Source organism: Elgaria multicarinata, chromosome 5 (genome assembly GCF_023053635.1).
Source record: "Elgaria multicarinata webbii isolate HBS135686 ecotype San Diego chromosome 5, rElgMul1.1.pri, whole genome shotgun sequence".
In the NCBI taxonomy this organism is placed as follows: Eukaryota; Metazoa; Chordata; class Lepidosauria; order Squamata; family Anguidae; genus Elgaria; species Elgaria multicarinata.
The window spans coordinates 67763811-67907989 of record NC_086175.1 but is presented as its reverse complement, the minus strand read 5'-3'; the positions used below and the strand labels follow the sequence as shown (position 1 = coordinate 67907989).

Here is a 144179-nt window from a genome sequence, read left to right as displayed (position 1 = left end):
AGAGCTCTATTTACTTGGCAACATCCACTGAAAATTGCCTAATGAGTTGTGGAGCCTAAGTGAAACCACACTTCAAAAACAGAAACCTCTGGAACACAATAGTACTCACTCTGACTCTTTCAAGGCAGAATTTATTTTCAATTCCTCTCTGCCAATTTCTCATTTGCCTTCCCTCCTCTGCCCTCCCAAGATTTGCCTCCACACAGAGCTTCAGAGAGAGGGGGGAGGGAGGTTTAGCTGCCTCCTGATATGGCCACTGTTTTGGGGAGGCCCAGTGTCTCTCAGGGCTTCTCCTCAGTTGTGTTTTAAAGGCACAGGCCACCCTGGAAAAATTATGGCAAATGCCTTTATGTATGCCCAAATAAGAGGTTGCATATGGCCAAGGGGAGGCTGCTCATAAGGCCTTAGCAGGGCTCAATGACAGCCATCCTCTGCCTCTACGCTGCTTGTTACAACTTCCCTAAAAGCAGCCTTGCTTAGAATGGCTAGTGAGAGCTTAGGCTGATTGGAACCAGGCCTGCATTTGGGGCTCCTCCAACCATTAGGATTAGGAGCGCTGCCTGCAAAGTCTTTAGCAGGGAATACTAAGGCAGTAACCAGGCTGCAAGAGCTCATTGTGAGTGAGGCTGATTTTAAACAGCCTGGTAGACAGCTCTCAGTCAGTGATGCTGGCAGCTAAAGCAGATGCAGGGTGTGGACTTATGCTAATGGCTGGCTGGCGTTCTGCACTGTGTGCTGGCTAGGTTCAAGCAATGCATGCTGAACAGCTAGAGAACTGTAGGAAGTGGTAATGCTTTCAGCTAGGGAAGGCAGGTGCCCTACTTTACAGAGGTCAGTCCTCTATTTTGGAGAGCTGACAGAGGACAGTCCTCAATTTGAGCTGGCAAAGGTCAGGACCTAGACAGCAAATTGAGCAGGCACGGAGGTCATCTGGTCAGCCATCACCATTATGGTGAGAAGTACTGTATTTCTATTGAAATAATAGTGATATTTCTAAAATTTCCAAAAGTTTGTATAATTTGTGTTATGCAAATTGGCTCCTTCTTTTGTGTTCTTTTAGGATGATGAATTTCCCCCCTTTGGGCAATTTGTGAGCAGCCACCTTATGGTGCACAAGTATGTTATCAGTTGATGTGGATATGACTAGAGCCACGCACAAATGGCCTTTCAAAATTCTTCAGCATATTTGTGGGCAGCAAAATTAGAGGCACAATTTCATTATAGGGGGTGGGCAGGACCTAGAAAAACAGGACTGAAAAGAATGGAGCGGCTGGAACCCTGAACATTTTCATTCCACACTGCAATGTTTTGTTGCAAGGCTATACTTGCATGTCTTCCATATAAATTCTCCCTTATTTATTTTTTGTCACTCTCTTCTCCTTTTCACACTCACACACGCCTTTCCTTCTTCTTTAAGGAATCTTTTTTGTTCCCATATTGCAAAATGTAAATGACTGCCAAACATTTAAATAGCTATAATATTACACACAATTTATTTTCTTGTTCATTCTCACCCTTTTGAAACACTTTCCTTTACGGTTAGTTTTCCCAGGCTTCTTTGCCATCTGTTAGTCTTTTCAAGACACAATAACATTTTTCTTTCATTAACCAGCAGGTGTCATGGTTGACTAACATTAAGAATTTCACCCTGGGCTAAAGGCTCTTCCTCTTCCATGATCCTTGCTTCATTAGAGAGCCAAAACAAGCGTTGCAAAACTCACTGACCTTTATTTTTTAAAAATACTTCCATCGCTTTGAAGTAATTGTAGAACTTTGTGGTAAGGGGGGGGGAATGTTTGTAAACCCCAATAACGTGAGCCAGCCACTTCATAAATCTGAAATCTCATGAAACAGGCACAAGGTGTGAGTATGTAATAAACTGCCACCTTTCAAACAGAGCAGAGAATACAGTGCCACAGATTAAACAGTGCATTTTGAAGGCGCATGAGTGCACCTTTGTGAGACATGAATACTACAAAACTGAAATGGCTTTTCCATAACCTGTTGCTTGGCTTTGTAATATTGTCAGGAGCTGGTCCTGGAAAAGGAGGTTTGAAAAATTGCTCCTATTTTAATTAAGCTCTTCCTGATTTCTTCTAACAGAAAGTGCTCTATTGGTAAAAACAAAATAATAATAATAATAATAATAATAATAATAATAATAATAATAATAATAATAAAATGTGCAGTCTGATGGCTGTTTACTGATGGTTACTTTTTAACTGGTTGATTGGGGGTGTTTCCAGATGACATTTTTGTCATGCAATTGCCTCATTGACATAATTTTATGGGGGTCCAGACAGCATGGGCTTCCATTTTGTAACCCTCCTGTGTTTTACCTCCTGTGTTTTACCATCATTTTTCTTGCCACCCCCCCACCCCCACCGAAGTTATACTGGGAAAATGAAATTGCTGTGGAGTGGTATGGCACCCATCAATAAGTATTTCCTGGGCAGTTCCCATCAAAAAGTTATAAATATATATTTAAAAATCATCACAATAACATTTTTTAAAAAAACTACACACACAAATGCATGGAAATTAAATTTATTTATTTATTTATTTATTACATTTTTATACCGCCCAATAGCCGAAGCTCTCTGGGCGGTTCACAAAATGCATGGGGAATGGGGAAAGTATCTGCCTAGCACTGAAAATATTTAAATCTGTGCATTTAATTTTGGGGTGCTGTGAGTTTTATTACTTTGTTGTATTTTATGATCCTTTGGATGGTATGATTTTATATTCTTTTGTGTATTAAATTGTTTTCGTGCTTGTTTATTGTGAATCACACAGAGAACTCCATTATCAGGGAATGAATTCTATAAGCTTTGTGCCACAACTGAAAAGTCTCTCTCCCCAGACAAAACCTGTCTCATCTCTGATGGTGGGTGCACCCAGAGAAGGGTCTCCAAAGAGGTCCACAATGCACAGACAGGACAGGTTGATGTAGCAGAAGATGCTCACTCGAGAATCCAGGTCCCAAACCATGTAGGGATTCGAAGATAAGTACCAGCACTTTGACTCATGCTCAGATACAAACCAGGAGCCAGTAGTGCACTTCAAACACTGGTGAGATGTGTCTCCCATAACTGCTTCCAATTTGCCTAGCAACTTCAGTTTTCCACGCAATCTTCAGACAATGTATTACAGTAATCTAACTGGGAGGTTCCCAGAGCATGGATAACTATGGCCATGGTATCTCTGCTCAGGAGGGGCTGCAGTTGGTACAATAGCCTCATCTGGCCACCAACACCACTTGGGCCACCTGTGACAAAGCAGGATCTGTGAGCAGACTGCAAACCTATAGGGGGACTGTAATGCCATCCAGGGCAGGCTGAGTACCACCTCAATGGGGAGATCATAGAATCATAGAATATTAGAGTTGGAAGGGACCTATAAGGCCATCGAGTCCAACCCCCTGCTCAATGCAGGAATCCACCCTAAAGCATACCTGACAGATAGTTATCCAGCTGCCTCTTGAATGCCTCTAGTGTGGGAGAGCCCACAATCTCCCTAGGTAACTGGTTCCATTGTTGTACTTCTTTAACTGTCAGGAAGTTTTTCCTGATGTCCAGCTGGAATCTGGATTCCTGTAACTTGAGCCCGTTATTCCATGTCCTGCACTCTTGGAGGATCGAGAAGAGATCCTGGCCCTCCTCTGTGTGACAACTTTTAAGTATTTGAAGAGTGCTATCATGTCTCCCCTCAATCTTATCTTCTCCAGGCTAAATATGCCCAGTTCTTTCAGTCTCTCCTCATAGAGCTTTGTTTCCAGACCCTTGATCATCCTGGTTGCCGTCCTAGATGAACTAGGGTGTTTAGGTTAGGTGTCCTCATTTATCAAGGACAGTTGCCTATTTGAAGAACTGTTGGAGGACTGTTCTGTCTTTGACGCCTCCCTCCACTTGAATAATAATAATAATAATAATAATAATAATAATAATAATAATAATAATAATAATAAATTTATTTGTTACCCGCCTCTCCCTCTGGATTGAGGCAGGGTACAACACAATTAAAAACACCATAAAGTACATAATGTACTGCCCTATCCCATTCTGGTTTCAAGATAAAAAACCATAAGAACTGTTGCCCATCCACAGTTAGCACCAGGCTGAAGAAGGCCGGCACACAGGTCTCTTGGCTACAGTCTCCCACACTCCGGTGAGATGAATTGTGCTTCTATTTAAATTATAATAATTATTTCTAAATTTGCATCTCTGCCTATGAATGTGCACATCTAAATCGTATGCAAATCTGTGTCCTCTTTTGTCCCTTACTTTGGTGATGCATTTCCTCTCTTTTTTTGTGATTCATAAGTGGCCATCCTATGAACTACCCACCTCCATCTTGTCAAAATTGAACTTTTCTCACTGATGGTAGTGACCTGAGGTGAGGTGAACACATGTTTTGTACCCTGCCAATGCTAAATGAATGTTAAATAGCAGCCAGTGTTCCCCTCCTCCCAGTTCATTCTATTGTGAGATTTATGGGGAACTAAGCTGATCATCAAAGGACATGGTGCAGTGCATTTGATGCCACAGCTTTCCTGTAAGCCAGGGGACTGACCTATGGCTGACATTTCTGATTGATCTGTTCTTGCTTCTAGATCTACTGCAGGTGAGCTGGCCTGGAACCAAGATCAGATTACTCAGATGTGCTAATCACGTGTTCCATAGGTCAGTCCTGAACTTTACTGAGAAAGCAGAATTGCAGATTTGACTATATTAGTGATTGACTGGATGAAATCATCTCTTGGTGAGAGAAAGGGTTAGTAGAGAAATACCCTGAGACTTCTGTTTGAGCGGTCCACGTCTTGTAACAGAGGAACAATGCATGTTATACAAGGATAGTATTTTTCCCAATGTTTTTAACTGGGCCATGAAATCATAGAATCATAGAACAGAAGAGTTTGAAGGGGCCTATGAGGCCATTGAGTCCAATCCCCTGCTTAATGTAGGAATGGAATTGCAGAATTACCCAAACCTTTCCTATTGTATTAAAGACTGTGCTACTCTCATTTTTATTACAGAAACTTATTGTTATTACAGGAGTTCAGCATGCAGAATACTTGTGAATCGTGAAAACAAGTTGACCAAGAGCTTAGATAAGTAGGCCAAGGGACCATGTTATATGCCTGTTCTCTCCTCTCTGCTGAGGGCTATCATTATTGTAAAATGCCTAGAGAAATTTAATAATTCTAATAAATAAATAAATACAGGGGTGTCACTGCCTCCACGTTTTCTCCCTCTATTTGCCAGTTATCAATCAAGCTAGTTGCCATAATCTTGGTTTTTTTGAGGTTTAACTGCAACCCGGCTTTTGCACTTTCTTCTTTCACCTTTGTCATAAGGCTCCTCAGCTCCTCCTCGCTTTCAGCCATCAAAGTGGTGTCATCTGCATATCTGAGGTTGTTAATGTTTCTTCCTGCAATTTTAACTCCAGCCTTGGATTCGTCAAGCCCAGCACGTCGCATGATGTTCCCCGTAGTAACCTATGGCTGCGAGAGCTAGACTATAAGGAAGGCTGAGCGAAGGAAGATAGATGCTTTTGAACTGTGGTGTTGGAGGAAAATTCTGAGAGTGCCTTGGACTGCAAGAAGATCAAACCAGTCCATACTCCAGGAAATAAAGCCAGACTGCTCACTTGAGGGAATGGTATTAAAGGCAAAACTGAAGTACTTTGGCCACATAACGAGAAGACAGGATACCCTGGAGAAGAGGCTGATGCTAGGGAAAGTGGAAGGCAAAAGGAAGAGGGGCCGACCAAGGGCAAGATGGATGGATGATATTCTGGCAGTGACAGACTTGACCTTGGGGGAGCTGGGGGTGGCGACAGCCGACAGAAAACTCTGGCGTGGGCTGGTCCATGAAGTCACGAAGAGTCGGAAACGACTGAACGAATAAACAACAACAACATCTGGCAGGGCTAGGGTGCCAATAGGCATGGTTTCACTTGACAGGACAACACAATGACCTGTTACATCAGGCAACACGCTAAGCCACGGTAGTTGTGTGAACCATTCTTAACCATGGTGGCTACATAAGCACGGTTTAAACACACTAACCATTTGCTGTAAAAGGGTTAGAGGCCTAACCATGTCTTAGGTGAACAACTCTGATAGCTGCCTAAGTCTGACTGCAGCCTTAATTCCACCTGTGCAAAGCTGAATCTGTTTGCTTCTCAATAGTATAATTTAGACTGCAGCTATGGATTGCCAAAGAAGCAAACACAGGTGTTGCCATTCTACTATTTCTGAAGGTTTGCCAGGGAATATAAACACATTTTATGAGATCTAGGTGTACAACAGAGAGCAAATGAATAAAATGGACTGAAAATGAAACAATTATTATTTGTATTTTGCCAGAGCTCTCTGGACAGTTTATAACAAGACACGAAACAGAAAGTATGATGATTAAATTTGTTGGATTGTTGGATTGACAATGTATTTGGTCTCCACATACTTAACCAGGGGTCAATTGACACCATAGCCAATTGCTTCGATCCATAAATCTGGGAATCAGGATGAAATATTTCACTTCTTTCTACTGGTGTTCTTTAGACTTTTGTGCACTGATTTCTGTTTGGTTTCTTTCATTCTATTGAAAATAAAAAAATATACATTATTCAAATGGTCGAGAAGATTCCTGCCACCACAATGTGTTCCATTTTACTTGAAGTTTATCTCAAACTAATAATGCGTTGGAATATTTCATGTCTCCTTTAGGTGGTGCTAATGGATTGCTAAAACAAGCAATTCTATGTTCTTGCTTGATGCTAAATCAGCATTAGAATGGTCTGTAGAAAACACTGTTGGGGGAGTAGTAGCACTATTATCGCAGCAATCTCAGTTTGATAAGCAGAATTTACTGGAGTAACATTAGAAGATCATTTCAACAATGTGGCTTGCAGCAATATAACATTTGCTGCTGCAAACTATCTAAATCAGGGACATGCATACTTTAGGTTTACAGGATCAACTTTCACGTTTGTTTGTTTGTTGTTTACGAGAATCCCAAGATGCACCTACCAGAGTGTTGTGCAAAAGACACACACTTAAAATTAAAGAATCCTGAGGCCAAGAACTGGAGTTCCCAGTTCATTCCACTCTTGATTACCCCAGTTTTACTTCATTTCAGCAGTATGTTTTGGGGGAAGGAAAGTCATTTTATTGCTGCCATTTGCCAGGCAGAAAGAAAGTACAGCCAATCCACTGTAAAGCACCCAGAGAACTACTAGCAGGTCCTGATCTGCCTTCTCTCAACCTCCTTTTAAATGATTAATCCAAAAGACTGGAGACCAAAGCCATAAATAAAGATCACTTGCCTTGTATAATTGCTAGAGGTAACAAAGAGCAGCTCTTCTTCATCCCACCCCCTTAACACAAATAATGAGAAGCAGGATGATCTCTTGAGCCCACCCCACCATTGGACATGCTGCCTGTCCCACTTATAGGCACATTAATCCACACATTAATGTGTCACCTTCAGGATAAACATCTTTGTGCAAGTGGCCTTCTCACTTGTAGGTGTTGTGCAATTGAGAGGATGCTTGACTCAGTTGCATGGAGGGCAGCTGCTTGCTTGAAGGTTTTCCCTTTGCAGATGACTATGCTAACACATGGACATCTGTAGGTGGGGCCTGGCTGTATGGTCAACTCTGAGGGCTAGGCCAAGAGTGCCTCCCTGTTCCCCATTACTCACACAATGGCCCCTTGGGTTCCTTCTTCTTGTGAAGTGCCTTCAGAATACCTGTCTGTATATTATCAGCTGAACACTTCTGTTTCTACTCGATTTTATTTATACCTCCATGGTGTCTATATATGCTCCACATTCAGTGTGAATTAAACTTGTTCAAGGTTTCTTGCCAATATTTTTTCTTCCTCTCCCTGCCTCATAGTACTAGAAGCCAGAGGTCTTCAATGAAGCTGAAGGTGGGAAATCAAGGTGAGTTAAAAGGAAGGACTACTTCACAGAGCACATTGTTAAACTGTGGAATTCACTACTAAAATGTTTAGTGATGTCCGCCAACATGGACAGCTTCAAAAGGGGATTAGACAATTCATGGATGATAAGGACATGAATGATACTAGTCTTGATTAGCCATATATTTCCTCTGAAAGTAGTATGCCTCTCAATATCAGTTGCTGGAGAACTTGTACAAGAGGGTGCTATTACATTCATGTCCTACTTGTGGTCTTCCACCATACAGTTGTTTGGGCACTGTGTGTGAACAGAATGCTGTACTATATGGGCTTTTGGCCTCATCCAGCATGGCTCTTCTTATATCCTTAATCTTGTATCATACCAACTGAAATTCACTTTTAATCATGAAAACTGACATAACAATGCAAATTGTCAGGTTTTGCCTAGGTACTGCTTGAAGTGCTTTGAAAACCTGAAAACCTGGTTTGGTGATGATCATAGATTCATAGAACAGTAGAGTTGGAAGGGGCCTATAAGGCCATCGAGTCCAACCCCCTGCTCAATGCAGGAATGATATACCCTAATGGCACCCCAAAATGAATGTTCATATATCCCTGGCAAGAACAGCTGTGTAATACAACCTCCAAGACTCTGAAACATTATTATTGTTGTTGATGTGCAGTCCTAGGGACAAACTTTTTTAAAATCACTTTTTATTATAACAAAATAAAACACTAAAACAACAAAATCAAGTGCAACTTCATATATCAACAGCCTCAGTTTCAATATCACAATGTTCTAAATGAAAAAAGAAAAAAGGGGATGGAGTAAATTACACATCAACTTCTGTAAAGGCACAGCAAATATCCAAATATAAGTCCATTGGTAATCGTAAATGGCACCTGTATACCACTATTTCAAATGTTGCTACTGTTGTTAGATGTTCAATCCATTGCATTATAGGCAGTGCGCTTTTATCTTTCCAATGTTATAGTATCAATCTTTTAGCAGTCAAGAGAGGTCTAAAAATCCATTTACACTGACCATGTGTTACTTTCCAAGAAGCAGGTACATAATTTAAGATAACATATACAACAGAAAATATTAAAGAGTTTTCCAGTACGAAGTTTATGCATCAGATGATTTCTTCCCAAAAGGAGGCAATTATTGGGCATTTCCAGAACACATGAACAAAAGAAGCATTAACTGTATGGCACTTCCAACAATTAGCCAACTTAGACAAACCCTTGTTTAAAAGGTGTTGTGGTGTCCAATGGACCTGAAACAAAAGTTTTTGCTGAATAAGACGTAACCGGAGATCCATAGACATATCAGATACCAATGCCAATCACTGTCCATTGATTAGATAAAATAGGACATTCCAGTTCTCTATTCCATTCCTTCAGAGACCCAGTGTATGATATTTATTCACTGATAATAAGTGCTTATAAACATGAATCGTGGGTCGATATGCTTGGTCAGCTTCAATAAGTGTTTCCAATAGCAAAGGAGACTCCGAGACATTAAAAGCTGCAGGGCTGAATCTAGATTCTAACAAATGTTGCAATGGCAAGTACTGACATTTAGCAGTGGCAGGGAATTTAAATCTATCTTGCAAAACTGAAAATAGCAAAAACCCATCATCAACACCCAATAATTGATGCAGGGTAAAAATCATTCTGTCTGTCCAGGTCTGCCACAAAAACAGTTTCTTTCCAGTTTTTAAATCCGGATTTCCCGGATTTAAATTTAGCATGGGAAAATGAGTCAAACTGTCATTGGTGTGACATTGTGTGCCACACATCTCTAACTGCCACTTGTGGGAGGAGCCCTGTCCACCAAAATATGCTGAGAACCTAATGCTATTCATTTGGAAAGAGGCACCAAAGAGGGAAGATTACAAAACTGACCAAGATGGAAAATCAAGTCTAAGTGGAAAACACCAAAGTTTAGTCCAGGTCAGTAGGTGAGCTTGATAGCAAGATCCAGAAAGCTGAGTCCTCCTTCTTTAATTGGAAGTTGCATCCTTTTTCAGGGATATTTTTGGTGGAGAGGAACCCAAAAAGAATTTTGGGGTTTTGAAAAAGTATAAGTAAGAGGATTCCACATATAGCCCTAGGGACAACTACATGATAAAACAAGTATGCAGATGTGTATCTTGGCTGGTGCCCTTCAACTGGAAGGATCAAGTGGGGTCCTGGTGAAATTCTCCTCTAAAGATACCATTTCCCTGGAAGGGAAGATGTAATTGGTACCAATAGCTGCTTCTCTACTGGGGCAAATGGCTGCCCTTGGAGGTGGTTGTTATCATGCACACAGTGCACAGGAAGGACCATTAGGCCCCTCACCACCCACATGGAAGGAACCAATCTGGATCAGGAACACACACACCCTTTTAAAAGAAACCACATATGCACAAACAAATGCCAAGTCACATTTAACATAAAGGGTATAGTTTGGGCATTTATTTATTACATTGTTATACTGCCCAATTGCGGAGGATCTCTGGGCAGTGCACAATTAAAACTATTAGGGTAGCCACTGTTTACATCCACATTCTAGAGGACGAATCTGGGCAATGGGTAATTGTGAATAAAAGATAACATTTGGCGTTCCTCTGCTCTTGAGTGCCGCTTTTTATGTTCCTTAGCTACATTAAAAAGAAAAAGAAAAGAAAAAAGATACACACACCAGCCCTGGAAGACTTCCCGAAAATACGACGCCATCAGATTTAGCTAGACTTTCCAATTTTCTCTATTGCTGTTCTGAAACTTCATTCAGTTACTTTTATTTAATCACAGAATATTACTTTTAGTGTGCTATTCTTGACATTTTAGAAAACAGATGTAATTGCTATTATAATGAGCTTGGGGTATTTGAAATCACCAGGCAATATTCCAAATGCCATTTTCTCCATCTTAGTCTGTAACTGAAATAATCCAAAAGGGATATCTTGGAGCAATATGTTATTGCATTTAGGGAGAGGTGGGGGAGAAGGAAGTCCCTTAAAAAAAAGACAACCTTTTACTCTTCAGAAAGGGTGATCAGTTGCAAAAGGGTATAGGGCTCCTCCTGCATCTTTAATAGTGGCAGAAAAGAGACATTTTCAGACAGCAGGTGTAGTTTGCATAACGGTTTGCATAATGGCAACCATTTGTGCAATGGAAAGATTCAACAGAACTTCTCTAGTGCTATTTCAGTTTTCAGAATGTCACCATTGCATATTGCCCAAGGTTTGCAGAAATACAAACAAAAATCTTTGGGGAAAAAATCTCCCCTCCCAAAACAGCCCAGTGATGTCTAGGCATGCTCAGTGAGGATGGAATGCTGACCAACTCTTAGGCAAACGGGATGGGGGAGGGAGCAAGAATAGAGTGTCCGGAATCCTGAACAGAAACACCACACTGCAACATTTTGCTGCAGGTCCCACTAGTTACAACCTAAAAATCAGCAATGGGGAAGACAACAGAGGTAAGATGCTGAAGACAGAAGCAAGCACAACAAACCACAGAGAAGTGGGGAGCTTGTAGTGTGGCCAGTTCTGCATCACAAAAGAAGAGCTAATGCATCACCAAAACATGAGGACAAAAGAGGAGACAAATCTGCATAAAATGTGTGCATGCTAATTTGTATGTGTATGTGTAAATTTGGGAATAATTATTTTAATTTGAATAGAACTATAATCTCACCATGGAGGGGAATATTGACCTAGAGAGTCTACTGTCCAGTGCTAAACCTGAATAGTCCACTTCAGAGTCCCTGTTCATCTGTTGATGGTTCTTTATCTTTAAACTGGATTTGGAGAGGACACCCTTCAAACAGAGGATGCCTTCAAGAGGACAGTCCTCTGGCAGGCTTTCAAATGGAGAACTTTGCAGTGAAAAAAGATGTGTTGGCCACCCTCGCACACATGGGAGAGGCAAGAGATGTCAATGGAATGTGAACAATTGAAGTTAAGTGAACTTAACATCTTCCACTTCAGGATGAGGAATTATATTGCCATTAATAATGATATTGATTATTTGTGCATAAGGCTCTCATTCTATGGCTTCGGTGGCTGTACTTTGCCACCCTGCCTAATAGATTTAGCTGGTGCTTTTCTTAAAGTTATTGGGATGGGGGTGGGGGACGAGGTATCCAGAACACAGCCTGACTATAATTCTCAATCATGTAACTACTATGCAGGATTTCCCCCATCCCAATATGGGGGCTAGGGGCACAATTCCTGCTCAGATCCTGCATGCATTCAGTTGAAGGTCTGCGTAGAGCCTATTCTCATGGAATGAAAGATAATCTGCATAGCGCTATGGAGGAGGCAGGATAAAAGAGAAAACACATTTTTATGTTAAGGAAAATCTGGTCTGCTGCAATCCCCATTATTCTAAGAACCTTCAGTTTATTTATTTATTTAAAACATTTATATCCCGCCCTATATCATTAAGATGTCAGAGCGGCATACAGATAAAAACATACAGTATAAAACAATAAATATGCACAGTTAAAAACAAATTAAACCATTATCCAAGTTAAAACAATATATAATTTAAAAGCAGTAAAAGCAGTTAAAACAATGCGCCAGTGAGTTTAACCATCAAAGGCTTTGTTTAAAAGCCATGTTTTTACTTGGCGTCGAAATGCAATCAATGTTGGCGCCAATCGGGCCTCCAAGGGGAGGGCATTCCACAGTTGGGGTGCCACAACAGAGAAAGCCCTCTCCCTTGTCCTAACATAGCATATATGTTGCATTGGTGGGATGCAGAGAAGGGCTCCTCCAACAGATCTAAGGTCTCGGGCAGGCATATATAAGGAGAGGCGCTCTCTCAAGTACTGAGATCCCAAGCCATTTAGGCTTTAAACGTCATTACCAACACCTTGAATTCTGACTGGAAGCATATAGGAACCAGTGCAGTTCCTTTAAGGCTGGTGTTATGTGGTCTCTGTAAGATGTACCCGCCAGCAGTCTAGCTCCTGCATTTTGCACTAGCTGCAACTTTCGCGTCATCTTCAAGGGCAGCCCCACGTAGAGTGCATTGCAGTAGTCTAAGCAGGAAGTTACCAGTGCATGCACTACGGTGGCTGGGTTGTCCCTGTCCAGGAAAGGCCGTAGCTGGCAGATCAGTCAAAGATGACCCCAAGTACTCCGTGCCACAGAGTCCACCTGGGCATCCAGTGACAATGATGGGTCTAGGAGTACTCCCAAGCTACTTACCTGCTCCTTCAGAGGTTGCAGGTTCATTTGGTACATAGCCAAACTGCACACAAAAGTTATGAAGGGCACTCTAGATATCCAGGGATTTTGTTAAGACAATGTCACTATCGCACGTAGAGAGTTTCTTCAGAAACATTGATAATGAATAAACTGTTTTACCTATGCCAAAATCAACATGAGTAGCTATTTCCTGGTTGGACACTTGTCCACTTCACAGTAAGCAACACAGTCATGCAAGGCAAGTTGTATTTGCAAACACAAAAAGACCACATTGACAATACAGAAGATAGCTTTAAAGAAAGGAGAGGCAATGTTTTTCTCACATAACCATGACATTTTATGCCAGCTTGTGTGCCTTATTTTTATCATGTCAAAGAAACTGGAAACTGGAGACTGTGAAGATAAATAAATCTGTGAATTTATTTTTTAAATATACCTTTCCTTTTGGTGAACAATTTACAAGGTAGCTTGCAATCATATTAAAGCCACAACAACAACAACAACAACAACAACAACAATAATAATAACAACAACAACCAATAAACAAAACAACAACAAAAACAGAGTAAAACAACAGCTGAAGCAATAAAATAATAAATCCAGGGGAGCTATAACATGTGAGGCAATAAAACAATGAAATTACTATTTGTTAAAAAGCCTGGGCACATGAAAAGGTTTTAATCTGGTGACAAATGAAGAATGTGAGATTTAGCAGTATTTGACTGCCGTTCATAAAAGGCATGAAATAGCCTGGTGAAGAATGACATCTAAGCTTAGAATGCAAGCAAGCCAGTTCACTGGAAGAGGAGGGTCACTCCTAGCTAGTTTTGCACTTTGAAGGGTTCTGACTGAAACCTGGAACAGATTCATCATCCCACTAACATTGGAGCACCACCCTCCACTGCTCTGACGGGAGAGCTCAAGGAGGGTAAGCCAGATTGCTTTACCTTCCTAGTCAGGGAACGGCACTATGGTGGTCCCATGCATTAATCATAGGTCACTTAGGGATTTCCATCAGAGATGATTCCTGGGATACTATCTGTTCCTACCAAGCCTTCAGAGCCCTGCCCACCAAGATAAAAGACCCCATGTTCAAGGCAATACATAGGTGGTACTACACCTCTGAAAACTGCACCATGTACACAATTATTATTATTATTATTATTATTATTATTATTATTATTATTATTATTATTTATTTATTTATTTATTTATTTATATAGCGCCATCAATGTACATGGTGCTGTACAGAGTAAAACAATAAAATAGCAAGACCCTGCTGCATAGGCTTACATTCTAATAAAATCATAATAAAACAATAAGGAGGGGAAGAGAATGCACCAAACAGGCACAGGGTAGAGTAAAACTAACAGTATAAAAGTCAGAACAAAATCAAGTTTTAAAAGCTTTAGGAAAAAGAAAAGTTTTTAGCTGAGCTTTAAAAGCTGCGATTGAACTTGTAGTTCTCAAATGTTCTGGAAGAGCGTTCCAGGCGTAAGGGGCAGCAGAAGAAACACTTGTCTCCATCATGCAGTGTGGTGGTGGGGGTCATTATCCCACATGCCATGTGTACAAACCTTTTGGTGTTGAAGTTTTCAGTGTGACTTTGGAAACAATCTCCCAGGTTATTGTTCCTGATCCATCTCCACAAATATTCAGGGTGTCATGCCCCCCTTTACAAGTTCAGCAGTGACCTGGAGATGGACTGGCAGGGTGAAGAATTGGTGCGAACACTAGCCTCAAGAACCACTGTGGAATCAGAGACTGCCCAACCTGATATGCTGGAGACCTCCAAGACCTGAGACCATTAAGCCTGGATCAACAACTGCAGTCCCTGAAACTAGCTCCAGCACTAGGGCAGCATCTCCCAAGAGCTCCACAATCCATGGAGCCAGTGCATCGAAGCCAGGAATGTGCACGGTGTGACCTCTTGCTGGGATCCAAGCCAGAGGCCTATTCCCTTAAAGCTTCCACTTTGTAGGAACGGGTGGAAGTCTGAGAAGAGGGTTCTGAGGTGAAGCAGAGAAGGCTGCAGTCTGGTCGCAGACCTTGGCAGAGCAAGTTACTCACTAGGAGTTGTCCTAGGTGCTGTAACATCTGGCCTGCCTTGCTATGCGGCACCTTGTGCCTGCTTCCGACTAGAGCACAACACTGGGGTTTGCATGATCAAAAAGCCATGCTGGCTTATCACAGAATCATAGTATCATAGAATTGGTGAGTTAGAAGAGACCACAAGGATCAGCTGGTCTAACCCTCTGCAATGTGCAGGAAAACCAATTAAATGCATTAGAGGTGGCTGTCCAGCCTCTTGCCAAGAACTGCTTGGTGCGATTTGTATAATCACCACCTGTTTGAGCTTATGTTATCGAAACCTGGGTTGCATGGCTTGTCAGAGGGTTGTTTAACCCTCCAACAAGCCATGCCGCCTCAGCTTAGATGACATGACAAGCCACAACTGGGGAAGTGGTTATGCAAATCACACCTGGCATGCATCACGGCTCACAACAAGCCACTGTGGCTAATTTAAGGTATGGTGGCTTGTTTTGACTGTTTATTGTTAGTTTATTACTTAGTTAAAAACTCAATGCAGACTTTTAAAAAGTGGGGTGGAAAGTATATTTGCACACAGTTCTGAACAGTTTCGCAGCTGTCTAATTTTAGAAATTGTACTTAATGGTCTCACAGGGGGCCCTTTGGACAGCCGTGTGTACCTCAGTTGTGAAACACTTGGGATGTCAGAGAAATCCACAACAGAATCAGATGAGTTCAGATTTCGATGACTCCATCCTGGGGATACGCATTGGACCGGCTTTCCTTGAGTCGCACGGATTCTGTGGACTCGCAGACCAGGTTTTTTTTTTACTCTCCAGAATTTGACACAAATTTAATCATAGAAAAATAAGTAAAATCGTCGTCGTCCTCCTCCTCCTCCTCCACTGGCTGAAAATCTACATTTCCCCCATAGGCTTAAGCATGAAAATGTGTATGATGGGGATTTGTTCATTTTCACAAGAGTGAGTTTGTGCAAATTTGGAAAATGGGAAAAAATCTGATTCCATCAATGAGTGGATGATGGTACAAAAGGCACCTGGCAACCTGCAAAACGCAGGGAGGACAGATTTTACAAAATCTGTACATCCCTATGAAAAATGCAGCTAACATTTCTTTCTTCCACAGACCTACTCTGTGCTTTACAATTGCTTCTACATTCCTGACATGTTTGAACAAAAACCAACTCTAATTAAAAGAAAGAAAGAAAGAAAGAAAGAAAGAAAGAAAGAAAGAAAGAAAGAAAGAAAGAAAGATGAAGAAATCCAAGCATGGGCAGTTTTGCATGGCAAACTCACTTAAATCATGGCAACAACCATCATAACTACAGAAATAAAATGGAGATTGGTCCTGCTGCCAGACATGTTTATTTGGGAATAAGCACAATTTTCTTGTAGACGAGGAATAGAATTATAGAATCATAGAATAGGAGAGTTGGAAGGGCCCCCCTGCTCAATGCAGGAATCCACCCTAAAGCATCCCTGACAGATGGTTGTCCAGCTGCCTCTTGAAGGCCTCTAGAGTGGGAGACGCCACAACCTCACCAGGCAACTGATTCCATTGTCGTACTGCTCTAACAGTCAGGACGTTTTTCCTGATGTCCAGCCGGAATCTGGCTTCCTTTAACTTGAGCCCATTCTTCCGTGTCCTGCACTCTGGGAGGATCGAGAAGAGATCCTGGCCCTCCTCTGTGTGACAACCTTTTAAGTATTTGAAGAGTGCTATCATGTCTCCCTTCAATCTTCTCTTCCCCAGGCTAAACATGCCCAGTTCTTTCAGTCTCTCTTCATAGGGCTTTGTTTCCAGACCCCTGATCATCCTGGTTGCCCTCCTCTGAACACGCTCCAGCTTGTCTGCATCCTTCTTGAATTGTGGAGCCCAGAACTGGACGCAATACTCTAGATGAGGCTTAACCAGGGCCGAAAAGCGAGGAACCAGTACCTCACGTGATTTGGAAGCTATACTTCTATTAATGCAGCCCAAAATAGCATTTGCCTTTCTTGCAGCCATATCGCACAGTTGGCTCATATTCAGCTTGCGATCTACAACAATTCCAAGATCCTTCTCGTTTGTAGTATTGCTGAGCCAAGTATCCCCCATCTTGTAACTGTGCCTTTGGTTTCTATATCCTAAATGTAGAACTTGCCATTTATCCGTATTAAATTTCATTCTGTTGTTTTGAGCCCAGCACTCCAGCCTATCAAGATCACTTTGAAGTTTGTTTCTGTCTTCCAGGGTATTAGCTATCCCACCCAATTTGGTGTCATCTGAAAATTTGATAAGCATTCCCTTCACCTCCTCGTCCAAATCGTTAATAAAAATGTTGAAGAGCACTGGGCCCAGGACTGATCCCTGCGGTACCCCACTCGTTGCCTCTCCCCAGTTTGAGAAGGTTCCATTGATAAGTACTCTTTGAGTCCGATTCTGTAGCCAGCTGTGGATCCACCTAATAGTTGTTCCATCTAGCCCACTTTTAGCTAGTTTGTTCATCAGAATATCATGGGGCACTTTGTCAAAAGCTTTGCTGAAGTCAAGGTATTTGACATCCACAGCATTCCCACAGTCCACAAGGGAGGTTTCCCGATCAAAAAATGAGATCAAATTAGTCTGACAGGACTTGTTCCTGACAAATCCATGTTGGCTTCTAGTGATCACCGCATTGATTTCAAGGTGTTTACAGATTGACTTCTTTATAATCTGCTCCAGAATTTTCCCCAGGATGGATGTCTGACTGGTCTGTAGTTCCCAGGTTCCTCCTTTTTGCCCTTTTTGAAGATAGGGACAACGTTAGACTTCCTGCAGTCGTCCGGCACCTCACCCATCTTCCATGATTTTGCAAAGATAATAGACAAAGGTTCTGAGAGTTCTTCTGCTAGCTCCTTCATTACTCTAGGATGCAGTTCATCGGGCCCTGGAGATTTGAACTCATTCAAGGAAATTAGGTGTTCTTTGACCATTTGTTTATCAATCTCAAATTGCAATCCTGCCCCCTCAACTTCTGCTTCACTTTCTCCAGGGGGGTCATAGATCCGCTTTTGGGAGAAGACTGAGGCAAAGTAGGAATTGAGCACATCAGCCTTTTCTATGTCATCTGTTATCAATTTCCCATCCTCATTAAGCAGTTGAACCACTGTTTCTTTCCTCTGTCTTTTACTACTCACGTATCTGAAGAAAGCCTTTTTATTTCTTTTAGCATCCCTCGCTAATCTCAGCTCATTCTCAGCTTTAGCCTTCCTGACGCCATTTCGGCACTTCTGCGCCACCTGTCTGTACTCTTCTTTTGTAGCCTGGCCTTCCTTCCACTTCCTATATGTATCCTTTTTTGCTTTCAGGTCATCTCTAAGCTTTTTGTGGAGCCACATTGGTTTCCTCTGTTGTCTTCTATCTTTTCTACTTGTTGGAATTGCTTGTAACTGTGCCTTTAAAATTTCCTTTTTAAAATACTCCCACCCATTCTGCACTCCTTTTCTTATTAGGCTCACTTGCCATGGGACCTTACTTATTATAGTTCTGAGTTTATTAAAAGCAGCTTTCCTAAAATCCAGAGTACGTGTATGGCTACGCTCGACTTTTGTCTCCTTCATAATCAAGAATTCAAGTATGATGTGGTCACTTTCCCCCAGAGTTCCCGTAACTGCCACTTTATCCCCTAAGTCATCCCTATTGGTCAATATCAAGTCAAGGATTGCCGATCCTCTAGTTCCTGGGAAACTACCTGGGCCCCAAAGTTCTTCAGTTTCCTTCCCAGAGCTTCAAAGTCTGAAATGATTTCTTCGTAGCTCTGCTTGGTGACATCATTTGTTCCTACATCGATGAGAAGAAAGGGGTATGTGTCCGTGGGCTTTATGAGCTTCGGTAACCCTTCAGTCACATCTCTAATCTGTGCTCCAGGAAGACAGCACACCTGGCAAGTCCATGGGTCTTCAGGACATACTTGGGTTTCAATCCCACGCAGCAGGGAGTCTCCCACAACGACTACTCTTCTCTTCTTCTTGGTTGACCTACCTACTGCCTCTTGTTCACTGTTGCACGGTGTCTCCTGTACTTCTTCCTCTGCAAATTGTCCTTCAGTCTCATCCTCCAGAAGCTGAAAGCGGTTGCTTAACTCTAATGTTTCCACCGGTGCAGAATGCCTTCTAGTTCTTCTGCTCCTAACTGTCACTCTTTTCCAGAGAGTTTCCTCTTCATTGGCTTTCCTCCCCTCAGCATACTCCACTTCTGCTTCAGCTGGCTGTTGCTCTTCAATCTCATGTGCTTCTTGTTGCTGTTCCATCATTCAGTCTAAGAACTCCTTGTCTTCTCTTATTCTTTGGAGGGTGGACACTCACCACTCAAGTCCTCTCACTTTTTCTTCCAAAAGTGCCACCAGCTTGCACTTGTTGCAGGTATACGCCATGTTGAGCTCAGGCAGAAACACGAACATTGCACACCCTTTGCAGGTCACCACCTCTAGGGACTCCTTTCCATCCATATTGTCTATTTCTGCTTTGTTTTTTCCTTTCTGATTATAGTGGAATTGCCTTTGCTTTGTCCTGTCCTCTCTGAATGTACACAACTATATGAGTATGTCTTAAGGGAAAATAAGATTTTTTGGTTGGTTTTTTTGTGTGGTTTTGTGGGTGGGTGGGTTTCTCTTTATGTTTTTCTTTGTCCCCCCCCCCTTTTTTTTCTTCTTAGAGACCTCCCTCTTGACCTCCCCTGCCGAACTCCCCCTGTCAAACTCCTGTTTGCTTTTCCTGTTCGCTCTCTCTCTGGGAACTGACTTACTTTTCTAGCTTCTACTTGAGCTGAGCCAGCTGCTCTTCCCTGCTTCTGCTCAGCTCCAAGTCAGGAAACATTATAGATATATAATGAACGTCTCCAACCATGTGTGTGCTGGCTAGCCACTCCCAGCCAGAAATTGTTTTTTAAACATAAGGAAAAAGTAAGGATGCTGCAGTGAACAGCATCTGCCCCAGTGGGTCCCACAATGCCTATGTTAGCCCAGGTGCTCATACTGGGCCTGTTTTCTACTACTGTCATTACTGTCATTCTCCCTCCCCAGGCTGTGGACACCCCACAAAGATGCACAGGTAAAGGGACAGTGTGTTTACATTAACTTTCCTAAGCACTAAGTGCCACTTAGCCTCCTTTTTTCCTCATAATAATGGGCTTGTAGCTTGACCCTCGGCTTCATCCAGTATGCTTCCCTGCCACTTGTTGAGCCAGGCAGGGCCCCATCCAATTCAGCTTGACAGGAGCAGCCACTCCCTTTTCTTCCAGACTGCAGAGGTGGGTGGGGCTGGCAAAAGAGCATCTGTATCTTCAAAATGTAATGTGAGAAGCAGCTCTGTGAATGCATGCTGTGGAGTGGATTAGATAGTTGCTAAGCACCAAAGCCAGCCTGATAACAATGTGAGGTCTATGGCCTGTTAATACCCTACATTAAGGGAGAAGTAGCCATGTCTGGGATGTGGAAAAACAGTATTCTTTCAGCATTATCCTTTGGTTCAGGTAGAGCATGAAATGGAAACGAAGGGTGTTTGTGTTTGCTTTTTGTTAACTGCATACACCTGAATTATCCTTTCAAGTCAGTGAGGCAGGATTTTGGTGATGCCATTACTGAGGCAAGGCCTTACTTGGCCAGATCACTGCCTGAACTCATCAAGGCCTGGATGAATTAGGCAGCTCCTCCCTGCAAATGCCATTTGACCAGTTAAGTTGCTTTGCGCTGGAAGCCTATGGATCTTGTAGAATTCCCGACTGCCCTGGGTGATATGTGAGGTGAAGGTGGTGTCTCTGCTGATGGCCTGGTGGGGTTATGGTCAAATAGGATGTTAATGGGGATAGCTGGCAGCATTGTCCCTAGCATCCTTCCTCCCAGCCCCAGCCCCAGTTTAGTAGGCCACAAGGGGAGATGTCTAGAGCCTCGGTAAAATACTTGTGTCAAATCTAACTGAAGACACCAGGGAGCCCTTTTGCAGACATATAAAGTGGTAGTAATGATTGCAAATAGTAGGGGTGTGCACGGACCCCCCGCTCCGCCCCGCGGGCTGATCCGAAAATTTCGTGTCGGCCCGCTCCGCTCCGCCCATACTCCGCTCCTCTTCGCCACGGAATCGGAGCTCCGCAGTGGAGGGGAGTGGCGCCAGGTAAGGCTGGGAGAGGAAGGCTGGAGGTTTACCGGGCCCTGCCGCCATCGCCACCCGTGCGGTGACGGTGGCAGAGCCCGGTAAGGGACCAAGAGGGAGGGGGGGCCTTACCTGCCTCCGTCCGCGGTCCGTCGGCGTCTTCAATTGAGCCCGCGGTTCAACCAGGAAGTCTGGGCCGCAGCGGCCCAGACTTCCTGGTTGAACCGCGGGCTCAATTGAAGACGCCGACGGAGGCAGGTAAGGGAGAGGAGGGCAGGGGGGGGTTTACCGGGCCCTGCCGTTGTCGCCGCATGGGCGACAGCGGCAGGGCCCGGTAAACCCCACTTACCTTTCCGGCGGAGCTCCGGATCGAGGCGAAGGATCCGCTTTCACCTCGATCCTCTTCGCCACGCTCCGCCGGCCCCCCAATCCTCTTCGCCTCCGCCTTAAGGGCAGGCAAAGCCCCCCGCTCCGCTTCTAATTCGCCGGTCCGATTAGAAGCGGAGCACATCCCTAGCAAATAGAGCCTTCTGCTCCTCCAGCATTGCATCAGCTGAACTTTTCCATATTGTTTATTATGCCCCAAGGACTTATTATGTTTCCAAATTTGACAACTGGAAGGGACAAATTTAGCAGGTGAAGTTACTCATATATGGTCTGTCTCAGATTCCACTGATTGTGCAGTGCCTGAACTGAGGATGTTGCAACAGAATCAACACCTTGCTGCAATTGTTTGGATTGTTTGACTTTATTTTTCTTAATTTGGACCTTTGCCATTTGTGGCTGGTGAAGACTAGCAGGGAAGAGCTTGGTGAGCAAATGCTTCCTTGTTGATCTAGGTTGACATCTCAGTGTCTTTTGATACTGTAGATTAAATAATTCTCCTGAGCTGACTGGAACATCTCCCAAGGGCTTCAGAATTGGTTTTGTTCATTTCTGTCAGAACATATGCAGACGATGACCATTGGGAATGCTAGCATGGTCCCATGAGAAGGGTTTGGTGTTGTCAGTGAAATTATTTAACATCTAAAGAAGTGACAGGATGAAAGAATCTGGAGCTTTAGGGTTGGGTGTCATCTAACATACTGTTGTAATCTAATATAGAGCTACATGTCATTTTCTGAGCACCCAGGGGTTGCCATCTCTAACTCAAACTTGTGTTTAGAGGCTGTGATCAACTGGATGAGGTCTACATTGGATCCAGAGAAGATGAAGGTGAAGCTGCCAGGGAATTCTCAGATCCAGTGGGATTTGTTGATTTGTGGAAGCTTAGGAGCCTTAGGGAGAGCCAGCCTTGCTTTTTGAGAAGCATGTTGTAATGGCAGGAAGGAGTACTTTTTAACTTTGAGGTCTATTGCTGGTGCTCCAGCCCTTACTGGATCAGGGAGGCTTGTACCTAGTGATTGGTGAACTCCAGTTCAGTTTGACTCAATATTTGCAAGTTCCCTTGGCGAGTATTTGGGGAAAAGTCTATCTGTTCCAAAGAGTTCTCTCCCAGCTCATAGTGTTGATGCATGGATGCTGATGGTGCCATGTACATCCATGCACCTTCTTTCATTGCCACATAAAGATGGTAATTGTTCCCAAACCACTTGTAGTGGAGAGCCAGTTAGAAATTCTACACAACCACCCTCTATCCCACCAAAACAAGTACACAGAGAAAGAAGAGAGGCTTTTGGTTCTGGATGGGAACACCAACCACATGGAACATTTACAAGAAATCCATTAAGAGAATTTACCTAGGCAGATGCGTAATACTCACCAAAAAGAAGGCTGCTTGGTTGGATGGTTTGGTCTGTCATGTAGTCCACAGCAGTCAATGCAAATTTGATTGAGAACAAAGGGTTACCTCTAGATAATTTCTATGCTAATACACCTGCAAAGGAACTGGATTTGTAATGCATGTATTTTCACAGCAGCCAACGGTAATTGTAAGGGGCTGACATGAGTTTTTTTTTGGTGGGGGGGGATGGGGTGACACTTATAATACATCAGAGCAGGCTAGAGGGTACTGGGAGTTGTAATCCAACACATCTGGAAGGCACCAGGTTGGGGAAGTCTGACCTAGATTAAAGTGCCAGCATAACAGGAAACTATGGGGAGAAGGAATTTCACATAAATGAGGACCTGGTAGAATATAGTAGTCAACGACAGCAAATGAATAACCAGAAGAGCTGGGCTGATGGTGACACTATGGGCTGCAAGTAGGATACCCAGGGGTAGCAATGAGGAAAAGAGCAGGCCAATACCCTTGGGAAGAAGATCACATGCTAAAAGCCCACAAAATTTTGGAGGATATCCAGAATATTATATTGAACACACTATTAAAAAAATCCTGGATGCTTGTGAAACTATGGCCTGGTTCAGACAACATGCTAAACCATGCTGCTTAACCACAAAATGTTTAACGGAAGGTGTTAAGGTTAATGCCTTCCCGTAACCATTTTGTGGTTAAGTGGCATGGTTTAGCGTGTTGTCTGAACCAGGCCTATATTGATAAGTATGTGATGAGCCTCCATTGGCCCAAAGGACCTATGGGGATAGCAAAGGGCAAGAGGAAATTATGAGGAGCTCCTTGGAGGCCAATAGGAAAGGATGAGGCTGACATTGCTGTGATGGCAATTGAGGAGTCCTGTTAGAAGTGTGTGACTTCACAGACAGGGGAAACAAATATGGATTACCATTGTCTGCCATTGGGGCCTTAAATGCAGCAGGGGCATGCAGAAATTCAACAGGCGACCACTTGATGGCATCTGAAAGTTTTTCCTGACCTGTACCAGATCTACACTTTGAAAATGGTTTGAAAACTGTATATGGAGTGTGTCGTGGACCCCAACAGCTGTCAATACCGTTATAAATCATTACAAAGTAGTAGCGTCGATCCTGCCCTGCAAGCCCTAAAGCTCGGGATTCCAGGCATGAAGGCGGCAGGCGCCCGGCGCCGTGCCCTCCGTCACTGGCAAAAGGGCACGAAGCCGCTGCCCTTCCTTTTACCTCACGGATCTGCATCGCCTCCCCGGCAAGCCGAGGCGACAGCAGCACGGCGAACGGGCGGAGCTCCGCGGCGGAGCCGAGCCAAGGGGGCGTGTTGCTAGCCGAACCGGCTGGCGCTGCTGCTGCTGCTGCTCCCGGAGCGCAGTTGATCCCGGCATCTCGGCGGCTGCAAGAAGCCAGGCTCGTCCAGCAGTCGGCGCGAAGGAGGCCACCATGAGCAGCAGCAGCCACAAGTGCGACGTGGTGGTGGTCGGGGGAGGCATCTCAGGTCAGTCCAGGAGCAGGGAGACCTGGAGGAGGAGGAGGAGGAGGAGGAGGAGGAGGAGGAGGGGCGAGCCGAGGGGGCTCGATGCTGAAGGGCGGACGGCAATGGGGCACCCGCGGCGGCGGAAGATGAGCAGGGCGCGCGCGCGCGCATTGGAGGGGATCGGGCCCGGGGCTGTCCAAGTCGGGCTCCTCTCCGCTGTTGCGGGGGGAGGTTTCCTTTCGTGCTGGCAGAGGGGTGGTGGGAGGCTACGGAGTCCTCTGCTGTGCAACCCCGACCCGTTCCAGCTCCTGGCTCCTTCGCCCGATGAGCTGATACTGCGCCGTCGCGCCGACCGCTGGCAGCCATCAGGAGGGAGCTTGGGGGAGCTCGTTTCCGCGGGACTCGCCTTTCTCTTCTTCTCAAGGCAGACTGGCTGCTCTGCTTTCGATGGGGCTCTGAATCCACGCTGGGGTCCAGTCAGAACCAAAGGAGCTATTCAAAGGGCTGAAGCCTATTCCCAAATTAGGTCCAGCACCCTGGATAGCTCCTTTGGAGTTCTGGCTGCTTCTGACTGAACCCAGAATGGATTCACGGCCCCACCGACATGTGATCCACTAACCCCCCCCTTCTTCTGCTTCTTTGAGCTACCTCACCCCCAGTCGCTCAACAAGTCTGTGATGAAGCTGCAAAATCAGCCCTCCCCAATGTGGTGCCCTTCAAATGGGTTGGACTACAACTCTCATTGTTCCCTGCCAGCATGGTCGAGGGCATGTTGGCTGTAGACAAGTGGAGTTGTAGTTCAATGCATCTGGGGGGCGCCACGTTGGGGATGTCCACTGCAAACGCTCTGGCCAAGCTTAACGTTAGAATGCCTTATATTTTAGCATAAGTTCACAAAACACCCTATGGATGGATACAGGATGATGCCTGACCCCCACTGCTGAACCCTGGGCCAGATCTACGAGCTGGAGAGATACCAAAGGAGAATGCAATTGCAAAGGCTTCAGCACTTACTCAGGCTTCAGTTTCTTAGAAGGAGGCTTGTAGTGTTTCTTTTATTTAAAGGGTTTGTTTACACTGGCCCCAGTCAGAAGAACCTTAAACCTTTTTGCCTTATTCACCATGGTTAAAGCTGGGTTTAAGGTGTCTTCTGAACAGGGCCATTGTGCTCAGGATGAAGGCCCACAGCATCACAACTCCAAGCAAACCCTGCTTGCTCCCACCTGCCCAGGGATCTCTTTCTGCCAGACAAAAGCCAATCTCTCCTTTTGTCTTAGGCCTTAGCTAGACCTAAGGGTTATCCCTGGATTGTCCTGAGGTCGTCCCTGCCTCCTCCCGGGATATCCTATGTGTCATTTACATGAACAGGGATGACTCCGGGACAATCCCGGGATAAACCTTAGGTCTAGCTAAGGCCTTTTATTATTATTATTATTATTATTTATTTATATAGCACCATCGATGTACATGGTGCTGTACAGATAACACAGTAAATAGCAAGATCCTGCTGCATAGGCACCATTCCCCCAGATTCATTTTCTCCTATCCCCTTTGCCTAAAAATGTGGGTTGGGGTGGGGCTGCAGCCTGAAGCCAAGAGAGGATCTACTTGTAGGTCTTTCAGGCTGCAATCATACCTCTGCATACTTAACCTGGGGGTAAGTCTCATTGAATTCAGTGGGACTTACTTCTCTCTGAGTAGACATGTATAATGTTTAACTTCCAGTTTCCAAACTTCCACTCAGAAGTAGGTCCCACTGAGTCCAATGGTGTTCACTCCCAGGAAAGTGGGTATAGGATTGCAGCTGACTTACTTCTGAGTAGATATAAGCTCACAAATCACCATATGAATACGTTATGATGCTTTAAGTTGTTGAACCATGTTTGCTTTCTGTGCTACATGTGTGTATCTATATATGCAGCACAATCTTATCACTGTTTCAGTCTAATGTAATACCTTCCATGACAGGGGTCCCCAATGTGTCACCCATGGGCAATCTGCAAGCACCTCCAACGGCGCCTGCACAGTTCTTTGTTCTCTTACAAAAAATGAAAAACAGGCGAGAGGGGAGAGAAGGAGCGAGATTAGAAGCCAGGAAGGGGAGAAATAGTGAGGTAAAGAAGTGCAGGGGGGAGAAATAGCAAGGCTAGATGCTGGAAGTGGAGAGAAACAGCAAGACAAAGGGGGAGGGGGAGAAGGAAAAAAGCAAGCTTCTTTATGTTCCTTAAGTATTGTCAATACATCACTCAGAATTTTTAAATAAAATGCTGGTACATTTATGGCAAGATCCTATAAGAAAGTTCATTTTGACCCTCAATGTTCTTTCAAACCTTCTTTGACTAAGAGCCTTGCTAGACGAGGCCTTAGCGCGCCTTGAGACCTGGTTTCCCTGCTGTGCGTCCAGATGACGCACAGGGGAATCCGGGCCCAGGCCGCACTGAGGCCTCCTCTAATGCGCCATAAGCAAAATCGCTTATGGCGCACTTTTTCTGCAGCCCCGAGTAGCCGCAGAAAGCCGCGGACCTGGCACAGCGCTCATATGAGCGCTGTGCCCATCGGCCGGGGGGGGGGAAGAGAGGGGCAGGGGGAAGGATGGCAAGGGGGGAGGGTGGGTGAGAGAGCGCCGCGGGCCGCCGCCCGAGCAAGCAGGTGAGCGGCGCTTGCCTGGCAATGCCGCCCCATGCCAGGCCTTGCCCGGGCAAGCGGTGCTCGCCTGCTTGCTCGGGCGGCGGCGCGCAGCGCTCTCTCACCTGCCCTCCCCCCTTGCCCTCCCCCCTTGTCATCCCTCCCCCCCTTTTAAAAAATGGACTTACCTGGTCCGAAGTCTTCAGGCCGCACGTGGCCCCTTTAAACTAAAAAAAAAAAAAAAATGGCGGACACTGCAGGGCTTCCGTCGTCCCTGCGCGTCCTGTGTGTGGAACCCTGGGTGGCGCGCGCTAACGTCAGCGCGCTGCCGCCCCGCCTCCCTGCCGGCTTATACCGGCAGGTCTAGCAAAGCCCCAAGTATTCTGTTTTTTGGCATAAATCTCAAATTTTATAACCTCTTTTATCTCAGACATTAGCTGACATTTTTATCAAGAACAGTAAAGGTATGTTGCCATGGACTTTGGTTGTTAATGAACAACTGCCCCAAAAAAGAAAGAAAAAAAAGATCTGTGCTTAACTAACAGTTAAAGTTTGGGACTTCAGAATTATACCAGCCCATGAAGACCCAATAAATGCCTCAAGTTAAGAGTTAAAAGTAAGAAAACAAAATGATCATTTCCCAAATATACAAACTGGCTCTGTTTGCCCACTGCCACTCCCAAACCCAAAGTCTGTGCATCTCCCCACCAGAAAAGGAGTTCTCCTGTTCCACATCATCCTGGAAGTCTAAGAACGGGAAATGGATGTAATTTGTGCTTGGTGTCGCTTCCACATAAAATGCAAACTGTTCCCAGTGCATCATGGGCCCTCTGCAAACAGCCTAGGCCTCAAGAGGGAGGCCTGCCTTACACTAGGGTGAGAATATCGGGGTGTTTGGCAACACAGAACAGCAGGTTCTGTCAATGGTATTAAACCAGAGTCCTGTGTGACTCCTGGCTTTGCTGCTCTGAAAGGTGGAGGTGGCAAACAGGGAACTGGGAGGGGCAGATGTTCTTCATAGTCCTCTCCTCAGTCTACCAGGTGTTCCTGGCATGCTGTATCAATCTGTCTCAGCCTTCCTTAACAAGGAACTCAGCAACACCAATCATGGCCTGCTGGCTGGGGATGATGAGAGTTGTGATGCATGTTGGGGAAGCCTGCTTTAGCCCATAATCCAGCAAAGCAACTAGAAATATACATATTGGACAGGATCCATTGCTGCCTGCATGCTAGCAGGACCCACCACTAATGCTTTCCGTGAAGCAATTGGAAAAGACCAGAAATGTTCATTTCTGGGGCTGCTTTACAAAGTGTTAGTTCCTGTTGCATTAGTGGTTGGTCCCACGTGCACAATGGAATTATCACAGCAGCAGTACCGGGTAACGCTTATTGTAGCTTTGGGGAAATTCAGGAACCTCCTTTCTTTTCTTTTCTTTTAAGGTAACACATACAGTATTAATTACAGAAGTTATATTAGGTTAGATCTAGACTAAGTTAGCTATGTTTTAGTCCCATTGAAATCAATGGGAAGTCATGAGTAGTTTGTTCCTTTTGGTTTTAGTGGGATTGAAGTACTACTAACTTAGCTTGGATCCAACCCATTGAAATTTGATTATTTAATTTCAGAAAGAGATACGATTATTAAACTAAGTACATGGTATTAAGTACAAATACTGCAGTTGTCATATCCCATCCTTCCTCCATGATGGGATATGACAACCCCAGTCTGGCTCCCCTTTGGCACCAAGAAGTGCCAAAGGATTGTGTAGTTGAGCTCTTAGTATCACTTTAAAAATTTATAGACCTGAGCTGAAACAGGGAAGTGCTTCCTATGAAAGCTTTTGCTGATGAAAATAAATGTTTCAGGGAGACTAACTGCAAACAGGAACAAAGTATTTGCATATTTGGGGGAAACATTGCCCTCACTCTAAATTAGCTTTGGGATGTTATCATCTATCCAAATCTGGCTAAATGGCTGTATGGTGTCATCACACTGGTAATGTGATCCCTATTGTCTGGGAAGAAGAGGACTTTACAATATTTTATTAATATTATATCCTTTCTCCAGAGAGCTCAGGGTGGCACACATGGTTCCACCCCTTGTATACTCTGGGTGCTCATCCCAGTTAAAGGCTGAGAGTACTTGCAGAACATCACACTGTCTTTTTAAGCACCTTCTTTAGTACCCACAAAGTATCAAAAATGCATGGAAATGCACAAAAGATAAGCATTTCAGGGGAACATTTGGGATTTCTGAGCAACACACACACACACACACACACACACACACACACACACTTTTAAGCTGAAATATTTACTTTGTGAACATTTAGCACAGGCGTAGAAATATTGCAGCTTAACTTTCTCCTATATATAGTGCTAGTGTGAAATTCATAGAAAAGTATATTGCTGATGAACTAAAACTTATCTTCTTTCGTACGTACACCATGTTATCATTTCTGATATAATTACTCAAGGGCAGTCGAGCAAATTCTGAGTAACATGAATGAATGATAGAGCATGCCACTTTTATATAAATTTTTAACCAAGCGTTGAAGATTAGCTTTTATAGCATCAATAAAAATACTGCTGAACGTAGGAATTATTGGCCGATTGGTACACTGCTTTTCAGGTAGGCCTTAGCTAGACCTAAGGTTTATCCGGGGATTGTCCCAGGGTCATCCCTGTTCATGTAAATGACACACAGGGGATCCCGTGAGCAGGCAGGGACGATCCCGGGATAAACCTTAGGTCCAGCTAAGGCCGTAGTTTCAGTGACATTTTGATTTTAAAAAACCCAGAGTTTGGAGGTGTGTTTTAGGCAGCATCATGATTATGCAACCAGATGGAGGATGTTATCTGTCAAAGGAATGTATTTGGAGAATTTCCATGCAGCTAGTTAATTATATGAGTGTGGAATCTCTGTTCTTGGGATTTTAAAGGAAAGACTAGACAGAGGTAAGCCAGAGATTATTTAAGAGTAGGGATGGTCGACATCCATATACTTCGGAAACTATTGTGTTCTCTAGCAAAATCATGGATAGTTGGATTTTATAATAAAATTGGCATAATGATAGAGGTCAGGCATTGTTTGCAGGTATGGTATTCACTTACAAATTGTCAAAAGAGGAAACACATCACCAAAACAGGACAAAAAGAGATAAAAAGAGGACAAAAAACAGCCCATTGTTTTGCATTAACTTTGCATATGTAGAGATTCAAATTTAAAATAATTATAATTTCAATAGAAATGCAACACATGTCACAATAGTGGGGAGGGCTGTGACCACTGAACTCCATGAAAAACTTCCTGACTGTTAGAGCAGTATGGCAATGGAATCAGTTACCTAGGGAGGTTGTGGGCTCTCCCACACTAGAGGCATTCAAAAGGCAGCTGGAGAGCCATCTGTCAGGGATGCTTTAAGGTGGATTCCTGCATTGAACAGGGGGTTGGACTTGGTGTGACCTTATAGGCCCCTTCCAACTCTACTATTCTATGATTGACCTGTACACCAGGTCAACTACACCTTAAATGTGTACAACTACACCTTAAATGTCCCTGCTCACGTTCCTTATGGGTCTTTTTCTTTAATCCAGATCTGGATTCCACAGCCCTACAAACACAGGTGTGCCCTATGACAATTATTGAGATAGATGCCCCCTGTAAATTAGGACACGTGGCCACCCTGTTTGCATGTCATGTTAAGCATGCTGTTAGAGGCACCATGGTGGCTGATGGTTTTACATGGATTGGACTGCTCTGGGAACAGCCACTGAAGTGGCAGGTGGGCTAAATTAGATTTATGCATGCTGAACCAGCAATCATGCTCCCGAGGCCTTTGGGATTAACTTGCATTGCTACAGGAAGAACAAGACGGGCACATCTCCATGTTATAATCTGCCTTTAAGGGAAGGCTGCCTAGTAATTCAACTAAAGCAAAAAGAAAATGTTCAGCAAGGCTTTCAGTAGATGGCAAACTACTGTTCATATCAGAAAAGAGTTACTGACAGATTGTTGTCAAGGAGGTTAAAAAACAACAACCCAACTGTGGTTCTTCATACATTAGGTACACCATATAGATTATTTCAGTGCAAGGGGCCTACTGTTTCTACTTAGTCTGCTACAAAATTAATGTGAGCAAATGTTTCATCCAGAAAATGTCTTGGATGAAAAAGCACAAACTAGCGACCTGTGAAAAGCTGTGAAGCAGCTTTTCCCCTTTGGCAGGCATTTTGTACTGGTTTCCATGTACGAAATGCCTGCTTAAAGCAGATTTAACCTCGATACCACTAAATGCTCTACATCTGTATGAACGATTCGTCAGTAGACGTTTTCCTAGGAATATGAAGAATGTCTTTCTACAGAAAGATATGTGATTCAAGGTTTCCTGGGAAGTGTGCCAGGAAACACTGATACACTAGTCAAATCACTAATTTGAGTTGATTCTGGATTTGGTTGCTGGAACATCACTTCCCCATTAAAGAAGATGTCACCTGTGATGTTCTGTGCAATGTTTGAGCAAATATTATGATGAACATGGGAATATGTTTCCCATGAAGGGTTTCAGCAGTTCTGGCTCTCGTTCGTTCTGGTTTTAAGAGGCAGGATGGACCTATTTCTACCAGCATCTCAGCTTGCCGCCCCACATGACAAGCTGGGTTGCTTACTCACAAGTAGCTCTTTTCTGATGATTTTTAAATAAGATGTGGGTGAACAGCAAATCCCACATCTTCAAAGAGCAGCAGGAGGAGGATCTGAAAAGATGAGGAGAACTAATAGTGCAATCTAATGCACACTTACTTGGGAGTAAGGCCCATTGACCTCAATGGGCCTTACTTCTGGGAGTCAATATCCAGTTTGTGCTAGAAGCATTTTATCACTTCTGAAAAATGTCCAAGCTTCAGACTACAGAGGTATGTCGAGCAAATTCTATTATTATTATTATTATTTATTTATATAGCACCATCAATGTACATGGTGCTGTACAGATAACACAGTAAATAGCAAGACCCTGCCGCATAATTCTCCATAACCCCCCTGTGCTTGTTCACCTCTAAATATTGTTTTGTGTTATATGATGTTTTGGAGGCTACATGCCACCAAACCACCATAAACGAAGAACACCTGTGTTCTTCTACAGCTTAAATAGCGAGCGAGTAATTACTGTAGTAGAGTTACTAGAATAGTTTCTTCTAGTTCTGCTCCACTGGGGTTTGTAACAGGGTTTTTTTTCTAATCACATTGGTAGGGTGGCATCATTATGCTTCCACATCTTAAGAAATAATTGTTTCCCATGATCACTGCAAGTAATATTTCTGAAACCATTTTTACCGTGTATGAGGAGTTCCAGTCCTGATAGGTAACCCAGCTTGGGTATTCCAAGCAGTTGGTGCTCAATCACAAAATCTGCTCTTCTAACGTAGTTGCTAAGGTGCTGCAAACTTATTTGAATTCTTCCTATGGAAATACATCAAGTACCCTGATATTCTGAAACATTCTGCTTCTTTCCCCATGTCTCCCCCAAGTGAGTCCAGGAGTGATTTTTTTAAAAAAAATGGGGGAAAAGATTGAAATCGCTTCTTTGAAACTCAGATTTTGAAAAGTGAGTTTCCGTGTGAAGATACAACAAGTAAATACATTCTTCACTTATTACTGACTGGCTTACCTGGATGGGCAGCAAATTGATTTTTATATTGGATAGTATCCAATACTGCTACTGTGCTACTTTTGTTGCTCCCATGGAATTGAATGCTGGCACTACAGGAAGCTAGTGCTTCCTAAAGCAACCCCAGAATGTGCTGTTGCAAATTTTCCCAGTAGTTACATCATATTTTAATGTCCCATCCTTTCTCAGGGATCAGATGGTAAGAGACCGGCTTATCTCAGATACTTTATTCCCAGTTTCCCCAAATCATGTTTTGGACAATAAGGAATGTGCTATAGGGTCATGTACTTCACCCATCCTCACTTTCATCTCATGCTTCTCTTTCCTGGTTTGCACAACCATCATTTGCCATGACATTGAAAATGGGAGAATCAATAATGTGCTATGGGCTCGTGATACCAGAAATTGCCTCCAGAACATGGTTTACAAAACCCACTGCAAAGCATGCTTTCAAATTATAGAGTAGAGGCAATTCCTGATTAGCATTAGCTATAGTTTGCCAGATTTGAGCATCAGGGCAAACTTTGGCTAAGCACACCAAGAACCATGTCCCGAGAGGTGATCTAGTGAGGCTGAAGTATTATCTTACATTACGTTCAGGTTGCAATCACTTTTGGGGAGAGTGGCACCTGTGATAGTCCTCCTTGAAATTGGGATTCTACTTGGAGATGTGTTGCGTTGTTGCACTCTTTCAGTTCATGTATCTTTTCACCTGGAGCACTACAATGCTGGTGAAATCTCAAGCCCCACCCCTTGGGAAAGATTTACAGTAGAGAAGGAGCGAAGGTTTGTTTTGCTCATTTCAAAGATGGGCAGATGAACAATCATTTTAATTTCTTTTGTAAAGAAATTGGTTACCTTTGCTCCAAGGTAACCAAAATGTTTACATCTGGGTAAGTTTTAAAGATAAAGAGATCAAACTTGGCATGGTGATAGCTCTTAAGGAGGGCTTTAGCCACCCCAAGTTTGAATCAGATTAGTTCATCCCTTGATTTTAAGGATTTTTTAAATGGAAATTTAAAAATGCTTACATCTGCATAAGTTTTAAAGGTAAAGGGACCTCTTTCCCTCCTACAGCCCCACCCTCCTCTTTTGTTAGCAAGACCGCCCTTAGACACATACCCAACAAGGAACAGGATGGTTAAATTAAACGCAATGACAGCAATACACAGGAGGGAGGAGCTCATTTCTTTTGCAGGGAGCGAAAATAATCCAGACTTTCACCACTCCAAAAAGAAACCAAACACAGAGGTGAAGAGGCAAAATGAGTGCTGGATGTGGACGATGTCATGTGAGTACCGGGTGGCAAAACTACATACCAGGCATGGAGAGTGCATGATAAATCACTGGTGTGTTGGAGCTCTCAGTGTGGTGCAGTGGCTAGAGTATTGAACATTGGTCTGAGGAGACCCAGGTTCAAATTCTTATTCATCTCCAAAACTTTCTTGGTGACCTTCATCCAATCACTATTGCTCAGTCTGATCTACCTCACAGGATTACTGTGAGGATAAAAGGAGACATCCATGTCCATCACCCTGAGCTCTTTAGAGAAAGGGTTAGAAAATGATGATTTCCTTACATTAGATTTCTTTAACTGAATGTAATAGGAAGGATTTGGAATTTAAATTTTGAAAGCCCCTTTAAGTTGTAATATATTGAGGAACCCACACAGGGAATTCTGCGTAAAGAATTCTTAAAAGCATCTCACTTTTGATGCTGTTGTTTTCACCCAAAGAGCTGACAAAATAAGCTTAGGCCGTTGTTGGGTCACAAGAGTGTAAGTACTCAAACCACCACTATTTAAATTGGGTAGGAGAACTTCTGACTCAGCTGTCATTGTCAACATTCACCTTTTGCCCTCTTGCAAAGTGGAGCTCCCTGAGCAGCTCTGGTTGCAGTCCCACAGTGGGGCTTGGAAACCTGTTTTCAAATCTCATTCAGTGTGTGTGTGTGTGTGTATGTTTGTTTTCAGTTGAGGAGGGTGGTGGCTCCAGTATCAGTTGGGCCATAAATCTGCTCCAGGTTTCAGTCAGCACCAGTCAAAACTCTAAAGGAGCTTTGCATCTTGGATTGCTCCTTTAGCGTTCTGACTGGTTCTGATTGACTGGCCCACTGACAACAGAGGCACCAGCTTCCAATGGTTTTCAGACAGCAGCCACTCCTGCTGCATGTGAGCAATCCACGTTAGAAATGAATAGTTCTAATCTCTTTGATATATTAGCTCTCTAGAGCATAGCATTCCCCTTTCCCTTTCCTTTTTATCTTTTTGATAAGGAAACTAGATATTACTGGTCAGCCTTCCTATCGCCTGACTACTTCTTTAGGAAGTTTAGTGCCTTCTGTTGGAAGTTCAGTGCCTGCACTCTTTAAAGGTAATGAGAGGAATGTTGCATTCTTATCAGCTTATTGGGCCATAAGGATAACTTTACTAGCATTTAATAATGGCAACTGGTCAAAGGTTGACTTTAGTTTTAAAATCTATGTTTCAAATGAAGCATTAACTTTGCTAACCTTAAACTTACTCAATACAGCAAACAGGACCTTGCACAATGTTGCAATTTGCTTTAAGTCCTGTCAAATACCCATATGATGTTATTTATCCGTTACATAAGTGTAATGTACCCAGGCAACATTTTTGATGGATTTCATTTATTAATTCTCTTCAAAAATCTTTCATAATCACCACTTTAAAAAAAGATGAAGAAAAGAATTTACTCTTCTTGTAACTTCCCCCTCTATATCTTACCTTCTCCTGTTGGCCATGTGTAAATCTTGGATTATTTCTGAGCTGTAGGATATCTTTGGTTGCTGACAGAATCGCCAAAAGAAAAAAGAGAGGAAATGCATCACAAAACAAGAAGACAGATATTTGCATAACATTTGCATATGTTTATTTATATGTAGTTCACACAGTGGCTGAATAGCTGCCTGTGAGAAGCCCACAAGCAGGACATGAGTGTAACTTCACCCTCCTGCCCATGTTTCTGAGCAACTGGTGTACATGTGCATGCTACCTCTGATACTGTTGGTAGAAAATAGCCATCAGTAATAGTAGCCATTGATAGCCTTATCTTCCATGAATTTGTCCAATACCCTTGTCCATATTCTTGTCTATCACTTGCAGCTGCTCTTTATGCATGATTTAGACAGTTCAGATAAGGCATTGAATCCAGTCTGCTTGGTTTGCAGCACCCCGAAGCAGCTGATCAAACACATTGTAATTGCCTACATTGCTCATACAATTCAAAATCTATTTGATTTTAACGTTGGGAACCTGCCAAGGAAGTATCAAGTAGGGAAGCTAGTTACACAGTCTCTTTTCATTCAGCCATGGCATGAGTCCAAATTACTGGAAGTAATAAAATAAGACCAGATTTGATGGAAGCAAACTGGTTGAGGAAACTGAAAAAGAATAATTGGCCATGTGCATCTCACCCACCAATATCTTCAGAGGGACAACTATCTAGATATTGTAACACTGAGCCTCAGAGCCAGAAAGTGGTTGTGTTTCCCCCCAGACTTTTCCAGGTAGGTGGTGGTGGTGGCACTAGCATCGCTGTGGTTAGTACCTGTCAAGTGCCAAAGAACTTTGGAGTACTTAGGTTCTCTAGAACTGTTAACCCTATTAAATAAGGACTTGGAAAAAGTAACAGCACAAAAACCCAGGTTTGTCAGCCATGGTGAACAGTGGCACCTCTCCTTTTTCTTCTGGAGAAGAAATATTCACAACGTACTGCAGATGGGAGGAGAGATGGCAGGCTCTGGTGTGCAACAACCTATGGCTGCAAGAGTGACCAAAAGTGGGGCTTCTGTGAAAACTGAAGAGCAGTCTAATAAGAAAAGACAAATGCAAGAGGCAGAAGATGTTTAGCAAACTCGGAGGAAAATCTTTAATGAGAGCAGTCAAAAGGCCCAGAAGAAAGAAGCTTATAAATATCTTCTGAGAGCAGTTGGCATGAATCAGGCTAAGGTAACTTTCCCAGATACAACGTGGCCTTTGTTCATCATTGAGTGCCAGCTTGGGACCATCAGGAGGACAAGATTTGGCTACCGGGCCTGAGGCAATACTCCCTGGCATAGAGGGCATCAAGGCCAGGTGCTGGCCATGCACAGCCACGTTATCTTCCTCACTGCATGAACTATGAATGCAAGAAGAGAGCTCGGGAGACCCTATGCATATTCTCCACGTGGCTGTGTAACTGAATACACATAAGTATTCATAGCCTGCTGACACATGTATGCTCACTGAGTATAGTTTGAACATCTGGATAGGGTGAATGTTTCCAGGATGAGTGGATTGATTGAGAGCTTCGGCTATTGGGCAGTATAAAAATGTAATAATAAATAAATAAATAAATAAATAAATAAATAAATAGATTCTGAACTAATGTTGTGATCATGATGTCTGAGATGATGTACCCTAAAAAGTGCATGTACTATCATTTGAAACTGAATCATGGTGGCACTATTTTGAAATGTTGAAAGGACCACATCACAAGCCATTATTTCTGCTACTACTAGGGTTTTAGTGAACTTTCATTATGGCATAAAACTGAAAAAAGTAAAATATGAGGGTTCTGAAGAAAGCAGATTAGAATGTTCACTGATTTCCCCAAAAGTGTCTCATGAAACATAAGGCGTACGACGGTTCTTTTCCAGCTTTATTCTGCTCCAGTGCTTCTCATAAACTACAGTGATCCTCATTTCACTCTTTCCTTCTTTCTCACATCATATGTTCTCTAGGAGATCTTGGGGCATCTCACTCCACGGCTACAGTCCCCTTCATGCCCACCCTGCTTTCTTGTAGGTTTCAGCTGTAAGCTTTTGGTTAAAACATGCCCATATAGGGAGAACCTAGAAGAGAAAAATAAAAACAATTTGTTGAAGTCTGAGGACTGGAATGAAATGTAAAGTTGAGCAATTTCAGCATAGCCTTATTAGTAGCATTTTAGCTGACTAATTGAGGGCGGGTGAGAACAGAGGTTAAGGTACCTTATGTCAAGTTCAATATCTCAGCAGCAGCAAAGTAATCTGATTGTTTATATTGTGCTGACTGCTGTAATGATCTCAATGCTATTAAATCCAAATTTCGGGCCAGGTAATGTAATAAACTGAATCCTGGGGCTTTGAAAGAAATTCTAAGTGTGAGGAAATTGCTTTCTAGGCTGTGAAAACAAGAGGTTTGCCCTTTCTGGTTGATCACATTTTGGGGGTTGTGTCTCTGTGTTATAGAGAGCTGCAAAGTTTTTTTTTCCAAGGAAGTGCTTGACTCGGAAGTTAAGGTGTATGTAAGAAATATATGATTTTGATAATAGAGTAAACCAGCCTCCTCAACAGCCTGAAGCCCTCCAGATGTTTTGGACAGCAATTCTTGGCATTTCTAACCATTGGCAATATTGCCTGGGTCTGATAGGAGTTGAAATCCCAAGCATCTGGAGGGCATCAGGTTGGTGAAGACAGAAGTTAAACAGATCCGAACTAAAAAATTGGGTGGAGCTGGCCCAGAAGAGCCTTTTGTAAAGGATAATGATTCTTCAGGGTTCCTCTACATCAGGGTGAAGAACCTAAGGCAGGGGTAGTTAACTTGATGCCTTCCAGATGTTAACTTGATGCCTTCCCATCAGCCACAACCAACATGGTCAGTGATCAAGGATGAGGGGATCTGTAGTCCAACAATATCTAGAGAACCACAGATTCTCCTCCCGGCTCTCAATTCCCCACCCTGGCTCTAAATATCTCTCTTCATGTCTCAATAACCCAAAATATCACTTACCAGCCTTACCAAACTGGTGGGAGCAACTGTGGCACAATGCAATCCAGTTTCCCAGGCTATATCTATAGGAGGTATGTTGCCTAAAAGGACATGAGATGAAACAATTAACAGTTGAACATGATAGGGGTGGTATTACCAATTACTTTACGTTATATGGTTAGCGTATGTAAGGCTTGTTAAGGCTTTTCCCAATTAGGGTGTTTGTGAGAGTGCAGCATCCCATTTCACTTACACACACACCCCATTTTTAGAGTTTCTTTTAATGTCTAGATAAACTAGCAGATATTCTGCTAATGGTTTTCGGTTGCGTTGTAAGACTACTCCAGAGCTTAGAGTTAGGCCTTAATTAACAATTCTTTGCAACACTTATGAGAGAAAACAAACTGGAGGAAGAGTTCTGGAGCAGTCTAAAGCTGAAAGCTGAAACCAAGTAATTAAAACTTCTTTTTAAATTTCTTTTGTTATTGTTTATTGGTAGGGTTGTGCTGTGTGTGTGTGTGTGTTTTAAGTGGCTTTTGATGTTCTGACTAGGGGTGTGCACGGACCCCCCGCTCCGCTTCCAGATCCGCGATTTGTGGATCGGGCCGCTTCGCTCCGCCCCCGCTCCGCCTATGTCTGCTCCGCTCCGCTGCAGAGTTCCGGATCCGGATCGTAGCTCCGTTTCCACCCCCCCATAGGCTTGCATTGAAAGCTAAAAAAGTATACAACTTTTTTCTGTTAAAGTTAGAAACCTCAAGTTTGGCACCATGACACCTCATGGAGGTATACACATGCACGCCAAGTTTCAAACCAATCCCATCATCCCCTGATTTTTGGGGAATTTTTGAAAATTGGGCACCCCATTCACACCCCTTTCGATAGCTCCGTCAATTTGCACGTTAGAAACCTCAAACTTGGCACCATGATAGCTTATCCAGGGATACACAAGCATGCCAAGACTCAAGGCAATCCCATCATCCCCTGATTTTTGGCAGGGCTTAAACCTTTTAACTCACCCCAAATCAAGTCCCATTTTACATCTATGTCAATTTGCATGTCAGAAACCTCACCTTCAGTCCCATGACAGCTTACCCATGTGTCCACATGGACGCCAAGTTTCAAGGCAATCCCATCATCCCCTGATTTTTGGCGGGGCTCTAACCTTTTAACTCACCCCAAATCAAGTCCCATGCTACAACTACGTCACCTTTGGTCCCATGAGAGCTTATCCATGTGTCCACATGGACGCCAAGTTTCAAGCCAATCCCATCATCCCCTGATTTTGGGGGAATTTATGAAAGTCGGACACCCCAGTATCTCAGGGATTTAAAGCTGCAGACAGCTCAATGGGCCCATTTCAAAGGAAATCCCAACATGCCATGAATTGGGGAGTAGAGATAAACCTAAATATGAATCTTCTTCCACACTTGAAAAAATGATTTGGAACTTGAGCACAAGAAGGACTTCTCCCCTGAGTCAAAGCAAGACACACAAAAACTATCCCTGCGAGGTGGGCAGGGGAGGAGGGAGGGAAGGCAGGCAGGCAGCAGACATTTCTGGGGGCACAAGGAAGGGAGCCAAGGATAGTTTCAAAGCCAGTAATGCATATAAAATGGAATAAATAAATAAATAAATAAATAAATAAACAAAGGAGGGGTGGAATTAAAAGCAGCAGTGTTGCTGAATAAACAACAAGAAGAATTTTTTAAAAAGGCTATATCTGTCTTTTACCAGTAAGAGGGGAGTGGACGTGCCCAAGGGGAGGAGGAATCATCTGCCAATTTGACTGGTCCTGTCTAGGTACCAGTCTTTAAGAAGCAAACGCTCACTTCAACTCATGAAAGGCATTCTCTCCAGTGATTTACCTTTGGAGGACTCTGATGATCCTCCAAGGTCAGGAGAGTGCACTGGGCATGTCCACATGCCCTATGGGAGCTCATCCCCTTGCACCACATCTATTCAGTTGTTCCCCAAAGTTAGGGTGGGTAGCAGTACTGTGTTTTCTACTGTTTTAAAAAAACACTGGGAAAAGTCCGTTCAGACTAAGAAAGAGAAGTTCCCAGAATCCCAAGTTACCCGTTTTGCCTATCCCCTCCTCCAACTTTGGGATCATGTGATCATGACTCTGCCCCTCAGCCCTTCGAAAAAGGTACATTTTCCCGCTGTTTTACTTGATTATTCAAAAAATTCTAGCAAGCGAACCGCAGCACGCAGAGAGCTGAGTGTAGGCTCAAAATGACCCCCAGCCACGACTCTCTAAGCACAAGAAGTTTCAGAAAGATAGCTTAAAAAACAACACAGTTATCCCCTATTCTTTTCCGCAATGCAACCCTATGGGTGAATTTTTTCAAAATGGCGATCAGATCGGTCCGCAAAAAAAGAAGCGCTCTGTGTATGGGCGCTTCTCTTCGCTGTGCTTCTATGGGTCCCCGGTCCGCTTCTACTCAGCCTCTGGGCAAGTCGGAGCAGGCCAATTCGCTTCTGATTCTCCGCTTCTAATCGGAGTGGAGCACATCCTTAGTTCTGACCAAGCTGAGGAAGAGATGAGATGTGCTTCCCCTTCCCGCACATGTCTAGGGATCCATAGTTGAGCCTGTGCAATTCCCCCTTCAAGCAATGAATGCACCCACATGTAGAGATAGAAAGCAAAGCAATTTCCCCAGAGAGCTGGATGCCTGGGAGCTGTTCCTGACATCCTAAGCAAGTGTGGGAAAAGAAACTACAGCTCTCTTGCACCCTTCTTTTTTCACTGCTCAGGAATGCATTAAGACGCCCTGTTTCCTTGGATAGCTCAGGGAAAACTATTTGTTTTCTTATATGAAACTGGGGAAATGTTTATTCCTGGAATGAGAATCATGTGGGAAGGTGGGGGACCTTTTTCCTATGAATGGCCTTTGACCCACAGGAAAAGTATATTAATTGTAGCCTAATTGTAGCCAGTTTGCACAATTGCAAGAGCTTTTTGTCTCTGCATATTACCCCAGACACACACAAGAGGTGGAACAGGATGTGGTGCCTAGGGAGTCCAAAGAGCAAGACTGGGCCTGCAGCATCCACAGCCAGGGTGGCCAGGTGTCTTACTTTACAGAGGGAAGTCCTCTATTTGAAGGGCTATCCAATCCAAGTAGTTTAAAGATAAAGAACCATAAGAAACCATAAGAAGGGAGAGAAGGAACCTCATGGTTGCCCATCAACAGTTAGCACCTGGTCAGTCAACTGAGTCAGTCAACAGTTAGCACCTGATCAGTCAGTAGGCACACAAGTTGCCTGGTCACTGTCTTCCCCAGTATGAATTGCATTTCTGTTTAAAATGTAGTAATTGCTTCTAAATTTGGATCTAAACATATAAATTAGGATATGCACTTTGGGGGCGATTTGTTATTATTATTATTATTATTATTATTATTATTATTTATTTATTTATTTATATAGCACCATCAGTGTACATGGTGCTGTACAGAGTAAAACAGTAAATAGCAAGACCCTGCCGCATAGGCTTACAATCTAATAAAATCATAGTCAAACAATAAGGAGGAGAAGAGAATGCAAACAGGTACAGGGTAGGGTAAGCAGGCACAGGGTAGGGTAAAACTAACAGTAGAAAGTAACAGTAGAAGTCTGCACAACATCAAGTTTTAAAAGCTTTAGGAAAAAGAAAAGTTTTTAGTTGAGCTTTAAAAGCTGCGGTTGAACTTGTAGTTCTCAAATGTTCTGGAAGAGCGTTCCAGGCGTAAGGGGCAGCAGAAGAGAATGGACGAAGCCGAGCAAGGGAAGTAGAGGCCCTTGGGCAGGCGAGAAACATGGCATCAGAGGAGTGAAGAGCACGAGCGGGGCAATAGTGTGAGATGAGAGAGGAGAGATAGGAAGGAGCTAGACCGTGAAAAGCTTTGAAGGTTAACAGGTTAACAGGAGAAGTTTATATTGGATTCTGAAGTGAATTGGAAGCCAATGAAGAGATTTCAGAAGTGGAGTAACATGGTCGGAGCGGTGAGCCAAGAAGATGATCTTTGCGGCAGAGTGGTGATCTTTGCGGCAGAGTCTTTTGTCCCCCTTCCCCCACAACATGCACCTGGCCCCTCTATGCAGAGACCTGGTTGATGCTGAAGGCTGCCTGGGGCCAGAAGGCTGCAGGTTCCCCCCTCCCCCAGCTTTACGTTTTCTCTAGTAAAGCAAATGGTATGTAGTCCATCTCATCACTGTCCCAACTCTTGTTGATGGCTAAAGCTTTAAAATCAGGGGGTGCAGGCAATAAGGCAAAACCAAAGCAACTGCCAAAACTACCGTTCCACATATCTTTTTATGCCTTTCCTTGACCTCCTTTTATCACGTGTTCATGATTTGCCTAGGGAGGGTGCAGATAGAGGTAGATCATAGATGCTAAGCTACAGAGCCTCCTGTCCCTACAGCAAAACGTTATTTTAGATGAGTGGTGTAGTGGTAAGCAACAACCCCATAGTCACACACCCCGCCCCATTATTTATACTCAAAGGAGCAAACATTTTGGTTAAAAGCTCCATCTTTAAACGCAAATATCCCAAAAACAATCAAAACAGTAATAACGTCTCACAGTTAAGTTTACACGGCATGCTTACTGCAACCCTTTGCATATTTACCAGAGAGTAAGGGAGTAACAAAAAGTGCCAACAACCAACAACCTGGCCAAATGTGTTACCATTTAAACTGTTGGAAGAATGATGTAAGAACCCCATGAAAGGGAAGGAAAAAAGTATCCAGTTTCTGTTTAATTCTATTATTATTATTATTATTATTAGTAGTAGTAGTAGTAGTAGTAGTAGTATCCTGCATTTTGCCCAATACTGGGCCTTAAGGCGGTATTTTACTCATTTTCTGGAGCATTTCCCCCTCCACACTAGAGAATTAGAAGCTATAATAGCAAGCTATATGGCTGTTGTAGTAGTTTGGTCCTATATAGGATCTAATATCTGTAGAGAAGTGTCATTTTCACATACTGGCCCTGTTCAGATAACATGCTAAGACATAATGATCAAGCTTTTTGAGCTAACCTTGATGGCTTAGCATGTTGTGTGAAGAATTTTTCCCCAACCATGGTGGTTACATAAACATGGTTTAACCATGCTCACTAACCACTTGCTACAAAAGGGTTAGCAGTCTTAACCATGGCAAAGTGTTTTCTGAAGAGGCCCATTATATACTGTTGTTGCATCATCCCTAGAGATTTTTAAAGGAATGTTATAGCATTGAAACAAAGCTGAGTTCAGCTTGGAACTGCTATAAGGGGTTTTTGTGTGTACTTCCTACATTTTAAGAGTGCTTAGATCTGAAATGCCCTTTAAACTATAACATAAGCAGACTAGTAGAGGTCATAAAGTAGTTTTTTTCAGAGACATGATGGTAGTTTAAAAGATGGATCTCGTGTTGTGTAAATCCACTTCTGCGTTTTGGTCAACAGATTTTTCAGGTTCTTTGTATTGGGCCTAATCTACACCTGCAGCCCTTTCGCAATGGAAGAGGGCTGCTTCCAAAGGTGCCCCACTTCTGTGATTGACACTCACGAGGCACGCACGACCAATGTATACTGCAATTACAGGAGTGCAGTTGTGGGAGCACATGTGCCCCGTTATGGCGCTTGCACACGTGTATCGGTAGAAGTGGGTGGGGCTTGGGAAATGGGTACGGGGCAGAGGTGTGTTTTTTAATGACTCATGAGGGTTGTGCATGAACACAGATGCACAACAACACATGGGGGAAATGAATATGTGCTCCTGCAGTCTTGCAACAAATGGCTGATGTAGATTCCCCCTTGATTCAAAAAGCTGTCTGATCAGAGTGAGAGAACAAATATGTGTATAGACTGCAGAAACTGAAGCCTTTCTCAAACTCTGTTTAAAATTGTCTGCCTCCAGCCATATACAAATAGCACTCAAAGTTCACATTTTATAACTGCATAAAGTTTGTTCGTGTTTTTCAAGTTGAGGCAAGGCTGAGAGAACCTATTTAATGTTTGTCCTATTTTACCAGTCTGACATTTTGACAGCAAAATAATTGAATCTAAAGTTCTGGTCTACGATTGTGAAAAGGTAAACTACCAGGAATGCAAAAGGCCAAAATGAGAGATGAAATAATTATTATGGTTGTTGATATTTCAGGCGCATTGTACTTTGAATACAGATTACTCTGTGATGGGGGAGCAATTTCTGCAGATTAAACTTGCATTGTAAAAGGCCCGGGAAGCCGGGCTCCTCAGTCGCAGCATCTTCAAGGGGATGCTATTTGATAGCAGGTTGCCATAGTTACTTATGAAGGCTTGCTGCATTTGCCTTGCTTAACCCCCATCTAAGCGCTGCTGTGCCCTTTGTGCAAATAAGATCTATACTTGTCGACTCTTTGTTGTTTGTATTAATTTTGCTACGATTGAATCTAAGAGCATAAGAAGAGCCCTGCTGGATCATACCAAGCGTATATCTAGTCCAACATGCTATTCACACAGTGGCCAACCAGCCGCTCATGGGAAATCCACAAGCAGGACATGGATGCAACAGCAGCGTTGCCGCGGGGTAACTGAGTGGTTCAATTCAGACATAATGAAAAACCGTGTTGTGCATTAGCCATAGCTTAGAACTGAAATCACGATTCCAAACAATCAGAGGTTTGGAGCTGCTTGCCTGCTTTTTGTTTCCCATCTGTTCATCACTTCCACATGTAAGCGTGGTGCCTTCTGAAGGTAGAATTGTGTCTGTAATGTTGGCATCTTCAGTTCAGACATTTTGACAAACCATAGTTCGCAAAAGCCATAGTTTGCAAACACACTTCAAACTATGATTCTCCGGTTCAACAATTTTATTGTTTTCTGCACTAAAAGACAAAACTTAACAAACAAAACAATACTACTTATAAAAACATATATACAGAACTTACAAGGCCATAATACATTTAAAGCATTCTTCATGTCAGACGTATAGGCTATCTGTTCTTACTAGTTAGTTCCCTAAATACAGTAACATTACATCATTCTTACTTCTCTCTAGCCAGCACAGTATTGTGTACTGAATCCACCAACATTATATGTTGAATCCACAGACATATAGATATTTTTTTTCCAACTCTTGCAAATATTCTATCAAAGGTTTCCAGTCCATTACAAACGAAGCTGTCAAGTTTTCTCTTACCAGCGCTGTAAGTTTGGCCATCTCCAGCAACTCAAGGACCTTCAGCAGCCATTCCTCCATTGATGGTACTTGTGTGTTTTTCCAGTTTTGTGCATAGAGGAGTCTAGCAGCTGTTGTCATATACAAAAAATGCGTTCCTCCTTTTTCTTTAAGTTGATTGTCCATAAGTCCCAACAGGAACGATTCTGGTTTCATTTGTAAATTGGGCAAACCATGATTCTGATCCTGACCATAGATTCAGTTCTATTTGATTTTGAAGCAAGAAGTAGTGTTTATATAGAATGGTACTGAATGGTTGCTTCAGAGCTAGTGATATCATTTTGCTTTTCTCCTTCTATAGGCAAAGCCTAAACCATTTTTATTAAGAGTAAGAGTGAATATATAGAAATCTCTGTGGGTGCAAAGTCCCAATCCTGCAGATTTTATTCCATGAAATGAATCTGAATTAAAGAGATACTAGTCATATGTGTATTACACAAACATGGGTGGGTAATGTTCCAGACAATGTTAAACACCCCGAAGTCCCATTTGTTTCTCTGAGAAGGGGAGATAAGTGCATGTTTATTTCCCCCCATTAAAATCAATTAAAGTGGGCTCTATAGTTGCCATCTTACTGTTCATTTGTCAGTAGCCATGATGTTCAGGGATCACTGTTTGGGGGCAGAGCACATGCTTTGCATGTAGAAAGACAAAGGCTCGATCCTGGCATTTCCACTTAAAAAAGGATTTCTGTGGTAGCAGGGCTTGAAAGACTCCTGTCCAAGGGCTTGAAGAGCCATAGTCACTTTGAGCTCCAGGCTAAGTTGTCAAATGATCAGTGTAGGTTAGCGTCATATGTTAATGTTCACACAAGTTCCTTCTGCAGGCAGTTCAAATTAGAAAGTGACATTTCAACCTGTCTAATCCCCATTGGTCCACTGTTGAATTGCTCTTACCATTAAGAAATTTCTCCTAATGTTCCGCTGAAATTTGTCATGCTGTAACTAAAGTTCATTAGTTTGAGTCCTGCCTTTGGGCAGAAAACAAGTCTTTGACTTCTTCTATATGACAAACCTCCAGGTATTCAAAAAATACTATCATGTCCCCCTTGCCCACCCACCCCCAAGTCTGCTCTTCTCCAGGCTAAACACATTCAGGGCCCAGTCCTATTGATTGTGCCCTCGATGATTGGAAGTCCCCAAACTCAAAGGCTTCTGATCATCCTTTGCAGGGCAAGAAGAGTAGCAGAGATGATCCTCGTCCCCCCATCCTCCCACCCTATATTTTTGCCAAATGGGCTTTTCAGCCTGTGTAGTAATGATGCTTCAGCAGGGGAAGAAGGAAAGAAAGCTGGAAGTGGCTCAAGATAGCTTGTATCTTGGCCTCTCTGGGGGGGATCTACACTACTGCTTTTAAAGCACTTTAAAGCACTTTGAAAACGTTTTGAAACCTGTATATGCAGTGTGTCCTGGGCCCCAACAGTTGTCAAAACTGTTATAAAGCGCTTTAAAGCGCTCTAAAGCAGTAGTGTAGATCCCCCCCTGGTCTCCTCCCACCCCCACCCACTGAAACGCCCCCTTTTCTCCCTCTCCATCTCAGGGCATGTCTACACCAGGGGAGGGGATGGGGAGGATCTTGTGATATGCTGATCACGAGATCCTTCCCCTGGGTTCATACGCAGCACGCGGCGTCCAGGGAGGAAGGAGGACTGTTCAGCTAATTCAGCCTTTTTCAACTTCAATATTAGGTGGTTTAAATATCTGACGAGTTTAATTTTCAAAGTCAGAAGAAACCCCCTAAGTGCACATGGCACATTGTGGAAAGATGCATTTTAATGGGTCCACATAAATACAAACCACTTTCTGTGAATTGCCTGAGAATGTTTATGAACTTTACTTGAAATGAAATCAAGTACAACCCTTTGTAGTTTAGTAGGTTCTTGCTGATGTTACTGTACTTAATGAAATTCAATCAAAATATTTAGTTTTGAAAAGTCAAAACATCTTTCAAGCAGCTGTGAAATGCCTTGGATTGCAGGGGAAGCGTAATCTAGCTTTTTGCTTACTTTTTAGGTCTATCGGCAGCCAAGTTGCTGTTTGAATCAGGATTGAATGTCGTGGTCCTGGAAGCCCGTGACAGGGTTGGAGGCAGAACATTCACTGTAAGAGTAAGTAACCCTGTTTTATTTACTTATAAACGATTTACTTGTATCTCACCTTTCTTTCATTATGAAAGGTGGAGTAGATAGGGTCTCCCATCCAAATGCTGACCAGATCCATACTTGAAGGGTGTCTTTATGGTGCCGGATTGGCGCCTCCGTCCTCTCAGATCCTGTGCTTTCCCTCCCCTGGGTTGCCATCTGGTAATCTTGACACCAAGGAGGGAGAGTGGGGTCTCTGGGTGGCCATCCAGGGTCCAGAGCTGCCCCCCCTTCCTGGTGGAATGCAACCAATAGCAGATCGCCTTTCACCAGGCACCACCTGGCCACACCCATGCTCAAACTCTGGAGCAAAGTTTTGGGCTGTCTTGATGCCATCTCGCGCGTCCTTGCCTTCCTCCGGAGAAAAAAGTCAGGGTAAGTACCTGACTTTTTTTCTTCCCCAGCTTTTGCGGAAAGCCCATGTGTGTGTGTGTGTGTGTGTGTGTGTGTGCAGCAGCATCATATAATCGAGCAGGGGCTTTCTAAGAGCTTCATCCCACATATCTGTTTCCCTTGAATTATCCCCTACAGCGCTAAACTGTCGCCGTTGTTGTTGTTGTTGCTACTGGGCGGCTAGATCCTTTGCACACCAGGAAATGTGTTTAAGGGGAGAAATGTAAAAAAAAATCATAAAAAATCAACAGATGACCCAATCCGATTCAAATTTGGTTTGCTTAAAGCTCTCCTTAATATCTATTACTGTGCCGATTTTGATGTCTTTATCTTTAAAGCTTTCACAGATGTAAGCATTTGTTTAATTTTTCTTCAAATCCTGCTCCTGCGTCCCAGGGGCCGCTCGGAAAAAAACAAATGATATGCTCGAAAACTAGTAGCAAAATATGGCGAGGCTTTTGCCTTTGAAGCACAATTAAAGCAGGATGCATGGGAGTACTTCACAATAAAAGCAGATTATAAGCTGGAAAACTTTGAAGTCCTTTGCATGCAATTCGCAGTGATTGCACAGTATAACCCTGGTGTGATAAAGCTTTTAGACAGCCCCTTGGTTAGCTTCAAGAAGTTTGTGTATCATGCATCTTAAGACTAAGCCCTGATCCCTAGTTTTGCCTCTGTGTGTGTGTGTGTGCACATGCTGCAAAAAGGTGAATCAAACACTTCTTTCTATGGCAGGACAAACTGGAGAGATACTAATATCTCAGCCATCATGAGATGAACCATTTTGCATTTCGATAACTACTTTAGCACCTTTCCCTGCCTCTGCCCACCCCAGTCCAATTTCTTCACAATGTCAGAGATGCTTATTTTAGGATGCTATTTTGTTCTGCTGGGACAATAAGTATTTAAAACACCTTTTTATATTTTCACCTAACAAAACGAAATCTGCTATTTGATGCAGAAATGGAAAACCTCAGGTTCCAGTCAACCTTTATTTGCCAAGAACATATGTTTTTTCCCTCTTACTCTACCAGAATAAGCATGTGAAGTATGTGGACCTGGGAGGAGCATATGTGGGGCCAACACAAAATCGTGTTTTACGGCTGTCTAAGGAGCTTGGACTAGAGACGTACAAAGTGAATGAAGTTGAGCATCTTATTCATCATGTCAAAGTAAGCTCAGACCCTGTTTCTGAAATGTGTGTTGTTGTTTTTAGGGTGGGGATGATGGCTGCTCTTTTATCTTTAATATGTTTCTTGAGATGTTGTTATTAAGTTCTCAGGTTCACTAACTAGACGTGAAACAATTCTGGAGACTAATGAGCACCATAGTTTGTTTGGAATATATGTCTGAGGCAGCCAAAATGAGCAGAATTTTCTTCTGAGAATGAGGACTCTTCGCCATCTGATGGACAAGATGGAAAGATTCACTAGGATGATGTATTGTGTTGGGCAGCCTGTTGATTGTCACATTCCTCTTATTTCTCTTGTGGGTTTGACTAGTCTAGACTTTTCTCAGGATGACCTTTTCAATGAATATACGGCAGTTTAAAAAACAAATACACCCACACTCACTATATCACATTTTTAATGAAGCATTTATTGTGCACTTATCATTCCTTACTCTTGGTTGTTTATGGGTTCTTTAGATGAAACTTTGACCCTCCAGTTTTGCTTCTGTTTTTTAAGAGCACCTTTTAGAGCAGTATTATTTCTGCATGCAAAAGAAAGAGCATGTTCCTACTTGTGTGACTACATTATTCTGTTATAGCACAACGCCACCTGGAGGTTATATAGTGGGAAAGCATTATAGGAAAACTCTTTGTGCAGAGCTTGGATCTCAATTCTATGCCAAAACTGAAAGTAAATACAGTGGATAAACAGTTTTTGTAGGAAAACTCTTAGGACCACTTTTCATCTTACCTTTGCAGCATAGGAGCTGCTGCAGTCTGTCTCCTGCCTATGCTGCAAAGGTGCTGTAGTGTGGCATTAGATGGCCATGTTAGAAGCCCCAAGCCATGTGCAAGGAGTGTGGTCTTCCCAAGCAAAGGGAAATTGCTGGCATAGGGTAGGATTGCTCCCAAAGAGGAAATGCATCACCAAAACAGGGGACAAAAGAGGACAGCAATTTGCATAAAATACCCATATGCTAATTTATATGTACACATGCAAATTTAAAAAGAATTATTATGACGTAAATAGAAATACAGTATATCTCACCATAATGCAGAAGACCATGACCATGTGTGCTGTCCAGGTGCTAACTGGTGATGGGCAACAATTCTTACAGTTCTTTATTTTTAAACTAGAATTGCACAGGCCAGCCTTTCAAACAGAAGACATATTCAAGAAGAGGATGGTCCTCTAGCAGCCTTTCATATAGAGGACTGTGCTCTTTAAAAGAGGGCACATGGCCATTGTGTGATCCAGACCAAAAGCTATGCTGTAATGGTCCTCACACCACAAAGCTAACATCAGAAGGGCCCTTAGAATGGCAAAGAGCATTTCTCTTTCCTCAAAAAATGTGATGAGAAAGTTCTATCATAATTACTCGCTTGTCAACCTAATTGTCCACACACAAGGAAGTCGTTTCATGGGACAACATCAAAGAGATAAAGACAGCTTTTATTTATTCAAGTTGATATACACTGAAAGAACATTTTATCTCCCTCTTAGGAGATGAAGTTGAGAGCTTGAGTGATTGGCCTATCTGGACAGTAGAGCAAGGAAAGAGTAATTGGTATTGGAGAAATTCTGTTTAATTAATATGGTAGGAAGAAATTCTGGTTAAATATGGAAGGAAGGAAGGAATAGTCCACACACAAGGAAGTCGTTTCATGGGACAACATCAAAGAGATAAAGACAACTTTTATTTATTCAAGTTGATATACATTGAAAGAACATTTTATCTCCCTCTTAGGAGATGAAGTTGAGAGCTTGAGTGATTGGCCTATCTGGACAGTAGAGCAAGGAAAGAGTAATTGGTATTGGAGAAATTCTGGTTAATTAATATGGAAGGAAGAAATTCTGGTTAAATATGGAAGGAAGGAAGGAATAGTAGGGTAGAAAGTTCAGGATCAGGATTATGAATGGGAAAATAACTTGCCCCTCAATTCATCATAATAAACCAAGATTTTCTTCAAAGTCTAAACTCTCTGGGCATGTTGAGTAATTTAAGCAATCACACCCCAAGAGGTGCCAATAGTATAAAGATGTTCAATCAGCCAGGAAGCTGACAACTCACGTTTGACCCAGTGTATAATTATGCCTTATGACTTCTGCAAAGGAAGAAAAACAAGTGATCTATTTGTGGAATCAAAATAATTCCATGACCCATTATAGGGCTGGGGGGGGGGGGGAAGGTTCATTGTACCCACTGAAATTTAGGCCAGATCTACACCTTGTGTTAAATCATTACGAATGTGGAATTAAAAGCAGAAAATAACACTATGAAAGTGATATATAGAATGTGGATTGTGCCCCAACAGTTATCAGTGCACTTCAATACCACTATAAGGCAGTAATGTAGAACTAGCCTTTGTCTTGTATATATTCAAGACACAAAATTAAAGAAATGAAGAGGCTATGTGTTCCTGGTTGTTGTTTTTATGTTTTGTGCCTTCAGAAGGGATGAACAAAATTCAAGAAGTTGGTCCATGCTGATATCCTTCAGATGATATATTTATAGTAATTTCTAATCATTTTAAGGGTAATTTTTGCCTTGGTACTTAAAAGTGCAGTTTCCTATATATCACTCAGTTTGTATTTGAAAAGAGTTTGGAAGGAAACCTAATTAGTATTTTCCTAGATGGAAACCCACTAGCAGACCTGGTGATCCTGTGAAATTTTAATGCCTAGAGAGCTTCCCTAATTATGTCTCCAAGGCAATCCCATGATATAGTACTAAATTATTTAATAGAGGCCAGACATTGATTGCTGTTCTTGAATGGGAAAAGGTTCATGGTGACCGCCTGGGCCATTTCACCTGTATGTCAGACAAGGGCAGAAATATTCATCATGATGTTATTACATTACATTGTATTAGGCAGCGCCTCACTAATTTTTACATTACCAATAATGGCAGATAGTGATCATCACAGTGGACAAATGGTTTGCAACCCTTCTGGCTTTCCGGATATTGCAAATGTGCCCCGTGGTAGAATAGATGGACTCACATTTGAACTGGTCACTCACTTATTTTTGTATTGTATGAACAGGCCTGTGACTGAACACTGACTGATTATAAGGAATATAAAAGCCCAGTCTTGTGCATTAAAGAAGAACTAGAGGTCTAAAGATGTGTTCAATTCAAAATGTGTCCATCATTCATCCCACCCAATCCCCAATCCCACTTCTTAGCACTTGTTTTCCCCTTAGGGGAAAAAGTGTTGCTCCTTTGTTATGATAAGAAGCCACAAGGGTCAGCATTTCCATCTGTGCTTTCAGGGTCTGGACTCCTCTGTCTATCAGCTCTGTCATCCAAGCTTGTCTTGCCTGTTCACTTTCTTCTTGCCAATAATACACAACAACTCCTGTTCCTTGGCCCTATGCAACAGTTCACCTCATCCTATCCTATCCTACTTTGTTCAGTGCTGTGTCTCTACTGGTCAGTGTTTCTCAGCTCACAAACTGCATTGTTCAAGTTTTTCAGCCACTCTGTCAGTCAGCCTTCCTAACATTCCTATCTATCTCTTCCTAATAGTATAAACCAGGGATGTAGAACCTCCAGCCTGCAGACCTAATCTGGCCCATGGGACACCCCAATCCAGATTGCCATTCTCTAGGGGTTCCTGCAGGGTGTGGGGCTTAAGCTCCAAGCCCCGGATCCTGGAGAAATCCCCTCAGTGGGTAACCCCACTGCCATCTCCGATCTCAGATTGAAGATAGCAGCGGGGATCCCATTCTTTGTGTGTCATTGCAGCAGAACCTCCACTGTTATCTCCAACCTCAGTTTGGAGATAACAGTGGGGATTCCATCCTTGTAGTGGAGCTTCCGCTATTATCTAAAATCTCAGATCAGAGTTAATAGTGGGGATACTGGGCGGTCTGTGCTTTCTCGATGCAGAGCTTCATGCCGCTTTCCATCATGAAGGAAGAAGAAGAAAAGAAGGGGTGATGTCAGAGACAGGTCCATGCCTCCTGAAGTCATCTAGTCTGTGAGGTGTGGAGTGGGGGGGCAATCTGCCCCCCACCCCAGAATAGTTCTGCGTCCCTGGTATAAGTCATTCCTGACCTTAAGCGCTGTGAGGATTCTTCAGTTGCCCCTCTTGCTTCACGTCTTTGCCACCTTGCCCCTGTTCCTCAAGCAGCACCTCCCCTTTCTTCACCTACCCTCCCTTCAGCTTCCTGTTTCTAAATCTAAATCCATTGCCTATGCTGCATATTCCCTCAGCAACATTCTCTCTAGACTTCATGCCACTCTTACCTCTTAGGGCCTATGCACACTCGTCACTCAGATAGATCTACACTACTGCTTTATAGCGGTATTGAAGTGCATTGATGACTGATGGAGGCACATCACACATTCCATATACTGCTTTCATTGTGCTATTTCCTGCTTTTTATTCCACATTTTCCAAAATACCGCAACAGATGTCGTTGTGTGTCCTACGAGATATAAATGCACAAGAGGGATATGGCGTAACCATGATGGGATTGTAATAATTTGACACAAGGTGTAGATCTAATCTCAGTCTGGCCCACAAAGCCACTTATCTCCTTAGGATCTGTGGGTGAGCTTTTAATCCCAGTCTGGCAACTTTCCTTTCTGACAGCTTTGTTTTCTGAGCAGCTGGAATGTTTGTGAATGTTCAGCCAGCTAATGTCAGAGCCTTCACTTTCATAAACACAATTCAATATAGATTAGGTTATGGTAGTTCTTGCTTTAGGCTGGATGGTAAAAGCTAAATATCACTCATGGCATGTAATAAACGAAATTCCAGCAAAGTTCAGCATATGGTGATATTAGCAAAGGATGTTTAGAGTGAGATAGAGGAACTTAGGCCCTTCCTAGACGAGGTCTTAGCGCGCCTTGAGACCCGGTTTTCCTGCTGTGCGTCCAGATGACGCACAGGGGAATCTGGGCCCAGGCCGCACTGAGGCCTCCTCCAACGTGCCATAAGCAAAGTCGCTTATGGCACGCTTTTTTCGCAGCCCCGGCTCAGGCCGGAGCTGCGAAACGTCTGGGAAGGTCCGTGGCTTTTTGCGGCTACTCGCTTACTCGCGAGTAGCCGCGAAAAGCTGCGGACCTGGCACAGCACTCATACGAGCGCTGTGCCCATCGGCCCAGGAGGGGGAGGAAGAGGGGGCAGGGGGAGGGATGGCAAGGGGGGATGGCAAGGGGGGAGGGCGGGTGAGAGAGCGCCGTGCGCCACTGCCCGAGCAAGCAGGCGAGCGGCGCTTGCCCGGGCAATGCCGCCCCATGCCAGGCCTTGCCCGGGCAAGCGCTGCTCGTCTGCTTGCTCGGGCGGCGGCGCGTGGCGCTCTCTCACCCACCCTCCCCCCTTGCCATCCCCCCTTGCCATCCTTCCCCCCCCCCCCCGTTTTAAAAAAACCCATTACCGTCTCCGGAGTCTTCGGGCCACACGCGGCCCCTTTAAAGTAAAAGAAAAATGCCGGACGCTGCAGGGCTTGCGTCGTCCCTGCGCATCCGGCGTGTGGAACCCTGGGCGGCGTGCGCTAACATTAGCGCGCCTTGGCCCCGCCTCCCTGCTGGGATAAGCCGGCAGGTCAAGCAAAGCCCAAAGTCTATGTTTTTCAGAATCGTAACAGTCAAAACATACATAACGGCAGCGACAGGTAGAGCATTTGTCTATGTAGATGTTCCACACATGACTCATCACATTTGAGAACATTTAGCATATGAACTCTGGTGTTACCATACTAGCAGGGCCCAGGCCACCAAGTGCTAGCATGGTAATGACACATGTGAATGAGCCAACAACACATGCTAAATGCATTTAAACATTATGGGATGTGGGTAAAAACGTTTGCATGATTGAGTACTTCAACCACAGCAGCCATCATATCTGTTTTGGCCTTAATTTTTTTTAATTTTATTTTTTACTGACACACCAAGACTAACACAATCAAGCTGTAGCTTAAAAAACCAAAACAAAATAAGGAGGAAATCCAATGTTTCAGGGGGAGGAGACAAATCAATGTCAACAATTGTTTGCTCATTGCCTCTCAGTCATTGTAATCCTCTGAAATTGCACTCTAGAGATCTGGGCAGGATCTACACTACTGCTTGAAAGTGCTTAAAGTGCTTTATAATAGTTTTGACTACTGTTGGGGCCCAGGAAACACTCCATATACAGTTGTCAAAACTGTTATAAAGCGCTTTAAAGCACTTTAAAGCAGTAGTGTAGATCTGGCCAGTTCAGACATGAGCATGCCATTCACCATATTTAATTTGCCTTTCCGTCAGTACAGCTGGAATAATAATTATTCATTGCATTCATTTGTTAAGACTTAAGGGTCATGCAGGATCTTGCATATTCATCTGATGAACCAATATTGGAATGTTCTGGCACTTACTGACTGTAACACTGGATGATGCCTTTGTAAAGTAGAGGACTCATCTCTGAGTATCTTTGAATTTTCTACTGTGAATAATGTAAAAACTCTGATGATGAGTGCTTCAGAGTTAATTAAAACCACTAACTGAAGTGCTTCTAATTTAATTCAAGTAATACGGGACTTTCTTTTCAATAACAAATGAACAAAATCCTGTCTCACTAGGAGGGGGTGTATATTAGAAAATGATCATAATGGTAAGAAGGAACTTACTAGGGATGTCCACTGTGGGGCAGTTTTCCTAGGTGTAGTTCACCCATGAATATTTATCAGACAATAGATGGACCAAATTCACATTGTTCCAAATTTTGCAGTGCAGTTCTCCAATTAAAAAAAAAACATACAAAAGTGTGTACCTTAGGGAAAGGTGTGCAAAAAAGAATGTGTAGGTTAATGAAAATATATGCATTATATTAGGAAAATGTCTTGCAAAATGTTTACATTAGGCAAAATTGTGTATTGAAATGCATGTAGCAGGAGCAATCTGCACACACAAAAAGTGTATGAATTTTCATGTAAACAATTTTCCCCAAAACATTCTGTGTTTGGGACAAACTGAACTTAAGCCTGGAAAAAATGAGAGACAAGTGGAAATTGACAGATTGTCTATCCAAATTTACACACACACACAAACACACACACACACGGCCATAACGGCCACACACCTGTTGTCAAATACCAAACCAGAACTTCCATATTGCCTTGCATCACCTTCAACACAGTTCACACATTCAATTACAAGTGATGGGATATTAAGTGGTGAACATGAATCACCCCTTGAAATATACCACTGTGGCATTCCCTTCCATAATATAGGTATAGGTGTTCGATTTCTATGAATTAGACTGTCATTGTGAATTGCCTTAAGTCAATGTATTTTATAAAAGGAGTGTTAAGAGCTCAGGATATTAAAGTGATGAGATCTGATTGTTAAACTATCTTCCTTAAGACTTCTGTGTGGGGCAAAAGTAGACCTCCCTGCCTTTCCCTATCTAAGGATGGTGTAATCTAGGTGCTTGTGAAAGGGAACAAAGGATAGGCTGCCATTTTCTCTTCACTGCCCTCCTCCTTATGTACCTACAAAATATTTCACTGAAGCCACAAATCTGTGTAAACACAACGTGCACCAGCTGCATTCTTACCTGGCTGAGAGAAATTACATCTTTTCAATGCTCTCTTAAGCCTTGTTCATTTTCATTTCTGTTCTGGAAATGATTGTATTAAAATGTTATTTGCTAGCTTCTTGTTCGTGAATAAAATATGTGAGGCTGCTGCTCCATTCAGATTTAATTAGCGGCAAAGTAAGTTATTATTATATTAGACTGCGTCCAATTTTGTGGCATTTCTTTTATGGCAGTAATACAGTGATTCATGGGTGTAAGAGTTAAATACTGTGATTTATTCTAGTTCCTGACCCGCTCTACAAAAATAAATGGCAGCTTCCATTGGCATAGCTAGGAGTATAACATCTTAAATGGATTTTAAATGTCTAGATTAAATTGCTTCCATTTTTCTTTTTTCAAGCTTCTCTTTGCAGTTCTATTCTAATTAGAGCAAAAATATGAACTTCTTTTCCTTCAGTTTAAAATGATCTAAGGTGTCATCCTCCTTCTTGGATTTTCTCAGAAGGCTTCCATGAATTTTGGTATGCCTTGCTAGCCAACCCCAATATTTGTGTTTCCATGCAGGATTAGGGCCAATGCCCTGTTTCTTTTCCCTTCTCCAAGTGTAGACTGGTGTAGCAATGGAGGCTGGTGGTTCCAACATCAGTGGGGTGGTGAATCTGCTCCAGGTTTCAGTCAGAACTCCACGGAAACTGTGTAAGGTGCTTCACAGCACATTCCAGAGCAGATTCATTGCCTACTGACATGGGAGCCACCAGCCTCCACTCATGTGAGGCAGGCATCATTCCTGCAATCAGCCCTTCAGTCCTACCCCATAGAAAAGTCTACAGTCCCAATCCAATAGTCTGTAGCCCTGTTTCCCTTTGGAATGATTGCCCAGGCTGGAAGTGAGAGCAGCCTATAGAAAACAGTGGAGATATCTAGATCTTTCATGTAGGTGTGCCAGGGCAACTGCATGTCCACCCAGAAACAAAAGGCAATCATGAAGACAGGAGTTCATGCTGTTTCTAATTCAGGTCTTGTTTCATGTGAAATATATATTTTGGACAAGCTGAAAATTCAGTCTTTGCACAGCCTTCAAAGGCAGCTTAGGGACTATCCATGCATGAATCTCTGTAGGCAAGTTGCTGTCTCTAGGAGCAGAACTAGCTGGCAAACCCACTGAAACTGATAAGATGTTTTGGCCTCGACCGCTATGTGTGAATCAATAAGCAATGCTAGGTCTGGCACTCCCCTTTTAGGGGGAGGGTAGCCCCACTCAAAACAGAGGAAATGCCAGTTCACAAATGAGTTAGATCCCTTGCATCTCTTTCTCACCTGCCTGTATTGAGTTTCAGTTTATTTGCCCTCATTCAGTCCATAGGGGAAAGTCCCTCAAATCTCTGGGGGCAACCCCACACCTCGGCCATTTCATGTAGATGTTTAAAAGCCTGGGAGACAAGTCTGAACTCTTGAAGAAGCACAGAGTACATCCCACGGGGCAGAGCAACAGATATGCCCCCCACGCAATACTACTTTCTTGGACCTTCTTACAGGTAGAGGCAGAAGAGCCAGCACATCACTCCCAACTCAGCCATAACAGATGGTACTGAGAGCTATTGAACAGTCCAAGAGAATCAATAGTATTATACGTCCCCTGCCTATCTCTTGACAGAGTTCATCCACAAGGATAACCAAGGCAGTTTCCATTCCAGAAACTATGGCAAACTGATAGGGTTCTTGCAAGGTGATCCAAGAATTTTCTTCTTTATTAGAGTAGAAACCATTATCCCAAAGTGTCCAGTCTGACTTTGCCAATACTGCATCACATTAAAGGCAGACTCAATTTATTTTTACTCTGTCCCATAATTTTGCAGTGGGGTTAATGCTTTCTAAAAGCTCCATCACACCAGAGGTTAACACGCTCCCTACCTTCTTGCTTTCGTTACTCAGTTACTTCCTCTTCTCAAAAGAGGAAGTACACAATGAGCAGGAGTCCACTGCTCTAATGGCGCTGCTTCTCCTGCACACAGCAGGAGAGAACAGCAATTCCGACTTTAAAAACACATCGGACTTAATGAGGGCTTTTTTTGTTGCACAAGGAAGGTCAGAAGGGGCGAAAGGCGCGCGGGAGGCAGACAATGTCATGTGAGGGGCCTGAGCAAACTCCGTGAGTGCCCAGTAATGAGTGTGCAATAAAACACTCGTCAGATGGAGCTTTAAGTCTGTCCTTTCATTTGAATTCAATCTCTTCAGATTTTATTAGTTTACAATTTTAAAAATCTACTTTTTATGTCCTATATTGAGATGGTCTTTCTAAATTTTCTGGGTAAATTGTGAAACAGCTGCACATTTTAAATAAATATGCTCTGTACCTTTCATCCAAGATTATTGTTGAAGACACTAAATAAAATGAGACATAACCCTGACCTATAAAATCTCTCCTATCAAGTGATTCATATTGTGATCAGTTTATTAACGTTTTAAATCAGATTATCATGCTTATGTTGTAGTTAATTTGAATTAATTTGTCAATTTAACCAGACGCTTTATCAAATGCTTATTAAAAACTGAATATTATACACAAGCAGCCTAATGCACAATCCAATTAAGTCAAAAATAGAAGGCAATTTAGGCAGCATCGATGGAAACAAGGAGGCAACCCTTTCCCAAAGCTTTTTACACATTTTTTTTATGGATTGTAGCTACCATACCATGTCCTTGATATGCATTTCTGAAATATTCTAAGCCAGACCACAACTCCCTTAATCCCTGGCCATGCTAGCTGGGACTGATGGGAGTTGTAGTCCAAAATATCTGGAGGGCACCAGGTTGCCTACATAAGTTATAAATTAACAAAATTAGGATGCCAGCAAAGTTCATTGAGCTAAACAAGGTGCAGGTGTTTCAAAAGAGAGGTGAGCATTATGAAACCTTGATTCCCCCACTCCTGCTCTGATTAAAACTGAAGCTGGAGAAGGATTCCTGGCTCACCCACCCAAGCCCCCTTCTCCCCCTGTGTTTACCAGCAGCAGTGTCACAGCTATTTTCACCAGAATCTACACAGCATAGCAGCACCAGTTGCTGGACAATGGTGGGGAGATAGACCAACCTCTCTCCTTCACCCTCACTGTTAGCAGAGTACTGCTGCCAGTCAGTGTTGTTTAAAAGGAAGGTTTGGGGGACTGAGGGGGAGGGAGGGGGTTGGATGCTAATAGGGGGAGCCAAATTAGGATTCTCTTAGAAATGAACCAGGCCGTTTCCTGTCATCTTGGGAAATGGCTCAGCTTATTTCTGTGATATGAGTCGGAAGGAAGACCATCCAAAGACGGCCTCTGTGATGTGGAAACAGGACAGGTGAGGAATAACAGAGCAATGCCCGTCACCCTCAGCCTTCTCCCCTGTCTTGTTGTAGCTCCAAATGCTGCAGCAGCCACCCTGCTCACTCAGGCAGTCGGCCAAGCTGTACTTAACGCTGGACAACAACTCTCTACATGCACAATTCAGATACAAGATCTTGTTGGCATCAGTTTGGACAGGAGATTAGTTTTAAAACTGGACTTTAAAATATATGTTGTTTATGTTCATTTGAAGGATCTGTGCTGGTAGGGATCTTCCACAATGATTCACCTCTGTTACAAGACACTCTCAGGGTAAACATTGGAATTGAGTGTTCTTCTTTCTGCTTTGCAGGGCAAGTCTTATCCCTTCAAAGGCCCTTTCCCTCCGATGTGGAATCCCATTGCCTATTTGGATTACAACAATCTGTGGAGGACAATGGATGAAATGGGGAAGGAGGTATGACCTGTAGATGCTCTGGTTTATTTAAGGTGCCACAGTTGTTCGGATTGGTGGTGTTTATCAGAAGAGCAGTGTTTGGATTTGAGATTCAGTTCCCCTGGGCAGGACTGGACCCATAAACCTCCATTCTGTTCCAGAATGAAGGACTTCCCCTCTCTCTCTCTCTCTCTACACACACACACACACACACACACTCATATACATACACACACATTTATATCCTGCCTTTTTTCCTTCAAGGAACCCAAGGCAGCATATATAATCCTCCTCCTCTTCCGCTCTATCTTATCCTCACAACAACAACCCTGTGAGGTGGATTTTGCTGAGAGACCCTGACTGGCCCAAAGTCACCCAGTGAGCTTTCATGGCTAAGTGGAGACTAGAACCCAGATCTCCCAACTCCACTCTGACCACTGCACCATGCTGGCCCTTCACACTCCAATATCCATTTGGCCCCTTTCTTCTTAACCCCGTTCTTCACTGTGGGGTTGGATCTTTCCACTGGCTCCAGGAGCAAGAAAGGTGGCCTAATATCTCACAGAGTAACAATCATGTGACTGAGTATTGGGCCTTTTCCTTTGAATTGAATCAATGACAAGACAAAGGCTACAATCTTCTGCAAATATAACTTTGGATATGCCCTACTGAACTCCAGAGGACTTACTTCCAAGTAGATGCCTAGGTTATAAGTAGCATAAGAACATGAGAACATAAAATTTACGTATGTGTATAAATCCATGAGTTTGGATTTTATTTTGTCCACTGCTCCGAAATCCTGAATGGGGAGTGGAATATAAATATTGTAAATAAAATAAATGAGTTTTGAGTATGTCCTACTGAACTCCAGAGGACTTACTTCCAAGTAGATGCATAGTAGCATAAGAATTGCCCTCTAACAAATCCATGAGTCTTTTTAAATTTGAGAGCTCCTGCAGATAAAGACAGATCTGGGAGACATCTGTAATAAACTTACTGGCTCATCTGAGACACCAAAACATAGTTAGTTTAGAACCCAAAGCATGGTTTGGACTGCCACATGTAAAGGAAAGCCATAGTTTTGAGCTGATTGTCTACTTTCAGGTTCCATCCACTCATCACTCCCATTTTTATGGAACTGCAGAGGATTCTGGAGGTGGAGCTGTAGCTATGGTTTAGATATTTTCTCATAGTTAGCACAAACCCTAGTTTGCAAATGCACTCCAAAACAGTTTCTGATTCTGGTTTCCTGTCCAGCTGCAAAATATGCTTTGCAAATTCCGACATCATTCAAAACCATAACTAAATCTCACAAACCATGGCCTGAATTGTACTATTTTGTGCCTTGGCTCCTTAGGCAAGTCACTACTATATCCATTTTGAAATCCTGATCTTCAAAATGGATATAGTAGCATCTTATAGCGCAATCTGATACATGTCTACTCAGAGGTAAGTCCCATGATTCCAAACTAGGGTGGGCAACTTGTGGCCCTCCAAAATTTTTGGCTAGGAACACCATATGAAAAGGAGGACAGGGCTCCTGTATCTTTAACAGTTGTATAGAAAAGGGAATTTCAGCAGGTGTCATTTGTATGCATGCAGCACCTGGTGAAATTCCCTCTTCATCATAACAGTTAAAGCTGCAGGAGTCCTGCCCTCTTGACCAGATACATGTGCTCACATGGGGGGGTGGGAATTGGACTCAATGAAAAGAGTGGTTGATTCCTTAAAATGTAAAAAGTAGAATCTTCTTTAGTTCTGGAAGTCTGTGGCTTCTTTCTTGAGATGTGACTCCTTTTCTCTCTTAGATTCCTAATGAAGCTCCATGGAAGGCACCACATGCAGAGGAGTGGGACAAAATGACTATGCAAGAATTGTTAGACCAAGTGTGCTGGACAAAGTGAGAAATGGTTTCATATATTCCATATCTATAAGATAGATATCAATATTGTCTAGGGCAAACACCACAATCCTAAGTAGAGAAGTGTATCTATTACAATGAATGGGGCTTTTGATTACTTTCTGTTCCCTGTGGGGCGATACAATAAAATGATCTGCAGTTAGAAATGTGGTTATATCCATCTGTAAAATACAGGCTTTTATCGTATATGGGATGTGACAACACTCTTTAAAGGTGCCAAAAGAGCCTTAACTGCTAGTTCTGTAATACTTAAGCCAACTTTACCCTGATCTGGTGCCAGTCCTGTCCTTTGGCCACACTGGCTAGGGCTGATGGAAGTTGAAGTACACACTGAAGGGCAGCAAATTGGGGAAGGCTGATTTAAGCCATGTAATCGTTTTTCTATTTCAAGGTGACTTTAAGCCAAAGGTCAGCACAAAAACCATGTTTGCGTATGGGATCATTGTCTAAGAGGTTGTCACAGTACCAATTGAGCAAGCCTTATCTTGATGTTTGCTGGCCTCCTACCAATGGGATACGGTCCCATAGTTTGCCAACTGCAAGGAGAGGTTCCTAGTGGTAACTGTACAAATATCTCCTCATGGTGAAAGAATGTGAACGAATCCATGCCAACAATGCCACAGAAATTGAAATCAGGAACCACTAGGACGGTGTGCTGCAGTTATTTCTACTCTACCAATGTGTGCTAACGTGCCTCAAGGCAACTTACAACTAAATAGCTACAACAATATTAGTTGCCTTGGAGTATTATATTATATTCCCTAAAATATGGGAAATAAATGCATATGGAAAACATAAATTAATTAAAGGACAAGAAATCGGAGTGGGGGAATGTCAGTAGTGGAAAAAACATAACCCCAAATACAGCAGCCCTGAGATCCATAAATGCCCTCGGAAATAAAACTGTTATTACTTGCCATCAGAAAGCTAGCAACAAGTACATAGACCATACTTCCCCTATGGGATAGCTCCAAGGCTTTAATACCACTGTGGAAAAGGTCCTATCCCAGATAACCACCCACCCACCCTTCGCATGGAGCTTAAATAGAAGAGCACCTGAAGAAGAGTAGGTGTAGGTAGGATTGGGAGAAAGTGGTCCTTTAGGTACCCTGGGTGTAGGCCATTTATGATTTTAATGCAGGGTTGGATAACCCGAGGCTCTCAGTCTAATTTCAAAAGCCTTCTGCAAGCAATCCGTTCAGACATCTGGGAAGTGGGATCTGTCCCTTCTCTTGGGAATTTCCTGGCAGAGAGAGGAGGGGTGGTCCTGCCTACTTGAAACTGGATGCAGGAAATCTGGCAGCCACTGCAGCTATTTTAGAATTGGGATGATATGCTCTTTCTGTGGCCTGCTGCAGTCAATCTGGAAGCTACATTTGCTACCAGCTGTAGTTCCTGCGAACTCTTCAGTGGTAGCCCCACTTACAGAAATTGAAGCTGGCTGTAAGACATGAATAACTGTGGTTAGGCCTTTTTGAGTGTTTGCATTTGTATGTCCAGCATTTAACATTTGTTTTTGCAACTAGCATGCTGACGCTAACGATCAAGCAGCCAGGGTTGCGTGACCTTCTAAATGTCGGCTTCTGAAGAGAAAGAGCAACAGAAACATTCCACTGGCAAAGCTTTGTGGAAAGTTGTGCAGGAACCCCTATGCACTACCTCCCAAATCAGGGTCAAAGTCAGGGCGGCTGGACGATATCCAGGTAGAGGCAGTCCTGCCAAGCACACGCTGGGCAGTCCACCTGCGCTAAACACAGGGCGTTAACACAGTGGATGCCAGCACAAGCCTGGACACTGCTGCTTCGGGAATGGGACAAGTCAATGGAATTCCCTCCAGCTGCCTGGAAGCACTCATTTTGAGCTAGTCTAAAGGTGCACTAGCAAGCGCTAGCCCCCGTGTTTCTGCTACCATCACAGCAGCATCGGATAAAGTTCCTAGAAAGCCCCACATGTGACTCAAAGGAAGTTTCAGGACTTTAGATCTGGGTGTACATTCACAGTATTCCTCTGCTTTGGAATTTGGTCTAGAGCAGTGGTCTTCAGCTGGTGGATTGCAACCCAAAAGTGGGTCATGCAATCAGTCCAGATGCATCACAACATAGCTATTGCCGCCATGTCGGGTAATTGTGAAATTGGGACCCATGTTGCAGTTTGGGAGTCCAAGGTGGGTCTCAGGTCTGGACTAGTTGAAGTCCACTGGTCTGGAGCAACCTTCCCCAACCTGGCACCCTCTGGATAAGTTGGACTACACATCCCATCTTCTATAGCCTGCATGGCCAATGGATGTGTTGGCTAAGGATGATGGAAGTGGTAGTCCAATCCATCCAAAGGACACTAGGTTGGGGGATGCTGGTCTACATAGAATGAGTTGACCCTATCTCAGATTAAGCGCTGGCAAAGGCTTTCAAATGACTAGAGCTCCATGTCTCTTTCTGTCTCTCCATTTGGAAATCACCCGCTGTGCATGTTTCATGTACTTTTTAATTGGACTTTGTCATCAATGTTTATGTTGTGGGTGCGTGGGTGTTTTTGGAGTGGCTTTTTTGCCCTAGGATGCAATGGAACAGAAAGGTAAATCTCCATTTTCTCTACAATTCTACTAACAAATAGAACAAATTGGCCTTTGTCAGGTATTGCATACCTGAATGTTGTCTTGTGTGGCTGAAAATGCATGATGTCTTGGATTCCTACTAGTCAGATTTGGCAAGCTGAAATGCAGAAGAATTGTGTCAGAAAGCTGTTTAGATTCAATGATTTCATGTAAACTATGCCTATTTCAAATGATTAATCATTCAAGGGCCACACAGTGAAAGAGATCAATTTCCCTGTATAGTTCATTAGAAAGGCAGGGAGTCAAAACCTTCCAGAGGCACAGAGTCCCTGCACTCTCTAGCATTGTATTAATGCTTTTGGTTGATTGAAGAGAGCCCCTTATTAAGGACATGAACCACTGAGCTGCATGGCATGTGCAATGAGCTCAGGGTGCTTTTGTGACCCCGCTTCTGAAATATTCAATAGGCCAATTTGAAAACTTGGGGGAGGTTTGGTAGGATTTCCCAACACAGCACAAGGAGCTGTGATTGGACAAAACCAGGACAGCTCCAATATGGCTGCAGGTTTAGTTGTGCATGGCTTAAGGGGCTTTTTGGATCCTGCCCTATATTTCCCTCCCAAATGGTTCTAATGGAGAGCGTTCCTAGTCTCCTTTTAATTTCTCAAAGACAAATAATACTAAATGTTATCAAAATACAGAAAGGGGAATCTTTTTTACTCTAGTTCATTGCTTTCATCTCTAGTTGCCTTTTAGCAAAACATGGATCTGTGTGCCACACAAATTGTTTCCTTCACTTACCAAATAGCAGCGAAAGAAGTAGAGGCAGGCAAATCAGCAAAACCTGAGCCTCATCCAAGTTCTATGAATTCCATCTTGAAACTTGTTCTGACTCATGACATATAAGATGGTGAGCAGGATCCAGTACTGCTACTGCATTCCCATTGGTTCCGTTGCACTTGTGGGATCCGCTGCTTGCACAACAGGAACTAATGCTTCTGACAGTAATCCCGGAAAATGAGTGGGAACACTCATTTCTGGAAATGGGCAGGTGAGTGGAGTGCCCTTCTGCAAGCTGCACTGGCCTGCAGGATGGAGGATAAGGCTATCAATGGCTCTATGCTACCTCCAGTAACAGAGGCAGTGTGCCTATGTACACTAGTTGCTGGGGATCATAGGCCGGAGGGTGCTGTTGGACTTGTGGGTTTCCTGTGGGTAGCTTGTTGGCCACTGTGTGAAGAGAATGCTGGAGTAAGTGGACCCTTTGTCTGAACCAGCAGGGCTCTTCTTATGTTCTTATGACCTGCCCTGTTCCAGAAATGAGCATTTCACTCATTTCCAATTGTTGCAGGAACTGCTAGCTTTCCATTGTACTAGATGTGGGTCTCACCAGCAGGCAGGCAGCATGGAGTCCTGCACTTTTTTAATGATTTGGACAAAGAGCCGTGTGCACTTCAGTGCACACTGAAAAGTATGCTTTCCCCCTCCCATTGATTAAAGCATGGTTGTGCACATCTTTCCAAAATATGCATTTTTCCACGCATATTTTTCAAATATTTTTCTTTGAATTGCAAAAGCATCGCAAGCTCAGAAATTTATGGACTTTGTGTTCAAGTTTGGGAAGTGTGAACTGGGTAAATTCTGGTCTAAAATGAATTGAAACAAATTTCTCATACATCTCTAGAAAGAGGTTTGTTATTCTGGGCTATTTTTTTTATCATTTATTGGCAGGATTAAGGCACCTCAAGCAGGTGATGAACAGCAATTGAGTTACATGACTGCCAAACCATATAATCCATACTGCATATAGTTGCAGTCTTGGTTTCTCAGTGGTTGACCATTTAGAAATATTACTCTACTGTCATAACATGCATGAAAAATGATCAAAATGTCAGGTCTCCCCAGAGGCCAACTCCATCCTTAAGCATAGTGTGCTCTTTCAGCTAGCAACAAACGGAAGATGTTGGTTTCTGGAAATAATTAAAAAACAAGAAAAATGCCTAAATGGACTTTTCCCTTTTGTTTTCACTTGTTTGATGTGTAATTGGCTCCTTCAATTTACAAGACAATTAAGATTAAGGGATCTTTAAAAACTAGCCTGTTTTCAATATAAGGATAATTTTCTGGATGGCACATAGAATGGCAAATGAAATGTTAAAAGGGACATTTCAGTTAAAGCTAGGCCTCTTTAACTGAAATCCACCAGATTTCTGCATACTGAGCATTTATGTGAGCCTGTGTATGCATGCGCATGTGTAAAATATACTAGCACAGGCACCGAGGAGCTACTGGAAACTTTAAATTTGACCCTGGCAACTGACATGCCATTTGCTGACGACAATGACTTTGGGGACCTTTCTGTTTAGTCAAAATGGTTCCCAGGGTGGTTCACAAACAAAATATAAAAATAATAATAAATCACTGCAATAAAACATCACAATAAAAATACAGCTCGTAAAAGCAGCATTAAAATAAGCTCCGTCTAAACTTAGAAGGATGTATGTGGACTTGTTATGGGTCAGACCCAGTCATCTCCCTTTCTTACATTTTCCCCCATGCAATTCCTTCCTTTGATACCCCTTCTCTCTTTATAGTTATACTTTAATTATATATTTACACTATAAACCAATAGTGTTATAGAAATGTCCCAAACTAAATTTTCAGCAGCATTAGAAGAGCCATGTTGGATCAAACCAAATGCTGCTCTAGTCTAGCAGATGCCCCTGGGAAGCCCACAAGTAGAACATCAGCACAATAGCAACGTCTTGCTTGTATCCCCCAGCCACTGGTATTGAGCGGCCTGCTGCCTCCCATACTGGAGGGAATGTATAGCCCTCATGACTAGTAGCCATGGATAGCCTTCCTCTCCATAAAAAATTGTGTCCCAGGTGCCAGTCCCAATTTTTAAGTTTCTACTGGCTGCTGAGTGCCTCTGTGTGTGTGTGTGTGTGTGTGTGTACGCACATACACATTCACACATACACACACTTCTACAATTTTCTGATTTTCCTCACTGGCCCCTGTCTTTTACCTCCATTTCTCGTCTCATTTCCAGTCAATCTGTGCCTTCAAAGCCTCCAAGTTGAGAAATAGTTAGTGAAGGGCTTAACTGGAAGGTAGACTTGAACCCTGGCAGCACTTCTCAGTTTAACGCCTAGAAGGAAGAGGTAGTGGAGAGATCAGATTTCACTAGCAAGAACAGGATCCTTTCTATCTCCCTTCCACCAAGAGCCCCCCCCTCTCTCACACACACATACACAGAGACACACTTTTTGTTAAACGTCTTTCCCTAACAAAGAAGAGAATGTCAGGAATCTTTTTTTTTTTGGGGGGGGGGGAATACACTATCACCACTACACTAGCTCTGAGTTCTTTAGTAGAAAGACAATTAGGCACAAGTGAAGCATGACACCTGGGCCATTCAGTTTCAAAAGAAGAGAAGAGGAACTTGCACACGAACATTTCAAAGTCCCATGAAGACCAGGAGTCTTGCTGTAGAATGTATGTTTTTCTCAGATATTTTGATAACCTCTCTCAGTGGTAATGATGGGGGACAAGCCGTTTCACTGACTGCAAGATAAATTGCTACTTTTCACTGTAACTAGAGATGAAGGTTCCGAGGATCATGGTTTTTCTATCTTCTAGAGATTAAAGTAGGACAAATAACATCATCTGACTTAAGGTTATTTCCCTATTTGTTTTGCACGCAGTGCTGCCAAGCGGTTTGCCACTCTGTTTGTGAACGTTGATGTTACCTCTGAGCCACATGAGGTCTCTGCCCTCTGGTTCCTGTGGTACATTAAACAGTGTGGAGGGACAGCCAGGATATTTTCCACAACCAATGGAGGCCAGGTATTGTAAGCCATCAGTTTTTTCTGGTCCTTTCTGTGCTTGACCATCATCGCAATAATTTCTCAGTTCTCAGGAAACACAGAACAGAATCTTCTCACAGTGCACCAGATGGCAATTTAATGCATTTAAAATTGAACAAATGTTATTGGTACCATTTGCTGAAGACTGCTGTGCACCCATCCAGACAGTAACTGAAGATCTGCATTCACCATCTTCATATCCTAAGAATGTCTCTGTGCCTGACACACAGCCCAGAAGCCCTCATGGGCTGAATGTGGTCCCAGCTGCTGGAAAGAAAACATGTTAATTTTTTTAAAAAAATGGGAAGGGTAAGGCACCTTGATGAGCATCAAATATGGTTTTGGGGGATCCGTTGGTCCCCAATAGCGCTCTATTGCCTACCCTAGATGGTATCAGAAGTCATTAAGAGATCAAGGACTCTCCACTGGGTCACGCTCCCCCATCTCTCTCTCGACAGACATCATCTGTCAAGCACCCAAACCAGACCTGGGCCTTAGCTAGATCTAAGGTTTATCCCAGGATCATCCCGGGGTCATCCCTCTTCATGTAAATGACACACAGGATATCCCAGAATCAGGCAGGGACAACCCTGGGACGATCCCGGGATAAACCTTAGGTCTAGCTAAGGCCCTGAAGTCTTTGCTGAGCAAGATAATGGAGATGCCTAAAACCAAACTGAACCAAAGAGCTTATGTATGCAAACTTTGTGCTTCACCAGTGAACTCTGAGAGCTAGCCATTGGCTTGATACTTTGCCTCACTTGTTTCTCACAGCTATGCCACCAGAAGCTACTCAATACACAAGTGTTACTCTGCAGGCATATGTAATATATATCACAGCAAAATTATAGTCATTCAGGGCGCAATCCTATGCGTGTTTAGACAGAAATAAATCCTAGAACTCACAGTATAGCTGGCTGGGACATGCTGGGCGTTGTAAGACTTATTTCTGTCTAAACACGCATAGGATTATGCCCTAAGCTACACTCTCTAAAGTGATGCCTTGGAATCATTCCCTCAGACAATGTATGGAAGGAAGTGTATATGGTATTTGGAAGTTGTATTTCAATATAATACATATGGGTAGTTCAGCTCGAACTGAAAAAAATAAAAAAATAATTTTGTTGTATTTATTTATTTTATTATTTTATTTATTGCATTTTTATAGGTCAATGTTCCATATGGATTTTATTTGAAGCCACTGCTTTTTGTATTATACTATATTTTCTCTATCTGTCTTCCAGGAGAGGAAATTTATTGGTGGTTCTGGGCAAATTAGTGAGAAGATTATGGACTACCTGAGAGATCGTGTTAAATTAGAGAAGCCTGTAACCTATATTGATCAGACAGGTGAAAATGTCGTAGTGGAGACATTGGACCATGAAACTTATGAGGTGATTTACATTTTGGAATTCTAACTTCTAGAAAGGTTCTCTTGGTCATGTAAGGGCAAGATATATAAATGACATATTACATGCTATTCTGTTGTTGTTGTTGTTGTTGTTGTTGTTGTTGTTGTTGTTGTTGTTAAAAACAACAACCCACAAACCCCAGATTGGCTGCATTTGACATGTCAGCAAACCATGGCTTGTCATTACAAGCATGAGCAGTCTGAGGCTTAAGACTGGGTTACTCTATTTTTAGTTTATGACTTGGATCCAGGAACTGCCTTCTGTTGACAGAAGAGCTCTGCTCACAGGAGGGGCCTTGGCCTGATTTCCAGGAATACCCATCCCCCTCCTTCTACCACAGCTCACCCCATTCTGCAGGGTCCCCTGGTCCTCTATGAAGTATTTTCATGTGGTTGAAGGGGCTGCCGTGGGGAAGAAGGAGGGCAGGAAAGTCCACTTCCTCAAGCCCAGTTGCACACAACTAAATCTGGATCCAATCCTATGGCTTGTAGAATAAGGCTGTAGAGACATTATACAACAATTTAGATTGAAAAATTGCAGCCATCTTCTTATGAATACTTAGGTACCAATTAAGAGGACATCTTCAAGACTAAGACCACACATTGAAGACCCCCACAAATGCTTTGGCTTTTGTATCAAACGTAATCCGAGGGTGTCTATATGCTCTATTAAGCCCATAGTGGCTGTGCAGTGGTGCAGCACTGGCTATTTGACGCAGCCGTCAGCTCGCAGCCGTGTTGAGATTCCCCCCCCCTCCAAAACTGAATTTTCAAAGTCTCGAATTACTGTGACTTTAACCTCTGCTCTGAGTTCTCCAGGGGTTATCCAGTAGGCATAGCTCACCACAGGCTTGACAAGGGAACGGCCGCTGGCGCTGCAGTTTTCCCAAATAGCCCCCACTCCCTCCTGCTTCAAGTAGCATTTTCGATTTTGTCTCACAGCTGCGATGCTGTGGGCTTTTGAGCTAATCACCTTCCAATGCAGCATCATACGGACACTCCCGCAAGGAGCTTTTTTTGGCAGTCTTTGCAAACATTAAGAAAAGCGCAGAAGTTTTATTTTTGTGATTTATCTAACATCTTGCTTGTCATTTTATGACTTCTATGACCATAACACAATGAGAAATATGTATCCTTATTTATGTGAGTCAAATTTTCTGTCAAATATAACTGGTTTCTGTCAAATATAACTGGTCAAAACAGGTTTTAATTCTCTTTGCATTTCTCTTCAAGGCCCAGTATGTTATTAGTGCCATCCCTCCAGCACTTAGCATGAAGATTCACTTCAACCCACCCTTGCCTCCAATGAGAAACCAGTTGATCAACCGGATTCCTATGGGATCAGTCATCAAATGTATAGTGTACTACACGGAAGCATTCTGGAGGAAAAAAGGTATTGCATGTTAATTGAAGGGATAGGAAAGTAATGAGCTGGGGGATAACATGTTTCACTTTATAGTAATCTATATTTGTGAACAATGTCAAAATTTTAAAAGGAATTTCAGAACTTTCTAACAGCTTTTCCCAATCTTCAAGGTGTGTGTGTGTGTGTGTGTGTGTGTGTGTGTGTGTTTAAGGATGATTTCACCCCCACTGCAGTTTTTCACTAGTACAGAATTATTCAAAAATGTGTTAGTAAAAGCAAATACGTACAACCTCAGGCATGTCTGCACCATATGTTTATCCTGGGCTTGTCTCTAGGTCATCCCTGTGCATCCCTGTGGATCCTGGGGTGGACCAGGGATGACCAGAGACTTTTCCTGGTATAATTGCAACCATTTTCCCATTTTTCCCATTTTTCCCCACAGTCCCAGGACAACCCAGAGGACCACATGTGGTGTACTGCGGGCTCCTGGGTCCTCAAACGAGCACGGAGCTGCGTGGCATGGCTCCATGCCCATCGGCGGTGGGGGGGCAGCATTTTTGCCATCCCTTGGATGGTGGAACTGAGTTCCCCATTTCTTCTTCTTTTTTACTTACTGCTGTGCAGGCTCACAAGGGCTCTCCTTAAAAAAAAAAGAGAAGAAGCTGCACCACACTGGAATGTCCCTGTTGGCTTCTGGGACGACAGCTGGCATATGGACCCAAGGGGAGGATCCTGGAAGTGGTAAAGCCCAAGATCCTTCCCCTTGAGTCCTGGAAGGCTCATAGGTGTAGATGAGCCTTTCATCATGTATGTATCCATGTGATGGGGACTTCAATACAAACAAATATAAATTGAAGTGACTTAAAATGTACTTTTCTTCCACATTCTTCTCATCTCTCTTTTCGTCAGCATCTTGGGTTAACTTAGGTATTCCCTGCTCTTGAACCTTGAAAGGGTTCCCACCCGGAGTAGCTAAAAAATATTTTTTTAAAAAAAAAGAAAGAAAGAAAAGCAAATAAAACAAACAATAGCATTAAAACAGCAGAAGGTCCAGATCTTCACCTTTTGTCAAATCATTACCAATGTGGAATAAAAAGCAGGAAATAACACTATGACAGTGGTATATGGAATATGTCTTCTGTCCCAACAATTATCAGTGCACTTCAATACTGCTATAAAGCAGTAGTGTAGATCTAGCCCAAGTCAAAACCGAGCCAAGATAAAGAACTCCCATTAAATCAACATTTAGAATGCAACTAAAAGGTCTAAGACAAGAAAAAGGCATTTGTCTCCTGCTGAAAAGTCGTCAGAGCCTCTCTGGGGAGGTTCTTCCCAAGATGGAGTTATGTTCTTACCTTTATGATGAATGTGTTACACTAGGTTATGTCCAAACCTGTGGATATTCTCTGTGCCTGCAAGTTTGCCACAGAAGCCCACAACGGGGCACTCACTCCAAGAATTCCTACTTTCCTTAAAATAAAAAAGTATGCTACTAGCTCACATGATGAATGCAGAATTTTAAAAAGGGGTCTCAGATCAGACTCTTCTGAATGAGATATGGTAGTACTGGTAGGTGGGTGTTCAGGGCATTCTTACAGGCCTTTAGTGTCCGTAGTCCTGCAAAGTCCTGCTATTTTGCCTGCGTATGGTTCTGGATTCAACTCTTGACATCACCACAGTTAATGGATTTCTGGCACAAAGGAGGGAAATACCTCTTGCTGGGTCTCTGGCAAAATGCTGAGTGCCCTTTCATATCGTAGCCTTCTCCCAGCTGCTCTAGGGCTCTTGTGGGTGCCATCCCCAGTGATTAAGTCTTCCTGCAATATTTAAATGGCTGCATGTGCATCCCAATTAATTAATATTCCTGTGTTGCCCCTGTTAATAAAGCACCTGGCAGGTATTGTTAAAAGGCATGAGGTATTTATTAGATGCTCATAATTCTAATCTAATAGTCATTGGAATTACCAGGACTACTGACATCTACATTCACTTTTCACTCCTCCTCAGATTACTGTGGTACTATGATCATTGAAGATGAGGAAGCAGCTATTGGTTTGACATTAGATGACACCAAACCTGACGGAAGCTTTCCAGCCATAATTGGGTAAGGAATACCCAAACATTGCCTTCTGAAACTTGTAAAAGAGGAAGGGAGAGAAGCAGAGCCTAAATGTGAAGAAAAACGTATCTGTGGCTTGACTGAAGTATGTGCCATATTATTGGAGCATATTTCTTTATGGGAAAGAACCTTAATACCAAACAGTGGTCTTTTATTTCCTATGTGGTATACAAAGTTGTCCATGAAGAAGAATCCTGGTGCATTAAAAGCCTTTCTACACACGGCATTTATTGTGTGCTTGTGATTCTTCACTCACAGTAGTTTGCGGGTGCTTTACACAACATCATTATCTACTAGGGTCTGTCCTGGTCTTTGCAACTATTTTCACAGGGTTTTTTGATCAGGAAAAGTCCAGTATTTTAGGGAATGGCAGAATTAAAATCTAGTGTAGCTATGCTATTTCGCTGTACCACAATGCCACCTAGAGATAATGTAATGGAACATACAGACAAGCAGAGAAGGGAAAAAAAACCAGGAAAAAAGTGACAAGAATGTAAGAAGAGCCATGCTGGATCAGACTGAGGGTCCATCTAGTCCAACACTCTATTCACACTGTGGCCAACCAGCTGTTGGCGAGGGACCCACAAGCAGCACACAAATGTAACAGCACCCTCCCATCCACGTTCCCTAGCAACTGGTATGCTTACTGCCTCAAATATTTATTTATTTATTTATTTATTACATTTTTATACCGCCCAATAGCTGAAGCTCTCTGGGCGGTTCACAGAAATACTGGAGGTAGCACATATTCCATCCAGAAGCAGAAGCCTCAGTAAAGCTGTGGATTAAAAGACTCATGCAGAAAAGCCCTCAGAATGGGATTTAATGGGATTTATTTTGTCTCAGCCTAATATGTTAGACTTTGCCCCATCTTCATATGTCATATAGTAGGGTGACCCTATGAAAAGGAGGACAGGGCTCCTGTATCTTTAACAGTAATGTAGAAAAGGGAATTTCAGCAGGTGTCAATAGAAGAGGGTGAAATTCTCTCTTCATCAACACAGTTAAAGCTGCAGAAGCCCTGCCCTCTTTTGTATGTGGCCACTTTACTAGAGCTAGTGTAGCTTTAACTGTTGTGATGAAGAGGGAATTTCACCCACTTCAATTGACACCTCCTGAAATTCCCATTTCCACTTTACTGTTAAAGATACAGGAGCCCTGTCCTCCTTTTCATATGGTCACCCTATCATATAGAAGTACTGAAACAGAAAACATGAATCTTTTTTTTTCATGCATGGGAGAGGGAGGAGTTTCATATTTCCCATGTGCGGGGTGTGTTTGCTGCCCCAACCTGTATATAAGAATATAAGCGCTGTGGTGGATCAGTCCAAAGGCCTCTCTATTTCAGCATTTTGTTGCCACAGAAGCCAATCAGCTGCCTCTAGGATGTCCGTAAACAGGACATGGGTGAAATAGTACCCATATTCTCCAGAAACTGGTGCTGAGGTGTCATTGGGTTTTTCCATGGGCAAAAGTATACTTCTCCCTTTCGCAGTGTCCTAGAAGTGTGGAAGGAAAAAAAGAAACATGGCTACTCCATGCTTTGTGTTTCAGTGTTGCCATTTAATATAGAAAGGTGCCATCAGAAGTTTTGAAAGTTTTGAAAAAGCATTTTAGGACATCATATTAAAATTCAACTGGACCCATGTGGCCGCATTTTAAAATGTATTTATGATGTGATAATAGATTTTCCTCTAAGTTTTTCTTAATTTATTCCTTTTTTTTCCTTTTGGTAATTTTAAATTTTAGCTTCATCCTTGCTCGGAAGTGTAGAAGATTGACTCATCTCACTAAAGAAGAAAGGTATAAAAAATAAACCACTGGGTTAGTGGATCATGGAGTTTCAATAAACCAAAATAAAAAGGTAGTAGATCTCATAAACCTGAAGTCTGCTCACTCTTGGATTAGAAAGTGTAAGTGTGCCATTTTAAAACTGATCATACATTCCAGCCAGGGTAGGTTTTTTTATTCAAATTAAGGATGGGAAATGCAAAAAAAAAAACACCAAAAAACCACCCTTTTGGTGCCAGTGTTTATTGAAGACATCCTTCAAACTTTTTAAAGACATAATTACATTTGCATTATGAGTCCCAAACTGGCATTACTGAATTATTATTATTAGTAGTAAAAGTCCCTCAATTGCATTTATGCTTTAGGGTATGCTGATTTTCAAATTATTTGTTTTGGTGTAGTGGCAGTACAACCAGTGAGATAATTTCTATTGGACAATTTAGAAATATACTAAACAAACAATAACTCCAATATAAGTAGCATGAACATGTCAGATTAGGCGACTTTTATATTTCGTTTGGTAGGAAAGTTGTCTTTTGAAAAAGCTGTATTTATTTAACTGTACTAATTTATTGGTGGATATGGCATTTAGCATTTTAGACTGCCATAAATGTGATGCTATCTTACTTGTCAGTGTGCTGTTAAGCACCTGTGTCCCTTGAGTAACCCTTGTTGCTGTGAAGTTAATAGATGCCAAAGTTATTTATAAGGGAGCACCATAAATGGACAGAGCTGTTTATTGGTGAGTGAAAACATATCTGTCTCTAAAAATGCCTCCTGGCTTTGAAAGATTAGCACATAAAACCAGAATCTAGAACATTTGTCTGTTTGCCAAGTTTAAAGTGTTTAGTTTGATGCATAGTTAATTACTCGGCTGAGGGTTACATTGACAGATGAAACCCATATTAGTGTAATACCTTTATTCAGGCAATCGAAAGATCACCGAAAGAAGATTCAAGTTTTTGAGATCTCCAGATCTCTTCATCAGGCAAAATGTTACAAAAAGCAGGTAGTGGAAGGATAGGAGGGGGGAACTTGCTTGAAAACATGTGTGTTAAAATCCAAATTCAGATCAAACTATTTTTTTCCTTTTAAAGTAAGTTCAGATTAGCAATGCATATCTATTTAATATTTCTCTAATAGGAAAACACGGATCTGTGAGCTCTATGCAAAGGTGTTGGGATCACAGGAAGCCTTATATGTAAGCACTGAAATTCCATAGAATATTCTTTTCTTGCAGCACAAGAGGATTCATAAAGCAATCATTTTGTGAGCTGTATATGAATTTCCAAAGTTTATTGATTTCCAAAATATAATACAAAATATTAACAGCTGTTATTGCGTATTAGATAGTTGGCTATGTCTGCAATTCTATATGAGAGCCAGTAAATACTTATTAAACAAAGTTACAGACAATGGAGGAAGGCAAACAATTTTCTCCTGGCAATACATATGTACTACAATACTTCTGGTTTCCCTTGACTCATATAACTGTCCTTAGGGATTATTAGCTAACCTTCTTAAGGAATTCTGTGGCTCTCTGCACAGAGAAAGACACCCCTATGACATCAGGGACTTTGAGAGAGAGGGAGTGAGGGTTGGAGGGGCCCACCCCCACCCCCACCCCGCATGCCCCAACATCATGATCCCCCAGGGGATGAGCAAGAACACAATTGGCCCTTAAGGCTACTACTGACTCCTCACTCTTGAACTAGGAAGTGGTGTCTTGCTCATGTAGCCTTAGCAAATCTTCAAGTTTAATAAACTGGAGGTTCTGCCAGCCATGGGGAGCACCTGCCCAGCACCAGGCATCTCAAGGTGGCTTCAGATAGATAAATGTTTCTATATTGAATCCTAAGAGACTTATACCAGCCTTCCCTAACTTGGGGCCCTGCAGATGCATTGGACTGCAACTTACATCATTGAACCATGCCAGGGGAGAAGGTAAATAGGATCACTTTTAGCTATAACTCAGGAGAGCTTCTTTTATATGATATATGATTTTAATACACATATGTCATTTCCCCCCTCTCTTATTTATTTCAGTGGGGAATGTTTGTTTATGTATACAATATAAAAAGCACTTCAGTACAATGTTAATAACAGAAAAGGGCTGTTTCCAGATACTAAGGACAGCCAGGTGAAATCAAGCATAAAATGTTGGTGTTTCTTTTGTTCTGGCTATAAAACTTAGAAGTTTCCCAGAAGGATATAATCCAGTCTTCCCCAAACTGCCCCCACCAGATGTATTAGACTACAGTTCCCATCATCCACAGCCAGACTGGCCATTGTCCTTATTGGCTAGGTTAATAGGAGTTGTCGTTCAATGCATATGGAGAGTGCTTGGTTCAGAAAGGCCTGTATAGTGATATAGGAGGACATCACCAGGTATCTTCAGAACGTTCCATTGACTGTGACTGGGGAGGTATGAATCAGTGGAAGTCACGCTCACCGAATTCTCTGAATTCCATCTCGAAGCTTGTTCCATATCCATATCTGATTGTGAGCCTTGTTTCTTCCTTTTCGCATAAACCACCATGCAAATTTTGTGTGTATTTTTTAAAATGTACACATCACTTGTGCACATTCTTTAAAAGTATGCATTCTTCTCCCATTGATTAAAGCATCATTGGGATGCATTTTTCCGAAGTGCACATTTTTCATGTGCATTTTTCAAATATACGCATGCTGTCAAAGACATTTGTGGGAGTTTGGAAATGAACAGAATACAGAAACATATTATGTCCAAGTCCGTGTTCAGTCTGGAAGATGCAAACTGGATAAAATGCTGATCGAAAACAAATTGAAATGAATTTCTCATATATCCCTAATTGTGATTTGTGCTTTTTTCTTTTCTTTTTTTTAAAAAAGGGTTCCTGCTGTGCTTTGCTTCTTAAAAAGCTTTTTCTTGGTTTTCCTTTCTCCTTCTTATTTTGTTATTTGTGCCTTTGTAGCCAGTCCACTATGAAGAGAAGAACTGGTGTGAAGAGCAGTATTCTGGAGGATGTTATACAGCTTATTTCCCACCAGGGATAATGACTCAGTTTGGAAGGTATGGTCACAATAAGCAAGGATGTCTCATGAAGGAGCTCAGGAGAAGAAAAGACAGAAATACGATTGGATAATAGTATCAGAAAAGCCATTCTCTAACTTAGCTTTTCCTAACCTTGTGTCCCCAGATGTTATTGCACTACAACCCCTGTCATACCTGGACATTGGCCATGCTGGCTGGGGTTGATGGAAGGTGTATTCCAACATTATCTGGGGATTCAAGGTTGGCTTGACTGAGGGGGATTGTTGTTGTTGTTCCCCCAGGAATTAATGAAAGCTGTAAACAGATTCATGTTTTGCCATTGATTGAAAACCATGGGCCTATTCAGACAACATGCTAAGCCATGGTTAGGCCGCTAACTCTTTGCAGCAAATGGTTAGCGAGTGTGTTTAAACCAGGGTTATGTAGCCACCATGGTTAGGAATGGTTTACACATATGCTAAGCCATAATGTTTAGCTCAAAGTGCCTAACACCCGTGGCTTAGCATGTCATCTGAACAGGGTCCATGTCTTTAACCAGTTAATTGGTTACATATAGCTCAGTTCTATTCATGTTCACCCAGAAGTAAATCCTACTGTGTTCAATGGGACTTACTCCTGGGAAAGTGTGAATAGGATTTTATTTTATCTATTTATTTATTACATTTTTATACTTTAATTAAACAGATATTCCCACACCTCGATGTTGAATGAAATGTTGTGGATCTTTAATGACGATAACTTCCCCCATTCAAAATAATACATATATTATTTAGAAATGTTTTAAGTATATTGCCTGAAAAAAGAGTTACATGTTTCGTGCTTATATCAATGCCATCAGAAGGAAGCATTTTTTCACATGCAACAGCTTTAATTAACATCCAGCTAAAATCTGTGTTTATAATATGTTAGTAAATTAGTATTTTAACAGATTTATTGATAAATGTTCTTGGCTTTTCATGTCAGAATTAAGTGCTCTGGAACAAAAAAAGGATGATGTGAACTGAGAGATTTCTGTGCATTGATTTCCATGATGTATCACATCCCAAGCATGCAGCAGAAGAGTACTGTGCTGGGTATGGGTTGTGCATACAGTGACTTGTGGTATAAAAGATTTCTGCAAATGATCCCTTATAGATAATTAAGTCCTGTCTTGTGGGGCAAGAGGGGTTCATGGACTGCTTTCAGGACACCACCTCCCTTAGCAAGCTGACTGCTTTTAAACATGTGCTTGGAAAATACAGGCCTTACAGATCACTGCGAACAGCAGTAAAAAACCATGTTCTCTGCTGCTCACAGGAGTGCTTTAATCAGTATTATGCTTGCATGTGTTTTAATGCGTCAGTTTGATGGCAAGTGATGCATCACTAATTATTCTCTTTTCTTTGGCTTCCACAACTTAGTCCTTATTAAAAACATATAAACTGCTAGATCTACACCCACAAGGTAAATGACATTGTGCTAGTGGAGTCCAGGTTGTGAGGTATGTGTAAGGGAAGAATCCAGTTATGCAGATCTGAGTTTTGCAAAGTGGTCTGCTAGCGCTTACACAACAGGAAAAGGCAAAGGAGCTCCGCTAGCATAGCAATGTCTTCTGCTAATGCTTTTAGGCCATAGTGTTGTTAAGAGTATTGCTATCCATGAGCCAAACTAGATGAGATGTCAATTGCATGAATGCAATTAACATGCAGGTTTTAAAAAATGCAAATAGCAACTGTGTGTGGTGGTGGGAGCCACTGAAGTTGGGGAGAGAGAGTTTAATCCATTCTTCACCCTCTGCTGTGGTCCTGATGAAAACCATCACCACCCTGAAGCTATTGTTTGCATCAGAGGGAAGCTTTAATTGGTGCCAGGGGAGTGTTCCCGGCTGATCTGAATAGCAGCTTTATGGTGATGGCGGTGGGGCTATTTCACTTTTGAATGTGCATCTTAATTGCATTTTTGACCCAAAATATCTGGAGAAAGCTCAAGAAGGCCAGAAACCATCTGCCACAGGTTACAAAAGTCATGTGCTAGAATGATATGAATGCCTTTGCCTAACGTATGATCAAGGAAATGTATCCCTCCTGCTTTTCATATTCGATGTTTGTTTTAAAGGATCATTCGGGAGCCAGCTGGAAGGATCTTCTTTGCAGGCACGGAGACGGCTACAGAATGGAGTGGCTACATGGAAGGGGCTGTGCAGGCTGGAGAGAGAGCAGCCAAAGAGGTACAGGGTCTGCTGCCTAATGGACATTTTAAACAGGTCTTCATAAAGGCCAATTGGACTTGTTTGCAAGTTTATTTTAAATATTTATAGCTCCCAATTGAGCCCTAAAAGACCCTTCTCAAGATAGTTTGCAAGATTCCAAATTAAAATGTATAATCACCAAAACATCCCATAAAAACAAGCAAACAACAAAAGCTAAATGTCAGCAGCCAAAATCAAAATTGCAGGAGGTGTGAAATGGAAAACTCTCAATATACCAGGATACCAATAAAGTGGGGACCACATAGACTCCCATGGAGTTGGGGGGAGTTTGGACCCTGCCCCATCAACTGAACATCTGTTGGCAGTGAGATGAAGAACGGGGCCTCCGCTGATGGCTGTGTCATCAGAAGAGAGCATCAAATTGGACAGGAAACTTGGAATTGAAATGTAGGGATGTGGATGGGGCTGCATTATTCCAAAACATTGCCTAGAAATAGTTCATTTGAGAACCAGTTCAAACTTGACTTTCTTTGCAGATGCAGGATTTGTCCCCATGTCCATTTACATGGGGGCAATGTTTCATGTGGCTTGATCCAACCTAGTCAGAAATCTTGGAATGCATTCCAAGATTAGGAATGCATTTTCACCATGCTTTTTGGTGTATCATTATTTTCTAAGCCTTTACCTTCTAAGCTATTTGGCAGTAGCTGTTTTAAAGTTGAATATGGAAGTTGTGCATTTCCTTTGAAGAACTAATAAGATTAATCTTCTTTTTTTTAGATATTGTGCTCTATGGGGAAAATTTCAGAAGGAGAAATCTGGAGGTCAGAACCAGAATCACATGTAAGTATGCCATTTTTCCTATGATATTGATGGTGATGATAATGATGATGGTGATGATGGTTTGAGGTGAAGTGGTGCTGCATTTATCTGATATAACCAGGCATCTATCAATTACCTTATGAGATACATTGAACACCAAGGTATGGGCCTGCAGGCCAATTCAAGCATGCCTAAATTGGTCCCAATTTGGCCTTCTGGAGTTATCCAGAAGGCCACACACGCTTTCCTCCAACCACTGGTCATTTGGTGGTTTCCTTGCTTCTGTGCCCCCCCCCCACTTCCCACGCCACTTCCCACCCCAAGTTCTAGTAAGATATGAATTATAATACTACATGAATGAGAAAATGTCCTCTCTCTCATTCATCCCACTACTTATCTGTGCCACTTTCCAGTGATTTGGCACAGTGGTGTTTAGCAACAGCGCCCAGTTAGGAGATGGCATGGTTCTCAACATGATGGCCAGATGCAAACGTGGCCTGGGTTCCTGTGTCTTTAACTGCTCTGTGGAAGAGGGAATTTCAGCACACAGAACTTGCCGTGCAAGCTTTTATTTGTTATCATTCCATTGGTGAGATGCAATGTTCATCACTTTTGTAAACAGTGTCTCCTAACTAGGGAGGGACAAATCGGTCTGTTTCCAATCTGGGTCAATTTTGCATGTCTTCAGAAATAATTCTGCTCCATCCCATTTCTGCATCCATCTTTTTTTTTAGAAAAAAGAAAAAGAAAGGAAAGGCATGGGGATTGATATTCATTTTTGTATGCAGTTCCCCCTAAAATATGCATTTTGTACAGTTTCCCCTAAAAACTGTATGCAATCCTTGCACTGAGAACAATATCACAAAATTCAGGGAAGTGCACAATCTGAAGAATGACTGTGTTCTGATCTGCATATTATTTTTGGAAGTATTATTTAGGTCAGTTCACTTAAAAACACAGACCAAACAAAATTCCCACTCACCGCCCATCCTCACTCCTACCTTTTCAATAGAACTGCAGGGAAGCAATAAGACAAGGAGGTAAACTTTTAGAAACAGAGGCTTCTCAAACCGGTTAAATGCGTTTATGCTTCAGATGCCTTTGAGCTTCTGCTGTTCCATTTGTCAGAAAGCAGCCCAGCTCACACTAATGCTAAATGTTCTTCCATCCAGGATGTCCCAGCCCTGCCGATCACTACTACCTTTTGGGAAAGGAACTTACCTTCTGTACCTGCACTACTGAAGATGATGGGATTCTCTACTTTCTTGTTGTCAGTGGCTGCAGCTGGGCTCTTTGCATGTAGAAAGGGTCTGCTGGTGCGAAACGGGAAATGGGCGTGCTAATATGAAGCTGTATGTCTTGATCTGGTTTGTGTACGTTCTCACAATCGTTTTACTCTCACTGAGCTCTGATTATTGGCATTCTCAATTTCCCCATGCATTTATCCTAGGAAATGTGGCCTCATGAAAGGGTCCAAGGTGTGTTACTGAGGCCACCACAAAATTAGGTGCCATTAAAAAAAATATACAGGTTTCTCTGGAGGCCAGTGTTGACATGTTTTTCTTTTTACTAACTCAGAGTCTACACAGATCTCACAACGGTAGAGCAAAACGTCATTGTGCAGTGGAAAAAAGTAGTTGTATAACTTACCCTTCATCTCCAAATGTTCTGGGGGACTGATACATACATGAGATGCTATCAGTTAATAAATTCCAGTGACAGAGTTCCACATGAATTTGGGGTCGACGATTTTCAGAAGCATCTTTTGGCTTCTCTTCCAATCCTGAGATGTTTTGCAAAAAGTATTACTAAAAGGCTGGAAGAGAGTTTATTATCTTGGGGTTTTCACTCCAGGCTACAGATTCTAAAACATGCAAGCATGCACAGTGTATATTCATCCACATGCAACTCCTGGAATGCAAGAGTTTGTATAGGAATGCACCTGTGCATGATGACAAAAAAGGAGGCAGAAGAAGAAAAATTATTGTGCTCATGTTCCTCTCCGCTAAAGATTTTACTAAAGATTTTACTTTCATTTTTTTATTCTATAGTGGGCATAAATAGCCGTATCCAGATCAGAACCCCAGCATGGCGGGTAGGGGGGCATTTAGGATCTGGATTGGGCCTGATGTGCCTACTCTAAAGGAAAATGACAAAAAGACCAGATACAAATTTATTTTAAAGTAATATCAATTTTGGCTCTGGAGCCTGTGTTGCATATATTTTATTTATATGAGCACATCTTAGTCAGACCCTTAAAATTGCCAGGAGTAAATTAAAACATGTAAGGAGCTCACATACCCATGGCGGGAAGAGAAAGAACTGGGCATGGCACAGGAAGACTGCTTCCTATCCATTTGCTAACTTTTTAGGTACTAAGGTGGTACACTTGCAAGTTTCTCTCCATAACTATGAGGGCTGGAGACATTTATTTATTAATTTATTCAATAAGTTTTTCAGGATCCCAGTTTGAGAAACAGACATTGAGTTTGATCCATACTTAATCGTGCTTAGAGCAGACCCCTCCTCGAAAGTAACAATGCTTAAGTTGATTATTACTGCTGTTGGTGTCAGTGGGTTTGCTCTAAGTCTGGATCCAACACACACTGGATTTTGAATGTGCATGAGCCTCCCGTATTGAAAGGTATCTTGAAATGTAATATAGGAAAGGAAACATGTCTTATCTCTGTGAAGGCCATGGAGAAGCAAGGCCCTTTTAAAAACCGTGTCACACTCACATCTTTCTTAGTGATAGATACATGATTTTAAAATCGTGATGATGCATTAGGGATCAAAACTAAGTGTATAAAATATGCATTTACTTTAGAAACAGTTCTCTCCCACTTCATGTCTGATAGGACTGACATTCTACAATAGAAGGAAAGGATTCTTGGTGTCATGTGTGAAAATGCCTCTTCTCCCTTGATCTGTCATGTGATAACACTCACGCAGGATACAGAAGCAGAAAGCCATGGTGGGAAAGGGCGCTAGGCCCTCTGTTCTCTCCATTGTGGAAAGTGGGATTTAATGTTTTGCTGCTCAAACAGTGCCATTGACAGCAACAGGGCCAGTTCCAGTGGCATTTTACAATGCCTGGCGTTCGGTGGCCTACTTGTGGCAGGATTTAAGCTAGGGTTCAGTCCTACAAGCCTGTGAGTCACGAAGGTGAATGGAAGCCAGCAACCATGTACTGTGGTCTGCAGAGCTGGCCCTATGTTTAGACAAAGTGAGCCTGCCAGTTGCCTCAGGCAGCAGATTCTGGGAGGTGACAGTGAGGTGATGGAGGAGAAAGCTATGCAGCCCACCCTCCACCCACTGAGCAAGCCTGTTGCTTTCAGGTGTGGTGGAGGGTGCCAGTGTTGAAGAAAGATTAAACTACCAGTCCAGTTGGGTTTTGTACATGAACGGGAGGAGGTCCTTTGCCTCTGGTCAGTCCTGGTGACATGAGAGATGTTTGGCAGCATCTTCAGCTTTTGAAGCAGTGGTGTAGTGGAGACAGGGTTCACAGGGACACAGCACCAACACTTCTTTATTATCAGCGAGGGCACTGATGTTGTCTGCTGTGCCACCCCCTGACATTCTCCATCCCCTCTGACTTTAGCTGCAACCTTCACAGTGACTGGGAGAATGAATTCTATTATTATTATTATTATTATTATTATTATTATTATTATTATTATTATCATCATCATCATCATCATCATCATCATCATCATCATCATCATCCCGCCTTTTGCCCAATACTGGGCCTCCAACTAAAAATAGATTGTTCCCTGTTGTAATGCAAAGCATTTGGGGGTATCCTGAACTTGATTGGGCAATTAAGACCCATAACAAAAAAATCACCTGCTCCTGGTGGACATAGAACTACTAAAGTTCTTTTGTTGGTATGGATCAACACAGCTGCCTGCAGTGTGTGTATGTGTGTGTCTGTGTCTGTGTCTGTGTCTGTACATGGGTCCCTCTTTGGGATTGCAGCTATGGGGACAATCATGATGAGAGTCTGCACTTCAAAATTTAACACTACACTGCTGTTTTGCCGTCCTAGGTGGGCACCTACAACAAGTTTTATGGCACCTGTGGTGGGCCACCATACATGGCTGTTGACCTGCATTCAGCTTAGGTTGTACAGAGATCTGTCTATATTTCATATTTTCCAAAAAGAGACTGGTCTCTTCTCAGGTGTTCTTTATTTTATTAATTTCACTTACATCCCACCTGTTCCTCCAAGAAGCTCAGTGCAAATTCCTAGGGGTTTCCAGACAGTGTCCCATTCAGGCAGTCAATAGAATGAGGCCTGCTTAGCTTTAAAATGTAGCAGCTTCATATGCCCTCGAGACAATGAAAGCTGCAGCTTCAAGAAAAAGATGCCCATTTATAAACCAGTGTGATGCTCTCTGAAAAATGTCAGACCTATAGGCAGCATTACTCAACAAACAACATAAATTCAAAGTCCAGATCCATCAATTCCAAAATCTTGACCTGGATCTGTCTACTAACCCCACAAATCCAGATCATTTTATCTACTTACCCAAAATCATGAATCTCTTGGGATCATTTGTATGCGTCACCTTAAAAAAAATCTATTTGAACAACTGTATTCACCTTGTTTCCACAATCCTTCCCTTCTCAAAAGAGGTAGAAGGAAAGTGAAAGGGAAAATCATGCATGTATTTGGATTTGCAGATACTCGAGTCCTATGTGACTTTAACACTAAGGGTAATAGAATATTTACAAATCTTCCTCCCAAGTTATGTAGGACATTAAAAAGGCCCGCTAACTTCCAAACTGGCCCTCAGATAGCTCTGTACAAGAAAGTGCAGAAAAAAGCTGCAATGCCATGAAAGTATATGGCATTGTACTTTCAGCCTGGGGACACTGAAAAGCTGTTAAAGTGTCATAATTTCTCGATTTTGAATGCATGGAAATCACCCTCTTCAAAACTTTACATGCATGCACTCCGGCTACAAAACACATGCACATGGAAATTAAAAATCCCTTCTGCTTCAGGGAGACCCTATCTGGGATGCTGGCCTGCCCAAATGTGCAGTGAATTTTTAAATTATGGCTTTCTTATCAGCGAAAATCTCAAACTCAGTGGAGGCTGGTAGCTCTGATTTCAGCGGGGCTATGAATCCATTCTGGATTTCAGTTAGAACTAGCTAGAACTTTCAAGGAGCTATCCAATGTGCTGAACTATATACCAAAATAGCTCCCTTAGAGTTTGGCTGGTTCTGACTAAAATCCAGCAAAATAATAAGTAAAACAAAACAAACAAACAAACAATGCCCTGACCCCACTCCCCCCCCCAATATCCCTGGATTCCCCCCTCTGCTGAATCCCACTACTCATGGTGAGGAGGGAAGAAGCTGAGATGGGAGCCCACACCACACACATGCCTCAGGATCGTCCTGGGACTGTGGGTAAAACTAGGATAACTGAAGTCTCGGTTATCCCAGGAAAATGGAGGGATCATCCCTGCCTGCTCCCGGGATCCCCTGTGCATCATTTGGATGCACAGGGACAATCCTGGAGAAAAACAAAGGTGTAGAAAGGGCCGGATTCTCCCATCCCTAGAAGGATCATCCTTCTCCAGCTGATCAATATTCTGAAAAGTCTCTTTCTCCAGAGAGGCTGGACATGGCTAGATGGGTTGGTATCCCAGGGATCGCTCCAGGATCATCCCTGTGTGTCCACATGATTCCTCCCTTTCCCAGAGATATCGCCCTACCCTTCTATCCTGGTTTTCCAAGCGGTCTCGGGATGATCCCGAGACCGTGGGATGTGTGGCCCACCATCACGGTTTTGTCCTGGCTTCTCATGAGTAATTGCGAGGAGCCGGGAACCAGGCATGGGGCATGGAGCTCCTCAGGAGCTCTGTGCCCATTGGGGGTGGGGTGAGGGACACACGGTTTTGTTCGAGCGCTCGTGTGCTCCTTTTCCATTAAAAAAAATCCAAAATGGTGGGTGCGATGTCATGCACCATGTGTAGACAAGGGGGACGATCTCGCGATCAGAAAATCGTGAGATCATCCCCCCCCTCACCCCCCTCGTCTAGCCATGTTCACTGTTCTCAGCCCAAGCTGTTTAGCCATAGCCCACAATTTATGGAGTTAAAACTAGCTAGCAGCAAATTCTACACATTATGCTAGTAGAGAAGCACTGGCCTAGAAGAGTACTCTAGTTTCAGAAGTATGTCCAGAGGCAGGCTTTTAAAAATTAAAATCTATTCCACAAAATAACGAAAGAAAATATTTGATTCTCAGAAAGGGAGATGTTCACACACTCAAAAAGTATGTGCTTAAAAAAATGGGTGAGCTAATCCATAGGAGAGGAGACCTCCCTTTTGCCTGTGCAAGGCGGAACGGCACAATTAAAAGTAGGTTACAGACATGCCTAAGTAAATTTGCCCATTGATCAAACATAATATTCCTCCCAGCAGCTCTTGCCTGAAGCTTTCATGTGTGCTGATCTTCTGTTCCACTGGAAATAAAAGCAAGATCTTCAAAGTAGGGTGATGTTTTTTAAAAAGTGTTTTTAATGAAATAAATTACACGCTGATCCAAATTGCAGCTGAGTGTTTTTCCCCCTTTGGTCATGTATCGGTACCAGTGGTCGTGTCTGCCTGTTTTGTAAAACAAAAGTGATATTACAGTACGGAGGTATGGATTCTGTAAGTTATGGTTTGATTGTGCCTTATATAATTGTGGTATTTTTCTCAAGTGCCTCCACAGTGGCGCTCTCTGTTGAATCTCTCCTTACATTCCTTTTTCTATTCAATATTACTTCTAGATATTTTTATCTGGCAGCTGTGAACCTTTTTAAAATTCAGACTCAAACGAATAATAAACATTGCTGCACTAAATGTTGAATTTTCTCTTTGGTCTTTTGGGAATCCTTACTTTTCATTAATGCATGTATTTTGTATATTGTAATCACTTATGGGAACTTCTGGCTCTTGCCAAGAGGGTAGAAATGCCATCCATATTCATATGGAAATGGTTCTGGTACAATTTGACTGTATATGCATGCGTACCTGGAAGTAAAACCCACTGAACTCAATGACCTGGTTTGCATGTAATGACACTGCATGGGCTAAACAAACCATGGGCTGTGAGGGCTAAGTGGGTGAGAGCCAGTGTGCCACTGCAGCACACACCCCACTTGTGCTTTTGCTCAGCAACCCATGATTGGCTCCTTCGGGGCCAAACAACCCAGTGGCTAAGCCATTGTTTGTTGTTGGGTTAATCGCAGGGTTGTTTAGCCCTTAAACCACACAGATTTGGATGAAATGCTCAGCAACCTACAAAGGAGCTGACTGTGGGTTGTTGATTAAAAACAGAAGTGGTGGGCAAGCAGCATGCCTGCCCTATCCTGCTTGTCCCAACAGCCCATGGATTGTTTAGCCCATGGGCTGTCATTACATGTGAATTGGCCAAATGGGGCTTATTTCTGAGTAGACATGCATAAGATTGCACTAAAGACTTGCAGATTTCCCTTTGAAATCAATGAAGTTTAAATTAAATCATCAAAGAACTTATGCTACGCAGAGAGGAGATGAATTGTGAAACTTTTTATTCTAACAACAACAGCAGCAACAACAGCAGCAGCAACAACAACAAAAACAGCAATAACACATAGTGGAGGGGCAGGATTGCTTCTCAATCATCCCAGAGTGCAGGACACAGAATAATGGGCTCAAGTTACAGGAAGCCAGATTCCGGCTGGACATCCGGAAAAACCTCCTGACTGTTAGAGCAGTACGACAATGGAACCAATTGCTTAGGGAGGTGGTGGGCTCTCCCACGCTAGAGACATTCAAGAGGCAGCGGGACAGCCATCTGTCAGTGGGGCTTTAAGGTGGATTCCTGCATTGAGCAGGGGGTTGGATTCGATGGTCTTATAGGCCACTTCCAACTCTTCTATTCTATGATTCTATGAACAACAACAGCTACTTGATGCACACATTTATTGTGGCAGAAGCTTTCATGGACAGAGGCGAATCTACCCTACACTGCTTATGCCCCAACACTTCTTTTATTTTTCTAACATGGCTTCCCTTCTAGAATTTCTTTTACTCTAGAACAGTTCCAGCAACTTCAGCAATACTATTGAAGAGTAAGGGCTAGTCCACATGTGTGTGTCTATTGCTTGGCACCAATGGGATTCCACCCCCTCTGTGTTCTAGCCAAGGGGGATGCAATTTAAACTCTGGTCATGCTAGGTAGTAAAGACCAAAAGCTTCCCCTCCCTGCACACATTTCAGATAAGGATTCCCCAACACACTCTTGTAATTAACTGCAGGGTGGGCAACCTGTGGCCCTCCAGATGCTTTGGCCTACAACTCCCATCAACCTTAGCCAGCACAGCCAATGGTGAGAGGGGTCATGGGAGTTGTAGGCCAAAACACCTGAACCGCCCAGAGAGCTTTGATTATTGGGCGGTATAAAAATGTAATAAAAATAAATAAATAAATAAATAAATAAATAAATAAATAAATAAGCTGAATGTTGCATGATTAAGAAACATCTGCTTTGACTGTTGGTGTGACAGCTCTGAGTTAGAGACAAAGTTCAGAACTGACAGCATCTTTTTGTTGTTTATTCGTTCAGTCGTTTCCGACTCTTCGTGACTTCATGGACCAGCCCACGCCAGAGCTTTCTGTCAGCCGTTGCCACCCCTAGCTCCCCCAAGGTCAAGTCTGTCACCTCCAGAATATCATCCATCCATCTTGCCCTTGGTCGGCCCCTCTTCCTTTTGCCTTCCACTTTCCCTAGCATCAGCCTCTTCTCCAGGGTATCCTGTCTTCTCATTATGTGGCCAAAGTACTTCAGTTTTGCCTGTAATACCATTCCCTCAAGTGAGCAGTCTGGCTTTATTTCCTGGAGTATGGACTGGTTTGATCTTCTTGCAGTCCAAGGCACTCTCATATCCATGAGGTGAGTGTTCCCATGTAGGGATGCTTAAGGAACTTAAGCCCTGTTCAGGTGTTCCTGGAAGTGTGTTTCTGCCACATGCAAGGAGGGAGAGAGCCCCCGCAGATAAAGGAGGCTCTCCTCTTGAGACAGGATTTAACCCTAATGCAGAAACAGGAAGGAATGTATTTACAGGAACAGGAAGGAACGTATTTATAGGAGAACGCATATAAAAGTGACATGGATTAGAAGAGATTGTTTCACCCACCCCTATTTACAGGGTAAACTTTCTGTCCAGGCCTATGAAGTGCCTAAATCTGGGAGCATGAACTATGAACAGGTGCCACCAGCCTATCTGTAAATATTCAGAACAAATAGGCAAACCCTGGATCAGTTTTAATATTGGCCTTTGTGAAATGAGGAATGTGTGAAAGCTGGACAGCTTTCTTTCTTAGTGCAAAAGCAACAAAGTGAGGGGGGGGCAGAGAGAGAATGGGAATAAATTCTTTCTCCACCTGATTTTCTGCTGCAATCTGTCCCCATTCTCAATACCATTACCCCAATAGTGTTCTAGATGCAAGTTTGTGAAGCACACGGTTATCTAGAACCCTATAGGTCAGGTGAGAAAGTCACATGGGGAAGGGGTGATTTTTAGCACAGAAATCGAACACATTTGCTGCTCCACCCACTTCCCTGGTGGAATTCTAGGAACGTGTTTGTGAGATAAACATGCACATGGAACTCCTCAAGTGTGAAATCGATACGGAGAGATGTAGAGGGGAAGCACGGGAGGTGGGGAAAGGCAAAACACCCCTGCTGCTTCCCTTTTCCAAATTGCCCCCTCCCATGTCGTTTTGCAGTGAAGAAGTGGGCTACTGCCTAAGACGGCAGTCTTAAGATGCAGTCCTATGCATTCATAGACAGAAAAAAGGCCTACAACTCCCAGCATGCTCCAGCTTGGAGTTGTAGTTGCTTTATTTTCTAAACTAAAAAGCCTCAACTCTTGTAGCTTTTCCTCGTAGGGACATTGCTCCAGCTCGCCAATTACAGCATTGCCCCAATTGCTTTAATCCAGTTAAGAATAAAACATGGCAAGCTGTGTGTAGGGTGACCATATGAAAAGGAGGACAGGGCTCCTGCAGCACCTGGTGAAATTCCCTCTTCATCACAACAGTTAAAGCTGCAGGAGCCCTGCCCTCTTTTGTTGAGTGACCAGATACAAAAGAGGGCAGGGCTTCTGCAGCTTTAACTGTTGTGATGAAGAGGGAATTTCACACCAGGTATTGCATGCATGGAAATGACACCTGCTGAAATTCCCTCTTCTATGCACCTTATTATTATTATTTATTTATTTATTTATTTATTTATTTATTTATATAGCACCATCAATGTACATGGTGCTGTACAGAGTAAAACAGTAAATAGCAAGACCCTGCCGCATAGGCTTACATTCTAATAAAACCATAATAAAACAATAAGGAGGGGAAGAGAAAGCAAACAGGCACAGGGTAGGGTAAACAGGCAGTGGGTAGGGTAAAACTAACAGTATAAAGTCAGAACAAAATCAAACCCTGTCCTCCATTTCATATGGTCACACTAGCTGACTGTCAAATAATAAGAAATGCCATCAACCATGGGGAAAACTAACAAATTTGGGGAGAGGAGTTTAAACTTTCATATTAAATTGTAGATGAAGCTGAATAAGGGCAAAAACCTTGGAAATTGCATTCCAAAGGAAGTTGGTGAAGCTATCGAGAAGCCCGTTCTCCGCCCAGCAGGAACGGCTTGGGCGGCGGACGGCTTTTGCGGGTGGGGAGGAGGCAGAAAGAAACGCTGCTTGAGCAGCGCGTGTGCTGCCTCGTGACGTGGGGGAGGAGCCGAGGCTTTGAAGGCTCACCCCCATGAGGCACTTGGCCTCTTTTGTTTTCGTCCCCACCCTCCCTCCCAATAAACCAGTGTAGGAATAACCAGTTGTCTTCTTTGCAGAAGGGGCTGAGTAGGAATTTCCCCTGCCATTTAGGAATGTGCAGATTTTCGCCTACTCTATACTGGAGCTGATTATTAGATTTGGAGGTTAACTAGGTGGATTATAATGGCAGGGTTGTGCGGGAATTTGGATAGGGACGGTGAGCACTCAGGCACCTTTATGGTGACTGGCAAGCCAGAGGCCTGCTCCTCGTGAACTGTGCAGCTCACGTGTCAGGATATGGTTTGCCTTTGGGGACCTTCCTGTCTCATCTACTCGCCTGTGCAGCCTGAGTGGAGATGATGCAGGTTGGTCTCTCCAAACACACAAGCGTGGTGGGAAAAAGGGGCCCGGATTATCCGACCCCCTGTTTCAGCAGAGTGGCTCGCCCTGGGGTCAGGCTAGTTGCCTGAAGAGTTAAGATTAATTCCCGCACAGTCACGCACAGATCCATGGAGGGGAGAATCTCCATGCATAAATAAAGAGGCCCTATTTAATCCCATACTCTGTTGTCTGAGTGTTTATTTCTGTGACTTCCTTCTCCGTTCGCAAGTCATGGAATATGGTTCTTTGGAAGCACCAACACGAAAACAAATAGCTCTGCAATGTCAGCATGGAATGATTTTTAAGGGGAACATAATGACTACATAACAAAAATAATTGCCTACAACCAAATACACATGGGATGCAACCAATGTGCCAATTGCCATATTTCAAGATTGTAATTGTAATGACTAGGCCTGATTGTAGCCTGATTTTGAAGAAACAGGAATGAAGGATCAGTGAGAGAAATTCTTAGCTGTCTATACTAGGAATGGTTGAGAAATCCTTTCCATTGAGCTTTTGCTATGGATTTACCTGATTCATACCACCCAGACCCAAATTAAATTTGCAGTGGGAAATCCATAGATGTCTGACTGTTGATGCATTCTATGAAATAAATCCCCCGAAATATGTCTGTAAACAGACACACTTTTAAAAAATGTGCAAAACAACCTGGCATGCATCTCTAATATGCACCCAAATATGCTTTATTCAGAAGAAGAGAGGGGGGGGTGTTTCTACATCTGCTTCCCCCCCCCCCGGATCATCCCTGTGCATGTAAATGACACACAGGGGATCCTGGGAGCAGGCAGGGACGATTCCTCCATTTTCCTGGGATAATCCTTAGGTGTAGAAAGGGCCAGAGAGAGAGAGGGAGATGGGGATATTGTTTGCAGCAGGAGCACCTTGTCAGCAAGCAGCAGGATGCTGCCATGCCAGTTTTAATGAAGCTCTTTTATTTGAAATCCCATTTGCAGTTCCCACAGTGAGGAGAAGTGTTTTTCTCTGTGTGAAGTTTTGGAACGCTGCACAAAGCAGCATTAAGCGACCGAAGGTGGTGGCTGAGGACTGATACCACCATTCCATATGCTAATAAAGGCACATCATCACTGCCCCAATCAAGCAAGGCTGATCCCTCTGTGAATAAATCACCCATCTGGATTAAGTCTACACATGCAACAGAGACCCCGCCTTCGGGAGCTTCCTCCTGCACCAATTACAGAAAGACAAAGAGACAGACAGACGGAGCCACTCAACGCTGATGGTTCTGGCAATGCTGATTACCAGGGAGGGGATGCTGGCATGGCTGCTTCCAGATAGTATCTCCCTGATCATTGGCTGACCATCTGTGGGGTGCAGGAAGGAACACAGTTTCATGAGTTTAGGACACTGCTTGGCATGTGGATGTCTGGAGCATGGCCATCCTTAACAAATTAAGAAGGAAGGGGTGGCCAGTGTTAATTCCAGGACTGCATTACTGTGTTCTGTTTAATGTCTAATACTTTAAATGTTAATTTGTAACTTCAAAGTATAATTATCCAGCATGGGATAGTGTAGATCACTGGGATAGTGTCCTTATCCTGAGATGAACACCTCTACAGCATATGCAAGAGCCTCCTTTTCTGGCTGAATGTGAGACAATCCCCTCCCCACATTTGGTGCCTAGGATTTCTCTGCATAATGCTCGCTCCTCTCCAGAAGTACAGCAGAAGGACGTGTACCACTGCTGCACTCACAGTGTTTCCTTCATCTATCTATCCAGCCATTCCCATTCTTCTTCTCCTGACCCAAGGTGATCAGCACTTAGAGTGGCCACGGTTACCTGTGCAGAGCTCTGAAGTGTTTCCTAAAAGTGGCATGTCTGTGCATTTGCAGGTAATGGGCAATTTGTAGCAAATAAATTGCCTTACAAGAGACATAAAAATGACACAGCATGGATGCTCTGGAGTGTTTAAATGGATTCTTTAATGGCAATTTGGGGGATGTTCAAAGGCACATTTCACTAAATTACAGAGATAAAGAGGCAGAGACCATCTCCATAAGTGACGAAACCATAAGCAGATCCAGATTCCCTTAATGGCCAACTTGGCATTTGTCTGATTGTCAATCTGTATAGGTTCTGTGAAATAAATTATTTTCTTTTCAGAGAACCATTTCTTACCCGATCATTGTGCATTACCAGTTTGGTGTAATGGCGAGAGTGCAGAATTTAGACTGAGAACAGGGTTCAAAGTATCTGCTTGCTAGGTCAATATGGGCCTATGTCTCACAGCTTCACATACCTCACAGGGTTGTAGAGAGGATAAATGCGGAAGGACATTCGCTTGTGTCAAAGGGGGAAATGCTGTTTACATTGGACAGGACAACCACTCTCTGATTCCCTAGTTTCTATTTTAAGCATTTTGTTACTGATTCAGATTTCATAATAACAGCATTAAATGTATTTGTAATGCGGGTGGTGGGGCGAGCAGGGAGGAACTAGTCTGAAGTACTCAGATCTCATCCGAGGTGCAGCGTCCAATTCTGAGAGCCGCACTTTAAGGAGTTCATAGACAAATTAAAACTGGTCCAGATGTGCGCGCGCACACACACACACACACACCACCAAGTCAGCGATATGGAAAACAAACCCTGTAACTGGGGTGTAAAACATCTTTTAGTCAGATGGCTGAATTAACATCAATTTGTTCATTATAAGTTTTATTTTTAAAAAAACAAATTAAGACAAGTGGAAGCTTTCAAAAGGCATTGGGAAATGTGCAAAGTCTCTGTTCTGGTTTGTTCTCTCATTAGTATAAGAGAAAGGTCATTGACTTTTAATCAAGGCAAGTCAATGAGGAACCACAAAAAGGCCCTCACTTGTTCCATTATCATTTGATTTTGTGTTGTAAAAGGACACAGATTAAATCAGTTTGGGCTTGTTGATTCAGGACTCCCAAGGACAGCTTCTCACAGCATGAAATAATGGAAACTGTTGTTTCAGATGTACTCTCCAGAGATAAATCCCTTTTTATAGGCAAAGAGTCCAGCTGCAGCCAGTGAGGTGAAGATGGCAGAACATCCAAGAAAGGTCAGCAGTCCTGGGACAGATGGCAAGTTCCTCTCCCAAAATGTTGTCGTAAATGGGAGAGCCGGGACATCCTAGGTAGGAATGCATTCATTGTGAGAACATGCTAATTAGAGCATACCTATGCACATTTACGAGGATGTAAGCTATACGAGCACAGTGGCATTTAACCCTGACTCAACATGCACAGGCCTGCACCTAAAGACACTTTGAACTTGCAGAGTGCAGTTCAAGCTTTGACTCTTTCGAAATAGTTGCAATTGGAACTGACAAGGGACAGGAAAGAGACATGGGGCGAGAATCTTTAAAGCAAGTGTAGGCAAGCGCCAGATGTTTTGGATTGCAAGTCCCATCAGTCTCAGCCAGCATGTCCAGTGGTTCTGGGAGTTGTAGTCCAAAATATCGGAAGGGCACTTAGTTGCCTTTCCCTGGTTTATTGGATGTTGGGAACTAGAAGAGGGTGTGAATAAGAGCCAGGGGCAACAGGGCAGAGCAGGAGAATGGCAGGGCTGGGGAAGAGCTTCCCTAACCACAAACTACATTCAGTTGGTAAGATGTTCAATTACAGGACTATAGCTAGAAGAATGAGAGAGGAAGGCAACCCTGTTGTTTTAAAAGGAAGTCAGACATTTCCTGTATATCTTATGGTTTCTTGAACTGAACACCTTGTGCTTAAATGTTAAATGCACATGTGGCGCTGATTCCCATCAGTAGCAGCAGCCAGGCCCAAAATGCAGCAGACCAAAGAGCCCATTTCCTCCTCCTATTAGCTGTTCTGCATCTTAATACCATAATGCTTATCCAGTAGTCTGCCAGCTACACATATGCACCAGTCTTAAAATCTCTTCACTGGCTGCCAATTAGTTTCTGGGCAAAGTATAAATGGTTGATTATCACCTTTAAAGCCCTACATGGATTGGGTCCAGGCTACCTGCGGGATTGCCTTCTCCCGTACAATCTGCCCTGCACATTCAGGTCCTCTGGGAAGAATTTACTCCAGCCAACAAAAACAAGGCTGACAACTATTACACAGAGGACGTTTTCTTCTGCCACTCCCAGCTTGTGGAATGGCTTGCCAGGAGAGATTCGTCAACTTAACAGTCTTCCAGAATTTAAGAAAGCCATAAAGACTGATCTCTTCTGGCAGGCCTACCCAGTTGAATTTTAAGATGCCTTTTTTAATGGTGTGCTGCTTTTAATGATGCACTGGTTTTAAACATTTGAATTAGTTGTATGTATTTTATGGTGTTTTTATTTGTGTTGTACCCCACCTTGATCCAGAGTGAGAGGCAGGTAACAAATAAATAAATAAATATATTATTATTATTATTATTATTATTATTATTATTATTATTATTATTAATCATAAGAATGGAAGAAAAGCCATGCTGGGACAGACCAAAGCATTCTGTTCTTGCAGTTGCTAACTAGCTGCCTCTGTGAAGCCCATGAGAAGAACGTAGATGCAATAGCACACACACCTCATTTTGTGCTCACCTTCCACTTCCACAGTTATGTATATTCTGTGTGCCTATTTCAGTTCATGTGCTTGTGTGAGATGTGAGAGAAGTAAAATAGACACTAACATGTGGGTCAAAGGTTTTGATTTTTGTTTTGCATTTTTCAGTTAAGACCTGCAGGCCATGAAGCTCTTGTGTCTTGACAACTCTCTGGAAACTGGGCCAATGTTTCCAATGCTAAAATCATGGTGATTTTTCCACCCAGCAAATGCTGAGAAATCATATGCTGAGAATTATAGCAATGGGGTCATATAATCTAGGGCCTAGATGATGCATCAAAAATGTTGCATCCAGCGTTACTAGAAGGGCACTTGACAGAACTCTTGCCTTTGATTCTGGTTCTGGTACCCAAATTTCATTCTCTGAAATTTTTCCCATGCTGCACAGGATCTGGAAGACATAAAATTATATCCCATTAACAATCATTCTTTTTATATCAAATATCATGCAAGTTGGAAGAAATCAAAAGACTACTGAAGGCCAATTCTTAATACTGCCTGAACAATGCAGATGCCACTTCTGTATGCTTGGTCCCCACATTCTGATGCTAATGTCTGAAACAGGGACGAGCAAATAATATACTTCTCTCCCAAGTCAGTGCTGCTGGCTTACAGGGAGGCAGAGCACTAGTGTGGTAAGCACCGCACTGTCTGACCCTCCCACATAGTCCTCACTTTCAGACATTACCACTATGGCATGAAACCTGACTATGTGGAAAATTGACCACACCGCAAAGGTAGGACAATAAGTCCAGATAAAAATTGGTCTCAAATGCAACCTTCCACAAACACACTCCAAGCTTTGACTGTCTACATTTCCAAGTCCTCCAGATCAATCCAAGCCACAGTGTGTTGAAAGTACAGCAAGGTGCTTACAAAACAGGTCCAGATGACTCAAGGAAGTGAGCCGAGTCATACCTAATACACTCATCTGTTTGGGTCATCTGGAACTGTTGAATAAACAAGATGGACCATAGGAAGCTGCCTTATACAGAGTTAGGCCATTAGTCCATCTAACCCAGTACTGTCAACACTGACTGGCAGCAGCTCTCCAGGGTTTCTTTCCATGCCCTAGCTGGAGAATCCAGGCATCGGACCTGGGACCTTCTGCATCCAAAGCATGTGCTCTATCACACTGAGCTATGGCCCCTACCCTATAATGTGTCGACAGTTAAAATGTGCATGAGACTACGAGGAAATACGGATTTCCCTAGGATCATGTATTAGATGGGACATGATCAATGAAGCTGTGTAGAAGATGGAAAAGGCTTGGCTTTAGAGTTTAAATTAAATTAAATAGCCACTGCATGGCATTCAAGTTATACTGGTTTACTTACACTTGGATTTTGTTTGAAAAATTAAAAAATGCTTTGGTTTAACAATTTCAAGGATACATCAAAATACAACAACTAGGATTCACTAAGAGCCTACTGTCACAAACATGTTTTGGTTCATAAAAATGTTCTTTGATCCTAATTTGATGAGCCTTCTTTCTTTAGCACAGTGACCGGAGGCCAAAGCTCCTTGGCACAACTAGCATATTTAGGTCTTTAAAGAAGAGGCCAGGGCATCCTGGCTCTCTTTACCTCTCTGGCAGCTCTCTCTCCAGCCTGGACGGCCCCTTCCATGTAGCCACTCCACTGGGTGGCTGTCTCAGTGCCAGCAAAGTAGATCCTACCTGCTGGCTGACGAATTACCCTGTCAAACAAACATCACAACAAATATGAGGGAGTAGTGATAACTGGCCCACTTGCAACGAAAATGGCTTTTTATGAAATGCGGATAAGCACCAAGGCTGGAGAACTCTAAACCATTCAGAATCTGCTTTGGGGTTCAGTCAGAACTCTAAAAGAGGTGCTAAATCCTAGCTCCTTTAGAGTTCTGACTGGTTCTGACTAAACCTCAAAGCAGATTCTGAATGGTTTAGAGTTCTCACTGGTTCTGACTGAAACCGAGAGCAGATTCACCATGACACTGACATTAGAGTAACATGGTGACACTCTACTGCTGAAGAGTCTTGGGCCTAATCTACACTGAGCAGGATATTGCACTATGAAAGTGGTATGAAAGCAGTATATAAAAGGCAGGAGCCACACCAAGCAGGATATAGTGGTATGAAAGTGTTATATGGTGTGGTGTCTCAATGGGCCCCAACGCTTGTCAGTGCACTTCTATACCGCTATAAAGCAGTAGTGTGACTCCTGCCTTTTATATGCTGCTTTCATATCACTTTCATAGTGCAATATCTTGCTTGGTGTAGATTAAGCCTTGGGCTACTGTATAGTGGTTCAAGAAATGTAGGCATGTTTGCAAACCCACCCCATACCTTTCAAATTTTTGTGCATTTTTTTCATACATGGGCACATGATTAGCCCAATTTGCTGTTGCTTCAAGAGAAATGGAGAGGGGATGCATTCCTTTTACGTAGCTTGGACAAATGTGCACAGCACATTTCATTAGGATGTGCATCCAGGGAGCTTTATTTATTTATTTATTTATTTATTTAAAGGTGAACATTTATTGAATACGCAATCATAAAGGACATTATTTTTATTCATTTATTTATTAAACACTGCACACACTGATGCCCTACTCTGTGTTCAGCTTGCGGGTGAGCAGGGTTGGGATGAGGAGATGCTCCTCAAGCCCCGGCATTGGTGGGGCTTTGTGGTGACACTGACCAGAGGAGGGGTTTACGAAGTGATATTAGCCATGGGGGGGGGGCTCTTCCTGGCATCTTTGAAACATGGCTTCTGGCAGAGAGACATTATTGCCGGAGACATTAGGGTGTGCCTGGGCACACCCGGCACACCCCTTTTGCACGCCTATGAATATTCCCTGTCCTTCCATGCCATACTGGCAGTCTCAGTGCCTATTTGTGCTGTGGAGTAAGACTCGTCTCAACCCAGTTCTATCACGCATGGCTAATTGCGGCAGAATATGGATTTGGACATATACTCAAATGTGCATCTCCATCCATATTCTATCGCAACTAGTCAGCTCAGTGCAACTGGAGCAGAGTGAGATAGGATCGTCCCTGTTTCCTTGCTAATGGTGACATGCCCACTAAACCCAACACCTGCCCATTTCATGCAGGGGGTGCGTATGTAGATGTGTGCACATGCACTGTGCAGGGGGTGAGCACGTGTGAATGGGGTGCATTGTGTGTACATGCATGAAAATTTGTGTGTGCATGTGTAAAATTGTGTGAAGACACATGCTGGCCATGGCCCTGCTTATTTGGATGGTGGTTCCTCCCCCTGCTGGTATTTGGCCCATGGTGTGAATTTGGTCCTTCCCCACTCTTGGTCTTGTGGTTGTTTTGTAGTTCAACCATTTTGGATAACTATGTCTAAACAGAATACGTTATTATCTAGTTTTACCTTCCATATTGGGATATAATGCCTGGTGGAAAACAGGCTACATAGCAGCCACCGGAATATTGTTCTCCACTCCAGTTCTTTTCTTCATAATGCACTGGCTATAAGAGTAAACCAAACATGAGAAACAAAAGTAAGAAAATCATTGAAAGATGGAAGATTTAAATGCTGGATATTTCCCCAGTTTTTCATTAGTGCATTATATGGAGGTATATTCAAATAAATAGAATACCATTGTTGTAAACATAGCAGCTTTACCCTTCTGTATAGCTTTGACTCAACAATTTGGACTGAGCTGGAATATCACGCCTAGTGGCTAACCCTAATGAATGGATTGTTGCTCTAGCATCTGTATCTGAAGCTTCTATGGCTCTTAAACTCTTATTCAGCAAAAAAAAATGTTTTGGGTTTATTGGACTCCACAACAGCTTTTCAAAAAGGACTTGTCTAACTTGCACATTGTTGGAGATGTAATGCACCTAATGCTTCTTTAAGTCATATGTTTTGGCAATGCCCAGTAGTCGCCCCTTTTTGGGAGGAGATTATAATAAGGATAAACTTTGTACTGATACAATCTTTAATATGGAACAATGTGCATGTCCTCCTAAACTACCTACCAGCTTCTTGGAAGTTTAACACATGGTCAGTGCAAATGGATTTTCAGAGCCCTTATGACAGCTAAAAGACTTATACGATTATGTCGGAAGGACAAATGCTCATCTCCCACAATGCAATGGACTGAGGACTTAACAGCGCTATCAACATTTGAATGGGTGATATATAGGCTTGACTTGCAAGTGGATGAATACATGGATATTTGGTCTACTTTTCTTGAAACCTATGCATAACTCCCCCCTTTTTTATTTGATAGAAAAAATGTTGATATTCCTATATATGTAATGTTTCTTTGTTTTTCTTTTTCATGATTTATTTTTTGTTCTGTTTTGTTTATATTCATGATAAAAAAGGGGGGGGGGAGGACCACCTAGTGACTACTGAATGGGGCCACAGTCCTTCAAACAATTGCCCAGCACAAAGCTTTACTCTCATTCATTTCTCCAATGAGCAGTGTGCATTCAGGGTACTGAGTAGACCCATTGAAATGAATAAGACTTAATTAAGTCACAATGAACGTAAGTCTCTTTCGTTTCAATTAGTCTACTCTACATAGGACTAACACTGGATACTACAGTACAAGAAATTGTTGTTCCTGCAGCATTTCTATGAAGAAATGGTAACAATGGAGCAGAACTTATACTTTACAGAACTTGTATTGTTTTCGCCTGTTTTCTTGCTTTAGACTCCATGAGAAGGGGTGAATTTAAAGAGGGGAGATGTAGCTGGATGGGAAGGTATAGCCCCCCCCCCACTTGCAGATGGTGGTCCCTACCTGGATTGGGGCCCCACGCCCTTAATCTAGAGTAAATAAAATGAAACGATCCCCTAGACACAATGCATTTAAACTTAGCATCTAATTTAGCCCTCAGTTTCAGCTGTCCACCCAAAACACACAGCAATCTGATTCTTTTTGCCTCTGAGAGACTCAGGGAAATTAGAGACCATTAGGGGCTGTCTAAATGCACAGAAAGTCCTGGGGGTGGGGGTGCGATGATGTTGTGGTGATTATACAATGTAGCAGCCACTGCACACCCACCCCGGGGCTTTCTGGTGAAGCTGCAGAGAAAAAATGTTTGGAACAATGGAACCAGTTACTTAGGGAGGTCGTGGGCTCTTCCACCCTAGAGGCCTTCAAGAGGCAGCTGGACAACCATCTGTCAGGGATGCTTTGAGGTGGATTCCTGCAATGAGCAGGGGGTTGGACACAATGGCCTTATAGGCCCCTTCCAACTCTACTGTTCTATGATTCTATGACTTACCCCTGTCTTTTTTTCTCTGGAGTGAGGTGAGAACGGTGCACCCGCTGCCTATCCCCATTCCAGAGTTACGGCAGAGGTGTGGCCAGGCAGATGGAGATCCCTGATTGGTCAATGACCTCCTGGGCAGAGGACGGGCCAGGCAAACCGAATGGCTGCTGGAAAGCCCGTTCTGCCTTCCATCATGAAGATTACCCCACAGCAGCGATACAGCAGGAGCAGTATCTACGGTGACTACGGAGCAGCACCAACACGATGCTGTGAAAGCAGCCCCCAAGTTTCTTTCACTAAGTACCCATTTATGAGTTAACCTCATAGCAATACTGGTACTTTAGGTGTTAGAGAAATTACGTTTCCCTGCATTAGACATTCTGTATTGAGAATAGATATTTTCACACCCACAAACTATTTAGCCTCAGCACGAAGGGTGCAACCCTATGCATGTTTAGCCAGAAAAAAATCTTGCTGGGAGTTGTAGGACTTTTTTTTCTGGCTAAACATTTATGGATTGTTCCTATAGAAACTATTGTTGCTAGTCACAAGATAGCACAGGGGCAGCGCTTCAAATTTCTGGCTTTCTCCCACCTCCCTACCTGGCCCCGCCCCCTCCTGTGAACCTGACATGCAGTAAAAACAAAAACACCCCTCCCCCACACACACTTGGGTTTTTCAATCTCAGGATTTCACTTAAAGTGAAAGGTATAATAGTTGTCTCATATTATCTTTTAATCTAGGCACCGAATAATAATATGAGCATATACCCCAAATGTCCATACAGCTTAACCATAATTAGTCATGATTATTAATACTCCACCAATTTCAGAAGCTCTTCTTCCTTACGTGTAAAGCTTCGTCTGATCCAAACACTTTTGCATACAGTTCACAGATTTTTCTCTTCCTATGTAAAGAAGGAAAAATGTAAAAAGAAGAAGAAGAAAGCAAGTGGAAGAGGACCCAAATCTACAAGAGGGAGGATTCATAATGGAACCAAATCCCTGTCATCCATCAAGGTTTGATTGTATGCATTATTAAAAACAAAAACAAAACCTGATCTTTAAACAATGACATTACTAAAAATTAATTGTTAGGGAACAATCCTATGTCTTCTAAAGTTAAAATTGTTCAGTTTCTTCACTCCAAGCACGTAGACATGGCTCTGAGTTGAGAGCCAGGAAACTCCACTCTCCACCTCTTCCCTTCCTACCCCCACCCCTTATAGGTGGCTTGGAGAGAAATGCACCAGCTACCTCTCCACGCCTGCAAAATGGAGCACGGAGATGGGGAAAAGGAGGCATTATGTGGAGGGGAGGAGACTGGTGCAGCTGCATTACACTGTTTCCTATGGCTGCCCCACCCTCCTTCCCTCCCTCTCTGAGGCACCACTGCTAGACAGGTGAATCACCCATCTAGCAGAAATGCAGGGCGGGCTGGAGCGAAGAGGCAAGTATTGGCTCCATACCGCTCCTGCTCTGCATAGGATTCCTGTCGGCCTCTGAGCTCGAAGGTTGAGAGAAACTGCAATAGCATTGCACCCTTAGAGAATTAAAACAAACAAACAAAACCAGACTTTTAAATGAGAGATGCACTTAGAAGTTGTTTATTCATACCTTTCCTCTTTGCTAAGCTCTGCTAGTCTAAAGGCCTTTCTTGTAAGGATAAAGCTAAAAAGGGAAAAGAAATTCACATCAATACTGTATAAATGACTATACCAATTTGAAATACATATGCATGCCAAATATGTGTACTTAGGCAGGGTGATCGTATGGAAAGGAAGACAGGGTTCTTGTATCTTTAACAGTTGCGTAAAAAAAGGAATTTCAGCAGGTGTCATTTGTATGCATGCAGCACCTGGTGAAATTCCCCCTTCATCACAACAGTTAAAGCTGCAAGAGCCCTGAACTCTTGACCAGATACAAAAGAGGGCAGGGTTCCTGCAGCTTTAACTGTTGTGATGAAGAGGGAATATCACCAGGTGCTGCATGCATACAAATGACACCTGCTGAAATTTCCATTTCTACACAATTGTTAAAGATACAGGAGCCCTGTCCTCCTTTTCATATGGTCACCTTAACTTAGGGAAAGTTTTGAAAAATGTAGGCAAGGCCGATTTTGTACAGAATTACATCTATTACATCTATTCAGATTGCTACAACAGCCACAGAGCTTTGACTGGCTTGTGTAACAGAGAGAAGTGTGTGCGGTGGCTGGGAACACTCATGGCCTGTTAGGCAGAGCAGAAATGCAACTGGATGGACTACTTCACTAGTCTACGTTATCTGTAAAATGGGCATTTTCCCAAGCCTATCTTCAAAGAAAGAGTAGGAAAATGGATCCATCTTACATATGCTTCATTCCTTGACAGTATACTATGGGTTTGCTATGTTATATGTTTTTTGACTTGATGCGGAGTCTTTGGATGAGATCATGTGCTTGTGTTACTGGCTCTGCACATATTTCTAGATCTTGTTTTGTGCTTGTGGAACATTGTACTAGTCTGGATTATGGCAACCGATAGTGGGGGCTTCATATTCTGTTGGATAGAGGATGCTACATGCTTGAGCATTCACCCAGCCATGCCCCCTGCACCTGCTCCAAAAGCTGCCAGAGACCACAAGAGTGATGATCAGTGGAGGGGAAGGAAGGAAATGGAAGCCTACGATCTGTGTTCAATCTTTCCTAGATTCTGATATAAATATACATTTTTTAAAGCACAGGTAGCCTTGCTTTTTTTGTAGCCATAAATGAAATCATTTCCACGTGTGATGCTTCTAGCTCCTCTGGCTTCGATTTAAAATGGAAACATTTTGTCAAGACTTCTTTATACTAATCTAATTCACACAAGATGCAAAATTTAAAGTCTTTGTTTAACAGACTGGTCATCTTGAAAGCAACTCAGTGCTTTTGCACTTTTTACAGCTCTCCCTCTCAATTGCATCGCAAATGCTCAACATAATTCTCCAAACAGCCTGACTGCATATCTGTGATTTGAATGAATGACAAAGCAATGACAGGAACAGGCACACATCTCTTTCCTAAGCACTTCCAGATTTATGGCACATAAACCTTTTCACTTTTAATGTGTTTGTAGGATTCATAACAGCCATTAAGTTAAGAGCCACATGTAAAGGGGTGTATGGATACTGTCAAATCCTTTCCATCTGTGTTTTACGGATTGTCAGGCAGCTTTCTTCCCATTGGTCACTCACTAATGGAATTGGATTTTTAGGGATGTGCATAAATGTGCACTCGCACTGATGTGAATTAGCGCAAGTACAAATTTGCACAACTCCCCCCAAAAGAAAAAAAATAGTCCGGAAGTCTGCATAATTCATGTGACTCAGAAAAAGTCAGGCCATAGCTAGACCTAAGGTTTATCCCTGGATCGCCCAGGGGTCAAACCTGTTCTCAGGCAGGGGCGAACCCTGGATGATCCCAGGATAAACCTTAGGTCTAGCTGTGGCCTCAGTCCCCTGTGGAATCCACAGGTCGGATTTGAAGAAATCCAAACTCATTTGAATCCCTTGTGGATTTCCCAACATCCTTGGGCCTACGTGAATGTATGTTTCAACCGTGTGGGTTATCAAGACTGCAGTGTATAAAGCAGCTCTTTCAGCCCAAAGCCTGGATTCAATTTCGGAGAAGCTCTCAGGGACCACCTTCCCATGGTGGGTGGGGTGAAAGGCAAAAGGCACAGGCCCAAAATGCCAAAAAAAACAAACCCTGCCAGCAGCCTATTTTAACTTAAAGCTCTTTTTGACGGTAACTAAGCTTTTTGGAAAGGGGCGGAGGTTAAGTGCAAAAGTCAAGAAACCTACAAATGATTACTAGTCATGAGAAAGAGGGTGGAATCATGGCAAGGGACATATGGAGAACCGTGGAGGGCTGGACCAGACTCCAGGTGGGCTGTATTTGGCTCACAGCCCTAAGGTTGCACAACCCTGTTACAGAAAGATGGAAATGCAACAATTGCTGGGACTGGGAGAATGGAAATAAAAGAAACCATCTTCCTGCAGGGAACAGAGCATTGTGTTGTTTTTGCTGCAGAAAAGTGATGCTTGTGTCTGTGAGAAAAAGAGATAGGGCTGAGGATATGCAAAGCAGGACTAATAGCATGATGCAAATATTATTTCTCGACAGGGTTCTCTCATGTTATCTAGGGCACATTCCATGACTTCACAGCAGCCAACCTTGCAAAACCTTTCTGAGAATTTTTTTGCAGCTAAATCCACACACACTGCATTTATTACCCCATAAGGGCAGGTATGGAACCATCAGGTTTCGTATCATCTAAGGTTACTGAAATTGGAGCCTCATCATCCATAATCAGTGTGCCACCACAGAAACCTGACAAGAAAATGGAGGAAAATGACCACCAGAAATACTCAACATAAAGTATTATTTCCAGACACGTTTTTACTTTCACTATTAGCAGTTAAACATTTAGGGCAGTATTTAATGTGTGTCCTATTTAAAGTAGACCCATTGAAATGAATGAAACCTTCATCTACTCTGTGTAGGCCTAACAATGGATACTACCATTAGAACTGTCATTCAGCACAAATCCTCCTGTTTCTCTAAACTTCCAGGGACCATACATTCTAATTTGCTATTCTTTACACTGAACATTTTTGCCTATTGCAACACTCAAAACACATTGATATTCCTCTCTGTTGCCCATTGTCATATACAATGATAGCACTACTAATTAAAACTACTGCGGTATTGTACCGTATAGCTATGTACTGTATATCTGTGCTGTGATTAAATAGGGGCTGAGTAGAGAAAGTGCATTAATCCTGGTGGCTATGTACCGTCACGTGACAACATGGGGACATCTCAGACCAGGCCTGCATAATTTGTGACTCACCAAACCAAACTCAGCCTACCGGCCATATATTATGGTCTGCCAGATGTGTGACAACAACACCCCTACCTCTGTTCTTTGCAGTCCTAGCTGGCGGGGGAGTGGGGAGTTAACAACTCCTTCCTCTGCCCTTTCTCCGCTCCTGTGTGCAGTATCCAAAAGTGTCATTCCTATTTTTAAAAAATGCCAGGGGAAGTTACATGGAGCTCCGTGGCAACATGAAATTTGGCCATAAATTGTTACAAATTCTTAAGTTATCCTGTAATTGCTCTATACATACCCATCTTCTTCCAGAAGGCCTCTTTGTAGTACATCATGCATTTAATAACAGAGCCCATGGGAAGGCGCTGAATTAACTGGTTTCTTTTCGTTGGCAGCTCTGGCTTGAAATGAATCTTTGTGGTTAAGTTTGGTGGGATGGCACTAATCACATACCTGCACTGTAAAATATAATCCAGGCATACATCAGGCACATATTTTTATTAGATATTAAATTAAAAGATATATATTTTTAATCTGCCTTTCTAGGTGTACTACCCTTACAAAGCGATTACAAGACTTTTAACACATATAAAAATACAATTGAAAAAATACTCTCACAGCTGCAGCTAAGGATTTTTTTTTCAAGTGCAACACAGTTCAACCAAATGCAGACTGGAATTCTTTTTTAAACTAGCAGTAATGAAGTCATACACATCTCCCTGACGATACATATTCCAGCAAAATAGCCACGGTAGTTAAAGGCTAATAGAAGGAGTTATGTTTCCGGTGGCATGAGCTTTTTATACAAATTTGGAGAATGGCATGGTACACACTTTCTTCAATCTGACACTGACATTTGTATACGCTGAAAGCTGTGATCACTACAGAGGCAGTCCAGTGATAAAATCAAAAGAGGGACAATGGTTCTTCCCTTACTCACTAACAATCAACAAAACAGAAAAAGTTTAAGAAATATTGTTGTGTAAAAAAAAATGACAGTATTTTAATATAAATACTGATGTTTTATACAAAATTCAAAACAATGGATTAGTAATTCATCAATATATCACATATACATAGTAACCACATTGATTTCCAAATCAGAAGGCTGTACAAATATACAATGCCCAAATGCATTTTGACCAAACTGATCCACTTCAATGGGAAAAATATAAACAGTAATTACTGCTTTTACTAAAACGTTGTTTTCAACTTCCTACATGGAACCTGTAAAACAAAATACATAGATCTAAGATATGTCTTACCCAAATAATCAGATACATATAAACTAATACAAATTAATTTAAGAATAAATTTTATCTGTACAAACTCTGTAATTCTCTTCATGTGAATGGAAGATGAATGCAAAAAGAGAGAGAAAAGAAAATCCCTTTCTACATTCTGAAACATGCAGAGAAATAAAACAACCTTGTGTTAATCTCCCAGGTTTTTTCCTACATTTCCTCCTACAGTTTAACATCGTGAGAACATTGTTTTAGTAAGGGCTGTAATTACTGTTTATATTTTTCCCACTGAGGAGAACCAATTTGGTCAAAATGCATTTGGGACATAGGCATTGTAAATTTGTACAGCCTTTTGATTTGGACATCAAATATATATTGATTGCTAATGAATTGTTTTAAATTTCATGTAAAATGTCAATATTTATATTAAAATTGTGTCATATTTTTACACACATAATTCTCCCTAAACCTAATCTGTTTTGTTATAATCAAAAGAAGGAACAGGGCACAGAGGAGACAAATAAATGTCAGATTACAGAATCCTGTGAGGAGCAGCTGTCATAAATACATCAATAAAATAAATTTCAAGGACTTCCTAAGTAGTGTGGAAAGCAGAGCAACACACAAGGGTGGGGCTGATTACATTGGGTGAAAGGCTATAACAGACATACCCCCTACTAAAAGCAAACTAATTTTTATTCTTATTAGATTACCTTATATATCTCATGGTTCAGTGTCTCCACAATGACATCATCGCCTGACTGATCAACAGAGATTACAGGTCTCTCCAGTTTAACATTGTCTTTGAGTTGTTCCATGATCTTTTCTGTTATCTGCCCAGAACCCCCAACAAACTTCCTCTCCTGGGAAGAACAGCAGTAGCAACAGAATTAGAAGATGCTGTTGTTATTATTATTATTATTATTATTATTTATTTATTTATATAGCACCATCAGTGTACATGGTGCTGTACAGAGTAAAACAGTAAATAGCAAGACCCTGCCGCACAGGCTTACAATCTAATAAAATCATAGTAAAACAATAAGGAGGGGAAGAGAATGCAAACAGGTACAGGGTAGGGTAAGCAGGCACAGGGTAGGGTAAAACTAACAGTAGAAAGTAACAGTAGAAGTCTGCACAACATCAAGTTTTAAAAGCTTTAGGAAAAAGAAAAGTTTTTAGTTGAGCTTTAAAAGCTGCGGTTGAACTTGTAGTTCTCAAATGTTCTGGAAGAGCGTTCCAGGCGTAAGGGGCAGCAGAAGAGAATGGGCGAAGCCGAGCAAGGGAAGTAGAGGCCCTTGGGCAGGCGAGAAACATGGCATCAGAGGAGCGAAGAGCACGAGCGGGGCAATAGTGTGAGATGAGAGAGGAGAGATAGGAAGGAGCTAGACCGTGAAAAGCTTTGAAGGTTAACAGGAGAAATTTATATTGGATTCTGTAGTGAATTGGAAGCCAATGAAGAGATTTCAGAAGCGGAGTAACATGGTCAGAGCGGCGAGCCAAGAAGATGATCTTTGCGGCAGAGTGGTGAACAGAAACCAACGGACTGATGTGAGAAGAAGGAAGGCCAGAGAGAAGAAGGTTGCAGTAGTCCAACCGTGAAATAACCAGCGCATGAACAAGCGTTTTGGCAGAAGAGACAGACAAAAATGATCGAATCCTACTAGAGCCAATACTTAGTTAAGTTGATAGAAAAGGACATCTAGAACTAGGCCAGATCTGCATCTTGTGTCAAATGATTACAAATGTAGAATAAAAAGCAGGAAATAACACTATGAAAGTGATATATGGAATGTGGATTGTGCCCCAACAGTTATCAGTGAACTTCAATACCACTGAGACAATATATATCTTTCAAGTAGTCATAATAGCCAACAAACTCGCAGAAGAGAAAATGATGAACTGGACCATAGAGGGGAAAATGCTTTATCCAGTCACATTACATAAAAATAAGCTAATCTCAGCTACACCAAGGCTAAACACAGAACTCTTTTCTGTGAACTTCTATGTGAACATCATAATCTCTGAATGCTCTTGCCTTAGATGAGGAATACTAGAAAATGTGGAGAATCTTGTCCATGCTCATTCACGTAGCAACTGCCTTTATTCAAATGTCTGCTTGTGGAGCAGTGGGTTGCAAACCAACTGCCAAGCAAGGAGCTCTCTGCCAAACAGATGTTTGTGAACCTCAGCTTTGACAGCAGGGATCACCTGCTAGGAGGGAGGACAGAATTGGCAATCCCCAACCAACTACTCAGCAGGAAATCAACATGATCAGAGTTGTCAGCACATACCTCCAGCATCAGAGGCAGTAAGCCTATATACACCAGTTGCTGGGGAACATGAGTGTGAGGGTGCTGTTGCACTCATGTCCTCCTTGACGGTTCCTGGTCAACAGTTGGTTGGCCACTGTGTGAACAGAGTGCTGGACCAGATGGATCCAGCATGGCTCTTGTGTTCTTAGTCCATCAATTGGGTGGAACAAGCATAACTCTGATCCTACTGGATCTCCAAATGGTGGAAGTAAGTATCTTCCTCCTTACCCGTTCTCCCCAACCAAGACATGATGCAGCGCTTATCCAGAAGAGCAATCCATGTGTGGATGACTTTTTTCTTTGTAGCTTTGCTATGTAAGGACAACTGTGTTTCCATCAAGGAGCAGGTACTCTCAAATATCATAAAGCCACCCTGAAACTACCCTAACCCATAGCTGCTCCAGAGAAGGGGCAATTTGGGAAAACAGCATGGGGGGAGGGCCAACCCCCACCCCACCCAGGGCTTTCACTCCTCTCTAGCTGTGTTTAAGCTAAAACTAAAACCAATTAGGAGATCTGATCAAAGGTCTCTTGCTCTCTCATCTAGTCATGCCTACTATTTAGAATAGGGTTTCATTTTCTAAAGTGAGCTGATTTCATTATGTACAAAATTATATTTAGCATTACAGAATTCTTCCACATATATTGTTATTTCCATAAATATTTGATTTATTTTGTAAGATCAATTATTATTATTATTATTATTATTATTATTATTATTATTTATTTATTTATATAGCACCATCAATGTACATCATGCTGTACAGATTATACACAGTAAATAATAAGCAGATACTTGAGTCAGGACAAGTTTAAAAACAAACAAATGAAAAATATCTATTCCTAGCAGGCTAACGATCAATCGCCTTTTCCTATTTCAAATGTTAATGTGCTATAAAAAATTTCTCATGAGCAAAGAAAACATCAGCTTGTTTCTGCACCACCGCAGTATGTCAGAGGCTAAATTTAATCTAGCCCTGAGAGGAAGCTGCATAGATTTCTTTCCTTAGCAGAGATTGCACAATAGTGGTGCTTTATAAAACCTATTAAGGATATCTACATATATGTATACTTTGTGGCTGTCAAAGGGCTAGTCATTTGTTGCACTTTTACCAGCTATCAATTAAAAAGCCACTTTCTAGCATTTATATCATGATCTATAAAGCATCCCAAATTTACTGTCATACATTACCAAAAAAGAAATAAACTGTAAGCCTTTGGGCAGGAACTAATTGCCATGACACAAGAGGAAAAAGGGGCAGGGAGGGATCTAGGAAACGGATACCTGATAAAGGTGGACTTCAGAAATAACTCATTTTCTTGAATGCCAAAGTAAAGAGAAAACTAGGGGAAAGTGCTGCTTGGGGAAGAGCAAGTTCCTTATTAGGACTGTAGGTGTTAAGGTTTTGTTTTTCTGGTTATCAGTCACACCAGTAGTGATGCTGAAACCATCATAAGAGAGGTAGGTATCTAGTGATGCCCCAGTGCCAAAATGTTTTGAGGAATTTGAGGGTATAATCCAAAGCACCCTTACAAGGAAGGAAGGAATTCAATGGGACTGATGTCTGAATATTCAGGATTGCACTGCATGGGGTTCATTAGCTATATTCAAGCAGTTAGGTGAAAAGGGAAAATTAGATGCTGGCTATCTTATCTTCATCACTGGCTACCATACAGGCTGGGTGGCAGCAACCGGCCTGGTCCAGCACCCTTCTTCCTCCCCAACTGCACTCTCATTTCCACTTCTTCTGGCAGTTGCATTTCCTCTTCCTTTGCAAACGTGTGCCCACTCACCCAAAGTGGACTTTTATGGGATGAAGGGATGGGAAGACAAGAGAGAGCATCCGGGGCTGCCTGTCACCTGATATAATTGGGGTGGGTGGGGGGCACTGTAGGGGTCCATGTCAAGGGCCCACACAAACCTGGAGCCAGCTCTTCTTCCAACTCCACTTTAAGACTGGGTCTCTCTATGCTGCAGGCCTCATGGCCAAACCATCCGGCCACATTTTTGGACTTCTGTGTTTCTTTCTGCAGCCTCTGCTTTTTGCACCATGTAGCCTGATGAAGAGTACTGGTGAACTCAAAACTTGCACATTTTGGTGGAATTTTGGTTGGTCCTAATAAAAGTATTGCCCAACTGTGGAGTTTGGATTTGTTCTTGTTATTATTATTGTTGTTGTTGCTTTAAAGAATACTTCATACAAGGCAGAGGAACAGAAAGAGTTCTGTGCTGTTAACAAAAGTAGAGATACTGGTGAGGCAGCAATGTTAAGGACTGCAGTTGAGTAGAAGGGCCCCAGACAAAGTGATGAGGGTTTAACTTGAGCCATGACTAGCTAAGGTTTATAATACTCTGTTTTATATTATACCTTGAGGTGTCTATTGTTGCTGTTGATGATGTTGGCTAAAACCTATTTTGGTTGCATAATAAAGATTTGGATTTGGACTAGCTAGGGCTTTGCCCAAGATCATTTTCAGTTCCAAGAGTATTAACATGATGGGAGTTACATTTCCTGTCTGCAGTGTGTGACACATTCCATGGCAAGCAGGGGGCAGGTCTTTCTCCTCATTTCTGACTGGAGCCTAAATCTCCCATGTCCGTTTAGGATGAGTCTGAAGGCACCCTCTCTCCAACTGGCTCCTTCACAAATGCATGTTTGAGGAACACTCTTCTGCTTTTTCTTCTCCCAGGCATTTGGCAGCATGTGATGAGTATTTATTTATTTATTTATTTATTACATTTATATACCGCCCCATAGCCAAAGCTCTCTGGGTGGTTTACAAAGGTTCCCGAATCTGTTTTTTAGGTTTGGCTGATTGCTCAAATTTGATTTTAGATGTATGTTGTCTTTGTGTATACTGTCTACTGTGTGTTTTTATGCTTTTAAATTTTGTCTATCATTTTTAATGTTTTAATATTTTGTAAACTGCCCAGAGAGCTTTGACTATGGGGAGGTATAGAAATACTAATACTAATACTAATAACAATGATAATAATAATATGTCAGGTCATGGGAATTCACAATTGATACAAGCAAAGAGAAAACCAAAGCATAATGTTTCCAGCACGTGAAATATTGATTCCTCCTCCTTCTTCTCTGTCACTCACACATATGGGTTATGTGTCTGCACAGAATGGTCATTCAGAACATTCTAGAGCTAAACAGATTTTTAGGCAGGAGACCTGCCCACCTCCTCTACACACTCTCCAGGTGTGGCTCCCATATGTATGTGTTCACAGATGACGACTTGAAGGACCATAGCTGCAGGAAAGCAACCTGCCCTTTCAGAGGAGTCAGTAATGCTCTCTTCAACCTATTCCCTTAAAAATGTCCCTCTTCATGACTCCCCTGTTCTCTGAAATAATAGTTTTAATTTTAAAAAATGTTCTAATTTAAGGAGCTTTCCAAAGATCCTTGTGATCATGGCATCCAGCATGTAGTACTACAGTACTACCCTAGTAAATGGCTAGTATCTATAGAAACCAAACTGGATCCTTAGTACAAGAGCACAGCAAAAAAAAATATGATGAAGGCAATATGGGGTGAATAGGGGAAGGAAAAGGAGAAGTATTATTAATCTCATTTCAACAGAAGACTAAATGTATCACCACAGAATGACATGATTTTCTATTTAGTTATTCTAAGGCTGCAAAACCACTTTGGGTGCTTCCAGACAGAGGGCTCCTGTTGCTAACAATCAAAAAGCATTGTGGAGCTATTCTGTCTTTTCTTCCTTAACAGATTTTTTTTTTTTTTTTTTTTTGGTTAAGGAAAAAAACGTTAAGGGAGTGGTGTGACAATACAGAAGGGCTACAAATAGAAGATGTCATCAGCTGGATCCCCTTGTAAAACTCCATGAAAGAATCAGTGCGATTGCATAATAAAACTCTCATCTGGAAGCACCCACTGACTTTGTGCACAGTGCTTTGAATTTATCATCACTTACAGAAAATGCAACACCACTTCTTTACTCATGAATTCTCAAAAGAAAAATGACACATGTGTAACTTTACATACCTGCCCTCCATTGGTTACAGAAAAGATCCTGGCTGATCCTCCACACAGCTTCACATACCACAGGAACCAGAGAGCAGAGACCTCATGTGTCTCAGAAGTGACGTTGACATTGACAAAGAGAGTAGCAAACTCCTTGGCAGCTCTGTACACAATCCAAAGGCAGACATTCATTTCATTTTGCTGCACTCAGGGGACTACCTCTTAGAAGAGTATGAAGAGTGTGTGTGTGTTTTAATTTGATGAGAAATGTTCCATTGGAATGAATCACATTAATTTTGTCCATTTATTTTATAGTGCTACTGATTTGTTCAGGTTCTATTGTGTTTATTACATTCCCACTTACACTAAAAATAAAATAGTCCAAAATCTCTAGAATTGTGCACAACTTTGGGTCTGGATCTAAATTACAATCCAAAGTGGGGCGACTCAGATTGAATCGATCCAGATGCGAAGTAGGTCCACATTGGTCCAAAGCAATCCGAAGTGGTTTAGATCTATCCAAATCGCTTCAGATCGCTTCGAACTGATCCAGACAATCTAGAAGCCCAGACATTCCCGGGTGCCTGCCAAGCAGCTGCCCCCACTTGTGCCCCCAGGATGAGCCCAACAAGTGTGCAAGCTGCCTGCTGAGCCACACGAAACCCTGCTCCTTATTCAAACCTGTCACAAGCACCTACAGCCATCCACCTCTTCAGGAGAGTCATCTATTTCCATAAGACAAATCCTGTGCAAATGGCAGCCATAAAGCAGCCATTTATGCAACATTACTGTTGTAAAGGGCTCATTTAGGCACATCCAGGGGGGCGTCAGCGGGGGCAGCTGCTCGGCGGGTGCCCAGCAAAATGGACATCTGAATAATTCAGATGTTCGAATCCCGCTTCGAAGCCAGATCCAAAATGGGTTGGATCCAAAACAGGTAAGGCAGATTGGGGCCAGTTTGGAAGCTCTAAATTGAGGTCAACTATTAATTGTTGCTTTGGGGGAAATTGTATTTTATATTCAATAGCGCACGTGGTCAAAGCTGTTCTACATTTTTGAATGTCTAGTTTCAACTGCTTTTAGGCTCTTACCTGTATTCCTCTCGCAACTCAAATCGTATTCAAGTGTTCAGGTGAATGAGTGTGGGCTCAAGGTGGGGAGGGGGTGGGGACACGGCTGCAACCCTCTCCCTGGTGTTCTCACACACACCAGCTCCCCTTCTGACCTTCACGCATTTAGCATGAAGGAGGATTCTAAGCACACTCCGCTGAATGCTCTTAGAATCCCACTTTGGACTTGTGTGTGAAGGTTGGAAGTGGAGCCAGCATGGGTGGGATGTTGGGGGTGGGGCCCTTTCCTCACTGTAAGCCTACATGCATTCACCTGAACACCTGAACTGTGTATCTGCGACAGGTTTGTTTCCCACTCAAGGAGAAAACAGAACACGGATATGCCTTTGATGCTTGTAGTATGTGCGACATGCAACAAAGTAAGAAGCAAGCGTGTTAAACTAAAATCTCCACGAGTTAAATCACTTACTTTGTCCAGCAATGTTTGTCAATAAACTGTTTCATTGTCATTTTATCCCACTCGTCGGCATGTGGTGCATCCCAGGGTGCTTCAGGGGGGATCTAAGAAGAAAAAGAAAAAAAGATATACCAGTTGCAAGTTTATTACAGTGTCCTTATTTGCTGAATAAAATAAAAAACTGATCTTCCTTCCATGCACCAAGATAATAGCCAGAAAAAAAGCATAATCTCACAGTCCTTACCAATATTGTCATCCATCATCATCATCATCATCATCATTACCATCATCATCATCATCATCATCATCATAAATTCTTACCTGCCTCTCCACTTGGATCGAGGCAGGGAACACAGTGAATATAAAACGCATATAAAAACTGATTAAAAACATAGCATACATGATTAAAACATCCTAAAAACATTCTAAAATAAAACATATCAATGCAATTCCAGAATTATATATACTCCTACTTCATGTATATAGAATACACACACACACACACACACACACACACACACACAGAGAATAAAATTAAATAAATGGCTGCATACAGAGCCAGGAACATTGTTTCGATCAGTCAGAAAAGCTGAAGGGTGCTTTGAAGTTGAGAATTGTATTTAGGGATATTTTCCAATGTGGTAGAATTCACTATATCTGCATTTAATACAGAATGCGCTTTACAGACTTTGTCTCATTTGCACTTAAAACATTTTTGTGGGCCAGATAATTATTTTTCATTAAAAAAATTCAGCTATTTAACAACCCTTGGTTATAAACTACTTGATGTGATGGTTATATACTACTAGATGCCAAACTACTAGATGTGATGGCAGCAGTCATGTATGTTTAAACAGGGTGGACTCCTGCATTGAGCAGGGGGTTGGACTCGATGGCCTTGTAGGCCCCTTCCAACTCTGCTTTTCTATGATTCTATGATAGAAATGTCCCAAGAAAGAGGAGGAGTGGGGAGAAGTGGATCTGACCTGAACAGCAAAAGGGTTCAAGTCCCAAAGTCATCCCCACACCTGCTGCTTACATCTCTGGAGGCTCTCTCTCCCCAGTCCGTCTCTCTACTATCTCTAGCAACATGTACTGGGGAATGTGCTGTCTGTTCTGAAGGTACTGCAGTCTATGTGGCCCTCACACACAGCACAAAAGACACCCTGCTACTTCCGCATATGGCTTCTCGGCAAAGAGAAGGCGTCTGCATTCATGAATAGACTAGTGACATTCCCTTGCAAATAAGGAACAGCAGGCTTGTGCCTCTGACACAGTTATTTTCCTGGAGTGCTTAAGGCAGAGTGGAACTTTGCCATTCATCATGCTGGATGATACAAACTCCTTTGCCCCATGCACTTTTGCAGTGGGAGATTTCAACGTTTATACTGTATAATGGTTAAGATACTTTGTGTTCCTTAGTAGTGCTATCTACGTGGCGATCTAATAATTTGCCATGTGAGCTTTTATAAATATTGCAAATGCTTATTCAGTGACTCCCCCAACTACACAGTATCCCTTCATTGTTCCCAGCATACCTCTTTCCCCATTCCGTCCATTGTTCTCCAGAAATTGTTAATATCTAGATGTACTAAAAAGTTCCATACTGCAGGAAACGTACCATGGGCTGGATAGGATTTCCCCTGAAACAGACAAATATAAGAAAACCATTCATTTTGTTTTCTGGCGTTCATCTTAGGTCTCCATAGGTGATATGATTAACATGCCATTACAGTGGCTAGAGCAGTAGCAGTCAATAACCAATCTGGAAATGAATGCTCAAACAGTATGCATAGATTAAGCAAAGCTAGTTGTGGTTTTCACACGAGTCCAAAGTGTAATTTCCATCGGATCATTCTGTTAAGCCACAGTCACAAACAAAGGAAAGGCATTCTTTGTGCTGAGAAATACAAATATAAGTCAAACAAATCACAAAGCAAACGCTTCGCATTACCTAGGTCCATCTAGAAATATTCAGCCAGTACAAATGCTGTCCCTGCACATGTCGGTCAAGTGACTTCATGAAAGATCACTACAGAAAATGTCACTGTTACCCAGAGGTGGCAGAGCTGAAGGGGTGGAATACTCTGGACTTTGCTCACTGAAGAGCCACTGGTGGGCTGCTCCAACCAAATCCCAGGAAGAACATCATGGCAAGGTGGAGACCAACCTTCAGCTAATGAAGTCAAAGCTGCTCTAGTGCTTGGTTTTTTCTTCCCTCCCCCATTCCTTTTCCCTTTCGTATTGTGCCTATTAGATTATGACCCTGAGAACAAGACTGTCCTCTCTTACATAGTTTGCACAACACACTGAGCTCAACATGGGTTATTTAATCCACAATGAGCCATGGTGTGCATCAGGCACCACTTTATTTATTTATTTATTACATTTCTATACCGCCCAATAGCCGGAGCTCTCTGGGCGGTTCACAAAAATTAAAACCATTCAAAGTATAAAACAACAGAATAAAACCATAATATAAAATACAATATAAAAGCTCAACCAGATAAAAACAGCAGCAATGCAAAATTACAAATTTAAAACACCAAGTTAAAATTTATTTATAGACTCTTAAAATGCTGGGAGAATAAAAAGGTCTTCACCTGGCGTCTAAAAGCATATCATGTAGGTGCCAAGCGAACCTCCATAGGGAGCACATTCCACAGCCTGGGTGCCACAGCAGAGAAGGCCCTCCTCCTGGTAGCCACCTGCCTCACTTCCTTTGGCAGGGGCTCGCGGAGAAGGACCCCTGAGGATGACCTTAGGGTCCGGGCAGGTACTGAGAATATGCAATCCCCAATGGGATAGCAACATGTCATGCGAATCTGCCCATCAGGAGTTATTCAAAGGTTAACAAGCCTTGCATTACTGTACAATAAATCAAGGGTTATGCAAGGGATGTTTAACCCTTGAACAGCCCTTAGTGGATGACACTGTGCAACCCCATCAGGGATTACATATTCAAAATGATACTTGGCCCATGTTGAGGCCAGCATGACATGCAAAACATGCCACCAGGCCACTATCTATACAGTGCTTCAGAAATGTTAGGCACTTTGTAAGTGTTAAATAACCAACACACAAGTTTTAATTTATTTATTTATTTATTTATTTATTACATTTTTATACTGCCCAATAGCCGAAGCTCTCTGGGCGGTTCATAAAAATTAAAACCATAACAAGCTTACATTATGGCCATCATTTAACAGCATAATTTTGAGCCATTAGTTCTTATGATTCTCATATTCTACTTGTAGGACAGAGCACGCTAAAGGCATTAGTTAATCATTCATATTCTGCTCTGAAGAGTTTAGCCTAACAATTAGGGTTGTACAAGCTTCGGATTCAGAATTCCAAAGCATGGCAGCCATTTCTTGTGGAATCCCCCATTTTCTGCACAGCCCAAGTGGGAAGAGAGAGAGAAATTCTTCCGCTCCAAGCATGCATTGCAGCCAATCAGAGAGCAGTATTCTCTTCTCCTTGGCAACAATGGACTAAGCCTTTGAGTGATGCTGAGTCATTTAGAGAATAATGGGCTATGCCTTTGTTGTCATTTAAAGAATAGAAAGGGAAAGTTGAGAAAACTAGAGGTAGAAACTATAGTTGCAGCTGCAGGAGTGCCATGCCCACTTCTTGTATGCAAATGAGATATTCATGAGGAGGCAGTGTTAGGTAAGGGTGAGGTGCTGCTGTTGCAGGTATGGAAGACTGAGATGAGAGAGGGGAGGCGCCTTGCACCTCTCTCCCACACACACCTCCCACACTCCTGTACCCTTTTGTAGCTTTCACAATATAAAACAAGGGTGCTGAACCTCTTTCAGCCTGAGGGCCAAATTCCATTGCGGAGAAGCTCTGGGGGGGGGCACATTCCAGTGGTGGTGGGGCTGAAGGCTAAAGGGGCAAGCCAGGAACACCAGCCTATTTTAGCTTACAGCTCTTCCTGCTAGTAACCAAGCATAAGGAAAGGCATTTCAACCTTTTAGAATGGGGGGAGAGAGATGCACAAAAGCTGGGGAGCCACCAAACAATTGGTTGTTGGGGAAAGGGGGTGGGGCCAAGGGAAGGGGTGAAGCCATCTAAAGAACCCCAGAGGACCAGATCTGACTCACTGGCTTGAGGTTCCGGGATTCAGGATTCATTGTGTTGTTACCATATGCTTCCCTCCCTAGAGTTATGGTCAATCACCCAAATAATATTTCTTTGGAACTGAAGTTATGGTGGAGTCTACATTTCTCATGAGGTTGGGCTGAGCCTATCCTGGAAGATGTAGAGGAGCCATTTCCGACACCCATTAGCTACACAAGTGAGCACTATGTCAACTCTGACAGACATCCGCAGACCAGACCAGAAGAAAACTGTAGTCAGTGCAGACAGAGTATTGCACAAGGCACTGTACAACTCAATTTCTCCTTGTTTTGTTGACTTCTTCTCATTATTCTTAGTGCTAAAGTACTGAATTAGTAGTAGAGATGAGGTCTTTGGAGAAAGCTAGAAGTGCACTCGCAACATTTTGTTTAGACAAAGGGCCTTGCTAGACCACGGGTTAGCGCGGTGCAAGGCCCGTGCTCGTCCCTGTGCGTCCAAATAACGCACAGGGGATCCCAGCCTCAGCCAGGGCTCGAGCCGTCCTGGCACCGCACTAACCAAAACCACCTGTAGCATGGTTCTTCCCGCAGTCCTGGCCTCAGGTCGGGCTGAGGCCAGGACTGTGTGCTCGTGGACCCGTCCTCCGCTTTTCCCGGCTACCGCACTTACACACGAATAGCTGGGAAAAGCGGTGGACGGGCCGCAGCGCTCCCACTGCCGCTGAGTCCCCAGCCTCCATTTCCCACCCCCCATGTCGCCGACCTGTGTTGGCCTCTGCCGCGAGTGCCCGGCCAGGGGACATGGCAGCGCCGGCCATCACAGGCCGGGGACTCGGTGGCAGAGGCCAACACAGGCCGGCGACATGGGGAGGGGCGGGAAACGGAGGCCGGGGACATCAGGAAGGAAATTGTGGGATCGGACATCGTGGGGGGGGGCAGGGGGGCAGGAGAATGGGGCCAGGGGATCGGACATCGTGGGGGCGGGGTAAGTAATAAAATCTATTTATTACAGACACTCTTGGATGAGACTGATTATCTGGATCCATTTCAGTCGGGCTTCAGGCCTGGTTTTGGCACGGAAACAGCCTTGGTCGCCCTGTATGATGACCTTTGTCAGGAGAAAGACAGGAGAGGGAGTATGACTCTGTTGATTCTCCTCGACCTCTCAGCGGCTTTCGATACCATTGACCATGGTATCCTTCTGGGACGACTCGCTGAGCTGGGAGTGGGAGGTACTGCTCTGCAGTGGTTCCGCTCTTATTTGGCGGGTCGGTTACAGAAGGTGGTGCTTGGGGAACATTATTCAGCCCCGTGGACTCTCAAGTATGGGGTCCTGCAGGGGTCGGTTTTGTCCCCCATGTTGTTTAACATTTACATGAAGCTGCTGGGTGCTGTCATCCGGAGCTTTGGAGTGTGCTGTCATCAGTATGCTGATGACACACAGCTCTATTTCTCCTTTTCATCTTCAGCAGGAGAGGCTATGGATGTGTTGAACCGGTGCCTGGCTGCGACAATGGACTGGATGAGGGCTAATAAACTGAAACGCAATCCAGACAAGACTGAGATGCTGTTAGTAGGTGATTCCGCTGACAGGATGGTTCGTGTTCTACCGGTTCTGGATGGGATTGCACTCACCCTGAAGGAGCAGGTTCATAGCTTGGGGGTTCTTTTAGATCCATCATTGTCACTTGAGGCTCAGGTGACCTCGGTGGCATGGAGTGCCTTTTACAAACTCCGGTTGGTGGCCCAGCTATGCCCCTATCTGGACAGGGATAACCTGGCTTCAGTTGTCCATGCTCTGGTAACCTCCAAGTTAGATTACTGCAATGCACTCTACGTAGGGCTGCCTTTGAAGATGGTTCGGAAGCTGCAGCTAGTGCAAAATGTAGCGGCAAGACTGATTTCGGGAACCAGAAGGTATGACCATATAACACCTGCTCTGGTCCACTTGCATTGGCTGCCTGTATGTTTCCGAGCCCAATTCAAGGTGCTGGTTTTAACCTATAAAGCCTTACATGGCTTGGGACCACAATACTTGATGGAACGCCTCTCCCGACGTGAATATACCCTGCCACTACATTCAACATCTAAGGTCCTCCTCTGGGTGCCTACTCCGAGAGAGGCTCGGAGTGTGGCAACGAGGGACAGGGCCTTTTCGGTGGTGGCCCCCAGACTATGGAATGATCTCCCTGACAAGGCTTGCCTGGCGCCAATGCTGCTATCTTTCCGGCGCCAGGTTAAGACTTTCCTCTTTGCCCAGGCATATGGCAGCACATCTTAATCACCCACATGTTTATTTTTTAAATGGTTTTTAATGCTTTATGTGTGTATGTTCTGTGTTTTAAAATTTAAAATTTTGTATACTTGTTTTTATCTCAATTTTAGAATTTCTGTAAACCGCACAGAGAGCTCTGGCTATGGGGGCGGTATTTACGTGTAAGAAAGAAAGAAAGAAAGAAAGGGGAGTCAAAAACCTTTAACACCAATACAAGAATAAAGGAATGCCTCCAGCATTTAAACAAATACAGTTTTAACAAATGGTAACAGCAACAAAGTAAGTCTCTTGTGTTCTTGTCCCTCCTTTCCCCAACCTCCAGAGGTCTCTTCAAAAAGCACAAACTGCAACCCCTCCAGCATCCCAATCCAGATGGGGGTGGGTGGGTTTGCTCCTATTTAAAAATAAATCAATCACACAATTGCTGACTGCATGAAGGGTGTCATGTCTAGTTAAGCCCTTAATTATGCATGGTGTGAAGAACTTTCTTTTGTTGGTCCTAAATTGAATTGTCAATGGATTTTATTGGATGATCCCAAGTGTGTGATATGGCACACACACACACACACACACACACACACACACACACAGAGAGAGAGAGAGAGAGAGAGAGAGAGAGAGAGAGAGAGAGAGAGAGAGAGAAATGTGGGCCCATCTTTCTGTCCAGGGCACTGCAAATCAAGACTATGGAAGGAAAAGCCCACTACTGATTTGCTTGCATGTTTGCACAAAGCCTTATATGTATTCATGTCCCGTAGTTCCTCAGTCTGGAACTGCTCTAGAAAGCAACAAAGTATTTGCAAGCTTTCTAGCATTTGCTACCATTAAAAGAAAAATGAAGCTTGTTGTATTATCTGTCTGCACTCCATAAATCCGAAATCAAAGAATGGATAATAAAATGCAATAAGCCTTGCTCAGGTTCATCATCCAGCTGCCTCAGAAATAAAGGATAATAATTACTGAGAACTGGGTAATAATTACAGAGAACTGTCATTTCTCCAGTCTTGCACTCTTGCCATATATTGGTTTTAATGAGAATGGGATTATTTTATCTTTATCCTGTATGTTTATTGTCATGATTTTAATGTTATACACCACTGTGGCATTTCTGTGTGTTCAGCAGTATATAAATTTGTAGAAATAAATAAACAAACAAACACTTAGCATGAAGAAGCTTTCCCCACCCATTCTGCCCAATTTGTTGCTAAATTTAATTTAAGAAATGGACTAGCATGAGTAGCTTGAGTGGGGGGAGGAAGAGGGACAATTAAAACCATCGCCTTCATTATCTTGGATGGGAAGAGCAGTGTGGGGTGTCCCCTTACGTAAAAGGGCCAGAACAACCCCCCAAATACTGCTGCAGCTAAATGAAATGTTAGGAAACGAAAAAGGAAATCACAGAATCACTTTTGATGGACACACCTTGCTTAACCTGGCCTTTTCTCCTGCTATAGTGCTCAGAGAGACTGGGAGATCAAGGTAATGGCTGGCTCTCCGAGGCAGGCTTTTATCTAGAGTAGCTCTGGCGGTTTAAGCTATAAATCCAATTGGATTGGCAGCAAAATTTACAGAAACATGAGAAACCTTAAAGTGCTTCCAGTCCAGGCTTTTATCATGCAATTACTCTGCCTCACACAGAATTTTCCTGGGGGTGAGTGGTCCAGATGTCATGGTCTCCCATTTCTAATCCTTCTATATTTCCCCCGAACTTCTTTCCTACCACTTTTCTTACAACCACAAGAACAACAGGAGAGCAAGGGCATGTCTATACCAGCCCTATATCCTGGGGAAGTCCCTGGATCAACCCTGTGCATCCAAATGATGCACAGGGGATCCCGGGGCAACCAGGGACAACCAGGGACTTTCCCTGGGATGTTCCGGGACCATCCTGCAGAGTGTAGGCCATGTGGCCACTGCTCCCGGGTTGTTCCTTCTTGCAGGGCACTTAGCTGCATGGGGGCAGTCTGTGCCCATCGGGGTGGAGGATGGGGAGTGGGTTCAGTTTATTTTTGTTTTTACCTTTTTTTGTGGAGGAGTGCAGTTAAGCTCCTTCTCCTTTCGTTGGGGGAAAAAATGGCCATCGCACAGCATCAAGACGCTGAGGAGGATCACAGAAGCAGGTAAGTCCACAATCCTCCCTCCCTCTACACCCATAAGGTGTAGACATGCCCCAAGATGGCAGAGTCACTAGAGTTGGGCAAACACACCTGCATCCAATTCATCAGACGTTTGCCCAGTTGCCACCTCCGTGTGCACCTGCTCCTCAGGCCGCGCAAGCTTCTTTTGAGGCCTGGCGAGGCTGACAAGCACTCAGCAGCCGTCCACCTTCACTCCAGAAATTGTCATTCCACCCCCCACCTCCGCTGCCTTTACAGCCATTTCTGCAATGGGGGAAATAAGTAATTCCCAGATCGAAGGCAGATGGCTGCTGAGCGCTCATCCGGCCTCGCAACTGCTCAGAGTGTGGAGCTGTCCACCTAGAACAGCCTTCCTCAACCTGGGGCGCTCCAGATGTGTTGGACTGCATCTCCCAGAATGCCCCAGCAGCTGGCTGGGGCATTCTGGGAGTTGTAGTCCAACACATCTGGAGCGCCCCAGGTCGAGGAAGGCTGACCTAGAAGAACCCTTATTCAGTTATCAAGCCCAAGTTTGACACATTCACAACTCTTTAGCTCATGATCACCAGATACACACCTTCTGGGAATGGATTAACAGGTTCATTCCCATACTGACTCAAGGAGAAATCATTAATCAAGACAACAATTCTTCTTCAACTGTGAGAAGGAAGTTGTTCAACCGCCCTTCACACTTTGAATTCAAATGTAAACACCCAGCTGAGTACTTGTACTTAATGGGCAGTTCTGGAAAACAACTTCTGGGGCCCATTGACACATACCATAGACCACTTTCATAGTGTTATATCCTGCTTGGTGTAGATGTGTCATGGGCCCCAACAGCTGTCAGTGCACTTCAGTGCCACTATAAAGCAGTATTGTGGCTTCTGCCTTTTATATACTTTCATAATGGAATATCCTGCTTGGTGTAGATGAGCCCTCAGTATCAAACCTGCCTGGAAATCACACCTTCTGGGCCAAGTCTCAATATTAAATCAACTCAAATATTAAATCAACTCAAATGAAGCACTCAATTCAACCCTCCCTTCAGTTCCTGTCACACCATTTTCAATTTTCCACAGCTTCGTACCCCCACATCCCAGTAGTCTTTGACATCACAGCAGATCAAGCAAATATTACAGTCTGCTCATTGCTGAAGTGAAATAGAGTGGATCACCAGGAGGGAGATAAAAAAATAAAGGGAGAGGAGGAGTCTTTAAGAGTGCAATCCTATGGGTGTTTAGACAGGGGGGGGGAGTCCTAAAATACAGCTGCCTGAGTAATTATGGAATCGTGGGACTTTTTTTCTGTCTAAACATGTATTTATTTATTTATTTATTTATTACACTTATATGTGTAATATATAAGTGTATATATACACGGAAAGATAGCAGCATTGGTGCCAGGTGAGCCTCGTCAGGGAGATCGTTCCATAGTCTGGGGGCCACCACCGAAAAGGCCCTGTCCCTCATTGCCACACTCCTTAAATCTCTAACTACAGTTGGAGAAAAACTGTAGGCTGTAAATTTGAGGTATGTAGGGTTTTAGAAGTGGAGTATTGGGATTGTACATGGCACACCTCAAATTAACCATCATACACACAAATTAACCTTGACCCCAATGAATAAAGGAACATTTCCTCATCTCCAGTCATTTCCATTGGTAGAATAATGGGCATGTTCTTTAGTTTCTGAAATGAAGATGTGAGTATTGGAGGCAGGGGGATTGCTTTGGAACAGTAACAATAAAAAGTATTGTTCTGTGAATCTACAGGGCATCATGACTGCAATAAGTTCATTTTTAAAAGACTAAAATAATATGGAACCTTCTTCTCAGATGTCAATACTTGAACAGAAAAGCCCTGCCTGACACCTATGCCCTTCACATCACAACCCATGAACAAATGCTTCCAAAGGTAGATACAGAAACCATAATTCTTACATTTGTATGCACAATGAAGGCCTCAGCGACATTCACTTTATATGTTTCTATGCCAAGTTCTTTAGCCAGTCGCAGAATTCGGTTCTGGGTAGGCCCTATGTAGGCTCCGCCAACATCTACATATTTCACTTGATTGTTCTGTCAAAAGAAAGGAAAATGCAGAAATATTAGGAGCCAATGGTTGACCTGCAACAGAAAATCCAGAAAGTGCTCGTGTCTCATTTAAAACCCACCTCAAAATTAGGCCTAATTCACAGATGCAAATTTAGAAACACTGTATCAGTTTTATATTATTAAATGATCAATATGATTAAGTAGAACCCTTCCAGGCGTTAGCACCCCCTTCCAAAATATGGTCATGGTTCAAAAACCAAACAAAGAACTACTTACCCTAATTGTAAAAGTCCGTCCGCCAACTCTGTCACGAGCCTCTAAAACCGCAACACTAAGTCCCGATTCAAACAACAACTTAGCTGCTGACATACCTGAAGCAAAGATGAAACAGTCTTATGTTGTTTCTAGCTGAACATTCCAGATGATTAATATCTGACTGGAGGTGGAGTAGAGTTATGTTGTAGCAGTATTTGAGTTCTAAGTCTATGGCCACTCAACTACATCCAGACATGTTCTGCTTATCAGGGCCGGATCTACACTAGTCTTATAATGTTGCTAGTGTCCCTTTCTAACGTGGTTCTCTGTATCACGGGGCACACTAGCGTGACTTACGTTTAGCTGTAACGTTACTGCAAGGCACATTGTTAAATCCTTTCCGTTGTTCTCCCTCTTCTCTGAGAGCTGCTGGGTTTGCTCCGCCCACTGCCTGCCTCATTCCTAGCCAGCAGTGCAGGGCAATAGCATAAGCACACACAAACCCCCTCCCAAAACATCTTAACACAAGTCACAGGGAATTGCCTGAATGCGTAGGAGCCAGCCACTTTGCTGAAGCTAAGCAAGGCTGGGTCTGGTCAGGGTTTGGATGGAAGACCAAATTGAAAAGTTTTAGCAGCAGCCCCATTTAAGCCCCGCTGGTCATGAGTTTTGGACTAGGAGCAGAGACCCTTGTTAATTTTCCTGCACGGAGCTATAGCGATCCTTTGAGCGCTCCTCAGCTCCTTTGCAAAGAGGGGGGAAATGTTAAAAAAAATCATAAAAAATCAACCAATGACCCAATTTGATTCAAATTTGGTATTTGAATTACTGTGCGAATTTTGGTGTCTTTATCTATAAAACTTACGCAGATGTAAGCATTTGTTTAAAATCCTGCTCCTGCACCCACAGCAGCGGCTCGGGCGAATCTTTTGCAAAAGGAGCACAATTAAGGCTGGATGCATGGGAGTACTTCACAATAAAAGCAGATTCTAAGGTGGAAAACTTTGCATGGAATTGTCAGTGGTTGCACAGTATAACGCTGGTGTGATTTATCTGCTGTAGCAGATAAGCTAGCAAACGGGGCGAAGGAAGGAGAACAGGAAGTGGGCGGAGCAAACCCAGCAGCTCTGCTACTCTCAGGGAAGAGGAAAATTACCGGTAGAATGAGGCACATGAATCTGTAGCCACGCTGGAACGAAGAAATAGAACCTGTAAGTACAAGTCATTTACAACGTTGGAGACCCAGGGTCACGTGACGCTATGCGTCACAGTAACCCATTCAAAACGTTAGAATAACATCAGTATAGATTCCCACCAGGTATGCCCCTCCTCATTTCTCACTTTTTCAGCACAGAACCTTCCATATTCCCAGCAATTTTTAACATCATATTCGAATCTGAATACCATGGGAACATTTTATAAAATGTATCTGATGGCTGTACGTTGAGAAACTCAATTGTATCCAATGCTGGCCATCTACCAGTGGAATGAAAACAGTGGGTGGAATGGATTTGCTCTCCGCCCTCATGCCCCCAAATGTGCTCCAAAGGGTTGGAGGACCCTCTGGAGAAAATTTCAGGGATACAGGGGCACTGCAGGGGAGGAAAGCAAGGGGGAAATGGATTAAACCCACTGTTGACTAACAACTTGAAATTAAGAATTAATTTGTACAGTTAAATTAGATGGATTCTGACAATTAAAGCTGTATTTGAGTTATTCATATCATCTATGTTCAGTTTTCTAAGGGTTTCCCTTTCATTCCTATCTTCCACTATTAATCTTACCCTTTACAGTTGATATATTTGAATGGTTAGGGGAAATCATGAGCAATGCTAGATATACAATGCACAGTTCAGCTAAAAGGTCAGGAACATCTCATAAGTTTCTTCAGGAACATCTTTATATTAGAAATTCTGAGGAGAACTAGTGCTGGTCCAAGACATTTTATTTCCTGAAGTAGAGTCCAAGTGGTTCCCAACTCCAACCAGGGACAGCCCTGGAGAGAATGAAAACACAACAAACCCTTTCTAAGATACCCATATTATGTGGACAGACTGCTTTTAGATCTCTAAAATGACATCTTTCTATCATACTCTACCAAACATTCAGCATGTCTGGGAGAAGGTCAGTCTTCTTTCAGACATGATAGCTTTGCATGAGCAGGGAGACCAATGTGTAAATCTATTCAAACATATAATCCAGCATATGCACATCTGAAGATTTGCAGTCCCATGAAGGGTTGTACCATACCTCCTGAATGTTTTCCCTCAGATCAGAACAATGCATAATAATCATACAGCTTGACATAAGATAGGGTGACCATATTTGGGAAACCAAAAAAGAGGACACCTAGTGTGTGTGTGTGGAAGCAGCTTTCTGAGTCCTGCAGAAAGTATGTTATTCCCCCGCCACCTTAAAGAACCCGATTGGAGTGGAGGAGGGGAAAGGATTTCATTCTGCACCACCACCATCCACTCCAATTGGGGCCTTTTCTATAATGTCCACGAATGACCCACTTTCCCCTTTAAGACCTCAATTGGAGCTCGGGGTGGGGGAATGATGTGCCTCAAGAAAGCATGTCATTCCCTCCTGCCATGCTAATGGCAGCCTTAAAGGGGAAGGTGTGTCATTCCAGGACATTATTGAAAATTATAGATAATCACCCGACACCATGGAAAGAACAAAAAACAGGACAAATCCTAGGGAAATCCTGACAGTTGGTCACCCTACATAAGATGCCCAAAATTAACAGAGGAATTAAACAATTGCTAGACTGGGTACATCCACTTTGAAATCTATAGCCCATGAAAATAATTGAAAGGACGTTCAATGAACGCAAGTGGGAACTGGGTCAGTCTGTTTTTGAATAAATGAATGAGGATGGTGCTAAGCAACAGGAAGAACCTCACAAAGATTACTAAATCCTTCTTAAAACAAAAATGGCAGGATAAGTAATTCTTGGGCTGTCAGTGTATTGCCTAGGAAAATGGAAGGCCTCATGCAGTAAGGAGGAATTTCTTAATGACACAAAATGTTTCAGTGCTCCCAACAATCAGAGGAAGGAAGCAGGCTTACTTCCAATCTTCCTTACGATGATGGAAAGATAATGCAGCCATTGGTTCTTGACACTATCAGCTAGCACTGAGGCAGAAGAGGAAGGCCCTTTGGAACACTGTGTCTGGTTTTCAGGCCCCTAAGCCTGGAGAGAACTTAAAAGGTCATGTCACACAAGTACTCCCTACAACAACAACACAGAGCTCAAGCCAGGAAAGCTGTACCTGCTGATTATTCCATCTATTTCCCTCCATTCCACAGCCTCATTGGAGCTTGGTAACTCCAAATGGTAAGCTACTACTCAGAGGAAAAAACGAAACTCTTGTGCTTTAAATAGGGAATGCACTCCCCAATTATGAATGAAGACCAAACTAGACATTAGACACCGATGCATGTAATATTTAAAAAAAACTAAAAGCAGTTGCAGGAGGGAGATAATCAGAAGCAGTTGAGTGGGCGGGCAGGCACATAACACCTATTCATGGGTTAAACAGTACCATCAGTATTTATGTGAAACTAGGAATTTTGTTTTGCCCTAGCGGCATCACTTTACACTTGCGAAGACATTTGCTGTTTTAATGCCCTTTAATTCATACTCATATAATACTCATATTACCTGTGCTAGTGCACGGTACTCCATTGTATCTCCCAACTTTTCTGAATGTAGCTCTGGATGCAAAAGCTTTTATGCAGAAAGCTCAGCAGTTGCAGGAGAAATTAGGCCCTGTTTTTCTCAATGTCACAAAGAAGCAATCCTAACACAAATGTGAATTGTTTGCAACCTCTTGGCATAGTATAGTCTATTTTGTTATTTGATCAGGATAAATAAGTCATGGCCCCTTCAACGGTCTGCCCAGGCGTTTCCATAGCAATTCAAATCAAGCTCCATCTACTTGGAAGTGATGCAAAAGAAAACTGCATCCCAAATCGATTCTACAGCGCTATTAAAAGACACTAAACTGTTGTTGCCACATATAGCACCAGCACTGACCTACTTCTAGAAGAAGTCCTCCAACTCATCACATCCAAACACAGATGCCCAGCGTTATATACAATTTGTGTTACAGGCCAATAAGATTAAAAGGAAGATAAAATCACGTCAGGCTGAAGATTACAAAGTGACTTTTAACAGCAGCCTGATCTGCCAAGTAGACAGTTGCTAAAGAGCTCTCTGCTTGTAGCTAAAAGTCAAAAACAAAACATCTGCAAATTCCATAAAAGTTGCTGGTGCTTATATAGCTAGCTAAGTGTGTGAAAAATGGTGCCAAGGACAAAAATGAAAAGGGGGGGGGACTACTCATTTTGGCTGACTCCCACAATGTGCTTTGTAGGAATTCCATTCATCTTAAATGGACTTTTTAAGAAACAAATTGTAGACTGGGTGTTTTATCTTAAGATTACTTTAAACAACATGCATAAACTTTAAGTTAAATGTGGTCCACATGCAAAGCATCCAACTGGAATCTACTCAACTTGAGCTGTTGTTGCAACATTACCCAAACTAATTTAAATTAATATAGCATTTTTTGAATTAGGAACAATCCTACAATTGTTCATAAATGGTATGCCTGGAACTTGGCCAGTGCTAAGATATTGGTATGATATGATACTAATATTCTACCTATATAAACATTCAGTATTGTGGATTATATAGCCCTTTCACAGCCCGGACGTAGGCAGAGTTAGGTGTGCCTATCAATTTCAACAGGTAGAACATCAATTTCAACAGGTAGAACAGGCCTAACTGCATCAGATCAAGCCGTCATTGTGTTAAATACTGTAAAATCCTTGTCTCATTCATGTCAAGTTGTTCTTAAACTGACCTCCTTTTACACCCAGGGCCTTGCTAGACCTGCTGGATAAGCCGGCAGGGAGGAGGGGCGACGGCGCACTAGAGGTAGCGTGCGCCGTCGCCGGCTTCTAGACGCATGACGCGACGGGGCAACGAGAAGCCCCGTAGCGTCGGCCATTTTTGTTTGTTTGTTTAAAGGGGCCATGTGCACCGGAGAACCTAAGTGCTTTTTAAAAAAACAATAAAGCCCCCCCGCTTCCCCTGCCCCTGATTCCCCCCAATGCCCGATGACCCCCTCCCCCCCGCTTGCCCATCCTCCCCCCATTCCCGATGGCCGATGCTTGGCCTTGTCCCCCCCCCACGCCATCCGTGATGCCCGGATTCCCCCCTGCGCCATCCCCGATGCCCTGTCCCTGGCTCTCCTTCCCTCACCCCCGATGCCCGCTCTCCTTCCCTCGCCCCCATCCCCGATGCCCGGCCTTCCCCCCCTCTCTCCTGCCGGGTCCGGCCTTCCCCCCCCCTCTCCTGCTGGGTCCGGCCTTCCCCCTCGCCCCTCTCCCCCCCCGGGATCCCCCCTGGCCCGATGGGCACAGCACTCGTATGAGCGCTGTGCCCAGTCCATGGCTTTTCCCAGCTACTCGCGAGTAAGTGAGCAGCCGCAAAAAGCCACGGACCCTGCTAGACGTTCCGCAGCCCCAGCCTGAGGCCGGGGCTGTGGAAAAGCCGGGCCATAAGCGCAGCCTAACCCCAGATTCCCCTGTGCGCCATCTGGATTCACAGGAGGGAAACCGGGCCTCACACTGCGCTAACGCCTGGTCTAGCAAGGCCCCCAGTCAACTGTGAAAACAATTGGGAACAAGATGGTGCCCTGCAGTGCCCCATAGCTCAATTGCCAAGGGGCCAAGGAATGGTCTCCCAAAGTTACTCTCTGAAAACAACCCCATAGGTAGGACCAGAACCACTGTAGCACAGTGCTTCCAATGCCCATCCCATGGAGTCGATCCAGGAGGATATCATGGTTGATGGTATCCAACGCCAATGAGAGGTCAAGCAGGATTAACAGTGTTGCACTCCCCTGTCCCTGTCTTGATAAAGGTCATCCATCAGGGCGACCAAGGCTGATTCAGACCCATAACCAGATCGAAACCCAGACTGGAATGGGTCTAGATAATCAGTATCCTCCAAGAGTGCCTGCAGTTGCTCCATGGTGAAGTGGTTTCCTGGTAATAGAGATGGAAGATCTATGAATCACAGTGACTCCCCCGCCCCACACCCTCCAATCTATGTTGGTGCTGCACTGAGTACCCAGATGGGCAGAGCTGAGTCAGATCAACCCTACCCAGCTCACGCACCCAAGTTTCAGTAATGCATGCCAGGTCAGCTTTCTCATCCATGATTAAATCATGGATGAGAGCAGCCGTATTATGATGCACTTTTGCTGTGATTTACTTTCACTGCTTCATCAATAGAAAATCTAATTATTTCTACAGTCCACTAAGAAATGAAATCTGACACTGGGCATCTTTAACTCAGTTGTTATTAGTCAAACAGGAATCTCTGTGCCAATATGAGCCAGATAACATTTCTACAACACCCTCAAGGATAAACTTTCTACCCCGTTCCTTTCTTTTCCAATATGTAGTTGGCTTTTAATGGTATTTTGTTAGCAACAACAAATAATAACTTAATTGCACTGGTCTAAAATTGCTTTTCAAGGCCTCTTCATGCAGCAACCCATTCTCAAAACCTCTTCACTTCTAGGATTATAATTCCCAGTGATATATTAATCACTAGCAGATATTCCTGGTGTTGCTCGGGTCCCTGAATAACGTTAATCTGCTTCCCTCCGCTTGTCACTGGTGCTGCTCCTCACCACTCTTTCGAGGAGTAGCATCGCCAAGAAGTGGAGGGAAGCAGCTCTCCGTGGATATGGGCAGCTCCAGACAAGGCATGCTGGGGTGTGTAGCCATCCCCCCAGATCTCTGAAATGCCTACACCTCCCAGCATGCCTTCAGTGGTCCAGAGGTGGCCCCATCCTCTGAGAGCTGCTTCCTCAACAGTTGCTGGGAGTTATAGGTATGCTGGGAGTTGTAGATGTCAGCACAGGATTTGTTTTAAATTGTTTAAATGTAGTTAAACTGCAAAAATTTGGATTTTTGGAATTTTTTTTGGGGGGGGGTACATTGTACAGGAAGACCTATCAGTATCCCAAATTTCAAGTTTGTAGCTCATCTGGAAGTGGGTAAACATTTCCGTACATACAAACCCACACACATATGTTAGAGGACATACTGTCACTGTGGCCAACACAAAGTCTTTATGCAAAACGTTTGTCCAACAGAAGTGTTTACGTAGTTAAATATTTAGAGTTGATAGTAATCTGTCAAGGGACAGTTACTTATCACACACACACACACACACACACACACACACACACAAATAGTAGATACTGGTGAGAGGAGGGGGGTGATAATTAAAGCTCTCTGTTCTCACCTGCTATGATGCTGATAATTATCACCACCCCAGCCCTCTATGGCTGCTATTTGCATTTTTTTAATATTCATGTTAGCTACAAGGACACATATGATGCTCGATCTAGCCTGGCCCTTAAGTGACAACTATTTTGCAGATAGGTAGTGTATAGAGTGTACACTAGTAAACATGGACTTAACATAAGGCTTTACAAATAGTTTTGCCAAGATTTAAGCCCTCTCACAATGACCTGGTTCACACATCATATAACCCACAGTTAACAAACCATGGGTTGTTGAGAAGTTAAGCAGGAGTGAGCATACATCCTGATTCCTGCATATCTACCTTCTCCCACTGCAATAAACAACCCAAGTAAGTATTTAATCTACCAGAGTTGGTAAAAAGGACTCCTAGCCACTGGAGATGGCTAGGCCTGCAGTGTCAGTGCTGGATCAATGAGCACGCCCAGACTACATACCTGTTCCTTTAGGGGAAGAGTAATCCTATCCAGAACAAGAACTGACACAGTCCCCAGACATGGGAGCCACCCACCCACAGAGACTCCATCTTTCCAGAATTCAGACGCAATAACCCGGTTCGCACAATTGGTAGGTTGTGGCCCCAGTGTTTTGTGGCATGTGCCAGCTACCATTGTGAACATTCAAGCCATCATGAGTGAACACAGCAGCTCATCATGATGTGTGAACCTAGGCAAGGTGACTTGTTACCATGGGTTATAAACCACAAAGAACCCATGGTTTGTAGTAGGGTTGTGGGGTGGCTTGTTAACCATGGCAACAAACTACCCTGCCCAAGTTTACACATCATGATAACCCATGGTGACTGCCTGCCACGGCTTAAATGTTCACAGTGGTGACCGGCATGCAGAGCAAACTACCATGGCTTATTTATTTAAGTCATGGTGGGCTGCAGTGCATGCTGGCTACCACTGTGAATATTTAAATTATGGTGGGTGCAGGCAATCATGCAAACTGGCCCAGTTTATTGGGCCCAACCCACCATTGCATCTAAGTACTGTCCAACACTTGCATGGCTTTCCCTTGATTCATATGATACAGAGAAATACAGCCAGGTGTCATCAACATACTGATGGCACCTTGTTCCAAATCCCATAATGACGACTCCACATGGCTTCATATAGATGTTAATTAGTATCGGGGATATAATAATGCCTAGCAGCCTAAATGCCAGGGGCTGATTCCCCCAAAATTACTGTCCACCCTGCAGATAGGACTTGAACTACCACAGACTGGTGCCCCTGAAACCCATCCAACAAAATTGGTCCAGGAGGATACCATGATCAACGGTACCAAAAGAAAGTGAAAAATGCAGTAAAAGCAACAGGGAAGGCCTCCCCTGTCCCTCTCCCAGTAAAGGTCATCTTTCAGGATGACCACGGCTGATTTAGTCCCCAAACCAATCCTCTACTTTGACTGGACCAGATCAAGAGGAGTTGTTGTCACTGTAGCATTCACAGGACAAGAAAGGCCTAAACTTTCTATTTCTCAAAGCTTTCATAACTAGTTAAAATTAAAATCTGGAAATATAACCACACCAGCAATTACAATGCAACAAGAACATTTTTCTTCTTCTTCTTCCTGACCTTCTTGGTCTTGTTTAATAGCACTTTCATTTTCAATAGCTACCAGCAAATTTGAGAAGCCACTTGCCTTGATAGCAGGATGTCTTTGAATATAGCAATAAGTGGATTATTGCATGGACTGGAACATCAAAGTCATCTGTGCCAAATAAGATGATCCTCAAGGCTAATTATGAGCATAGCTGAGAGTCCATTCACTTAGAGATGTATCTGACAGCAGGGTTCTTTTCTATACTTGCATATTTCCATGACAACTCCTAGGCACAGAAAAGATCACAGCATCCTGACCAGTATTAGAGTAGTCCATCAATGGACTCAGAACCTTCTCCACCAATAGTATTCAGAGTAGTGGCCTTGATGTCCTGGCTAAGGCTGAGCCCTGGGCAAAGCTGCTGATCAATCAGGCACTTGAGTAGGCTCTGATAGGCAGAAGCTACGGCTAGCAAGGCAAGAGTCACATTCAGTCTGCAATTACGCTGGGTAAACAAGACACAGGAAGACAGAGAGCACTCTACAGGAGCAACTAGGCTGAGGTAGCTCCTCTTCGAAGGTGGTGTTTCCCCAGCAAGGGACTAACAACAACTGAAGGCTTAGGTAAGAGGTCCCTCAAAAGCTCTACCTCCCAGCCAGGTCTGACTGCAACTTCAAAGGACCTGTGCTCCTTTCTCTAGCCTTAAACTCCTACACAGCTGTGGAAGGCTTTGGGAGAACCATTCTTGGAGTCTTAGGTTGGTGGGAGGACTTTGGGGGTGGGGTGGGAGGTTCCCAAGGGATTTTCTGGAGTGGGGTGACCAGTATTTCATTGGGCTCAAGTTTCTCTTTGGGGTGATGCCAAGCCAGCAGATCCAGGGCCATGACACATGATTAAATCCCTTGATACATGAGACAAGGCCATGCCTTGCTCCTTGGAGGAACCCCGGAAGCCCCATGGGCTGGATTAGGCCTGCAGGCTGTGGGTTCTGTACGTTTAAGAGTTCCTTGGCCATAAGAAAAACAAATGGTCTTTTAAAAATATGTATTACTATTCAAAACCGGAACTTCGATTTCTTCTAACCCTGAGTCTGAGAACTAGGCAGGATCAACGCTAGGAAAAGTTCTTAAAGCATCTCCCCACCTTCAGTCTCATGCATCCAATTACTTTTACTTGTTCTGCAGCAACATGCAGTACTACAACCTGAACTGGGACACACTTATGCTATAAAATCTAATTTTAACTTCCAAACCAATACTTAAGAAAATCAGTACGGTTAGTGGCCAAAAACATAAGCTAGGAAGTCCCCAGTTCAATTGTCACTTTGGCCAGGAACTGGCTGTAGCCAAATCACATTTCCTCTCCCTCAGTTTCCCATCTGCAATAGGGAGATGATACTGGCCAAACAAGAAAATGCATATGAATATGAAGTGCTTTGAACGCTCAAAAATTGCTATACAAATGCATGTATTCCACTTTCTAGTACTTCTCTCCGGTAAAAGGTTTTCTGTAATTCTCTCTGGTAAAACGTTTTCAAAGAATCACAGAGTAGAGTTGGAAGGGGCCTATAAGGCCATCGAGTCCAACCTCCTGCTCAATGCAGGAATCTACCCTCAATTTTCTAGAAGTTAAATATCTCAATGGGCATTGGATGCTTCTTATAGTGCTCAACCACGTAAACTTGGACACAAAATAGACACTGCTTCCCTCTCATTTTTTCTTTCATCTTCTCTACAGCCACCCTATCCAGAGACTCTGTAGATAAAAGTGCTTGAGTTGCAGCAATTCAATAACTACTACAACTGGAGCCCTGTTCAGGCATTTAAGAGAATGCTTGAAGGCTCAAAGTGTGTAGTCTTAATTGGCTGCCCCACCCCATGTTCAGCAAGGTCTGAAATGGACTTCTATTTGTCTTTGCTTGAACATGAGTATAGACCTCTCTGCACGATCACAGACACAGCTGTATGACAGTTCCCAGTCACATAGAGAGTTTTACACACAAATGAGGCATGGCGATTCTACATTAAACTTATAGTATGGAAGCAGCCTTTGTCGAGAGAATTAATGGCTGTTTGTATCCCAAACAAATGTCAAAGACCACAGCATTAACTGATCTCTCTCTCTCTCTCTCTCTCTCTCTCTCTCTCTCTCTCTCTCTCTCTCTCTGTCTCTCTCTCTAAGACACATCACATCTCTCTTCACTCCTGAGAGGCAAAGTAGCAAATAAGATATAAGGAAAAGTAATGGAGGTGAAAAGGTATTCCACACACACCCCACCGCCTCCTACAAGTAGTTTTGTACATGATCACATTCCGCTCTCTATTCTACCAAGAAAATCACATCATTCATTTTGCTGGCAGCTGGACAAACCGTCGGCGCTGCTCCAGACAGCATGTTTACTGCATCTTGCTCACGTTTGTTCTGCAACAAGTCCTCTGCAGCATGTGACTCTTTTTCAGCTGGCAGGTCATAGGTCTTTGGCAGTGAAGGCTGGTGTCTCTGAAGTCAGTGGGGCAATGAATCTGCTCCAGGTTTTAGTCAGGACCAGACAAAACTCTAGCTCCTTTAGAGTTTTGACTGGTCTCGACTGTAACATGGAACGGATTCCCTGCCGCACTGACATCATTGCCACCAGCCTCCACATCACCATCTACTTCTGGAGGGTGACATTCTGAAACGGAGAGCATCCTGTGTCTGGGGAAGCTCTCCACATGATCTGAAACATTGGAAAATCAGCGGTCCAAATTGTGTCAAGAGCCTCCATGGAGAGAGGAGGCTCTCCTTTCAGACTGTCACCCTCCAGTTGCAGAGGGCAATGGAAATGCAATGTATTTAGCCTACCCAGATGAGCAACACCTAAAAAGAACTTCAGTTTCTCCATCATTTTTTTAAATTCTCAAGTTATTTATTTGATTCATGCCCCACCCTTCTACAAAGTTATTTATTTGATTCATGCCCCACCCTTCTACAAAGTTATTTATTTGATTCATGCCCCACCCTTCTACAAAGTTATTTATTTGATTCATGCCCCACCCTTCTACAAAGTTATTTATTTGATTCATGCCCCACCCTTCTACAAAGTTATTTATTTGATTCATGCCCCACCCTTCTACAAAGAAAATGGCACTCAAGCCAGCTTTACATCCTGAACATGAAGGTATTTGAAAATGTTGGTTAATTCTGATCAAAAACAAAATTCTTAACCAGGTCTCTCATTACCAGAAGGATATATTTCAATTAAGGGCTTAATTTCCCAAACGAACACAATGAAGGGTTTAATTTCTCAAATTGGGCTCAAGTTGCTTGAAGTCAAATTCTTGGATCCTGGAGCTTCCCTCCCCCCCAAATCTGGACATTTGGGGTTTGGCTGTGGCATTGCCGGCCATTCAGAAAGCAACCCCACCCCTTCAAGACATTCTCTTTATTATTACTCAACAGGGTTATGCAGCTGGGACCTGGCAGTGAAAGCAGATTCAGGGGACAGACCCTGGCTCAAATTAAATTATGACATACTTCCGTCAGAGACCTCTGCCCTTTAAATCAGAATAATAACACTGCCGTCAATCGGAATGGGATGCTTGTTTCTTGGCAGGCATTGCTGAGATACGGGATTGGAGAGAGGTCATTTTTAGTTTCCACTTATACTTGCTGCGGCAAGGATCCAAGAAGCCATATGACACAGCCAACTGGTACTGAAGAACAGGAGCAAGGCTGGTACTTTGTGTCTGTTGCCTTGGCTGACACAGCCATTGTGACCCAAAAGATTAGCAGAAAAATAAAGACTAAATAAGAGGGATTAAAATAACAACAACAAGTATCAGAGGCAGTAAGGCTATAGATACCAGTTGCTGGGGAACATGGGTGGGAGGGTGCTGTTGCACCATGTCTTGCTTGTGGATCCCTTGTCAACAGCTGGTTGGCCACTGTGTGAACAGAGTGCTGGAGTAGATGGATCTTTGGTCTGATCCAGCAGGGCTCTTCTTCTGTTCTTAACCTGAGTATGGATAAGCTAGTTAAATTATGCTTTACAGCCCAGTTCTATGCATGCTCGCTTTGAAGGAAGACCCTTTCACATGGTCCATTGCTTACTCATGGTCTTGCCTTAAACCTAGGCCCTTTCTACACCTAAGGATTATCCCAGGAAAATGGAGGGATCATCCCTGCCTGCTTCCGAGATCCCTTGTGTGTCATTTGCATGCACAGAGATGATCTCAGGATGATCCCGGGGAAAAGGCATGTGTAGAAACGACCCTAAACTCATATCTTGACTGTTGTTGTTTCAGGAAGCTTTCCTTGAGTGACCAGGTGTGGTTTTACCAGGACTTGGGTTTTATCAGAACTCCGTTTCTTTTTAAACTAACATTTTTTAATATGGTGTTTTTATTCTTTTATTCTGTTGTTCACTGCTCTGAACTCTTTTGGATATGGAGCAATATATAAATATTGTCAATAAAATAAATAAATGCAGTAAGGGCACAATCCTATGTATGTTTAAATGGGAAAAGATAGACAATTCCCAGTATTCCCCAATGGTCCATTTGAGGACCATTGTGTTCCCTGTTTTTGCTGTACAGTGTTTGTACATTCTGGAACTATTTTTGTCTGTAATTCAGATTGTCTGGCTTTCCATGTGCTCTTCTGTGTCTTGGTCACTGTACATAAATATGAGTTTTGAATATCATCCCATTTCTTTTAGTAAATACCTTGATTCTCTTTAGTTTCGATTGCAGACCCCAAAATCCCAAAAGGTCCACATTCTGGATTTCTGCTTTGGTTAGATTTTGGAGTCTTGATGGTCTGTTGTATTCCTTCCCCCTCCCTGTTTTTGGAGTTTTTCATTAAAGAAATCTTTTTTTTTCTTTTTACAAAAGAGGGGCTTACTTCTAGGGAAGTGTGCACAAGAATGTAATGTAATAGTGCAAACCCATGCATGAAAACTCTGTTCTACTGAGTTCAATAAGACTTAATCCCAGTGAGACTCATCCTTGAAAATATAATGTAAGAGTGAAATTAACAAACCTGTATCGGAGAAGGGACAACTCTTAGTGCCTGCAGAAAGGATATGTTGGCCTTTGCTCTAAGGGGAGTAAGTTATAGTGCTGATGTGACATTTCGATTAAATTGCATGTGTGATCCTCAAAAATGTGCCATGTGTTCAACCAGGCGAAGGAAGAGAGTTTAAATGTAACAAGAAATAACAGAGGCTTATGCTCCCCTTCAGCAACAGTAATACATACTGTATCTGTAGAAAGAGATGCATGGCAACAATTCAATGTCAGGGTGCTTCCAGATGGAGGGCTCCTAGTGCTATAAATCAAAAGGCACAGTGTGTACTGACACTGTCCTTTCCTCCTTAATATTCTTTGTTCTGTTCTGTTTTTGTTTTTTGCAGAAAGAAAATAGCAGTAAGAAAATTGGGGCTGTGGGGAGGTTACAAAAATGGAAGATGTTGATGTCTGGGGCCTCCTCTAACATTTGGTGAATGAAGCAGGGTGTTTGCACACTGAAAGCCTTGTCTGGAAGCAGCCTCATTTCCTTGGTTGACATGGATGTGTCCTAAAGTCTTCTGCATCCATGTGCAAGACTCTGCTTCATGTTTGCTAGTCCTGGGTACAAAAACAGAAGAGGATCTCAACAGGTGTCAAGCTTGGCTGGAAGATACCATTTTTTAAAGGATGACTCCATGTATTCCTCTTTGTTATGTCCCAAAGGATTATTTTAATTCAAAACACGTTGGTTCTCAGCATCTCCTCATAACAAACTGTTTCCTAACTCCTGCTAAGATCCAACTTGGAGTGGAACAAGATTGCCTGCTACAGCCTCCTGTACAGGGACAAGATTCTCTTCCTAAGAAATGAGCTGATGCTAATATATGATGAGACCAGACGAGAATAGGAGAAGCCAAAGTAGGCAGAGCTAAAAGTGATTGTAGGGCAAAAAAAACCTAAATAAAGCAAAATGCCACAATAGGCAGTGTAAAAAAGCAAAGCAAAAGCAAACAATGCACAACCTTGTACTCTCTCAGTCCAGAATAACTCCCACTTTGTGATTCTAGTAGAAATCACCCATCCACCACCCCAGTCACTGCAATCCTAAACACATCTATTCAAAAATAAATCCCATTTAATTCAATGGGGCAAAATCATAAATAAGAGGTATAACACTGCAGTTTATTCACCCAGAAGCATGGATTGAATGGCTGGGGGAAAGGGCTGAAAAAGCAAATCTCGTTTAATTCAATGGGTTATACTCTTAGGGTGGGAAATACCTGCCCTACTTCAGCTATTGTCACCTTATAACAACCAGTATAGTGCACAGAGGCCTTCTCCTGGCTTAGCAGGCAGCTGCAACATGCAACATGCTTAGCTACAGGGAGATAAAGGGAACTGTCCTTGAATACTCAGTCAGCACCTCTTCTGTGTCACTCTTGGCTGTCTCTGCAACTCTACCAATCTCCTAACTCCATTTTGCAACATTTACCCAGGACTAGTTTCCATGATTTACTTATTAAACACACACACACACACACATACACACACCTCCATTTTTGTATCTCCTGCACCTTCCTGCTTAGGCCTCTTGAGATGACAACAGTAGCTTGTCACATCTCCAGTATTGGCCTCAATACGTTTTTGGAGACTGAAGTCAATTCCTGGACTCCAGGCCAGATCTGGAGGGTTGGCAACCCTAGCCAAGCGCCACCCTCCCCCAGATGTTTTGGACTACAACTCCCAGCCTTCCTGACGATTGGCCACGCCGGCGTGGGCCAATGGGAGTGGAAGTCCAAAAACGTGTGGAAGACGGCAGGCTGGGAGAGGCTGGATCAGCAGATCAAGTGGGAGTAAGGAACCCATGTTCCTTCGGGCTCGCGGTGTCGCAGCACAACGGAGACTGGTGGTATGTGACAAGATCAGCACGCTCAAGGCTGGGAAAGAGTCGCTTTCCTGGTTTGTGGATCGCTGAACAGACGCATCAGCCTTCAGGGCTATTTAGCGCCTGTTAGACGGACGGCTCTCCTTCCCTCCCCGCGGTACTCGCCATCCATTGGACCTGCGGAGGTCCTTTTACGAAAGTTACCACAACCCTCCTCCCTCGTTGTGAATACTTTTTTCCCCTTTTTCCTTTTCTCCTTTTCTTTTTTATAAACAAACAAGTTGCTCCCCCGTTTCCCGCGAGCGCTCCAAACGCTTCCAACTTGACCCGCCGCCGGCTCAACTTTCCCCGCCCGCCCATTGCCTTTCTCTTGCGGAGAAGCCTGTCGCCTAACCGCGAGAGCAGGAGCAAGCAGGCTGCTGGCTGGCTGGCTGGCTGGCTGGCTGGCTCGTTTTGCACCGGGGTCCCGGGTCTTTGGGCCAAGAAGCGCGCGCCGTCCACTGACCTGAGATGCCGCCCCCAATCACCACCACGTCGCAGTTGGAGCTCATGGTTGCTGCCCTCTTCGCGGCGGCGCCCGCTACCCCGGCCCCCCCTCCGTTTATCGGCGTCGCTAGCGCGCGCGCCCTGCCTTCTTCCCCTCGCCGAGCAGGACTGCCAATCGGGCGCAGCAGCGGGAGCAACAGGGAAGTTCCCAACAGGGTTTCCCTTTGTAACGCTCCGCCCACCTCGCCGCCGCCGCCGCCGCCGCCGCCAATCGCGACTGCCACCCGGGCTTGGAAAGCCGGGGAGAGGCGAGGGCGCT

The 144179-nt window shown here is 43.0% G+C and overlaps 2 protein-coding genes across 2 annotated transcripts; one reads left to right on the top strand and one right to left on the bottom strand.

The window, feature by feature from the left end:
• The first annotated feature begins 24413 nt into the window (after window positions 1-24413).
• Window positions 24414-83595, top strand: LOC134398909 (amine oxidase [flavin-containing] B-like). Its single transcript, XM_063126553.1, has 15 exons — window positions 24414-24558; window positions 47780-47874; window positions 49335-49472; window positions 60674-60778; window positions 62566-62657; window positions 68940-69081; window positions 70346-70495; window positions 71746-71905; window positions 73886-73982; window positions 75747-75800; window positions 76932-76989; window positions 78743-78840; window positions 80917-81028; window positions 81791-81853; window positions 83005-83595. Exons 1-15 carry the CDS (start codon window positions 24504-24506, stop codon window positions 83173-83175), a joined length of 1590 nt encoding a protein of 529 aa, XP_062982623.1. The 5' UTR covers window positions 24414-24503; the 3' UTR covers window positions 83176-83595.
• Window positions 83596-94990: 11395 nt separating this feature from the next.
• Window positions 94991-143958, bottom strand: LOC134398908 (amine oxidase [flavin-containing] A-like). Its single transcript, XM_063126552.1, has 15 exons — window positions 143880-143958; window positions 127613-127707; window positions 127223-127360; window positions 118346-118450; window positions 116820-116911; window positions 115302-115443; window positions 109681-109830; window positions 108022-108181; window positions 107125-107221; window positions 104485-104538; window positions 103718-103775; window positions 101007-101104; window positions 99210-99321; window positions 97952-98014; window positions 94991-96178 (listed from the first exon to the last, which is right to left on the bottom strand). Exons 1-15 carry the CDS (start codon window positions 143923-143925, stop codon window positions 96017-96019), a joined length of 1572 nt encoding a protein of 523 aa, XP_062982622.1. The 5' UTR covers window positions 143926-143958; the 3' UTR covers window positions 94991-96016.
• Between the last annotated feature and the right edge of the window lie 221 nt (window positions 143959-144179).

Coding starts and splice junctions, on each gene's coding strand:
- LOC134398908 (XM_063126552.1), bottom strand. CDS start 143,925: ATGAGCTCCAACTGCGACGTGGTGGTGATTGGGGGCGGCATCTCAG. Junction 109,831..115,301: donor CTGTAACCAATGGAGGGCAG/GTATGTAAAGTT, acceptor TGTTCTTCCCAG/GAGAGGAAGTTTGTTGGGGG. Junction 107,222..108,021: donor GGCCTTCTGGAAGAAGATGG/GTATGTATAGAG, acceptor TTTTCTTGTCAG/GTTTCTGTGGTGGCACACTG.
- LOC134398909 (XM_063126553.1), top strand. CDS start 24,504: ATGAGCAGCAGCAGCCACAAGTGCGACGTGGTGGTGGTCGGGGGAGGC. Junction 24,559..47,779: donor GGTCGGGGGAGGCATCTCAG/GTCAGTCCAGGA, acceptor CTTACTTTTTAG/GTCTATCGGCAGCCAAGTTG. Junction 81,029..81,790: donor GAGAGAGAGCAGCCAAAGAG/GTACAGGGTCTG, acceptor TCTTTTTTTTAG/ATATTGTGCTCTATGGGGAA.